This window comes from Cnephaeus nilssonii, assembly GCF_951640355.1.
Source record: "Cnephaeus nilssonii genome assembly, chromosome: 19".
In the NCBI taxonomy this organism is placed as follows: Eukaryota; Metazoa; Chordata; class Mammalia; order Chiroptera; family Vespertilionidae; genus Cnephaeus; species Cnephaeus nilssonii.
The window spans coordinates 16,102,434-16,240,949 of record NC_137090.1 but is presented as its reverse complement, the minus strand read 5'-3'; the positions used below and the strand labels follow the sequence as shown (position 1 = coordinate 16,240,949).

General features: G+C 52.7%; 7 protein-coding genes across 17 annotated transcripts; 2 read left to right on the top strand and 5 right to left on the bottom strand.

Annotated features, from left to right (window-relative positions):
- Positions 1–10,007: 10,007 nt before the first annotated feature.
- On the bottom strand, positions 10,008–31,900 carry JUP (junction plakoglobin). Of its 8 annotated transcripts, XM_079797844.1 has the most exons (16): positions 31,733–31,887; positions 24,599–24,759; positions 21,978–22,193; positions 20,017–20,276; positions 19,561–19,799; positions 18,675–18,876; positions 17,547–17,691; positions 17,315–17,418; positions 15,822–16,160; positions 13,464–13,619; positions 13,137–13,256; positions 12,524–12,674; positions 12,300–12,421; positions 11,491–11,530; positions 11,061–11,225; positions 10,008–10,791 (listed from the first exon to the last, which is right to left on the bottom strand). In XM_079797844.1, exons 3-15 carry the CDS (start codon positions 22,183–22,185, stop codon positions 11,074–11,076), a joined length of 2,238 nt encoding a protein of 745 aa, XP_079653970.1. In that variant the 5' UTR covers positions 22,186–22,193; positions 24,599–24,759; positions 31,733–31,887; the 3' UTR covers positions 10,008–10,791; positions 11,061–11,073. The 8 variants fall into 8 exon arrangements, with proteins under 8 accessions (XP_079653970.1, XP_079653968.1, XP_079653967.1 ...); XM_079797842.1 differs by lacking the exon at positions 24,599–24,759 and having other exon boundaries at positions 31,752–31,900; XM_079797841.1 differs by lacking the exon at positions 24,599–24,759 and having other exon boundaries at positions 31,733–31,890.
- An 11,374-nt stretch (positions 31,901–43,274) lies between these two features.
- Positions 43,275–50,464, bottom strand: P3H4 (prolyl 3-hydroxylase family member 4 (inactive)). Its single transcript, XM_079798701.1, has 8 exons — positions 49,610–50,464; positions 49,295–49,447; positions 49,008–49,179; positions 48,193–48,321; positions 46,508–46,653; positions 45,783–45,866; positions 43,993–44,137; positions 43,275–43,677 (listed from the first exon to the last, which is right to left on the bottom strand). The coding sequence occupies exons 1-8, from the start codon at positions 50,087–50,089 to the stop codon at positions 43,655–43,657; spliced, it is 1,332 nt and encodes a 443-aa protein (XP_079654827.1). The 5' UTR covers positions 50,090–50,464; the 3' UTR covers positions 43,275–43,654.
- A 378-nt stretch (positions 50,465–50,842) lies between these two features.
- FKBP10 (FKBP prolyl isomerase 10) lies at positions 50,843–58,350 on the top strand. The gene is made up of 10 exons (XM_079797113.1): positions 50,843–51,429; positions 53,767–53,912; positions 54,230–54,419; positions 54,517–54,662; positions 55,034–55,223; positions 55,371–55,516; positions 56,022–56,214; positions 56,529–56,671; positions 56,860–57,023; positions 57,336–58,350. Exons 1-10 carry the CDS (start codon positions 51,086–51,088, stop codon positions 57,519–57,521), a joined length of 1,848 nt encoding a protein of 615 aa, XP_079653239.1. The 5' UTR covers positions 50,843–51,085; the 3' UTR covers positions 57,522–58,350.
- A 1,813-nt stretch (positions 58,351–60,163) lies between these two features.
- On the bottom strand, positions 60,164–69,926 carry NT5C3B (5'-nucleotidase, cytosolic IIIB). Its single transcript, XM_079798406.1, has 9 exons — positions 69,870–69,926; positions 69,563–69,661; positions 68,921–68,990; positions 68,788–68,834; positions 65,225–65,310; positions 63,867–63,956; positions 62,709–62,871; positions 61,685–61,885; positions 60,164–60,645 (listed from the first exon to the last, which is right to left on the bottom strand). The coding sequence occupies exons 1-9, from the start codon at positions 69,879–69,881 to the stop codon at positions 60,511–60,513; spliced, it is 903 nt and encodes a 300-aa protein (XP_079654532.1). The 5' UTR covers positions 69,882–69,926; the 3' UTR covers positions 60,164–60,510.
- An 866-nt stretch (positions 69,927–70,792) lies between these two features.
- Positions 70,793–76,751, top strand: KLHL10 (kelch like family member 10). Its single transcript, XM_079796793.1, has 5 exons — positions 70,793–71,182; positions 73,422–73,911; positions 74,793–75,410; positions 76,017–76,166; positions 76,368–76,751. Exons 1-5 carry the CDS (start codon positions 70,989–70,991, stop codon positions 76,740–76,742), a joined length of 1,827 nt encoding a protein of 608 aa, XP_079652919.1. The 5' UTR covers positions 70,793–70,988; the 3' UTR covers positions 76,743–76,751.
- A 219-nt stretch (positions 76,752–76,970) lies between these two features.
- On the bottom strand, positions 76,971–88,906 carry KLHL11 (kelch like family member 11). Its single transcript, XM_079797683.1, has 2 exons — positions 88,322–88,906; positions 76,971–82,459 (listed from the first exon to the last, which is right to left on the bottom strand). The coding sequence occupies exons 1-2, from the start codon at positions 88,864–88,866 to the stop codon at positions 80,878–80,880; spliced, it is 2,127 nt and encodes a 708-aa protein (XP_079653809.1). The 5' UTR covers positions 88,867–88,906; the 3' UTR covers positions 76,971–80,877.
- Positions 88,907–90,439: 1,533 nt separating this feature from the next.
- ACLY (ATP citrate lyase) lies at positions 90,440–131,930 on the bottom strand. Of its 4 annotated transcripts, none has more exons than XM_079799200.1 (29): positions 131,780–131,930; positions 127,362–127,543; positions 125,560–125,682; positions 123,537–123,599; positions 122,880–123,070; positions 122,373–122,452; positions 121,177–121,307; positions 120,280–120,398; positions 119,391–119,527; positions 118,553–118,614; positions 117,090–117,207; positions 115,219–115,373; positions 114,637–114,727; positions 113,526–113,555; positions 110,693–110,837; positions 110,231–110,399; positions 108,210–108,314; positions 106,784–106,980; positions 104,911–104,992; positions 104,207–104,317; positions 100,366–100,493; positions 99,714–99,807; positions 96,817–96,971; positions 95,557–95,707; positions 95,220–95,363; positions 92,837–92,950; positions 92,364–92,446; positions 91,779–91,855; positions 90,440–91,412 (listed from the first exon to the last, which is right to left on the bottom strand). In XM_079799200.1, exons 2-29 carry the CDS (start codon positions 127,518–127,520, stop codon positions 91,318–91,320), a joined length of 3,309 nt encoding a protein of 1,102 aa, XP_079655326.1. In that variant the 5' UTR covers positions 127,521–127,543; positions 131,780–131,930; the 3' UTR covers positions 90,440–91,317. The 4 variants fall into 4 exon arrangements, with proteins under 4 accessions (XP_079655326.1, XP_079655327.1, XP_079655328.1 ...); XM_079799201.1 differs by having other exon boundaries at positions 110,693–110,834; XM_079799202.1 differs by lacking the exon at positions 113,526–113,555.
- Between the last annotated feature and the right edge of the window lie 6,586 nt (positions 131,931–138,516).

Below are 138,516 nucleotides of genomic sequence, written 5' to 3'. Positions count from 1 at the left end.
CGCCACCCACCCTGCTCTTCAGGTTAGCGGAGAGCTGTCTGTGCTTCGTGAGCCGGGTGCGCAGGTTTGCTTGCTTTGCTTTTTCAATAAAGGGCCGTGCTTTCACTGCTTTAATAAACTGGCTTTTCACAACACAGCCAAGGTCTCCCGGATAAATTCATTTCTATGAGAAGACAAGGATTGAGGCTGGGAGCAGCCCTCTCCCACTGACTGGGGGGAGGGGAGGGCTACGGGGGAACACCTCTCTGATGTTGGCGAGAGGTGCCTCTAACAGCCACCCAGCCAGTGGCACTTGGCGATGGCAGCCCAGCGAACCAATAAACCCGGGTGTTTCAGTATTTCTTCCACCTTAACTTTCACGCGTGTAGAACTGTTGTATAGTTGATGAGAATTTCAATGATTTGAGGTTTGAAATTCTCTTAGGTTTCCATGAGGATGCCATTTAATGTCACTTAATAGGTTTGAGTTCGCATGCGTAGCAGACAAAGGCTCGTTCTCATGAAAGTCGCGGCCTTCCAGGCTTTTTGCACTCCCAGGAGTCACAAATATATTTAAATTATTATAGTACCCCCCCACACACACACCCACACCCCGACGTAATGGAAATGAAAGTTTCCCGGAGCAATGCTTTCTCGTGCTAAGGGCTGGCAGGGGCGGCCACGGGGAAGTGTGAAATTAAACTGTAACTAAAAGCAGTTATGGTGGCCCTGGCCCGTTTGGCTCAGTGGATGGAGCGTCGGCCTGCGGACTGAAAGGTCCCAGGTTCCATTCCGGTCAAGAAAATGTACCTTGGTTGTGGGCACAACCCCAGTGGGAGGTGTGCAGGAGGCAGCTGATTGATGTTTCTCTCTCATCAATGTTTCTAACTCTCTATCCTTCTCCCTTCCTCTCTGTAAAAAGTCAATAAAACATATTTTAAAATAAAAATAAAAGCAGTTATGGTGGACAGTCACATCCTAGGCCGGTACCTTCCCTGACAAAGGTCAGTCTTTACCTTAACTGAGCCTATTGTATATCATTGCAATGTCAGGTATATTAGCATAAACAATGGACACAAACACTGGGGAGGTGGGGGCTTGTCCTCGGGGGTGGGAGTGGCGGGGGGGGTCAATGGGGAGGGAGACGTATGTAATACTTTAAACAATAAAAAGAAAAAAAGAAATGTCAGGGTAACGTGTAACTTCCCTTTTTCTGGACCCCTCGGGGCACAACCAAAAGCCCTGGGCACCAGGAATGAGACCACCAATTCCTTCACTGTTATTGTTATCATGTTATTGCTGACTGCTAACTATCCTGTACCCACCTAAGTATAAGAAGTATGTGTCTATCATTTTACTTTTTATCCAATCCTAGAGGTCCCCCCTCCCCGATTTGCTTTCTCCTGTCTCCCTAATCTATCACTAATGGATTTGGTATAACCCACTTACGTCTCCTCCTTTACTGTAATGTATAAAACAAGGTGAAAAACGGCCATTCTCTGGCGCATTATCCCAATCCATTGAGATTCTGCTTCCCAGCAATTGTCGACATGCCTGAGTTGCGAGCTCGATCCCCAGTAGGGGGCAGCCCATCAATGATTCCCTCTCATCATTGATGTTTCTCTCTCCCTCTCACTTCCTCTCTGAAATCAATAAAAATATTTTTTAAAAAATTCATGGTACACACTTCTCCCTGCTCCTCCGCCCCAAACCAGGAAACGCAATGTCCCACGACAGCGACCCAGAAAAAAAAGTAGTTACATTCAGTACAAGAAGCATACAAAGAGGTTCCTTACGAATTGAACATTTTTAGAACAGCATCAAAAAAGAGGACATGATGGTTTTCTTTTGTGCTGTGTGTGCGTTTTAATACCTCTTTTTTTTTAGTTTTTGTGGGGTTTTTTAAATATATTTTATTGATTTTTTACAGAGAGGAAGGGAGAGGGATAGAGAGTTAGAAACATCGGTCAGCTGCCTCCTGCACACTCCCCACTGGGTATGTGCCCGCAACCAAGGTACATGCCCTTGACCGGAATCGAACCTGGGACCCTTGAGTCCACAGGCCGACGCTCTAGCCACTGAGCCAAACCGGTTAGAGCAAGTGTTAATACCTCTTATGGCCTTTCCAAGCCCCCAGTCCACACATTCTCATTTTACAGAGGAGATACAGCGTCCAATCGTTTTTGGAAGAGTGATACATAGAGCAAGAATTCCACGAGGGGCCGTGCCCTCGGCGGGCACGGATCTGTCTCGTGCTTCAACGGTGTTTGGACGGAACAGACCCAGGACGGCCCCTTCTGCCAGCCTCCGGCCACGCTCCTACGTCTTATCCAGTCACCACCCTCATAACCACCTCCGGACCAGACAACACACCGTTGTTGTTGTTTTCTACCTTAACTCCTTATTGCCCAACAACCATGAGCTCCCAAACTTGTCAGAACTATTCCACCCACCGAGGTGGAGGCTGCAGTCAACCGCCTGGCCAACCTGCCTCTGGGGCCTCCCACACCTACCTCTCTCGGCTTCTATTTCGATGTGGCTCTCAAGGGCGTGGGCCCCTTCTGCGATTTGGCAGGGAAGAAGCATAAGGGCAGTGAGCGCGGTGGCCGCATTCTCTTCCAGGACGTGCTGACGCCTCCCAAGATGAGTGGGCAAAACTCAGGACGCCATGGAAGCCGCCCTGGCCTTGGAGAGGAGCCTGACCCAGGCCCTTCCGGAGCCGCCGGCCCTGGGTTCTACCCGCGCAGACCCTCAGCTCCGTGACTTCCTGCAGAACCACTTCCGGGGTGAGATGGTGGAACTCATCAAGAAGATGGGCAACACCTGCCTCACCTTGCAGGCTGCCAGCCCCCAGGCTGAGCTGGGCGAGTATCTCTTCCAAAGGCTCACCCTCAAGCACGACCAGGAGCCTTTGGAGCCCAGAGGCCTTGGAGGGACCCCTCTGCATCCCCCTGGTGTCTGGCTTTTACCTGAGCCTCTCCCCGAAACTACTAGCCATTCTTTTAACCATCCTGAAGCCCTCACCCAGGCATCTGACCAAATGAAACAATAAAGCGTTTTGCAGAAAAAATAATAATAAAATTCCACGAGGTTTAGTGGAGCCAGAATATTCCAGTACTCACGTTAGAAGCCAGCTGCTTGGCCGGTTCACTACCACGTGGTTTGTGGGGAAGATGATCTTGTTGTTGCTGTTGTCATAACGACACACTGCGCTGCCATTTCCTGGGAGCCAGATCGTTATTGTGGGCAAAGCTGCCTGAGGTGATGTAGCCGGGTCCTCAGCGACTGAAGGACCTACTGGGTCAGTCTCTCCTCTCTGTTCTCAAGCCACCGAGCTGTTTTCACGGTCCCACGGCAACGGCGCACGGTCCTCCTATTGAGGCTCGGCGCTCCTGGTGCCGGGAGACCAGCCAAAGACTCGCCACCTGCCTGTTGTTGAGCAGTTTCCTGCGACCTGTTCCTCAGGCCCCAGCTCCCGGAGGCCCAGAGAGATGGTCGTCTACACGAGGATTCCTCGGCCAATGAAGTCTTAAAATGTTGATTGAAGCCACCTTAGTTTGTCACAAAAATGTTCCTTTACTTCAGTCACACGTCTCAGATCCCTCCTAAGTTCATGTACCTCGTGAATCTCCTCGAAGGCAGATACAACCCAGAGCATTTCACTCACTCTTTTGAGTAAAAACATCTTTTCTTTCTTTTTTCTTTTTGGCCAGGCAGCTGGAGGGGCCGGTGTCCCAAGAACCATTCTTGGGGGCATGCTGCATTACTTCAACCTGTACCTTACGACCACGTCTTCCTGGTAGCTCTCTGTTCCAGAAAAACACCGTCGACTGGGGTTTTCAGATACAATTTTGTGAAGCAGCTCATAGACCCCGTCCAAGGATCCACACGTCAGGGTTGGCCTGGAATGGCTCCTTGGTCAACCTCCGGTCACAGTAAGTAGATTGGGGGTTTCAGATCCTGGTTCTCCCTCTTCCTCTCTCTTTATCAGAGTCACAGAAATAGTTCTGAGTGTGTTCAGACATCAAAAAAATAAACAAGTTCCCCCCCCCCCCCAAACAAAACCAAATGCCTTGCCCGTCCGATGACGTTGGCAGCTCAGAACTTTTCGGAAAGGTCCTAATTCCAGTCCCCTTTCCCAAGGGGACATTAGAGATGCATGAGCAACTGCTCCGTGGTAGAAATGTGTGCTCCCACATAAACCAGCTCTGAACTTTGCAAACTGTCCCATCGTTGCATTTGAATGCATTTCAAGCTGTCGGCTCCCCTGAGGCCAGGATTAAATTCTGGGGAGCAAGACTGTTTCCTGCCCGGCTTCCCCCGTGGCGGGGGCTGGTGCCTCACTACAAACAAACAAGGAACCCGAGTCTGCCGCGTCGGTTTCCGCCTGTGACCAGGAGATGGCGCAATCGGAAGCCGTATGTCTGCATCTCGGAGCCCGCCAGGCCTTTCTGCTTTCCACACCGAGGTCAGAGGTCCAGAGCAGGACGAGAAGACCGAGTATTGTCCAAGGCCATAACTCAAAACCGGAAGATGCCTGCAGTTCGTGGGTGTGTTACTTTGGGAGCACTTGGGGGGACTGCCAGAAGGCCTTTTCGTTCCTTTTTCCAGCCACGGCTTCGTGATTCCAGTTCCCTGACCTTTCTCGCTGCCCTGGAGGAAGAGAAACTTCCTGACTCGTACAATTGGACCGTCTGACCATGCTTGTTCTCACGGGATTTAAGAATTGGAGAGGATTGTTGAGGACATTTGGTCCAGGCTCTCCCCAGCACAGGGATTGATCTCGTTAGTAAAGACGCCGTCTATTTTGAAAACCTCAACAGTTCATTCATTCACTCAGCTGTGCGGTGGCTGGTCTAGGTCAATGGTCGGCAAACTCATTAGTCAACAGAGCCAAATATCAACAGTACAACGATTGAAATTTCTTTTGAGAGCCAAATTTTTTAAACTTAAAACTTCTTCTAATGCCACTTCTTCAACATAGCCTCGCCCTGGCTGTGGTATTTTGTGGAAGAGCCACACTCAAGGGGCCAAAGAGCCGCATGTGGCTCGCGAGCCACAGTTTGCTAACCATGGGTCTAGGTAGGTTACTGCCCTGACTGCTACCCTCACACTGCTTACAGAGTCCTTTTTTAAAAATATATATTTTATTGATTTTTTACAGAGAAGGGAGAGGGATAGATAGTTAGAAACATCGATCAGCTGCCTCCTGCACACCCCCTACAGGGGATGTGCCCGCAACCAAGGTACATGCCCTTGACCAGAATCAAACCTGGGACCCTTCAGTCCGCAGGCCGACGCTCTATCCACCGAGCCAAACCGGTCAGGGCCGGAGTCCTTTATTCATTCACAATTCACTCATTACGCGGATATTCAGTTATTTAGTCGGCTGGCTTCAATGAATGAAATGGGTCCTGTGCCTTAGCCTACTAAACCCTGCAACCAGTCCCTGGCACAGGCACTGCCTCCTCCGCCATGGCAGGTAAGGACGCGGACCCTCCGAAAGAGGGAGTCCCTTACTGGAATCCAAGGAAACAGCTCCTAAGTGATGGTGGTCAAGGCAGGGGCCTGACTCCGAGGTCGTACCCTGAACTGTAACCTTCTCGGGTCTTCCCACGTGTGCACGGACGGCCCCTTGGGGGCCCCGTCTTCTCACGCTGCCACCTGAGCGCTCTCCTTGGAACCCTGACAGACACGCCCGCCTCACAGGGCACCTGGATGGGTCTTGCGCTCTTCACTCCTCTGTCTCGAAGCTGCTCCTGCCCTGGCCGGTGTTCCTCGGTGGTTAGAGCGTTGGCCTGCCCACCGAAGGGGCTTGGGTTTGATTCCTGGTCAAGGGCATGGTACCTGGGTTGCGGGTTTGCGCTCTCTCTCTCTCTCTCTCTCTCTCTACTCCCTACCTTTCCCTCTTTCTGCAAAGCAATGAGAAAAAATATCCTCAGGTGAGGAATAACCAAAAATAAATAAATAACAATAAAAAAATGTAAATCTGCTTCTTCCACATGATAACCCTTCAGTTAGTTGAATGCCAAGAGCATGGCCGGACACCCATTCTGTTTTATTTTCTTAGGCTAAAGAGACCCAGTTTCCACCTGCCCCCTAAAAGGCATGCCTTGCGACCTCACTGTCCTCCGCTCCCCATCTGTCAATGTCCCCCTTTAAACATCGCGCCCAGAAAGGAGGAGCCGGCGAGAGAACGTGGCGGTGATCAGGGCCCGCCTTGCTCTGCATGCTTTCTGTCCAGAGGAAAGCGTGTGGGTTGGGCTCTATCTCTCCATGAAATGAGCCAAAACAGTCTTCACCCAGCACAAGGCTCTGCGGACCTAGGCTCCGCCCTTGGGACTGGGCTGGGCCCTCAGGGTCAGGGTTTGCCTCTGCCGGTCTTGGCCCTGCCCTTGGGGTCTGGGCTCAATCTTCTGGGGTAGGTTGGGCTCTTTGGGGCCAGGGTCATTCCCTGGGGACTAGCTTTACCTCTTCAGGCTGCAACTCAACTCATTGGAACTACTCTAGGCTTTAGGTGCGAGGCTCTGACCTTCTGGACAGGGCTCGGCTGGTCTGGACAGGACTCGGCTGGTCTGGGCTGGGCTCCGCCCTCCCGGACTGGGCTCCGCCCTCTGGGCTGGGCTCAGCTGCTCCGGACCAGAGTGAGCTCTTTGGGCACTGGACTGGGCACTTTGGCACTAGGCTCCACTTAGACAAAATTCAGAGAACTAGGAGGAGAGAAGTAAGAGATGAGAGGAAATTGAGAGAAAGAGGACTGATTAACTCCTCTGATTGGACTGAGTTGATTAGATCGGCGAGGGAGGACTGTGGGCAGGCAAGGGGGGTGACCCAGGATGATGTTCTTTGGCCCTCGGGCCTTCTGAGCTACCGCGAGGCGCAGGGAGAAGACTGAGGAGCCCCTCAGTGTCTGACTTCTGTCCCCAGTCAGCAGCTTCCTCTGACCCTTGGGTTCATGTCCAGACTCCGAGCCTTTCCCAGGGCGATTCCTGGGGTTGGAGGGCAGGGAGGGAGGGAGAAACACACATTCACGGAGCCCAGACGAAGTCCACGCTTCATACGTGTTATTTCATTGTATCATCGCTGGAAGGATTGTATCATGAGTAAGAGGCTCAGAGAGGTCAAGTAACTTATCCAAGGCCACACAACCACGAAGTAGTGGGAGATAAGGCCACAGTTTGTCTGACCAAGAGCCCATGTGCTGTCCACTGTCCCACACTGCCTCCCAGATCATGGAGGGGGCTCAGGAATCTGCACCCTCTTCCACCCTGGGGCTGGCTATACTCATTTCGTTCCACAGAACAGTAGTTACAGACCTGCTGTTAGAGCTTATAATCCATTGTATTAAGGACACTCATATATTACTATATCACACATTTTAAAATATTTCAACCAGCTCTGGCTGGTGTGGCTCAGTTGGTTGAGCACCATCCCATGCACCAGAGGGTCGCTGGTTTGATTCCCATAGGGGCACATGCCCTGTTGTGGGCTCCATGCCCAGTAGGGGAGGTGCAGAAGGCAGCTGATCAATGTTTCTCTCTCACATCAATGTTTCTCTCTCTCTACCTCTCCCTTTCTCTAAAATAAATGTTTAAAAGGCAAAAAAAAAAACCCACACAAAACTTCACTGTATTTCAGTTTGTACTATATATACGCTAGATTTCCTTTACAATCTTACGTGTTTTATCTTAGGCATTTAAAAACATTATCCCAAGAAGGGGCTCACAGACTTCCCCAGACTGCCAAAGGTGCTTGCAGCACAAAAATGGTTCAAGCCCTAGCCGGTTTGGCTCAGTGGACAGAGCATCGGCCTGTGAACTGAAGGGTCTCAGGTTCGATTCCGATCAAGGGCACATGCCCGAGTTCTGGGCTTGATCCCCAGTGGGGGACTTGCAGGAGACAGCCAATCTATGATTCTCTCTGATCATGGATGTTTCTCTCTCTCTCTCTCCCTTCCTTCCTCTCTGAAATCAATAAAAATATATATATTTTTAAAAATGGTTCAAGACCCCTGGGGTAGAGAAGCGCACGGAAGCATTTATGGATGACAGGGCACAATGCCTGACTTTGCTTCAACAGACTTAGCACAATGAGAATAGCAGACAAAACAGGAAGAGGAGGTTAAGAACTTTTTAAACTGGGTGATGGGCCCACAGGAATTCTTTGCTCTCTATTTTTATGTATGTTTGCACATTTTCCAATAAAAATTCTTGTAGCTAGTTTCAAACATTTGCATGTGACAAGATAATAGTCCTTAAATGCAGATAAACAAAAAGATTATAAACCACACCTGTGCTTCTGTGGCTACCCAGAGTAACCACTATTGAGTTTGCAAACATATACTTTGAGTTGGTGTTTTTTGCTTTGTTTGTTTTGGGTGTTGATCGTTTCATGCTGATGAGTGGATCTCTATTCTCAGTTCAATGCCTACCAGTTAGTAGGTAAATAAGTAAATAAATAAAGTGCCTTTGCTGATCTTGACTTAAGAGACCCCACCAGAAGGGGCTGGGTCTGAGACCGCCTCCAGTTGCGCTGGATTCTTGTCTGGGGGCTCAATTGTCCAATTTTTCTCCCCTCTTTTTTAAAAAAGTATTTTTAATTGATTTTAGAGAGGAAGGGAGAGAGAGAGATAGAAACATCAATGATAAGAAAACATCATTGAGCCCTGACTGGTTTGGCTCAGTGGATAGAGCGTTGGCCTGCGGACTGAAGGGTCCCAGGTTTGATTCCGGTCAAGGGCATGTACCTTGGTTGTGGGCACATCCCCGGTAGGAGGTGTGCAGGAGGCAGCTGATCGATGTTTCTCTCTCATCGATGTTTCTCTCTTTCCCTCTCCCTTCCTCTCTGTAAAAAAATCAATTAAAAAATATAAAATAAAATAAATAAAAAAAGAAAACATCATTGAGGGGCTGCCTCCTGCATGCCCCACACTGGGGATTGAGCCCACAATCCAGGCATGTGACCTGACCAGGAATCGAACCGTGACCTCCTGGTTCATAGGTCAACACTCAACCACTGAGCCACGCCGGCCGGGCCTCTCCCCTTTTTTAGCAGCTGAGCCATCCGCTTCTCAGAAAGCCAGAACCTCAGACAATTGCAGTGATAGCCACTCTGTTGAGCCCTGCAACTCAGTATGAGGAAGAGGTGCTGGTAGGGGTGGAATCAAGTGTCCAGGCTGAGTGTCCACACTGACTGTGAGGCCAGGCAGAGCCTCAGCTCTCCCAGGACACACACACACACACACACACACACACACACACACACACACACACACACCGTACCCTGGCAGCTTGGAAACCTGGGCCCAACACCCCCATCAGCTTCTCCAGGACCGGCCCACCCCATCCGTAGGAAGGAGAATCTGGGATGTGGAGGGGACTGTCACAGAAGCCGACAGTTACACAAATGTGAGGAGTGAAATGACAGCCACGCACGGGGCCTCCTGGAGCAGAGGAGGGGCAACACCTCGGCCTGGCTGGGAGCAGGGAGGCCTGGGGAGGTGTCCCTGGAGTGGGCCGAGTTGGATCCCAATGGGTGAGCAGGGCAGGCATTCCAGGCAGAGGGAACAGCATGGACCAAGATCAGGAGGCAAGAAACCGTGTGCAGGATGCTGGCTGAGGGGACAGGGGGAGGAGGGCAGGGGCTGGGTGGGCCCACCACAGACCACAGAGGGCCTGGACTCCACGCCGTAGGCCACAGGGAGTGTGGGGACCAGGAGAAATCCACCCAATGTACACTCAGGCCAGACGGGGCAGGGCTGAGGCTGAGAGGCCAGCGAGGAGGAGGCCCATCGGAGAGAGGAGTAAGGCCTGGTGTCCCTGAGGCCAGCGCTCAGCCCCTCTTAGGCTCCCAAGGCTCCGGGTTGGAGAGGTAGGCATTTGTATTGCATTAAATGGACTCTGCCTCTTTAAACGTTCCTTTCTCCCTGACCGCCCTCTCTCCGTGTCTTGCCCACAAACAGGATGGCCATGCGGCTGCCAAGAGAGTCCCCGTCTCCCCATCCCATGCCCCCAAAACAGTGTCCGTTGGATCTGTGTGTTAGTTTTATTTTCATTGCTTTGGTCTATACAAAAAACCAATAACCAAAAACATCAAGCGATAATAATAAAACTCTCCCAGGGGCCTCCCCAGCCTCCACACCCACGGGCAGGAGGAGATGGGGGGGTGAAACAGGAAGGGGAAGAGAACGCCCCTCACCGCACACCAGAGGGGTCAGCCAAGAGCACTTCTGGGGTCAGCTAGGGCAGTCGTGTGGGTTGGACGGGGGGCGGGGGGGTGAGGAAGCCGTCCCCAGGGCTCCCCGGGAGGGGGCCAAGGCCCAGTGAGCGTCCTGGGGAGAGGAGCAGGCAGGGGTCTGGAATGGGGACTCACGCTCCACATCTTCCTGGACGGTCCCTGAACTTTTCAGGAGAAGCTTTGGATTCTGGGGCTTTGGGCCTTGCACCCGGGTCCTGGAGACCCCGGGGGCTCCGGACAGTTGGTCGGTGGAGTACAATGAGAAAATCAGGCCCAGAGAAGGAACCAGAGCCCGGTGGGGCCCAGGCGGCTGGAGGCAGGCAGCCAGCGCAGGGAGGGGGACCGCTGGGGAAACAGAGTCTAAAGCTTTAGTGCCAGGGCCACAGGGTGGGGGAGGGGCCGAGGGCCGTTGACCCACAGCCCAGAACAGAAAAGCAGGAGCAGATCATCATCCCAAGAAAGACCCTATGGAGGCGCGGGGTTCGGCAGGAAGTCACGGCCCTGGTCCCCCGGGCTCAGGCACTTTTCTGTCTCGCCCCATCGTCCGCACGGAGAGCCTCTCCGATAGGAGCCGCACCTGGGGATGGGCAGGCACAGAGGTCAGGGCAGGACTGTGTCCCCTAGAAGCTCCCATCACCCCCCCACCACCACCCACAGAAGGGGCAGGACTCCCCACCCAGCAAAGAGAGAGACTAAGGCGGGCTTCCTTGGGGGAGCTCAATAGCAAAAGGCCCCACACGCGTTCCCCCCAAAAGGAGCCAGAGTTTCAATAAAAAACACGAGCGGGCCCCCGCGAGAGGGAGGACAGAGGGAAGGGAAAGCGTGTGTCAGCGGGAGGCGCCATACCGGGTCAGGCCGGCTAGGCCAGCATGTGGTCGGCGGTGGGGTAGGGGGGCCGGAGGCCTTCGCTGTAGGTGTCGATGGGGTAGTCCCCCTCCATGTCCATGTGCATCTCCAGGGGGTCCAGGGGCATGTCACTCGAGTACATGGGGCGGTAGGTGGGATCCATGTCTGGGAAGGAGAAGGGGACTCTGTCAGGGTCTGCAGGCCACCCCGTGGGGGGGTCTGGACAGCCCTCAGCCACCTCCTCGCCCCCTGCCCAACCCCAGCGGGCCTGACCCGCCTCCCTAAACTCCCACGCCAGAGACCTGGACAGGAGTGCGTGTGGATGCCACACCGTAGCTGCCACGGCCCTGCAGACACAGTGGCTCTCCCTCCCTCACACCCCATGTCCCTCCCCGCCCTCTAGGCTGCTGAGCACTCTGCACACGCTTACCATCCGCGTAGGGCTCATTGATGGGGATCATGCTCTGGGCCTGAGGAAGGAGACAGAGAACAGTGAGGGAGGGGGGAGGGCAGGAAACGCAGGGGTTGCGAGTGGGCAGCTAGAGATGCGTCCACAAAGGGGGCCAGAGGAAACGCGAGATCACCAGAGGGAACCGAAGATGAAAGGGGGCAACCCCGTACCCTGATAAACGCCTCTCCTCAGCACCGCCCCAGGGGCGGGGGGTCCCACCATTCATGCTTGGGGGCACCCACAGAACAAGAACAGCCCTGCCGAGGGGAGTGGAGGGGGGAGGAGCTGCCGCACCCAGGATCAGGGCAGCCCGATAGCCTCCAGAGAGCCTTTGTGCAGGTTAGAAAAAGGCACTCCCGCCTCCACAGTTTGTATCAGCTTGGACAAAATTAAACCGCCATTTTGGGAGGTCAAAAACAGAGAGGCCTGGCCGGTGTGGCTCAGGTTGGGCATGGTCCTGGGCACCCAGGGGTTGCCAGTATGATTTCCAGTCGGGGCACATGCAGGAGGCAGCTGATGATGAGCTGCTCTCACATCGGTGCTTCTCTCTCTCTCTCTTTCTCTCTCTCTCTGCCTTCCTCTCTCTCTAAAAATCAATTAAAAAATCTTTTAAAAAATCCACAGATGGTTCAACCTACTCTTTCCATCTCCTGAGAAGCGTCACTCATGACTCAACTATAAAATAAAAATCTATGCAGGAGCCAGGACGGCAGGAGCCCCGTGGAAGTGCTGTCCCTGTGCAGCGGGCACCTCGCGCAGCCTTAGCTGCCGCCCCACCGGGTACTCACCGCCTCCCAGGCGGCGGGGTCATGCTTGAAGAGGGAGTTGGTGAGCTCCACGGACACGCGCTTGCGGTAATCTGGGTTCTTGTCCTCGGAGATGCGGAACAGGACGGCCGCGGCGTAGGTGGCTGAGCAGAGAGGAAAGGAAAGGCCGAGTCAGGCACCTCCTCCGCCCTGGCTGGGGGGACAGGGCCCAGCCCCCTCCTCGCCCTCGCCCTCGCCCCTCTCACCGGTGCCCTCATTGCGGGAGTGGAGCAGCTCCATGAGTGGGGCCGAGGCGCCCTCGGCATCGATGGCGTCGGCCGCCTCCTTGTCCTGGGCCAGCTCGCACAGGACGCCAGCGGCCACACGCTGGATGTTCTCCACCGACGAGTACAGGAGCTGGGACGGGGGCGCAGGATAGGGGTGAAGCAGGTGGCAGCACCCGGCAGAGCCCTGCCCTTCTCCGCCTCCCTTCGTGGATTCACCCCAAGCTCATAAAGAAAGTGTGGAAATTCTAAGAAACGTATGAAGAAACGGAAAAGAAAGCCAGCCGCAATTCCCCACCCAGACAGACAGCCTCCGTGAACACACTGGCATACTGACACTGGGTTTTTATTATAGTCGCCAATACAGCCTAGTTTCTTCATCTGACGTAGCATAAAGCGTTTCCTGTATTATTAAAAGGCTTTTCCTGAAAATGTCTGAATTCACACTGAAACTCAAGAAAGAAAGAGAAAGCTGCAGCAAAACCACCACCACACCCCACCGCCCACCAGACCCAGGGCTGCCAACCTTCGTGGTTCAGCAGTGGGGATAAGCAGGGGTTGGGGGGACCGCTCCTGCCCACCTGCCCAGACTCACCTGCACAAACAGCGGGATGGTGTTGAGTCGGAAGATCTCCATGCGGTTCATGGGATCCCGGGCGAGGATGTGCAGGGCTCCAGTGCAGCCCTCCACAATCTCCTCCATCCTCACGCCATCCTGCACGAGAGGAGACATTGGGGCGTGGCAACAGGTGGCCCTTGGACGTGGCCTCACATCCCCCGACACTGACAGACCTCACTGGTCCTTGGAGTGGCACCAGCTGCAACTCGCCTCCCCAAGCACGCGCTCACGTGCACACGCGTGCTCACGGAGGACGGCCTGACCCCCCAGGCGGGCAGTCACGGGCACCACCAGCTCACTCACCGTGTAGGGCTGCTGTGTGCCTGCAGCCACGTGGCGCTGGGCATCCTGATGGGCCTTGACCAGCAGCTGGACGAGGCGGGGGATGACGGCTGCTTCCTGCAGTGGGGCATGGTTGGCCGGGCACAGGGCCAGGTTCCTGATCAGGCCAATGGTTGCCTGGCAAGAAAAGGGTCAACAATCAGGGTCATTTCTTATGTGTCTGGAGGATCCCAATTTCCCAGCATCATCTCCTCCTCCCCTATCGTCTCTCTGACCTCTGGCCGGACATGGATGTGCTGGATGGTCTCCCAAGAATGAGACCACCCCAGCGCATGTCCCTTGTTCCATAGGATCTGTGGGTTCTCACCTGTCTAACGTCTATCTCTAACAGCCCCTGCTAACATAATACCCCAGCCCGGCCCGTGTGGCTCAGGGGTTGATTGTCAACTTATGAACCAGGAGGTCATGGTTCGATTCCCAGTCAGGGCACAACCCCAGTGTTGGGTGTACAGGAGGCAGCCAATCAATGATTCTCTCTCATTATTGATGTTTCTAGCTCTCTCTCCCTCTCCCTTCCTCTCTGAAATCAGTAAAAATATATCTTAAAAAAGAAAATGATACCCATTCCAGAACATTCCACCAGCCCCCATGCCTTGACCCTCACCCTTATCCCTTCTCTTAACTCGCCTCTGCTCTGCCTGCCCCCCCTTGACCCCCGCTCAAGACAATAGAGTCATACTTGTTTTTCTGATAGTTCCCAAACCCTGGTTATCAGGGAGTCCTTGCGATGGTCAACTCTAAAGCCTCCTTCTTTGGTGATGCTCATGTAGCAATCAATCCCCAGCAGGGCAGAGGTCTCCTCCCCAGGGTCCCCCGACTCCCAGGGTCCCCCGACTCCCAGGGTCCCCCGACTCCCAGGAGCCACTCGGGTCTCCCAGGGTCCCTCAGGGTCTTGCAAAGCAATTTATTATCTCATTTAATCCTCAAAACAAGAAGCCACGAGGACAGGGATGAAAATCATGTGAGAGATGAGGACGTGAGCACAGGGTGGATGAACTTGTCCATTAGCTGCTGGGTCAGGTTGCAAATCCTTTCCCCCTCGGCCTTGCAGCAGGCACCAAGCCCAAGGAGGGGTATGAGCTGCCCTGTTTTTGTTTGTCTGCTTGATATATATATATATATATATATATATATATATATATATATATATATATATATATTTTTTTTTAATTGATTTCAGAAAGGAAGGGGGAAGGAGAGAGAGATAGAAACACCAATGATGAGAGAGTCTCATTGATCAGCTGACCCATGCTTGTGCCCTGACTGGGAATCGAACCAGCAACCCTCTTGGTTCATGGGTCAGCACTCAACCACTGAGCCACATCAGCCGGGAACTATGGACCTTTAAAAAATGTACATAATCACTTAGAGTCATTCTTATCTGTACTGTTAAACTGTCTAAAATTTAGCCAATGCCAGCTGGCCCCCTGAGAAGGCCCCACCCCTTCACACCCTGGACTCCGTATGGCTGATACAAGGTGTCCCCCAGGATCCACTCTATCCCTTTTAGCATCACTCCTGAGTTTTAGCAGACACACCGCCCTCTGACACATGACACATCGCTAGCCTCCTTGCACTTCGATGCAGCCAACTGATCAAGTTCCAGGGTGTGGGCTAAACTGGCATGTCCCACACCCTGCTCACCGCTCGCCTCCCACTTTCCTGGGGCTTGAACGCACCTGTGGGGATGATACCGCCCAACCATTGGTGTGAGACCCTCTAGCGTAAGAAGGGAGCTCCAGCCCTAACTGGTTTGGCTCAGTGGATGGAGTGTCAGCCTGCAGACTGAAGGGTCCCAGGTTCGATTCTGGTCAAAGGCATGTACCTTGGTTGCTGGCACATCCCCCGTGGGGCGTGTGCAGGAGGCAGCTGATCGGTGTTTCTCTCTCATTGATGTTTCTAACTCTCTATCCCTCTCCCTCTCTGTAGAAAATCAATAAAATATATTTTTTAAAAAAGAAGTGAGCTCCATGGACGAGCAGCAACACCTAGGAGCTTGTTAGAAAATGCAGAAGCTCCCCTCCCCTCGAGGCCTACCGAGTCAGAACCTGCAGTTTAATGAGACGGCCCAAGGCGATCATGTGACTAGTAAAACTTTGAAGCTCTGCCTTTGGGGATGGCTGAGCAACAAGAGAGAAAGATTCTGGGTCTCAGGAGCAGAGCCGCTGTGGGGGTCTAAACCATCCCATGAGGAGAGAATTTCTGTCTTACTGAGGGCCTCTCTGTTACAGCAGCTTTGCCTATACTGATACAGCACCTAGTCCTGACTGCAGAGCTCCTTCCCTGGCCTACCCCCCACCGCGGCAGTGGTGGTGGTACCTTGACCAGGGGCCACTGGTTGGGCTGGTTGAGCAGCTTGACAATGGCCGGGATGCCGTAGTTGAGGCGCACGGAGTTCTGGGCCATCTCGGCCTCAGGGTGGCGGCTGGTGAGGTGGCGCAGGGCGCAGACAGCAGGCTCCGTGATGTCGTCCTTGTCGCCAGCACGCAAGATGGCGTGGATGAGCGCCTCCACGCCGCTGTTCTGCGTCACCAGCGTCTTGTTCTTGCTGTTGTTGCACGTCAGGTTGGACAGCGTGCCCGTGGCACAGGTGAGGACGTTGACGTCGTCCACACTCAGCTGGTTCACCAGAATCTTCAGCACGCTCTCCAGTCCCTCCTGGGCCGGGGGTGGGGGAGGCAGGGATGAGTGAGAGAGACTCCCAACCACTCCCAGGCATGCCCGAGGGGACCGCGATGGCCTGATGGCTGACCTCAATGGGCCCTGCCGGTGTGCCAGGGAGCCTTCACCCCGGGACCCTGCGCACGCCTGTGAGAGGGCAGAGCTCTCCTGCGGGGCACCAAGGCTCAGGGAGGGTAGGTGGCTTGCCCACGGACCCACGGCCAGTGGGCCGGATCTGAGCCCCGGCCTGTGTCTCAGCTCCCCGCTCTTTCCTCCGGCCGCCCTGCTCCTCCTCTGCATCCTCTGACCCAGGCAGAGCCCCACTCAGGCTGAAGGAGGCCCCCAGGTCAGGAGGAAATTGAGGTCCCTGCCTCAGTGGCCCAGCTGACCCATTTTTACACGCTTCTACCTTTCTGGGCCTTCACGCTGCCCCCTCAGCGATCCCCTGGCCAAATCCGCTCTCAGGAAACACCCCTAACCCAGCAGCCTCACTCTCCCAGGGGGGGCCCTGGGGGCCTGTGGTGGCACAGGGAGACCCTGGCTCTGGGGACAGACAGCCCTGGGTTCACCTGCCAGCACCGCCACTTCTTAGCTGGGACCGAGGGCCCTACCTGACTTCCTGAGCCTCTGTTTCTTCATCTAACCAACCCCGTCCCGCACTCCTCCAGTGTGAAAAGGGGTGAGCAAGACCATGTCCCACAGTCCGCACACGGCGGCGCGCACTGAACACCTGCCGACGGGCTCTGAGGGGTGAGTCAGGCTGGAAGGAGGGGCCGGGAGGCTTGTCCTGAAACTACAGTTTTTCTGAAGTTGTGTTTTAGCCACTGGGCCCTCAAGCTGTTTGTTGACACCTGCTGCTCCCCGCCTCGGGGCCTAGGTCAGATTGTGCCCCTGGCCCCCCCGGAAACACAGCTTAGAAAAATCAGCCCCCACTATCGATTCCCCTTCCCGAATTCCTAATGGGGACTAGGTCCTTAAGCTAAAGGGATGAGGGGTCAGGGTCCCTCCAGCCTCAGCCACAGCACGGCAAGACGTAGAGGCCTCTCCCCCCCGGCTCCTGAGGTCAGACTCCTAGACAGGAGGCTGGACGTGGTAAGACAGGAGGCCAAGGGGGCTGATGAGGCGAACCCAGGCCCGGACATTTTCCTCACCTGCTTGGTGGCCACGTCTGAGAGGTTGCGCAGGGTCCAGAGGCAGTTCTGCACGAGGCGGGGGCTGTTGCTGGTCAGGTGTTTGCCCAGAGCCTGCATCCCACCTGGGGCGGGGGGGACAGGGGTGACGTCAGCCACGGCGGAGCACAGCTGACTGAGCCTGGCCGCTAGACACGGCTCCACCTGGGCCCTCCTGGCCACACGGGCCTCCTCCTCAGGCCACCGCACTCACCAGCCTCCACGATGGCAGGCTTGTTGTTGGGACACACCGACAGCACCTTGAGCACGCGGCTGGTGGTCCACAGCAGCTTCTCGTAGCTGTAGTTGCGCATGATCTGCACCAGGGCCTGGGGTCCCCCGTTGGCCAAGATGATGAGCTGTGGGGAGGGGGGGAGAAGGAGTGTGAGACAGGCGGGGACCAGGACGACGAACAAGGAAGGGAAGGGGACTCACGGAGCTGCCATTACTGAGCTTCAGATAAAACCTGAATCGATGGTGTGACTACTCAATAAGCCAAAATCTTGACAAAAGGGTAATCCACAATGCTGACAAGGATGAGGTGAAACTGTCTAACAAACATCACCTGACGGCATGGTAAGTAACACAATCATTTTGGAAAGCAACCTGGCAATCGGGGTAAAAGCCTAGAAATGTTAAAAACCCTTGGCCCTGATGATGAAAAATGTTCCATTCTTTGGGGAAAAGCTGTGTGCCTGAAGATGTTCATCACAGCACTGTTTACAAAGGTGGAAAATCAGCCCGGTTGGTGTAGCTCAGTGGTTGAATGTTGACCTATGAACCAGGAGGTCATGGTTCGATTCCCGACCACGGCACATGCCCGAGTTGCAGATTCGACCCCTAGAGTGGGGCACGTGGGAGGCAGCCAATCAGTGACTCTCTCTCACCATTGATGTTTCTATCTCTCTCTCCCTCTCCCTTCCTGTCTGAAATCAATAACAATATATTAATAATAATTAAAAAAAGGTGGAAAATCAGGAACAATTCAGATGCCCTTCCTCAGAATCAAGTCTGGGGCCTCCACTGAATGAAAGGCTGTTTGCCATCACAGAGGATAATTTTGAGGACAGATGCACAGTTAGACATCTGCTATGACTACGGCGACGTACAAATATGCCCACAGGATAGCACTGGAGGCAGCACATAGAGATAACACTGGCTGTGTGAGGATAATGAATTTTCTTCTTTTCCTTATACTCAGATATATGATGAAACATGCATAGCTGCACATACGTGTATATTTAACCTACACACGGTCAGGAGGCACCGGTCTGAGGCTGCAGCTGGACAGACGGTGACGGACAGGGGGCCGCGGGTCCTGGCTGGGCGGGGAGGGACCCACCTTGCTCTCCTGGTTGCCGTAGGCCAGCAGCTGCAGGCAGTCGGTGGTGATGGCCAGGAACTTGGGGTTGTTCTTGTTGAGCAGGGGCACCATCTTCTGCAGCCCGTCGGCCAGGCGCACCGCCATCTTGGCGCCCTCCTGGTAGAGCAGCAGGTTGTGCAGCGTGGTGATGGCGTAGAACAGGACCGACTCCACGGGCGAGCTGGGATGGCGGGCGGGGGGCTTAGGGTGAGTCGGGTCCCAGGGGCCTGGCATAAATGTAGGCCGCCTCCCCCAGGAAGCCCTCTCCAGCACCCACACCCCCATGGAAACAGCCCTTTGCTAAAATCTCATCGTCCCTCCAGCCCAGCCCACTTTTATAAGCACACAGCACCTCTCCTCTCCCCACTGGGACCTCGTCACCTCCGGCTCCTAGGCCCCAGCCCGGGCTGAGCAGAGAGTAGGTCCCTGTTACCTGCCCCTACCATGTAGAGTAACTACCCCATAGAAGGCCACATGCCTTCTGGAAGGGGCTCAGAAGGGTGTAAGATCAACATCTACCCTCAAGGAACTCACAGCCTGGTCCTGAGCTGAGGAAAGAGGCCGATCAACACTGCAAGGCCCAAAAGATACAGGGAGCATGCTGTTCCCTCCCTTGGAATGCTCTTCCCTTCATCTACAGCAGCTTCGAGGTCTGAGCCGTCTCAGACACACCTCTGCCCTGGTCTATACTGGAGCCTCATGTCTAACCTGCTCATTTTATAAGCAGCTAAGCACCAAGACTGGGCGTGGTTCTGTACCTGGCACACAGTAGGTGCTCAGTAAATGTTGTATGGAAGCCCGGGGAAGGGAAGGACAAGGCCAAGGGAGGGAGACCCCAGGCCCTCCAGTGAGTAGGGGTGGCTACCTGAGCATGCGAACCAGGGCGGGGATCCCGCCAGACTTAAAGATGGCAAGCAGCCCCTCGCGGTGGTGGGAGAGGTTGTGCAGGATGCTGGTGGTGCAGCGGGCCGTGTCCAGGTCGCTGGTGTTCTGCATGGTACGTACCACAGCCGCCACCAGCTGGGGCGAGCCCATCAGCGCCCGCCTCGACGCCTCCTTCTTCGACAGCTGATTCACGATCATGGCTGCCTTAGTCACCACCACCTGGGGAGGGGGAAGGGGAGGATGGACGTGAGCAGATCGGCCAGGTCCAGCTGCCACTGTGAAAAGGTGGTGGCCAGGGGACCCATTCACAAAGCTCAGTGGGACCCAGGTCAGACTCTTCCTACAAATGGGGCTCAGGTTCAAAGACCTCCCTCTATCCCGGGCCCTCCCCTGTGGACACCCGACCTCTCCCACCCCAGCCAGGCCCCTCACGGACCGGATCCTCATCGTTGAGAAGCTTGGTGAGCTCAGGCAGGGCCCGGGTGGCCAGCTCAGCATCATCCTGGTAGTTGATGAGATGCACAATGGCCGACTTGAGCAGCTGGGACGGCTCGGCCAGCCGCTGCAGGTTGGTGGTCTGCCCCTCCACCTGGGTGGCCAGCAGCAGCGAGCTGTCCTCTCCTGTCATGCCGGGACACATGGCCTCCCGCACCCGCTTGGCTCTGGCCGTGGTGGACATCTGGTACTCCAGGTCACCTAGAGACCCAAGGGCAGGGGCTGAGCCGCACGCGGCAGGCCGGGGGAGCAGGGCGCAGGGCAGGCTGTGCAAATAGCCCAGGTGACTACATTCTCTGGGCTGCCTCCCAGCCCGACCAAAGGCCCAGCACGCCACCCACAGTCCCGCCTCTAACCAGGGACCTGGAGGAGGTCACCACCGCCTCAGTCACGTCATCTCTAACATGGGGCACCACCTGTTCTGTCCACCACAGGGAATTCTTATGAGAATTAAATGAGATCATAGCTGTGAATTTCTCTGAAAAGAAAGGACTCGTGTGTGAGGCACATCTCACTACAGAAATGTTAGTGATTATTATTATTAATAGGAATAGCTAACCTTTTTTGAGTATTTATTAGGTACCTGGCAGTGAATTAAGCATTTTTCTTGTATTTTCTCACTTAATCGTACAACCCTACAAGGTAAGTACTATTTTTTAAAAAATATTTTAATATAGCTAATAAGATTTGATACTGATATATTTTTTTAAAGTTTTATTTATTGATTAGAGAGAGAGAGAGAGAGAGAGAGAGAGAGGTAGGTCAATTTCTTATTCCACTTATTTATGCATTCGTTGGTTGATCCTTGTATGTGCCCTGACCGGATAGGGAACCCACAACCTCAGTGTATCAGGACAATGCTCTAACCAACCAGGGCCAAGATAAATACTATTATTATTTCCACTTTACAGATGGAAAAACTGAGGCACAGAGATGACGAGACCCAAGCAGGCATCTGAACTCAGACAATCTGACTCCAGAGCCCCAACCTCGACTCTGCGTCCCTCCCTTAACAACCAGGTAAAGGTCGGATGAGACAGCCTGGTTCTCCTCAACCCTGAAATCTCATGATTCTAATTATACCCTCATCACCTCCAAAGGAGGCAACTCTCCCATTATACAGGCAATCGAGGCTCAGAGGCCGGAGACACCCAATATCATACGGCAGACCAGAGAGAAAGAACTGTGGGTTTCGGAGAGCAGGAGGTGGGTTCTGAGCTCAGACTCCAGGTTCCACCTCCTGGGTGGACCTGGGAGTCCACTGTCCTGGCCAGTGTCCCGATGCCCTGGGGAGAGGGAGGCAGAGTTTCCACCCTCCAATTAATCAGGGAGGAGACGTGGACATGGCTTTCCCACCTGAATGCCGGTGGGGCATCCCCATCCCTAAGCCCCAGAACAGGGCTGGTTACTTCACCACCTGACCTTGGCCCACCTCCATGTCAGCGCGTTCCGCATGCCAGCCTTGACTCCGCCCCGCCCCCCACCAGGAGCCGTCAGGCTGAGAACTGCACCTCCTCTATCAGACTGGGGGCGCTCTGAGGGCTGGAGCTCTGCCTCCCCATCAAACTTGAAGGTCCTAGAACAAAAGGACTCTGATTTCCACAGTCCACGGGTCCCCGAGGGCAATAGCGACGCCTCTTCATCATGCCGTAACTTCCTAGAAGGCAGGGACTGTGCCTCTCCCTTCAGACTGATGGGCAGGGTCTATGCCTCCCCTCCATTCTAGAGGTTCTTCACGGAGAAGAATCTGCCTCCTTCCCCGATGGGGGCCTCCTGAAGCAGCTGTGCCTCCCCCCTCAGACTGGGAGGCCCCTGAAATCGGCCTCCTTGTACCCTGACCTCCCTCCGGGGCCCAGCCCAGTTTTCCGCTGGAGGATGGATTCCCGTGGGATAGTCCCCAACCTTGGCTCTGAGGCGCCCCCTGGGTGTAGGTCGTGGTCTTCTTGACCGTGTACTGGCGCCCGCAGGCCTCCTCGTCCTCCATGATGCCCTTGCTGCTGACCGAGGGCACGCCGGTGTTGGCGCCTGAGTGGATGCCTGAGTCGTAGGTGTACGTCTGTTGCCACTCGGTCACCTTGATGGGCTGTTCAATCAGGTTCATCACCTCCATGGTGGCTGCTGGGGACACAGAGAAAGGGCAGGAAGTCAGCTGGCCCAGCCCCTGGCTTCCCCAGGCCCTGCCCGGTACCCCTTACTCCTACCACCACCCCAGGGGCCCCAGGGGGCAGAAGGGCCCCAGGCCCAGGGAGGGATACCTTCCCACTCAGGGCCTCCAGCAGCTTCTGGGGTCCCCGCAGGCCCACCCCGTCCACTGGGGCTCCCTGGGAAAGGCCGCTGGATGTGAGGCGGCTGCACCAGAAACCGGTTGGTCAGACAGGGAAGCGGTCAGACAGGTTTCTCGGGGAAGCCAGGGAGGCTGCTGGGAAGTCAGAGGCGCCCCAGGATCCCTCAGGATCTCACTTTCCTGCAGATGCGGCAGGATCACAAGTGGCCTCAGAGGTCCAGGGCCTAAGATTCCCCCCATCTCTCCGACACCCCAGTTCCTGGAAACTTTTCCCAGAGTTCTGAGTCCCACCCACCGTTTCAAATGCCAGCCACATACTACCGGGGCAGTTCGCCTGCCTGCCGAGCCTCAGTGTCCCCATCTGTGAAATGGGGTCATGCCGCCTCTCTAGCAGGTTGTGGTGAGGGCTGTCTCTGTAAAGGACCCAGCATGGTGCCTGGCTCACAGTAGGCACCGATGTGGGTGGCAGTGGCCGTGTGTCAGCACCCCTCTACTCTCCCCTGTAGTGTCTGCCCACCTCTTGGCCTCGGGAACCCAGGCCAGGGATAGGCAGGGAGGCAGGCCTCAGGGTGCTCACCGCCATTCAAGAGCCCCTCCCTCTCTCTGCAGAGACCTGGGGCACTTGGATTAGTGAAGAGTCGGCCCTACTGTGTACCAGGGAGGTGCGTTCCCACTTGCTGCCTGGCTCCCCTTGGGAACTGACCATGGGAGTCAGCGCCCGGGAGGAGAGGCAAGGGAAGCTGTGCTCCAAGGAGGGCCGACCCGTGCCAGACCTTTCACTAATGCGCCGCCCTCACAAGCAGGTTTCGCAGCACAAGCTCTGTGTCCCCATTCACAGATGTGGAAACTGAGGCTCCACCAGGCGAGGTGGCACAGCAGAGAAATGGCAGAGCCGGGACCAGGCACGGGCATGCGTGACACCCACGTGTGCGTGTGCGGGCTTTGCATACCCAGGGTGCCCTCAGACGGCACGCAGAGCCCGGGCTGGTCCACCCGGGAGACTGGGCAGCACCCAGCACCTCAAACCTGTTGTGTTGGGGGACCGGTGAGCATGAGGGTGGGGTGGCTGATGCACCTGGCCCCACCCAGGAACAAAGATCACCAGGGATGTGTCTTCCCGGTGAGGCCTGGCGGGTGCCACCCTCCAGGAGGAAGGGATGACAAATGTCCTTCAGGACTCACTTCCTTTTATGGCGACACCTGGCTCCTACCCTGGCCCTGAGCACACCTGGACAGGCAGAGGCAGGAGCCAGACCAGCTCCCAGCACCTCCGTCCCCTCCTCCCTCCCCCCACTCCTCCCATCACGTCAGCCCCAGTGACTCAGAGTTTCGTGCTGATAAACAGAAGCAGGCCCGGAGTACCAGACAGGCGGCTCGGTGCCTCCAGCGGTGCCAGCTGCTTCCCAGGCACTGACCAAGTGTGGCTATACCAGAAGGAACCCCCACCCCCAACCCATGCCCAGCACTCATGCCTTCTCTGGAGAGAGAAAAGAGAGGAGAGTCCGGAGAAGCAAGCCTGTCACAGAACTGGGAGAAAGGGTGAAACTGCACCAGGAATGAGCTGCATTAACCCTCTAAATGCCACTTGGCCAGGAGGAGGGCTGAGCCGACACCTGGACGCCGAGCCTCCGTCAAATCCACTCAGGACGGGCTGGGCATCTCGAACCCCGATCAGTAAAAACACCCCACTACTGGAGCTGGAAAAAGCCCCCCACCCCCACCCCCAGCAGAAACAGCCGCCTTCCTCTGGGGCTCACAGGCCTCACCCAGAACCCCAGGGACATCCCCTCACCTGCCCAGTGTCCAAAGGGAGCAAGCACCAAGGTCAAGGCTGGCCCCAGGAGGAGGGTTTCCTCAGCAGGCCCCTCAGCCCCCCACCCCCCATCAGCCCAGGGGACACAGAGGTCTCAGGAGGTCAGAGGATCCCTGGCAGAGAGGGCATCTGCTTGCCTTTCCTATCTCATCCTTCTCTCCCAGCAACCCTGGCAGGTGTTTTATTATTCCCAATTTCTAGGTGAGGAAATGGAGGCTCCACGTTGAGGAAATGGGGTGCTCCACTCAACTCCAGGTCTGCCTCACTGCAGACCAGCCTCCAGCCACCAAACAGGGGATCCAGGGAAAGAGGGACCCCTGGAGTCAAGGAGAGAGGGGCAGACACACAGCTGCAGATGGGGGGCTGGGGGGGGGGCTGAGCCCCTCACCAAGGGGAGAGGCAGTGGGTAAGGCTAAGGGTGCTCACAGTTGCAGGCAGAGCAGCGGCTGGGAAATCAGGAGGCCCCGGTTCCAGTCCCAGCTCCAGCACAAACTTGCGGAGTGTCCTTGGGCAATTATTTTTCCCCTGCGCGCTGCACGCCCAGAAGAAGGCCCAGGTGACCTCAGAGGAATGTGATATTTAAGATCCTAGGAATAAGGAACCAGAATTCCCATGACAGACAGAAGGCTGCGGGTGGGCAGCGCTGGAAGCATTTCTGAGAGGACACACTGCAGAAGTCTCCTCGGGGGCAGATCCTGGGGAGGGAGGGCTATTCCTGCAACAGGAAGGCCAGACAGACGTCAGACCTCAGACGGGAGCGGAGCGTCATCCAGCCGCACCTTTCTCCCCACCTACTCCCCAGGAGAACAGGGGAAGTCTCCCACAAGGAACGAAAGTGCCGTTTCTGCAGTTCCCAGGGCGAAGGGGCCGCACCCTGCTTGGTCTCATCCCTCCCTCTCCACCCAGGACCCGAAGCGAGACCTGCCACAATGCCCCTGGACAGAGCCGGGAGGGGGGAAGTGGGCGAGACAGACGCGGGCCCTGCCCGTGCGCCCTGGACACAGATGGGCAGAGCCAGACACAGGGCGGGTTTTCTGAGTTGCATGGGGAGCCTTTGTCTTTAGCAGCGCACTCTATTCTTGGCACCACAGGAGGAAGAGGGCAGCTCGGAGGCCACAGGGTGGGGTGGGGGGCGGCGAGGGGCAGGAAGAGAGGGGACAGGGCCCGGAGAGGCTGTGTGCAGGAGCCTCCCCCCGCGGGTCCACACCGGGGAGGGATCTGGGAGGAAGCAAGGAGCTGCCTTGGGCATACTCTGCCCTTCATTCTTGCTTCCTCCTTGGCACGGCCAACCCAGCAGGCGGGCCCTGGGCACCCTAAATCCAAGCCTGTCCCGGCAGAGTGTGGCCCAGCCCTGACATTAAATAGAACTCCCACCAGAGCCCCATCAGGCTCCTGCCCCCTGCCTCCCCCCACCAGCGCGCACTGTCAGTGACGGGCACAGCGGGCTGGGCTGCAGGATACCAAGCGTCAGGGTGCAAGCAAGGACAGGAAGGGGCCAAGCGGCTGGAACCGAACTCAGAAACACTGCGTTGGAGGATGAGAGGAGCAGGCTGGGCAGGGCCCCCAGGGTCCCTTGGGCCAGAAGCCAACGCCCTTTGCAGACTCAAATCCTGGACTCAGACAGCGAAGGAAAGGAGCTGTGGGCAGCAGGAGGGCCTGGGAGTGAGGCGAGGGGCTTCAACCCCACGGCTCACGGACCCTGTGCCCTTGGGCAGGTCACTCGGTGTCCTGAAACCTCATTGTCCTCCTCTATTAAGTGGAGATGACCGTGTTACTCACTCACCCCCTTCTTCAGACGGTTGTGTGAACCAAACACAACTGCCCGGAAGCCGCTGTGGACAGAAAAGACCCAGGCAAGCATCCTTCCATTAAGGAAGCAAAGAGATGGCAGAGGAGGAGGCCAGCAGAGAGGGGCCTGACAAGGCGGCCGGCGGCCAGCCTGCTCTTTGGGACCCAGGACCCTGAGCCCCCCGATGAGGGCTCGGAAGGGTGCTGCCTCCCAGGCCTAGGCCAGAGTCCCTGGGGTGGGGTGGGGTGGGGTGGGATGGGGCACGGCTGGGAAAGAAGTGTGCTGTCCAGGTCCTGGGAGGGAGGGCTGCCCCGCTCCGCAGTCACATGCGCTGCCTTTGCAGGCAGGGTGGTGAGGCCGGTCAGGCATGGACATTCCCCACATAGCAGCCCCAGGGGAGAGGCCGGGCTCAGCAGGTCGCCCGCCCCCACCCTTCCCCACTGTGTCTGGCTCCAACGGAGATTTGGCCAGCGATGCCGACGGAGACAGACTCTAGAAAAGTACAGGGACAGACGACGGCTTCCCTCGAGAGCCCTGTCTCCCCATCAGGCTGGGGCTTCCCAAGGAGGCCTCTCCCCTCTGACCCGCGGACTCCCCCCCTCTCCCCCCCCCCCCCCCCGTAGACTAGACGCTCCTTGGCGGGAGGCTGTAGACTCCCCCATGAGACTGGTCACTGCAAGCGGGAGCTAGGTATGGCCAGGGCCCTGGGACAGGGGAAGACAGAAGCCCATCTGGAGCAGAGCCCTCATTTCCTGCCTGGAGGACACCCAAGCAGTGGCCAGGGGACGGGCTAGGGGTCAGGCCGACCCAGCTGCCGTTTGTTTTCTTCCTCCTGGCTCCTCCCCAAAGCAAACACACCGGGGTGGGAAAACGAAGCGGGAAATGCCAGGCCGGGTGCTCGGCCCAGGAACCTCGGGGCTCCCCAGAAAGGGCTCTGCTGGAGCTCCCTTCCCTGCTGGTGACCCTGAGGGGGCAAAACCCCAGACTGGCAGAGGACCCCACACCGGGACCCCTGGGGATGGGAAAGCACTTCACGCAGCCTCGGGAAACAACATGTCAGCGATGCATCTCAACACACAGTGCTCTGTGCACCCTTCGCCACGCCAGGGGCTTGGGTGGCCCGACGGCCACGGCTGGCGTCACTCCGGTGTCACTGGGTTTCATGCTGCAAGGACGGCGGCCTGGCCCTCTCCTGGGACAGCCGGGAAGACCCCCCTGTCCGTTCCCTGTTCAGTATTTGCTGGGGAGAATGAGGCTCTGGACACAGGTTTGGCTGACATTTGGGACTGCACACAGAGCGTGAGATGATCAAGATCGAGGCTACGAAACAAGAGGATGCTAAGAAAAGAGAAGGGGAAGGAATATTCCCAGTCGCTGCCTCCATGGAGTAGGATTTTTTTTCCTTCCCTCCCAACTTTTTCTAACTTCCCAATTGTTTTTTACTCAGGGCCCAGCCCCGGTCCCAACTCTACCCCCAGGCCACCACTCCTGGGAGATAAGAATCCACAGGTCTCCCTCTGTCTCCCCAGTGAGGAGAGAGAACCGGCCCGTGAACCCACACTTGGCAGGTCACAGAGAGCTGAGCTCGGCCCCAAGGCGGAGGTGCCCTGGGGCTGAGAAAGGGGAGCGTCCAGCGAACTTTCTCTCAGGCCTAAGAGGCTGCTGGGAATTGGGGCAGTGCTGCGCCCCAGACCCCACCAGTTCAGTCCCGTCCCAGGAGAGAGCCTCCGGACACAGGCCCAAGGGCCCGCCCAGCCACACTCCTCCTTCTCTTCACAGGGGTGGCCGGGCCAGCTGGCGCTCAGGCACTGCCCCTCTCAGGCCAGGTCTCTTTTCTCCCCAAAGACAGGAGGCTGAGAGTCTCCCCAGGGACCCCAACAGACCGGATTCACCCCAAGGGTGACTGCTGCCTGGCCTCCCTCCTGGGGCAAGAGGGTGCTCCCAGCTCACTCGGATGGGGCCCTGCTTCAGCCTCGAGAGAAGACTCAACTCTGAGCCTCCACCTCTCCCTCTTCCTCTCATCGGTAGCACCCAGAAAGTCCTTCCTCCTGTCTAACCTCATCCCTTCACAGAGCATCCGTCCCCTGTCGCCCCTGTGCCCGCAAGGGTGACGAACAACTGCAAGCCCCTCACCCTCTTTGTAGCCAACAGGCGGGACCGAGTTCCTTCTCTTTCCTTCGCCGTCACATCACGTCTCCTCAGCCCCCAATAATCCGATGTGGGGTCCCCTCCTGCCCTCAAGGGATCCGGAAGCCCAGTGCCGAAAGGCTCAGATCCAGGACCCGATTTCCCAGGCCCGATCTGGTGTCAGGTGCCCAGGTGGACAGTGAGAGGACAGTGACACCAGCCCCTCCTGCAAGGACCACAGTCCCATCACCAGAAAGACCCTCCCAGTAGCAAAAAAACCTTCTGCAGCCCCCCAAAGGACAGCCCTCTCCCCGCCCCAAAGGACAGCCCTCTCCACGCCCCAGAGCCGCCTGGCAGTACTGCCCGCTCCAATCCAGCAGGACGTGGGCCCAGTCTAAATCTGACCCTCATTGCTCTCCCCTCTCCAGGGAGCGGGACCCCTTTATCTTGGCAGAGGCCCCGCCCCCAGCAAAGCGGGCAGCTCCCACTTCCTAAACAGGGACAAGCCCAGCACAGCCCATGGTTCTGCCAGCTCAAGCCAGGAGGCAGCAGCAGCAGCAGCAGCTTTGACCCCTGCCCTCCTCACCCTACCCCCAACCTCCTCCACACATGTACCTACCACAGACCCCAGACTTGGGGAGAGAGCTCCCCCAGCTCTCCCTAGAAGCTTAAAAGCCAAGCCACAGGTGAGGTTTCAGAGGATTGCAGGCTAGGCCATGAGTCACCCCCACCTGATAAACCTGCCCCCACCTTCACCACCCACGCGTACCTTCTAGGGGTCCTTCTGATGTCTCTTTCCCCAAACCCCTGAGCAAAGGCTCTCACAAAGGAGTGGCAGGAAAAACTTCCCAGGGCCACAGTGGGGCAGTACACCAGGGTGGGCTCTGGGTCTGGAGCGAGAGGTCCCAAATGCTAGTCTCGGCTCTGCTGGAGTCTCCCTGTGCAACCCTGGGCAAGTGACTTAACTTCCCTGAGCTTCCATTCCCGCATCCATAGAATGGGGTCATGGTACTGCCTCCAGGGACAGGCATCAGGATTAAGTGAGAATAGTTAATGAAGGTGCTTGGTATCAGTAGAGTCCTCCCTTGCTTAGGTTACCATTTATCAAGTACTTGCTGGGTAGCTAGGTTTATTCCCACTTTACCAAGGAGGTCACTTCGGCTCAGAGAGGTAAAGTGACTCGACCAAGGAGTGATAAAGCTAGGATTCAAACCCTGCTCGGGCCAAGTCCAAATCCCTGTGCTCAGAACAGTCCCACGGCAACACCTCTCCAGATTAACAGCCCTTCTCATGATGAGTCTATTGTCCCATCTTGTTCCAAAGTGGCTCCTCTCCTTACCCCTCCCCGGCCAGGCCCAGGAGGGAAGCAGGCAGCAGCCGCAGCCCTGACCTCCTTCATGCCTCCAGGTGCATTCTCAGCCTCAGCCCCAACAGAAGCTCCAAAGGGAATGGGGTGGAAGGGGGGGGGGGCGGGGGGACGAGGGGGGGGGGAAGGGCAGGAAAGACTCCTGTCATCCCAGCTAGGGCTTGATCTAGCAAGAAATGACTAATTGGGTTCCTACCTCCCCGCTCCCTCCACTCCCATCCAGTAAGGAGCCAGTTTTCACCAGCCACCTCCTAGCAATCCTTCCTCAGAATTATCTTTTCATCACAGCCACAAACCAGATTAGCTAAACTAATCATTTCACCGATGTAATTACTACGCCTTCCCCTCCTCCACGCTGGCATCCAGAAGAGGGAAAACAGGTTGTTTTGCCCAAATTCCATGCCCTTATGGCTCCCCACAGGCACACCACCCACTAGAGCACAAGTGGGATGGGGAGGAAGCCTGATCCCTGGGGGTGGGGGGCACTCCATGGGGGTGTGACCCCCCCCCGCCCCCACTCTTCCATCTACAAACAGGAAGGAGGTGGTAGGTCTTGGCGACTGAGTCAGGACAAGCAGCCCTGATTCCCCCCCATTCTTCCCTTCACGCCAGGACTGAGGGAGAACCCAGCTCTTACATTGCCCCTGTTCCCCAAGGAGGCTGGGCCCCAAGTCTCCGCAAAAAAAGACCACACTTCAGGTTTTTGAAAACCAGTGCTGGAAGCTTGGCGGGGATCCCCACTCTGGCCAGGGGAAGGGCTCTCAGCAAATTGGGGGTGGGGGAGGCGCTTATGCAGCTCCACCTGAAAACCCTTTCCCCCTTCTAGAAGCCTTCCTCTCCCACCTTCCCCACCAACTTCTCCCAGGAGAGAGGGGAGGTGGGGAAAGGACGGCAAAGGCCTCCAGAAGGAATGCATCTTCAAAATCCAGAAATCGAATGGAGATCAAGCCCCACTGCTCCGCGTTTTTCGGCCTCAATTACCAGCCAGTTAGTAAATAACGTGGGGGACGGGGTAGAGGGGGGGAAAAAAGGCCAGAGCAGTCGCTTCCCCCACGCACGTCATTTGGCCGGGCCCCGCCCCACCCCCATTCCTGGGGAGGGGGCAGAGCTTGGGCGAGAGCCTCGAGCTCAGGCCTCCAGTGAGGGGGTGTGGTGGTCCCCGGAGGCAGGAAGAGAAGGAAGAAGCTGCTTCCCCTTCGGCCCACCCCACCCCCACCTCAGGCCCCAGGGGCCCAGCAAACAGGATGGAGGTGGAGGCAGGGTGGATAGGGTCGGCGCGCAAGCACTGGCCCCGGATCAGCCTGGCCAGCTGGAGGACAAGGCTTTGCTCCAAGAAGGGGTCCCCGTAAACGTGGGGTAAGCCCTTGGCAAGGAGGCAGGAAAAGCTGCCGCGGATACTTCTCCCGTAAAGTTTGCTTTGGGTGATTTTTCCCGACAATAAGAGATTAGAGAGGAGGGTAGTCCTCCTGTTAACACTCTGGAAGCCGCAGCTCATGGAAACTGGGCCGGCGATTCTCCACCCACGAACCACCCCTCCGCCCAGACCCCCAGTCCGGGCCACGGGTGCCAGGCACCGGCTGGGCTCAGAGCTGGCCCTGCACCAGTCCCACTGCCATCCCCCCCCCCCACCTCCGCCGGGGAGCCCCTAGCCCCGCGCCCCCGGGCGGAGGGAGGCGCCGCAGGTACGGTGCCCATGGGGCTCCGGGAGCTGGAGGACTGGGCCTCTGGGCTCCGTGTGCTCACCTGCTCGGCAGGTGGGGCCCGCGTCGCTGGGAAAATGTGCGCTCGGCCCCCACAGTTGGGCAAGCAGGGCGCAGACAATAGGGCCCCACCCAGGCCTGAGGGAGTAGAGAGGGAGGGAAAGCCAGGATGACGCGTGAGGTGGGGTGTGGGTGGCCCAGAGAGACCAGCGGCAGCAAGTTTCCCCAAACAGTGAATTCCTAACCGGAGCGAGCCCTGGACGGAGGAGGAGGAGCAGGTCAAAGTCTCCCCAGCAAGAGGCAGGCGAGAGTCAGGGACGCGGCGTCGGGCGCGTTCGCGGGTCCCGGGGAAGGCACCTGCCTGACCACTTCCCGCCCTTCTCGGATCCCTGGCTCCCGGAGCCCGAAAGCGCCCTGGGCCCTAGCCTCGCGTCCCCCGAGGTCGCCGCGCCCCGGACCCCGGCGCGCCCCCTGCCGCCGGTGCAGGGTGACGCTCCCCGGCTCCCGCCCTCACCTGCCCTGAGACGGAGGATTCGGCCTCTCCGCCACTCGCCGCCCGTCCCTCGCCCCGGCGATACCTGCTGCGGTCGTCCGCACCTGCGTGTGGAACCTGGCCGGGCTGGGATGGGGTCGGGCCGGGCTGGGAGCCGGCGCGGGCAGCGAACTGCGCTCTGCAAGCTCGGGCGGCGGCTGCTCCGGACTCTGGCCAAGGCAGCAACTCAGTAACTGAACAAAAGGCGAAGGGACCTGACAGCCAAGCCACGCCTCTCGCCCCCTCGAAGCTCCGCCCCCGAGGGAGACGCCCACCCGCTGGTGCGGGCTCACTGGCTGCCTCGCCTGACTGTCCCGTCGAGGGGCGGAGCCTCGCCCCCAGTCCTCGTCCACCGCCGCCTCTGTTTATCCACTAGCCATTGGCCCCAGGGACTGCCAGTCGGCTCTGGGGACGGCCTCCAACTTGAGGTTCCATCCTAACTCCGCACCTATTGGCAAATATAAGGTTACTTCCTCCTGATTGGGCAACGCACTGTCAGCAAGCCTAAGGAAAGAACCAATGGGAGGGATGGGGTGTGTCTTGCCCCACCCTACCTCTGAGCAGGTAGGACTCATTACTCTCTCCCCTTCCCCCTACCTGTCCAACAGGTGAGTCAGGGGGCGCCGTGGGAAAGCACAAATGCCTTCCCAGGCCAGCCAACTCAGCGTCAGCTATGATGCTTCTCCGGGCTTATTCACTCTTGCCACAAAGTCATAATAACATTTTTGCATAGGATTTCATAGGCTTTCTGCTGGGTTGGGATTTGTTTCCCCAAAGATGGAGCGCCCGTGAGATTTAGAATAAAAACACCAAAGTTTGGGTTTTGCCTCTTAGTAGTTGTTTCATTTTAGACAAGTTACTTCATTTTTCACCCTGTTTCTCCTCATCTGTAAAATGGGTACATTAGCTATATCTCTCGCACGGCTGTGTGTGGGGATGAAATGAAGTAAGGTTTGTGAAATCACTGGGACGACCGCGAAATGCCAGAATTTAAATGAATGGTATGGTGTTTTTTTTTTTTTTAATTCTCATGACAATGCTGAAAAAGCATGAGGACAACAAAATGATCCTCATTTCAAAGATGAGGAAACTGAGGTTCAGGGAGGTCACACGCCTAGAAAATGGCACATCCTAAATGAGAACTAGACCCCCTTCTCATGTCAAGCCCCACTAAACCACGTGTTCTCCTGGTGGAATAATATCATATATATAAAAGATGTCAAAGCAGTGGGGTGGGGCCGGGAAAAGGCACAAAAAAAAAATACAAATATTTTTGGGTAGAGACAGAAGAGCAATGATTTGGAGAAAATCATTTGTAAAAATCGGTGGTAAAACATCAGGCAGCAGATCTAAAGGAAATCGACACTGGCATAAAAGAAAGTGAGGCAGAGGGCCCCTCGTGAGAGGGAGAGTCTGGATTAGTTATCAGTTAACTTCCCAACAGGCAGGTCACGAAGACGAGGGCCTTTCCTTTGTGTGGTTGATGGACTGAACGCCTGCTCGTGGCTGTAAAACATGCCAAGGGTCCTAGAGACATTCATGCACCAACACTTAAGTATTGAGCATCAGCTGTCTGCTAGACACTGGGTTAGACCCTGTTGACACGGAAAATCAACATGGACCCAGCCCTCAAAGGACCCCCAAAGGGCTAAGTGTAAACAGGCCACCTTAGCCACTCTGTGTGTGGGAATGTGGGGGAAGTGGCTGTCAGGAAAGAGTCCTTCCTCCGAAAAGCTTTAGAGTCCCAAAGCCAGCACACAGGATGGGCTGTGCAGCGGTACCCCAGCATCCCTGGCCCATCTCCCCACCAGAGAAAGGAATAGTGGCTAAACAGTCTCGCTTGTGCCATCCACGAAGTTTTTCAAGGCGGCGGGGGTGGGTGGGTTGGGGGGGAGACACCAGGGAGACGTCAACATTCCCAACCAGTTACCATCCCACATGCCAGGACCACTGCCCTTTGCTTTGTTTCCCTTACTCCCCCTCCTCCAGTTTACCTCAGTACCTTTCTTCCTCCCTCACCCCTGCCCCACCCACCTGCTTGCCACACTGCCACGGGGTGTAGTGGCCAGTCCCCTGCCTGGGAGGAAAAGAGCTCACAATCCTAGGCTGCTGCCACCACCAAGGTTTCACTTCCTCCCTCTCCCACCTCCCACCTTCCCCGGCCCCCCTCCCCACCCCCACCCTGCACACTGACATACACACCTCCCAGACCCAAGACTGGCTTAAGTCCTGCCTTTCTCCCAGCTTCAGCAAACAGGCAGGGTAGGGCTGGTTGACTGCAGAAGGGTGGAGGAGCCTGAGTGGTGAGTGGGGTGGAGGGGCAGAAATAAGGCTTCAGAATAAAGCGTGTGTGTGTGTGTGTGTGTGTGTGTGTGTGTGTGTGTGTGTGTCTCCCCGAAATGCTCCCTGCCTGTCAGCCCGGAACGTGCTGTAACATGATGGCCTCAGAGCTAAGCGCTTGGTCTGGGAATGGGTGGAGGCGGCACCACCCCAGCATCAGGAAAGACGGAGATAGGAGCTGTACCAAGGAATGTTCTGGACATTGCTTTTTTTTAAAATATATTATATTAATTTTTTACAGAGAGGAAGAGAGAGGGATAGAGAGTTAGAAACATCGATCAGCTGCCTCTTGCACACCCCCCACTGGGGATGTGCCCGCAACCAAGGTACATGCCCTTGATCAGAATCGAACCTGGGACCCCCCAGTCCGCAGGCCGACGCTCTATCCACTGAGCCAAACCGGTTTCGGCTGTTCTGGACATTTCTTAAGCACCTACTGTGTGTGTGTGCGCCAGGCATTGAGGGTAATAGAAAAGAATCAGAAAGTGATGTTTCTTATAATCAGCTGTCTGTGTGGGGGATGTGGTCTCGGGGTGAGGAGCTGCCTAAGGATAAGGGGTCAGAATGAGAGTCTCTGTGACCACAGCCTCCTCGGTAGCTTGAACTTGAAGGAAAGGCCACAAGACCATCTTACCCAGGCCCCTGCCGCCAAGCCTTTAAAGGCAGGGATTTGTTTGCCGGATCTCTAGAAAGGGAGATTTCCCAGCCTGCCTCGTGTGAATACCCTTGTCTCCTTATTCTAAATCTGGTAAGTTCCTTCTGCTGTTTAGCCTCAATTCGTGTTTCTGCAGTTTAACTCATCTCTCTTGCCCAGAACGCGGTGCAAGCAGAGCGCCTGGGCCTCCAAGACCACATCTGCTTCATTCAGCCTTGCAGCTTCCTGGGGCCTCAGAGCAAAGCAGGAAAGAGCACCAAGTGGCCCGTCCCAGGCTGCCCCGGAGACAGAGTTTGCTGGCAAAGAGGGGTGAGGTGAGGGGCTGGTGGAGGGGAGGGGAGTGGGTGAGGGGTGGGAGACACTAGCGTGGGGGAGGTGAACAACAGCCAGGGGCCTCCTCCACGCGTCTGCGTCGGCTTCCCTGGCCCTCCACCACGGGCCTCTGGGCCATATAAGGATGTGGAGGAGATTCTGTTCTCTGTTCAGACTTGGCCTTTTTCTGTGGGGGCCCCTTCCCCAGGCAGAGGCAGGCAGAGATGTAGGTCTGCATCAGTCACACACACAGCCTCCGTGCCCACGCCTCAGGGATCTACACTCCTGGGCACAGATTCAGATACACAAATGCCAGCCGTGTCAGCTGTCAGCTCTCTCCCCAGCGCATACACACACACACACACACACACACACACACACACACACACACTTCCCCCCTGCTGGGCCTAAGCCGGCCTCAGGAATGGCCACCTCTAACAAGAAAGACTGGGCGAGCCCATGGGTTGCCAAACTTCGGGCTGATGAGGGTCCTTCTTCACCACACAGCAGCTCTCGCTCACGGTGCAGCAGCAGGAAGGAGAGCAGGCACTGGACTGAAGGTCCCTGCAGGCGCTGGAATCCAAGGCTTTGCAAAAACCAAGAGGCGCCGTGAGCATGGCCTTTCTCTCAGCCAGGCAGAGCCATCCACAGGCTGGGACGGGGCTCCTGCCCTTGGGAAGGCCCCGTGGCCCTGCTGGGCTCGCACCCTCCCCACAGGGCCAGGGGGACAGGCCTACACAGAGTTCGTACCTCTCCCTTTGGAGACCACATCCTGGTACCAGACCCTCTGGAGCCCCTCACCCATCACTGACTCTTGCTGGTAGGAACTACGGGTCCCTTCCGCTGGCCCTGCCTCCCGAGAAAGGCCAGCAGCACCAGCGTTGTGTGCACACACTTAGGCAAAGGCTGACAGGGGCAGTTATGGGGGAGCGATGGGCACGTCACAGATATGCAAGCTGGGGTGTCTACACGCATGTACTGGAGGTCCTCTGCAGTGTGTGTGTGTGGGGAGGGAGGGGGGATTCATGGTGCGAAGGAAAGGGGAGATGGCCCAGGGGCTGGGGCCAGGGGACAGTTATCACCAGGCTGCCATGTTCTGAGAAGGATTCAGAATTCTCAGTTCTGTCCTAGCCCTTCAGTTCATTGTGAAGATGTACTTGTCAAGGTGTATCTTAGTTAACAGTTTGGTAGCTTGACCTGTGCATTATTTAGATCTATGTATGTGAGCCTTCATTTACACTCCTGCCCTTGCCCTCCAGTGGGGTGTTGCGGGGGCGGGGAGGGGGGGTTTGTTCAGAGTGACCCCTGAGCCTGGAGAGGACATTAGCTGCTGCAGAAGGGCCTCTGGATTCCCAAACTCTTCTGGCAAGAAGGACACACACATCCCCCAGAGCAGGAGCAGGAGCAGGAGCAGGAGCAGGGTAGGAGCAGGAGCAGGGTAGGAGCAGGAACAGGAGCAAGGTAGGAGCAGGAGCAGGGTAGGAGCAGGAGTAGGAGCAGGGTAGGAGCAGGAGCAGGAGCAGGGTAGGAGCAGGAGCAGGAGCAGGAGTAGGGTAGGAGCAGGAGCAGGAGCAGGGTAGGAGCAGGAGCAGGGTAGGAGCAGGAGTAGGAGCAGGGTAGGAGCAGGAGTAGGAGCAGGGTAGGAGCAGGAGCAGGAGCAGGGTAGGAGTGGGAGCAGGGTAGGAGCAGGAGCAGGAGCAGGAGCAGGGTAGGAGCAGGAGCAGGAGCAGGGTAGGAGCAGGAGCAGGAGCAGGGTAGGAGCAGGAGCAGGGTAGGAGCAGGAGCAGGAGCAGGGTAGGAGCAGGAGCAGGAGCAGGGTAGGAGCAGGAGCAGGAGCAGGAGCAGGGTAGGAGCAGGAGCAGGAGCAGGAGCAGGGTAGGAGCAGGAGCAGGAGCAGGGTAGGAGCAGGAGCAGGAGCAGGGTAGGAGCAGGAGCAGGAGCAGGGTAGGAGCAGGAGCAGGGTAGGAGCAAGGTAAGATGTAGGATGGTACCAGACCCTGGGGTAGGAGTGCTCCTGCCTTTTTTGCTGCCTTTTGTCTAGGGGAGGAGCCTGGAGGCTAGAGGCTGCCCAGGCCTGGGTCTGGGCCTTTGGGTGTGTGCCCAGCCAGGTAGGGGGTGGGCTCTTAATTGTAGAGGTGGCTCCAGTAACACTTCACTGCAAGATGTGTGGGCAGGGATGGAATGTCAAAGGGAAAACAGGGAGACAAGAATACAGAGATAGGAGAGGCCAGAAATAGCACAGGCCTGGGTGAGATACCAGGGGCTGGTGGTGGTGGAGGGAGCGGTAGGGGAAGGTCAAGCCCTCTCCAGAGAAGGTCTGTCCTGCGTTTGCCCTCCCTTGCACCCCCCAATCTCCTCCCCAAGTGCAATTCCAGGACCTCAGGAGCCCAACAGGGTGGGCTGCACACATCAGGATTGTATTCTGGTCCTGGGTCTCCCCACCTCTCTGAGCACCCCCTCCCCCTCCTGAGTGAATGGGTGGGGAGCGAGGGGGTAGGTCTTGCCACCTGAGTCACCCCCCTTCCTGCTCCTGGCAACTCCACTTACAGGCTGACACAGCTAGGGCCCCACCCACCCTGCCAGCCTGCCTGCCCCTCCCTCCCCCACCAGCCAGGAGAGATGCCTGCCCTGACAGGTGCCCTTCCCACAGAGAGGCCACCCTCCCTTCTCAGCACACACACACACACACACACACACACACACACACACTCCAGGAATGTGCTTTCTCCCTCACCTGTTGAGAGTCCTTGGGAAGAAAAAGAAGGAAGAGGCCAATCAGAGCCTCCTTCCTTGTCTCTATGGGGAAACTGAGACTGGAGTCAGGAGATGAATGAACTTCCCTAAAAGCACACGAGCAAATTCCTGGCAGGGCTGGGACCTGAAGCTTTGTCTCCTGCCAGCCAGCTCTCCGCTCCAGCTCTCCTCAGAGGTCTAAGACAGTCACCTCCCTCCCCCAGCTCGCCGCCCTCTCCACCTCCCTCAGTGGAAACTGGAGTCAGGACCCGGAGGCCCCTGGCCCTGAACATCAATCCCATCTTCCCCAGTCCCATCCCTGGGCCACCAGGGAATTTGAGAGTTGAGATCCTTGAATATTTCATCAGCACTTCAGCCTCCAGTTCAAGAAGCAGCCAACTTACAGTTCATGGATGATTTATGGCCCCAGCAGAGAACCTGGAAGTCCTGGGGGGGAGGGGCGGGAAGTGGGGGGGAGGTGGGGGGGTCGGTGAAGGCTGGACCCAGCTGTGAGGAGGGTGCTGGAGAGACGCCAGCTCCATCCAAAGTGTGTGTGAGGGGAGCTGGGGGAGGCCAGGGGCATTTCCATTTTTGAGAATACCAACGTATTTTCAAACAAACAGACAGAAAACCAGCCAGGGCTATCCAAATAACTGTGCCAAAGGTTAAAGTCATATGACAAGCATTTTTGAACTCCATTCCTGTCCCCGTGTCTCGGTAACTGGGTGCATAACCTCATTGGGAGATAACAAAAAATACGAACGGAAAGTCCTCCATGGCTGTGAGGCTCCCACACCCACCCCAGCCAGAGAGGGAGGCCAGACTCCCCACTGAGATGGGCTGAACCTCGATCCTTCCCAGGCGCCTCCTCCAGGAAGGCCATGAGGATTAGCCAAGTGGTCCCGGGAAAAGGAAGGAACCCCCAGTGGCCATAACGTCACACTCTTCCTCTAAAAGGAAAGATGGGAAAGGGGACCCAAAATGGAGGACATCCAACTCTCTTGACTTCCTTCAGAGTGGCTGGCCTCAGCGAGTCCCTTCACAGATTCCGAGGATCGAGTACGTGTGTGCGCACGTGCGTAGGGTGTGTGTGGTAAACCAGCAAGTATGCCCGCCCCCTTACCTCCGTTTCCCCACCTGAGTCATGGGCATGAGCGATGCTCGCACACCAAGGGCTGCTTGGGGGACCACGGAGATGCTATCCAGGCGCCCTGGCACCGGGTGGGTCCCAGGCAGGTGGCAATTATGCGGTGATGTGTCCACAGGTTGGCCTTGGGTTTGGCCTGAGGTTGACTGGGGTGGGTGCCCCTCGTCCTCAGCACACTCCCATCTAATCCCCAGCCATCTTGGAGCTGGATCCTGGGCAGGACGGCACCAGCTTAGCTCAGAGTGAGCCCTGGCCCTGGGCGCCCCGGCCAGCCTCTCTGGGCCTCCGTTTCCCCATCTATGGAGTTAGGGGCAACTGCCAGAGCCTTGGAGAGAAGTTGCAAGGGAACGCCTGGATGAAGACCCCGGAGTGGGGAGGCTGTGGGGGGCTTGGCCCTGCGGCTGCCAGGACTCCCCCAGTCAGGTTAGGCAGACACAGCCTCCTGACACAGGAAAGTGTCATTCTTTGTCCCCAGGGGACCCTGGCAGAGGGTCCAAGGGGAACAAGAGGGTAAGACTTCAAGAACTCTTTCTCAGATCCAAGGGGGGAATTCCTTCCATTGTAATTTACTGGAATTTGGGGGGAAGGCCCTGGGACTCCTCCCACCTCACTTGACCATCACTTAGGATTCAAGAAGAGGCTAGTCTAAGTGACCCCAGCAAGTCTGTCCCCAGGCCCCCTAACATCCGGCCCAATCCCAGGGAGCTGGCGGCAGAGGCAGGACTGGCTCTGGGATCAGGCCTGAGAGAGGGCCCTTGACAGTATGATCGCCCCTCCCTCCCTCCCTCCTGCACTTCCTCCCTCCCTCTCTCCCGTCTGGAACTCCTTGTCTCCTGCAGTAAGCGGTGGCAATGCGGGCCTTCTGTCTCCACATCTGGCCCGCGCCTTCCTCTATTTGGCCCCAGCTCACAGCCTAAAGCTGGGGTGGGGAATATAAGGCCCTCGAAATCATTTGGCCTGGCCCTGCCAAGGCATTAGGGGTGAGTTAATTAAATGTCTGACCAAACACAGCAGGCTAATTTTCAGGTTGATGATTTTGGATGGCCCGGGAGTGACGTTATAAACATGCAAATGGCTCTCGGCAGCAGAAAGGTTCCCCACCTGGAAAGGGACAAGCCCACCCCAGAGGCCAGGGTGGCATTCTCATCTTCCTCTCCCTCCTCCGATTTGGGGAGAACGGTCCAAACCCAGCTCAGCCGCCACCATCCTCGGGGCGCCTTGGACAAGCTGCTTACCCACAGCCTCACCTGTGGCCGGGGGGGGGGGGGGGGGTGGGGGGGGTGGGCGGGGGGGGGGGAATTGATATCTACATGGCAATGCTGTTTGGCGTCTTATAAAGAACCTGCCGCCCTGACCGGTTTGGCTCAGTGGAAGGAGTGTCGGCCTGCGGACTGAAGGGTCCCAGGTTTGATTCCGGTCAAGGGCATGTACCTTGGTTGTGGGCACATCCCCAGTAGGAGTTGTGCAGGAGGCAGCTGATCGATGTTTCTCTCTCATCGATGTTTCTAACTTTCTATCTCTTTCCTTTCCTCTCTGTAAAAAAATCAATAAAATGTATTAAAAAAAAAAAAAAGAACCTGCCAAGGGCCTGGCACATAGTAGGTATTCAATACATTGTAGTAGTGATGCTCTCCTTAGGATGGGGTCTTCTGGGCCCAGGACACCTCTGTGGCGTCTGAGTCTGGCCCCACTGTGTGAGGTCTCCATCCCCAGTGCCCTATCGGCCGTCACTAACCTTCTACCCATTTTACTACAGATGCTCTGACTGAAGAGGTGCTGGGTGTGGTGCTGGGTGTGGGGGAAGGAGGTAGATGTGGAGGAGGCAAGGGCGTCTGGGCTGGGTGGGGTTGGGAGAATGGGCTGGCGGGCCCCAGAGGGCCCATGCTGGGACTTGCTGGGACTCTGTCTCACCGGTTTGGGGAGCCGGCCCGGCAGTGGGGAGAGGCTGGCATTAGAGAAAGACAGGAGGGGCCGGCGCTGCCTGGGAACCAGGAGCTGAGGTGGCACGCTGGCTGGGAAGGCCTGGGCTGACAGCCCGTCTGGTGCCGAGAGAGGGGCCAGGCTTCTGCTCCCGGTGGATACCCTCCACACACACACACTCACACACACACACTCACACACACACACACACTCACACTCACACACACTCACACACTCACACACACACACTCACTCACACTCACACACACACACACACACACACACACACACACACACACTCTGCCTCATCACCACACGCTCAGAGACGCCACTCTCAGATGCACACTTGGACACACACATCAACACACTTCTTGAACTGCAACCGCTCCATTCTCCCCATCCTCTGACCCAGCTCTATTTTCCCATCTTATTTATCTACAATTTGTATAACACGTAGTAGGGCTTCCTGCCTATCTCCCGCTGGAATGCAGGCCCCACCAAGGCAGGGTGCTTGGCCTGCTGTGCCCACTAGTGAATGCCCAGCACCGGTGGGTGCTCAATAAATACGTTCTGCCCTGGCCGGTTTGGCTCAGTGGATAGAGCCTCGACCTGTGGATTCAAGGGTCCCGGGTTCGATTCCGGTCAAGGGTACATGCCTGGGTCTCGGGCTCAATCCCCAGTAGAGGGAGTGCAGGAGGCAGTCAATCCAATCGGTGGTTCTCTGTCATCACTGATGTTTCTATCTCTCTCTACCTCTCCTTTTTCCTCTCTGAAATCAAGAAAAAATAAATTAAAAATAAATAAATAAATATGTCTGAGTGAGTGAGCGAGGGGACCCCCCCTAGAATCATATTCACAAATGCACAGGGACGCATGCGGAGACACCCCCACGACATTGCCCTGGACGGACGTTCTGGCCCACGCACACAGGCACCCGCTCACACCCAGCCTCGCACACTCACACCGCACACAAGCACACAGACCTTCGCACTCCCGCACACCCGCACTTTCAGACTCACACCCGCCCTTTCGGATTCCAAGGCTCCTAATCACACTGGCAGGCTCCAGCACATCCCTGCTCCCACCCTCTGAGGTGCCAGCCCCGGGGGGCGGCCCCTCCCAGCAACAGGGGGCAGAGCCCTGGTGGGAGCAGCTTGAAAGGGGTGGGGCGGGGCCGGGCCACCCTGGCACCTGGGAGTTCTTAGGAGACGCTGCCGCTACCACAGCAGACTCACCTATGGGAGGGGTGAGGTCACCTTCGCCCTTGACCCCACCCATCTGCGCTCCAGACTCAGACTGGCCTTCCCACCCTCGTCACTGATAAAGGGCCAGGGAAGGGGTTTGGGGTGGGCCATGGGGTTCTCCTGGGCACAGAGATGGGCGGGGCCCAGGCCCAGCCCCCTGGCACATGTGGGGCGTAGGGTGTGGAAGGTGAGAACTAGGTTCCCCGCCTCAGCTCCACCCTCCAGTGAGGAGAAGGCCCCTCCACCACCACCCTGCCCCTCAGAGGCCTGAATCGTGGGGCGTGGGCAGAACTGTCAGCTGGCAGGCCCTGGCCCATGGTCCTCCCCAGAGACCCCCTGTGCCCCCACTTTCCCGTTGTGAAACCTGGAGGGGACACTGGTGAGTCACAGGGCTGGGCGACAGCCACCAGACACGGCTCTCACCCCCACATCTCCGGACCCTCTGCCCCCCAAAGCCCATGTAAGATGGGGCAGGACAGCACGGCCACCACAAAGTCTCACACTGCAGACCCTAAGGGCGCTCCTCTGGCCACTGAGACGGGGCCCCGGTCTCATGGAGAATGGGAAGCGCGGGCAGGGCATGCTCACTCTGACCCCAAGGAACCTGGGCCAACGCCTGAAAAGTGAAAACCGGAAATAAATGTCCTTGGCCCCTTCCCCTCACTCACCACATATCCCCGGGGAAGCCATGCTGAACTAGGAAAATACAGGACATCCCATCTTAGAAATCTGAAACCACCATCTTCCCAGGACGTGGGGCAGGAACTGCGTCCTCACGCCCCCTGGCGGTGGGTTGCAATGACAGCAGCTGCTCTTCAGGGTCACAAACCCCCAGGGTCCAGAGGCCAGGCTGCGCCTCCTCACCCGCCTCCCTCCGCATTTGCAGATGAGGGGAGATGGGCGCAGAGGCCGGGAGAGAAGGACCTGCACCCTCACCACGCAGCTCTTGGGAGAATGGACCCCAGGTCTTGTAACTTTTTCGTTGTTGGTGTTGTTAACCCTCACCTGAGGATATTTTTCCATTGATTTCTCTTTTTTTAGGGAGAGGAGAGAGAGAAACATCGATGTGAGAGAGACACATCGATTGGTTGCCTCCTGCACGGGCCCCACCAGGGCTCGGTCCAGGGAGGACCCTGCAAGCAAGGTACATGCCCTTGACCGGACTCGAACCCAGGACCCTTTGGTCGGCAGGCCGACGCTCTGTCCACTGAGCCAAACCAGCTAGGGCCAGGCCTGGTAATCCATTCAACAAGAAACATTTATTGAGCACCGTGGCCAGTGTGCCAGGCACCGCTGGACTCCTGGTCCAGCACTCTCCACGATGCCAGCGCCCCTCTGCTATCTCTGAAATGCAGGCTGAGGCCCCGACTAGGAGAAGCTGGCATCGCCTCCTCCAGGGGAGCAGCAGCTGCAGCACCGCCATCCTGTGGCCCCGACACCAGCGAGGAGGCAGGGGGCCCGGGAGCCACGTTCTCAGGTGGGACCGGATGGGGCCTGGCCAGCTATGTCCATTGTACATTTTTAATAAATAGTCTTGCTGCTGCCCAGGCTGGTGAGGGGGGTCCCATGGGGCCCAGGCTTCCCAAGTTCCTGTGAGGTGCAGGGGTGGCCCTCTTCTCATGCTAGTTCAGGCTCCGGGTCTGCAAAGAGAAGGAGAGAGCACTGGGGTGGCCCCCCGCCCCTCCCAACAGGGTCTGGGTGCTATCCTACGGGGAGGTGGGGCAGGCAGGAGTGAGGCTCCCCAGGAACAGGTCTCAGCTGACCCCTGACCCCAGGAAGGATGCCACCCCCTACCGAGGTTGCCGACAGACAGGAAGCCCCCAGAGGAGGGGGTCCCAGCATCCAACATCCATACCATTCCCCCCCAGCCTCTGTAGCCCAGTGCCTGGATCCCTCCGTCCCCAACCTCCACCCCAGGCTGCATCCCCACCCCCATCATGGCTCACGCCACTGACCAGCCTCAGCCTCGTCACCCTTGGCGTCCAGCTCCTGCCACCAGTCGGCATAGATGCCCTCCTCGTAGTCACCCTCCCCCTCGAACTCGGCATCGGAGGGGTGGTCCTCGGGCTCCACGGGCGGCCCCGTCTCCTCCAGCTCCATCTAGAGAAGCCCCCGGGCGGGGACAGACCAGATCACAGAAGGCACAAACCGGGACCAGTCCCAATCCTGGCCAAGGGGCCCTCCCACCCCATCTCTGTCTCAGGATCTCACACAGGAATGAGATGAGGGTTTCTCCTGCCGTCCTTCCCCAGCGGCCCCCTCCCTACCCTGGTACCTGGGGCTCCACCAGCAGAGAGTCAGTGTTAGAAGCTTCACCCTCTCTGCAGCCACCTGTTAAGTTCAAATACCCCGAGAATGCTGCTGGCCCGTGCACACGTCTGCCCGTGCTGTTCCCAGTCTTTCCTCACCGTGCCTGCACTGGCCTTGTGTATCCCCCCGGCGCCAGGCATCGGCTCCAGGATGCAGCCCTTGATATGACCCTGGCCGGGTCAGGAGTCCCCCGGTGCCCCCTGCTGACCTCTCCCACAGGGAGAGGGATTTGTGCCTCCCCCTGTTGCTGGGGAAAGGGACTGTGCCTCTCATCCATTTAGCCCAGGCCCAAACCCGGTATCTGGCAAACAGCACACAACACATAGCAGCAATCAACACGCCTGCTACCTGCTGAGCACCTACTACATACGTGCCAGCTCTGGACGAAGTCCTTTACAGACCTGATCTCGTGTCATTCTCACCGCGTGGGGTGAGGTGGCCATTGTCCTCCCCCCTCAGTGGGTGAAGAAATGGACGTTTCAGGGTTACCTAAGACTTGCCTGGAGGGGGCCCACTTGGGAAGTGGTGGACCAAGTCCGACCAGCGCCAACCTGGCTACTATGAGTGTAGACCCGGCCCCCGTGTTCCATGTGGGAGCATGGTGCTTGAATAGAGGGAGTGGATAAAGAAGCCCTGAGCGCCCTGACCGGTTTGGCTCAGTGGTTAGAGTGTCGGCCTCTGGACTGAAGGGTCCCAGGTTCGATTCCGGTCAAGGGCATGTACCTTGGTTGCGGGCACATCCCCAGTAGGGGGTGTGCAGGAGGCAGCTGATTGATGTTTCTCTCATCGATGTTTCTAACTCTCTATCCCTCTCCCTTCTTCTCTGTAAAAAAAACCAATAAAATAAAAAAAATTTTAAAAAAAGAAGCCGTGAGCAGGGACACCTGAGGGCGTTCACCCTCAAACCCTCATTCAGAATCAATGTAACACACTGTGGTCCTTCCTTCTTGGTGTCCTGCATTCCTTCCTTCATTCACTGGTTCATTCAAACTCAGTTTCTGGGCGCCAGCTCTGCTGTCCCAGGCGCTGTGGGGGAGCTGGGAGTAACCTGGTCCCCCATCCTGGATCACAGCCCCCTAGGAGACTGGCTGGAGAGGGTGCTGGGGGTGAGATGGACCAGGGCTGCAAGTCAGTCCAGGTCCAGGGAGGCAGGGAGGGTCAGAGTCAGCATTGCAAGCCTGGAAGACAGAGCCAGGGCATGCTGCATGGCTTCCTGGAGGAGGCGCCACCTGGGCTGGGCCCAGGAGAAGCACGGCTGACATACAGAGAAGGGGGCAGGAGAACATGGAGTGGGGAGAGAAGGGCAGGTGTATTTCAGGGACAGGAGCATCCTGCTTCACAACAGCTGGCTGCCGGGAGCTGGGGCTGAGCTTTGGCAAAGTGGCCCACGGGGTCTCCATCATCACCCAGCCCTGGAGGGCAGGGGGCCGCTCACCTCGTCATCTGGCTGCAGGTACATGTGCGAGAACTCCAGCAGCTCCCGCAGCTCCGCCGTCTGGTTGTGGTAGAGCATGGCCTCCTGGGAGGAGGGAGGGAAAGTGAGGTGAGCTGGACCCTGCTGCCAGATGAGGAGGAGCCAGAGCCCCTAGGATGTGGGCCCTCTGGCCCTTTTCCAGCTCAAGGAGCCCGGACAGGTATCAGCTCCCATTGAAGCTGCTGGGGGTGCTGGGTTAAGAAGGGTTCTGAGGGCTCTGTGGGAAACAGTGCCTCAACTGATTCGCAGCGTCTGCCACTGACAAGGACATGGACAATAGCACCATGTGCCCCCTATTTGCCAGGGTTGCCCCAGACTCCTAAGGAGTTTCTCAGTTGGTCCAGGTTGGGAGGTCCCTGGGGAAGAAGGGCAAAGGCCAGCAGTGAGGGTGATGAGGGTGGGGAAGGGAGCAGGCAGGAGCCAACAGGTACTTTTATACCTCCCACTCCCCCCCCCCCCCCCCCCCCCGGCAGTGCTGGTAAGGCAGGGAGTACCAGCCCCATTTTGCAGGTAAGGAAAGGGTCAGCGGTGTTCCCAGGACCACAAAGCCGATGGGGCTGGGTTTGAACCCAGGACCCCAACCACAACCCATATTTTTTCACTTTTCATCCCGCCTTCTGAGGAAGCCAGAATTTTTTTTTATCAAATCACACGGTCCCCAGAGGGCCTCGGAAGGCAAGGCCCACCTCCCGGGGCTGGAAGTCCTCCTCCTCCAGGCCCCAGCGAGCCCGGTGGAAGCGATAATACACCAGGTTCTGCTGCATGACACTGTCCTCGGGGTCGAAGAGCATGTAGCTGGCGGCGCTGCGGGCAGCCTGGCGGACATCGTTCACTGCAGACAGAAGAGGGGTGAGGAGGAGGCCTGGCACTGCCCCACCTTTAGGGATGACCCCCCTCTCCCGCCCACCTTTAGGGATGACCCCCCCTCTCCCGCCCACCTTTAGGGAGGACCCCCCCTCTCCCGCCCACCTTTAGGGGTGACTTCCCCCTTCTCCCGCCCACCTTTAGGGGTGACTTCCCCCTTCTCCAGCCCACCTTTAGGGATGACCCCCCCTCACCCACTCCTATCTCCCTCTTCAGACCAGCGCCTCTGCCGCCTCAGCTGTTTTCCAGAATACCTTTGGGCGTCTCACCCCACCCAACAATAATGCACGCTAGGATGTACTGGGCACTTGATGTGTGCCAGGCCCTCATTTAAGACTCAACGTCATTGTCATTCCCATTTTACAGATGAGAAATTCAAGGCCCAGAGAGGCCAAGTAAACTGATCAAGCTCACACAGCTGGAGAAGGATGTCAGAGGGGAATCAGAGGCCAGTGGTGGCCCTCAGCCTCTTAGCCAACTGGACCCATGAAGGGTCGAAGGGTCTCCTGGCTTCTGTGTGTGTGTGTGTGTGTGTGTGTGTGTGTGTGTGTGTGAAATATATGTTTATTGATTTCAAAAAGGAAGGGAGAGGGAGGGAGAGAGAGAAACATCAATGATGAGAGAGAACCATTGAATGGCTGCCTCCCGCACGCTCCCTACTGGGGATTGAGCCGGCAACCTGGGCATGTGCTCCTGATGGGAATCGAACCTGGGACCCTTCAATCCACAGGCCGACGCTCTACCCGCTGAGCCAAACTGGCTAGAGCTCTCCTGGCCCCTTGGTCCGCAGCCCCTCCACTCCATCTCCGGCTTCTGTCTGAATCTTGGCATCTCTGCATTGCAGGAACCCTAGAGATTGTCCATCGCAGCCCCCACTTGGGGCCAGGATCTCCCTCAAATGAGGGAAGCCTTAAGTCCTGGGGCTACTTCATTTTTTAAAAGATTTAAAAAATTACTTTATATTATTTTTAGCGACAGAGGGAGAGTGAGAGAGAAATAACTATGTGAGACCAAAACATCAATCACACACCCCCTACAAGCCTGAAACCCGGGCATGTGCCCTGACCTGGAATTGAACCAGCAACCTTTTGGCACATGGGATGACGCCCAACCATCTGAGCCACACTGGCCAGGGCTCTGGTGCTACGTTTTATTAGCTATGTGACTAACGACCCCTTGCCCTCTATGTAAGTCCTCATCTGAAAAATGGGTCCAGCAATGTCCTCCGCAGGGGGTGGGTGAGAGGATAAAGTGAGATAAACAGACGTGGCAGGGCTTTGTAAACTGTCAAGTGCAGTTCTGCCATGGGCTAGCTAGTCATTTACCCTGAGGCTGCTCTCTGCTCTCTCCCTCAGCCTCTCACCTGCCCCACCCCCTCCCCCAACCCCTTCCCCTCCCAATAGCCCAGGGGCCTGAATTCTGAGGAACAGCTCCCCCTGACTCTGTGATGACCCCCCTGCAGTGCTCTCCGCTCCCCACCCCGCCCCCAAGCCCACAGGAGGCTCACGCTTGTAGTAGGCAAACTGCAGGTAGTGATACATGGTGGCCACGAACTTCTCCACGAAGTAGCCACCCACGTTGGGGGTCAAGTTGGCCTCACAGTCCACCTTGCACTGCAGGGATTCTGCAAAAATATCTGGGCGGGGGTGTGGGGGAAGCTGGGTGAGAAGCTGGTGGTGCGCTGAACAGCTCCATTCCACGGAGGGGGGATGGAGAAGATGCCCCCCAGCTCTGCCTGCAGAGCGGTTGCCATCACAGGAGACGTGGCGGCTGGGATAAGCAAGGCCGAGGGAGAGTACGGTGGACAGGGCTGACTTCCCCCCCACAGCTTGGCTCTCTGGGAGAGTGGCAGGTGAGGGGTGGAAGCGGTACTGACTACTGACGCCCAGATTAAAAAGCTCAGGACAGCCCTGAGGGACCCCTGCAGTTAGGGACTAGGTGTGATTTCTGGCCACAAACTGCTTTTGGTTGGTGCATTCGTGCTGGGCCGTTTCCCATCTGGAGGGGGGGGGGGCACCTTTGCACCTGCATTGACCTCTGCCTGGAAAGCCTGTGAACCCCACCTCCCCAGACCTTCTGGGATGTCACCGCCTCTCTCCCCCGGGGCCCAGCACCTTGGGCGCTCCAGACTGCAGCCCGTCTGCACCCAGTGGCAGGGGACCCGTTACCCTGGTTACCCTGTCCGCCTCTCTCAGCTGGCTGCACACGCCACACTCCCGGGTACCAGACAACACCTGACTACCTCCCAGCCCTGAGTAGGCGCTCCCTAAATGTGTTAAGGGGTCTGAGTTGTTCTGGGCCCACGGGTTGGGGTGGGGGTACCTGCTATGGCAGGGTAGAAGTCCTTGAAGTCCACCTGCTCGTGGGCCCCCTCGCAGCCAGCCAGACACCGCGCAAAGGTAGCCAGGTACTCGGCCAGGGCCCGCTCCATGTCCTCTGTGCTGCTGCGGAAGTCCCCGCTGTTGTAGAGCTTCACCGCCCGGAGGAACACGGCCTGGAGGGAAGCGAGGTGAGGGTCAGCCCCCTCATCCCCCACTCCCTTACCCCCAAGTCCTATGGGGGGTGGGGGTGGGGAGGAGCTTCAGGGCCAGCCCTCCCCCTCCACCCACCTCGTAGGGCTGCGCCTCCAAGTCGGTGAGGGGCTCCTCCGCCGCGTCCAGCATCCCCCGGTAGTAGCTGAGATACTTGGTGGTCAGCTCGTGCTTGGGGTTCTTCTGGAGGAAGGTGTAGGCCGCCGCCAACGCTTTCTCCAGCCGGTTAGCCTGTGGGGTGGGGTCGGAGTGGGTCAGCGGGGCCAGAGCCCGCGGCCCCGAGCGCACAACAGGCTTAGGGAGCGATCGCAGCCACTGCTCCGCCGCAACCGACGGGAACCCCGACGCCGGCTGCCGGCGATGGGGCCGAGCAGGGCCGGGGCGGGAGCCCACCTTGAACTGCGCGTAGTGCAGGTACTGGTAGGGCAGCCGGCTCTGGAAGTCGCGCAGCAGCTGGCGCGGCGGGTAGGGCACCTGGAAGGCGGGCAGCGTCCGCTTGCAGCGCCGCAGGCAGGCGGCGCGCTCCAGGACGTGGCCGAAGAGCCGCAGCTCGCGGGCCCACTCGTCGCCGGGACCCCCGGCGGGGCCGGGCGTGGGCCCGGGGGCCGAGGCGGCGGGCGGCGCGGGCCCGCTGCAGTTGGCGTGGCAGAAGGCCTCGCTGTCCCGCAGCAGCCGGTGCAGCCGCAGCGCCGCCTCCAGGTAGCGCGCGCTCTCGCGCCAGCTCTCGCCCTCGTACTGCTCCAGCGCGTGCCCGTAGGCCGTGGCCAGCGGCATCAGGTCCTCGGGCGGGAAGCCCCGGAAACTGTACTTCTCGTACTGCGCCCCGGAGCGGCCCAGCAGCAGCCACAGCAGCACCCAGGCCGCCCGCCCCATCCCCGCACCGCGCCGGCCCGCGGCTCTCTGAGCGGAGCTGGTGTCCGGGCCGGGCCCGCAGGCGAGCGGGCGGGGCAGGGGCCGGGCCGGCGTGCCCGCTGGGTCTTAGCGCCGGGCCTCGTGGCTGCCAGGAGGGTAATGGCCTAGGTCAGGTCCCCGGTGGGTCAGGGGGCTGCGTCTCCCCTCTTTTCGGTGGGCGCAATGGTGTCCTGAGTCCCCTACGGAGCCCGGTCCCCTGTCCTTAGGCTTTCCCTCGACAGATGGGGGGACGCTTCCCTTAAGGATGGGGAGCCCACACTGTCCCCCCACCTTAAGATCATGAACTTGAGGGAAGTGCCACCTCCCTCTATGCTGCCCCAGCCCTAGGACCTGGTTTTCCGTACATCACAGCGCCCCTTTGGCACTCGCCCCACCCCCAGTCCTGAAGGGGTCGCTCCCAGGGTCCCCCCAGCCCGCGGCGGGGAGGCCACACCTGGTTTCACCCCGCTCACCCTCCACTCCCCGCCCCCCCCCCCTCCTCCTGCCGGACCTCCATCCCACGTCAGAAAGCCCAGGTTTTGCAGAACAAAGTAGCTCCTCGTCCTGGGACAGTAGGGATGGGGGAGCACTGAGACACCCTCAGATTCTTTAGCCTCCCCAGCCTCCTGAAGAGGCTCTTGATTTGGGGGTGCCAGCGAAAGAAGCAAGGGATGCCTCGGTCCGGCTTTAGGACCCCGGGGGCTCCAGGGGGGGAAAAAAACCACACTGAACTTTTTCTTTTCTTTTTTGGGTTTGGAGTCAGCTCCCACTTCTCATCTTTCTGGAGCCTCCCGCCCCGGCTAGGCCTCTCAGCCTCGGGTGGGGGGAGAGGGGAGCGTCTGGAGCTCTTTGTGGCGCCTTCTCGGTCTCCACCGCTCCCCGCCGGGCCCCCTCCTCCTATCCCACCCCCAACCCCGCCTGCCAGCTCAGCCTCCCCAGCCCCCATTCCACGTGGACCCGCCAGGGCGGGGGTGGGGAATGGAGACAGGAAGGGGGGGAGCCAACTCCGGGAGCGGAGGTTGGTGGCGGCTCCTCTCGTGTTCGCCCTCACTGCCGGCCATCCCAGCTCCAGGCACCATGTTCCGTGGTGCGGGGTCCCGCAGCCACACCCTCCCGCGGCCCCCGCTGCTGCAGATGCTGCTGCTGGTGCACGCCGTGGGGAGGGGGCTGGGCCGCGCCAGCCCGGCCGGGGGCCCCCTGGAAGACGTGGTCATCGAGAGGTACCACATCCCCAGGGCCTGCCCCAGGGAAGTGCAGAGGGGGGACTTTGTGCGCTACCACTACAACGGCACCTTTGAGGACGGCAAGAAGTTTGACTCCAGGTAACGGGGTTGGGTGGCCCCAGACTCACCACTCCTCTTCCCCGAGCCGGGGGGCCAGGCGCCCTTAGTTCCTGGGTTCCCTTGGTGCCCTTTTAAGCTGTGTCTGCATTCGGGTACTCATTCCCTGATCCCAGCGCCTTGGGTGGGGGTGGGGGTGGTCTCCCAGACACCCATCTCCCCAATGATGTAGCTTCTGCTCTCAATTTCAAACCTTTGCCTCTCCAAGGACCCCGTTTTCGTTCACACAAGCTCCCCACAGTCCCCCCAAGTGCTTGATAATCAAGGTGAACTGCTCTCTTTACCAGCCCTTTATTTAGGGACACGAGGAGGGGGTTGTTCTAGCCTACAGTGTTGGGGGGAAGAGCATGGTCCCTGATGCATATGAGCAGCGGGGGACCCCTACGTTCCCACCCACCCTGTCTCCCTTCGGCTTCCATCCCCGGGTTTCAGTGCCTTTGTGGTTAGAGAAGAGGGAGAACTTTCTTTTGGAGGGGTGGCTGTGAGCAGCAGCCAGGGCGAAGCAGCTGCTTTATAATAAGGGTGGATGAATCTGGGCGTGTAAGGACCACGTCTGTCTCTGTCCACGTGTCAGACCTGCTGTCCTGGGCTCCTGGGGGGATTTTTATTCCTCCCTCTCCAGGTCTACCTGCACCCCCACCTCCCTCCATCTTAGTTAGTGCCACCAGGCCAGGGCTGCCGCCCATCTTGCCAGCCTTGGCGTTTGAGAGGCCAGAAGAGAGGCAGGCTTTTGGTCTGCTCTGGCAAGTCCACGTTTCCCCCCTCACCCAAGAATACTTTTTCCATTGATTTCTAGAGAGAATGGAAGGGAGGGGGAGAGACAGAGAGAGAGAAACATGACATGAGACACACCAATTGGTTGCCTCCCAACCAGAGGTGCATGCTCTTGACCGGAATTGAACCCGGGGCCCTTTAGTCTGCAGGCCGATGCTCTATCCACTGAGCCAAACCGGCTAGGCCGCTAATCCACTTTTGTTGGTGGGGGCAGGGCAGGGCTCCTTGTCAGCCTTGGTTAAACCGTAGGTCTCAGTGACACACACACACAACCCCCCACCACACCCCAAGAAGTCAGTTCTTTTTAGACCCTTCCCCCAAACACACAGCTCACCCCACGGGAAATCGGTGGCCGTGGCTTTGGGGGCCGGCAGTGTATTGGGTAAGGACACAGACTCCAGGGTCCAAGACCCTGGTTTCAAAGCCAGGCTGTGACCATGGACAAGAAGTGTTGCCTCTTAAAGCTTTACTGTCTTTATCTGAAAAACAGAGATTACAGACCTTCTGAAAAAAGTCGAGTCCCTACTTCCTAAGACTGATGAGAGGACTCACACAAGACAATGAATGACAGTGGACTTGACACCGTGCCTGGAAGTCCGAAAGGGTTCAGTGCTCATTAGCCTCGACTCTGGGGAGGACCAGATGCCCTGATAGTGCTTACCTGGTGCTTGGGCCCTCACAGCAGCCTGGGAGGGCAGCAGGCCAGTCATCAAACCCGCTCAGTAGGCAAAGCGAGGGGTAGGCAGAAGCCAGGAGCGGGGTAGAGGGGCTGGGTTGGGGGTGGGGGGGCTTTGGGGGGCGACTTCCCTGGTGGGGACTCTGGGAGCCAGGCTGATTCTGGAAAACTCTCACAACCCGTGGTCCCCTTCGGTCCATCTCCCAGCCGCCCTAACTTCTGAACACATAAAATAAAAAGCGGTAACTAAAATAAATAAAAGCCAGGGCAGTTTTAGAGGAGGCTCTTTCAGAACTGAAAACCCATCCCTACCCCCCACCAGCTCTGCCTCCCCTTCCTCTCCTCCCTGGCGAGTCCCTGGTGCGGAGGCACGAACAGGGGCTTTGGCGTGGCGCGTACCACACGTTGGCCGTGACCTGGAGTAAGTGACTTAGTCTCGGGAGAAAAATGAAAATAATAATGCCTACCTCCCGGGGAAAGAATTAAATAAGGTCACTGCCAGGCAGGTCACCGGCTCATGCTAACGGCTCAATAAATGTTCCTCTTCGCCTCCATAAGCGCTGAGCACTCCTTTGCTGCCGACAGCGCCCAGCCCTCTCCCAGGGGTATACAAGCCCCTGGGCTCCGTGGGGACTTGCTTTTTGTAACTGCCCAGCCTCTTACCTTGGGGGTCGTGGCTGACCACGGAGGGAGGTGAGGAGCATGTTGATCTACACCTGTGTATAGAGGGGCATTGTGCATGCATGTGCGTGTGTGTGTGCACCTCGGCATGTAGGTGACCGTGAGCAGAGGGGAGCATCTGGCTGTATGCACCCTCACCTGTGCACTCCCGAATCCGCTGTATCTCCTCTGCCCCCTCTGTCCCCCAGCTATGACCGCAGCACTTTGGTGGCCATCGTGGTGGGGGTGGGACGTCTCATCACCGGCATGGACCGGGGCCTCATGGGCATGTGTGTCAACGAGCGGAGACGCCTCATCGTGCCTCCCCACCTGGGCTACGGCAGCATCGGTGTGGGTGAGGAGGGCTGGGGTACAGGCCTGGGGATGGAGGAGACCTGGAGGTAGAATCAGGGACCCCAGGGCCAAAACACCGAAGCTTAGCGAGGGAGAGGGACCTGCCCACCGTCAACTGCCTACACAGTGTGAAGAGGGGCAGGTCTGGGACCTGCCTCTGGGGTGGGAGGAAGGGAAATAGCGGCTGGTTAGGATCGGAGCTTGACTAGGAAGAAGGGAAACTAGAGGTGTGGAGGGGGAGGCCAAGCAGGATGCTCCACTGCAGCCCCCACCCTGGGGCTGCATCAAGCATGAGCGCCTGCTGCCTGGCCCTCACAGCGGGGCTCATTCCCCCGGATGCCACCCTCTACTTCGACGTGGTCCTGCTGGACGTGTGGAACAAGGAAGACACTGTGCAGGTGAGCACCCTGCTGCGCCCGCCCCACTGCCCCCGCATGGTCCAGGACAGCGACTTCGTCCGCTACCACTACAACGGCACGCTGCTGGACGGCACCGCCTTCGACAGCAGGTGAGGGCTGGCGGGAGCCCCGGGTGCCGGGTGCGGGGCGTCCAGGGTCTGTTTCCTCCCTCCTCCAGCGGCATCACCCCTGCCTCCCTCTCCGCAGCTACAGCAGGGGCGGCACCTATGACACCTACGTGGGCTCTGGCTGGCTGATCAAGGGCATGGACCAGGGGCTGCTGAGCATGTGTCCTGGAGAGAGAAGGAAGATCATCATCCCTCCGTTCCTGGCCTATGGCGAGAAGGGCTATGGTAAGGGCAGGCGAGGACTCGGGGATTCTCCGGAAGTGGCTGCCACACCCCGTTGCTCAGGGTGTGTACTGCACAGGGCACCGGCCACGGAGGCGCGTGGGAATGAAATCTAGCCCTTGGTGATCCTCTCATTAAGCAGGGGTGCTGTCTTCTGACTCACACAAAGGTCCATACGGGCTGGTGGGGGGCCCGGGGGCACCCCCAGCTCCGGCCTCACAGGGGGAGCAGGGAACAGGGCTGCTGAGGGCCAGGGAAGGGCCCGGGGGAGCAGGGCCAGCGCCGTGTTGCAGGTTCTCCCAGAGGCCCTCCTGGGTCGAGGAGGAGCCGGGCCTGCTCCCCACCTGTATGGTTGAAGCCTATCCCGTCCCCAGGGACTGTGATCCCCCCGCAGGCCTCCCTGGTCTTCCACGTCCTGCTCATCGACGTCCACAACCCGAAGGACACGGTGCAGCTGGAGACACTGGAGCTCCCGCCCGGCTGTGTCCGGAGAGCCGCGGCCGGGGACTTCATGCGCTACCACTACAACGGCTCGCTGATGGACGGCACCCTCTTCGACTCCAGGTCAGGGGCGGCCCGAGGAGGGAGGGCGGGGCTGGGCGGGAGGCAAGAAGCTGGGGTCACCTCAGCAGCCCCGGGGTGGCTCTGAGCTGTCAGCCGGGGCAGGGGCCCCTCTGACTCCCTTGCTGGCCTCCCCACCTTGTCCTGCAGCTACTCCCGCAACCACACGTACAACACCTACGTGGGGCAGGGCTACATCATCCCGGGCATGGACCAGGGGCTGCAGGGCACCTGCATGGGCGAGCGCCGGAGGATCACCATCCCCCCGCACCTCGCCTACGGGGAGAACGGGACTGGTAGGCCTGTTGTCCCTCAGCCCCCCTCCTGAACCCCTCAACATCCTTCCCCGGCTCTGCCCCTCTCATCACAAAACCGGCCACCCACCCAGTTCCTGCCATGCGGACTCCATCCTTCCCCCCGGGGCAGTCCCCCCACTTCTCTCCCCTCCTGGGGAAGTGCTCCTGAGTTTGGGGAGGGGGTGGCTATGGGAAAACAGAAACCGCGTAGCCCTGGGAAGCAGAGTCCTGGCGTTGAGGCCCAGCTTTGCTGGAAGCCTCAGCGTCCTCGCCTATAACATGGGACTCATCGCCTGGACCAGCCAGGTGAGTGACTCGGGGGTTGCACGGTATAAAGGGCTTTCTAACTGGCAGGCCCCTCCCTCCCCCGCCCCTTCGGAGACCTGATTATATGGACAAACTCCCCACCCCATTCTCGCGTGAAACCCCAGGGCAGTTTCACGGAGACCCTGAGGGCCCCCCCCCCCTAGACGCCAAGCTGACCCACTCCCCATTCTGGCCCCAGGAGACAAGATCCCTGGCTCAGCTGTGCTGATATTCGACGTCCACGTCATCGACTTCCATAACCCCCAGGATCCCGTGGAAATCAAGACGCTGTCCCGGCCGCCCGAGGCCTGCAACGAGACCACCAAGTCCGGGGATTTCGTTCGCTACCACTACAACTGCTCTCTGCTGGACGGCACCAGGCTCTTCTCCTCGTGGGTCTGGGGCAGGGCCAGGGCCAGGGCCGGGCAGGTGGGTGGGACTCGGGGAGGGGAGACCTCCATATAGCACCCCCTTCTCCGTAAGTTCCCATCCATGGGGAGCGTAAGGGGCAGAAAGGGGGAGGGAGGGTGGAGCTAGCAGTAGGGGAGCTGAGCCCTCATGGCCGCGTTTTAGGGGCAATGGCAAGATGAGAAGGGTGTCCCCTCTGAGCCTGGGCCCTGCACTCAGCTGCGTGGCGTGGGCACCAGTGAGCTGCGAACTGGGGGACGAGGAAGGGTCCTGACCTGGGAATCTGCTCTCCCCCCAGGCATGACTACGGGGCCCCCCAGGAGGCAACTCTGGGGGCCAACAAGGTGATCGAAGGACTGGACACGGGCCTGCAGGGCATGTGTGTGGGAGAGAGGCGGCAGCTCGTGGTCCCCCCGCACCTGGCACATGGGGAGAGTGGAGGTGAGGGCAGAGTCAGGTCTGACCCACCCGTTTGCCCCTTTCGGCTGGTTCTGTCAACACCCCATGTCCCACTCTCCAGCCGCCAAGAGGGGAAACAGGCCTGCAAGCTGGGAACACACTGGGCAGGCTGCTGAGCCCGGCGCAGGCCCTGGCCTGACCGGGACCCCTTCCCTTCTCCCTCCCGCCAGCCCGGGGGGTCCCCGGCAGTGCTGTGCTGCTGTTTGAGGTGGAGCTGATATCCCGCGAGGAGGGGCTGCCCGAAGGCTACCTGTTTGTGTGGCACCAGGACCCTCCTGCCAACCTGTTTGAAGACCTGGACCTCAACAAAGATGGCGAGGTCCCCCCAGAGGAGGTGGGTGAGGATGTAACCCTTATAGTAGCCATTCCCACTCTCACCTGGCATGGCGGCCTCTAGCAAGAACGTGGTACCTGCCCACCCTCCTGTCTGGGCCTGTGTTCCCGCCCCTCCGCTGGGTCCCTGTGCTGTGGGTTCCTGTCCCTGCCGTCTCTCCCGACACGGGCCGCCCTGGCCCCGCTCAGGACCCCAGCACCAGCGCCTCTCCTCAGTCCTCACTGGCTGGCCTCCCCTGGGCCCTTGCCAAGGCCCCCCAAAGCTGCCCCAACACGAGGCTCACGCTCCCCCTCCCGGCTCTCCTTTCCCCAGTTCTCCACCTTCATCAGGGCTCAAGTCAGTGAGGGCAAAGGACGCCTCATGCCGGGGCAGGACGCGGAGAAAACCATAGGGGACATGTTCCAGAACCAGGACCGCAACCAGGACGGCAAGATCACCATCGACGAGCTCAAACTCAAGTCCGACGAGGACCAGGAGCGGGTTCACGAGGAGCTCTGAGCGCAGAGCCTGGGCCCGGGCCCCCCACCAGCGCCCGCTTCTGGGGACAGTGGGCAGAGGGGTTGACTTCCAACCGTCACCCCCCCCCCCCTGCTGGGAAGAGGTCTGAGAGCATCTCGAAAGTGGTCGGAGGAGACAGTCTGGTCTTCCCACCAGCCCAAGCGAAGTCCACAGCACAGACCTCTCCTCGGTGCTTCTCCTCCCGCCCCACACCAGTCCCTTTGGAGTTACACAGCCAGTCTGGGGACTGGTGGAGGCTGGGGCTGGATGGGCCATTGCTGGCCCCCCACCCAGCCCTCCACGTCACCACTGAGCATGGCCAAGCTAATCATTTCAAACACTCCCCTCTGTCTGTCCTTTTCCTCACCAGCCCCAGGCCTGCCCCCCTTCCCGTCATGGCAGCTCCCCAGGGGCATGGACCGGGGCTGGCAGAACCCCGTCTTCCTCCCAAAGGAAGGGGAGGCTCAGGAGAGCAGCCCTACCACACCCAGGTCCCCAGCACCTGCGCCCCACCCCCCTCCCAGTGCTGCTGGGGTACCCTCAGGGAGCTGCACGTCAGGGCTGGGCTGTGTGTCCCCTTTCATCCCAGAAGGCGGCTGAGGGGCTGAGGCGGAGGAAGGAAGTAGAAGGGCAGGGTGAGGACACCCACTCCGATGGGTCTTGGAGCTACGAAACGATTCAGAGCGGAGATAAACCTGGAAGGCCTCCCTGGGGACGGAGGGGTGAGGGGAGTGGAGCGCTCTGCACGCACTCAGAGCTAAACTGGTGTCGGATGGCCTCCTTTGTGACAAATAAAAGACCCAACCAGAGGCCTCAGGAAGTGGTCTTCGCTGGGGCGGCTCTTAGACCCAAGGACCGAGAAGGGGGGAACCAAGCAGGCTGTCTCCGTGCCTGTGAGCTCCAGGCTGTCCCCGGGTCTCCGTCTCCTCCCTCCAGAGCTTCCTGCCTCCCCGAGATCCAGTCCTTTGGCCCTAATCCTGGAAAGGGAGCCCCCGTCTGCCAGCGGGAGGGCAGGGAGTGGGTGACCACAGAGAGGGGCCTGCAGGGGAGGTGCGGACAGATGATCCCTGCCTCTTAACTGTCCCGAGTGGATGGAAAGGCGAGGTCTGTGACCTCAAACACAACACACAAAGCTCAGATTCAATCGCATAGGCCGGGCTCCGCTCTCACATAGTTCATTTCCAAAACTGATATTCCCGCCTCTCCCTGCTCCTGGCTGCAGGCCATTACCACCTGCCCCGTCCTCCCTCTGGTCACAGGAAAGTGAGTCCAAATCTCCGGGGTCTTGGGGGAGGAGTTGGCGGCAGCCACCAGCCAGGCCATCGGCCCTCACCTGCCCTGCAATGGAGATGACCCGAAGCATCCCCGGACCGGGTTGGAGGAGGTGCTTGGGAGAGAAAATGATGGAACTGGTCATTGATCTGCCCCACAAGCAGATTTCTTGCCCAGGATCCCCTGAGACGTGACCCCTCCCACGGCCACTCCCTGTCCCAAAGCATCCCGGAGGCACCTCAGGGTCTGACGCTGGCTACACTCCGCCTAAATGAAAACCTCTCCTCCCCAAACCTGTGGGGCCCAGGTGTGGGGGGCAGGATGCAGGCCCCCCTTTGGCCAAACACCCTACCCGAGCTCTAGCTCCTGGCTATGGGGTGTGGCCGCTACTGGTCCTTTCTTGGCCACCGGCAAACGAGACCTGCTTTGGGGTCACTGAGGTTCAATGGCGCCCGTAAGAGGCACCACAGCAGGATCCCACCCACAGTCCCAAGGCTTTCCCCTTCAGATGAACATGTTTCCGACAGCCAGGCATCCAGGGGAGGGGGAGGGACCGGATTTCTCCGAGGACAGGCTAAGAAAACAGGTAATGTGGTTGGTCTACATTTCCTTCAAAAGGTACCCTAGAGAGAATGCAATCAGTTCTTTTTAAAAAATATGTTTATTGATTTCAGAGAGGAAGGAAGAGGGAGAGATAGAAACATCAATGAGGAGAGAGAATCTGACTGGCTGCCTCCCACACGCCCCCTACTGGGGATCGAGCCGCAAGCCAGGCATGTGCCGTGACCAGAATTGAACCGCGACCTCCTGGTTCAGAGGTTGACGCTCAACCACTGAGCCATGCTGGCCGGGCTCAGCTAGTTCTTCACCAAGTCAACAGGGAGGGGAGAAGGGAAAAAACTTTGAAGAACACCCAACAAGACAAGACAACAGAACACAAACTACTTCTGGTTTACTTTGCCACAGAGCGACTCCTCCTCCAGGTCCCGGGTCCCAACCCCACCCCCACTTACATCACCCATTTTAGTGGCCCTGGACCCGCAAGAGGAGGAAGGACAGGAATCAGGGGCATCAGGGAAAACCGACACCCAGATGGATCCCTTTGGGGACTTCTAAAGGGGCACCAACTGAATTTCGTTTAACGGCTACATCAGAATAAAGGCAAACCACTCCAGGTCAAAAACACACCGTGCCTGCCTGCCACCCTGACCCCCACAGACACACTCAGGCTGCGCTCAGAGCGTCTTCTGGGCTAATTCAGTGGTTTCCAAATCATGTTCTGTGGAACCCTAGCGGCTTCTTGAAGGTTCCTGCACCTCCAGGACCAAAGGGTACAGGCTCTGCGCCCCCAACCCCGAAATCAGAACAGCTCTGGTTTCTCCTTTTATTTCGATCCACTTCACACATTCGATTTGTTTGAAGAACAGCGTCCCATGTTAAACATTTTCGAAAAACAGAATCCTGTACCAAACGTCCCCCGGAATGCAAACAGCCTGCAGGTCCGATTCATCTGGAGCCCTCCCACCTGCCAGGGCCTCCCTCAGGCCTTGGAGAACTCACAAGAATGTGCCAGGGAAAGGGGGAGGGAAGGGCGAGGAGCCGGCCGCTCGGGGGTGTCCTGAGCTGCCCTCTGGACACACCAGGCTCACAGCAGAGCAGCCCCCACGGAGGCTCCCCTCCGCGTCTCCGCCCGCAGACAGGCCCCGCGCCCGCGCTCTCAGGAGCCCCGCATCTCCTCCCAGTCCCGCTGGTGCAGGATGTGCTGCAGCAGCCCGTTGACCACGTCCAGCGTCTCGTCCTTCTCCAGCACAACGTCGTAGGAGGCCATGTAGCGCTCCCGCTGCTCCTCCACCTGCGGGGAGGGGAGGGGAGACGGAGAGTCCCCGAAACGCCCCGCCCTCTGCCCACTGCCCCTGCCTCTCAAGCACCTGGAGTTGGGGGAGGCCTGCATTCAAGCCACAGATCCCCTAGAGCCCTGGTCGGCAAACTGCGGCTCGAGAGCCACATGCGGCTCTTTGGCCCCTTGAGTGTGGCTCTTCCACAAAATACCACGGCCTGGGCGAGTCTATTTTGAAGAAGTGGCGTTAGAAGAAGTTTAAGTTTAAAAAATTTGGCTCTCAAAAGAAATTTCGATCGTTGTACTGTTGATATTTGGCTCTGCTAATGAGTTTGCCGACCACTGGCCTAGAGGAGTTCAAGGTCACAGGGCCTGCCTTTTGGGGACGCAGATGGCAATGGGCACAGGCTGCCACAATAAACTCTGGGGTCAGAAGGTCAGTAACAAGGATTAAAACTTAAAAGCCAGATGTTACCTCTAAGCCAAGTGGATTGGATTTCCACAGGCTCCAGCACGCGGGGAGCCTTCCGTCCGATACCACGCTGTGGCCCTCGATGACCACCCTGTTTTCACCCGTCGGCCTCTGTTCTAGCGTTTTCCTTCTCTAAACTGGGAACCCGCATCCTAAAACCCGGACGTCTCCCATCTCAATGATGCCCGACAGGTCTGAGTTAGGAGGACTGGCAATCAGCCCCGCCACTTCCTCAACTACGTCACCCGGGCAAGTTACTTAACCTCCTCGCCTGTTTCCTCGGCTGTAAAATGGTGCAACAGTCACTACCTCAGCGGCTGTTGTAAGGACTGAAGGGGTTAATGTCCCTGCACATGCTGAGCACTCAGCGGGGGCTCCGATGAAGGGCCTGGCATTCCCCTGCCTCTGAGCTATCTGGTCTTCCTAAAGATTCGGGATGTTCTCCTGAAGAACACTGTGTCTTACCTCGGTACCCCCAATACTGAGAGCCGTGGGCAGCACACAGAAGGTGTTCGATAAGCACGTGAACAGAAACTGCAGGGGAGCAAGCCATGGAGGAGGCGGCCCTGGCCCCCTACCTACCTTGTCATTTAGGAAGCCGATCTTGAGAATGTTCTCCACACCCTGAACGCCATCGGCCATGGTGAGGTCCCCCATGGTGTCCCCCAGCAGGAGGACGTTGGTTTTGCCCTGAAGCTGCTGGAAGTAGCTGGAGTTCTTGCACACGGAGCTGTTCTTGTTGTATGTGTGAATGAGCTGGCCCTTGAATCCCTGTAGGAAACCCTAAATGACCAAGAAAAGAGACCCACCGAAGGGCTACGGGGACCCGTCCAGCACCAGGTTACCTCTGCCTCTGTCACAGAGACCAGGAAATCCTACAAGCCACAGGCAACACCAAAACCTCACTGTAGTCAGGTCAAACTTGGCCTATTTTTGTAAATTAAGTTTTGCCGGCACTCAGCCATGCCCGTCGGTTCACATCTTCCTATGGCTGCTTTTCTGCACGGCGGAGCGGGGTAGCCGCCACAGAGGTCGTGTAGCCCATCAAGCCACAGATTATAACGTTTATAATCCCTGGTTTAACCTTTTCCGTGACCAGGAGCCATCAAATATTGTTGGTCACCTACTCTGGTGGAAGCATGAAGCCTGTGATACAAGCACTGTTCAGGCTACGCGTGTACTGAGCCTTCCCTGCGGGCCACGTCCTAACCACAGGCCAAAGGCATGGAAATTCCGGCCACTGGTTTTAAGGGGAAAAATTAGAACATGGGTGAATCGGAGTAGCCCACCTCTGGCCCTAGAAAAACAAGCTGAAGTCCAAGCCCTTGAGTACCCAGGATGGCGCATGACCCGTGACAGTGACATGGGGCCTGGTTGACCCCGTGGCAGAGAGCTGTTGGCCGAACACCAAAGAGCAGGTCCTTCACAAGTAACTGTCTTTAGAGGGCGTAAGTAAATAGGTAGGTACTGCCCGGGGACACAGACGCCAGCACGCCTTCCGCGCCCTCTCCTCCCGGGTTGGGGTTGATGTTTGGGGTGAAGTACCCTGGCTGATGGTTCCCACCCAGGTCCATTCCCAGCCCCAAAGAGATTTGACTTGGCTCACATCTTCGTCAAAATCCATGTAGTTAGACACAATGTGGATGTTGGGGTGGAACACTTTCATCTGCCGGATAATTTCCTCCAGGATATCACCAATGCCCGCGGAGAAGATGAAGAGGGGGATGTTATTTTGGTAGAGGGTGTTGAAGAACGCCTTGTATCCCTCCCTGGAGAGAGATGAGTGGATTCTGAAATGGCACTGCCTCTATCACTGCTCTGTATTTTCTATTTGGGTTATATATTTTTAGATTTAAAAAAAAATTTTTAATTGAGGTATAAAACACATAAAGTAAGTGGTTAAAGTGCACTTATCTTCCGTGTTCAGCTCAATTAATATTGACCTATGTCTACACCCATGTGATTACCAACCAGACCCACGTTCTCTCGTGTCCCTCTCAGTCATTGCCATCCTTCCCTATTTTGACTTCATGTCACCGCTGATTAGCTCTGCCTGTCCCTGAACTTTGTATGAACGGGCTCATTGTTTTGCTTTTGTTTCTGTATTACAGCTGAACCCTGAATAACACAGGGTAAGAGGTGCTGAGCGCCTGTGCAATAGAAAACCCACATACAACCTGTGATGCCCCAAAAACTTGACTACAGTTGTCAAGTATCTGAGGGGGGATTGGTTCTAAGACCCCCACAAATACCAACATCCAAGGCTGCTCAAGTCCCTTAGAGAAAATGGCATGGCCCTGGTCGCTGTGGCTCAGCTGATTGGGCATCGTCCCACGCTTGGAAAGGTTGCCAGTTAGATTCCCCGTCAGAGCACATGCCCAGGTTGTGGGCTCAATTCCCAGTGTGCGACATGCAGGAGGCAGCCGATCAATGATTCTATTTTCATTTCACTGATTCTATTTCACTCCTATCTCTCTCCCCCTCTCCCTTCCAGAAATAATAAAAATAATATTTGTAAATAAGTAAAAATAACATTTTAAAAATGGTGTAGAACAATACATACACTACCAGCAGACTGCTTCCTAGGAAGTGCCCAAGGGTAGAACATTCTTTAGCCATAGCCAGAGAGGGAAAGCAAAACCTTCCCCCCTTCATGGCGCCAGGTCTCTTCTAACTCCCCCAGCAACTAACTCCTCTCCACCCTCTTCCAGCCTCTTTTTGTGAGCAAACCAGTTTCAAACGTTTCCCAGAGCACGCAGCTCACCTAAGCATGGCGTTGGACTCTCTGACCACCTGGGCTATCTGAGACTTCTGAATCTTCTGCTGACACAGGAGATCGTGCGCTTTGGTCCACCTACACACAAACACCCCACAAGACCCCCAATTCAGATCAGTAAAATGACTTCTCCCTTCTCAGGGCCAAGTCCCCTCTGGAAGTACTGACAATGGAGGAGGCCTCATCCCTTTCCACAGAACCATTTCCTGGAGAACCTGGCTGTCCTTAAAAAAGGAGGGTGAGCCCTAACTGGTTTGGCTCAGTGGATAGAGTGTCGGCCTGCGGACTCAAGGGTCCCAGGTTCAATTCCGGTCAAGGGCATGTACCTTGGTTGTGGGCACATCCCCAGTGGGGGGTGTGCAGGAGGCAGCTGATCGATGTTTCTCTCTCATCGATGTTTCTAACTTTCTATCCCTCTCCCTTCCTCTCTGTAAAAAATCAATAAAATATATTAAAAAGAAAAAAAAAAAAAAAAAAAGGAGGGTGAGCCCGGCCCGCATGGCTCAGTTGGTTGGAGCTTCATCCTGTATACCTAAAGGCTGCAGTTTCATTTCCCGGTCAGGGCACATACCTAGGTTGCGGGTTCGATCCCCGGTCAGGGTATGCACAGAAAATAACCAATGGAGCCTGGCTGGCGTGGCTCAGTAGATGGAGCATCGTCCCATGGACCAAGAGGTTCTTGGGTTCGATTCCCAGTCAGGGCACATGCCTGGATTGTAGGCACCATCTCCAGTAGGAGGTGTGCAGGAGGTAGCCTATAGATGTGTCTCTCTCATTGATGTTTCTATCTCTCTCTCCCTCTCCCTTCTTCCCTATCTAAAAATCAATAAAAACATTTAAAAAATAAAGATAACCAATCCATGTTCTCTCTCACTCTCTCCCTGTTCCCCTCGCTCTAGAATCAATAAGCATATCCTTGGGTGAGGATTAATAAAACAAAAAACAAAAGAGGGTGATAAAGTAACACAACTGAGAGACAAGAGGTAGGTGAGTTAACTGCTGAAGTCGAAGCTCTTCTGAACCCCTTCCTCCGTGAGCCCACTTGGAGAACTGGGGCTCTGTCCAGTGGTACTGGTTTCTATAGGAAGGTTATCTCCCCAAAGCACGTACTCCCCCACACCCAGGGGCTTCTAACGCATTCGAGGATGCTTGGCGGGCCACCACGCTAGCAGCCGTCACAGGTAGCTCCAGGGGCGTCTGGCCAATTGGTTCTACTAGTTGGGCCTGTGGCATTCAGTTAAGCATCCAGTAAGTTAAGGAAGTCTGTCATCTCATCAAAGCTCAGGAAGACCAGCCCCCTCCTGGACCAGACCGCCGCCAGGGCAGGGGCTCTCACCGTCACTCACCATTCCACCATATGAGGTGACTTCTCCTTGGCGGTCCGGTGTGGGTCAATCTCAATTGGGTAATACTGGTGAAGGAGCGCTTTCAGCTGGGGCATCCAAAGGAAGAGAAAAGCCATTAGTCCCTCAGGTTTTCCCCAGCAAAGTCCTACTGTTCAGCACAAGAAAAAAGAAAATCAGCCCAGTGGGCGTGGCTCGGTGGTTGATCTGTGACCTATGAACCAGGAGGTAACGGTTTGATTCCTGGTGGGGCACATGCCCAGGTTGCGGGCTCCATCCCCAGTAGGGGGCGTGTAGGAGGCAGCTGATCCATGATTCTCTCTCATCATTGATGTTTCTATCTCTCCCTTTCTCTTCCTCTCTGAAATCAATAATGAAAAAAAAGCCCTAGCCGGTTTGGCTCGGTGGATAGAGCGTCAGCCTGTGGACTGAAGGGTCCCAGGTTCGATTCTGGTCAAGGGCATGTACCTTAGTTGCAGGCACATCCCCAGTAGGAGGTGTGCAGGAGGCAGCTGATTGATGTTTCTCTTTCATCAATGTTTCTAACTCTATTCCTCTCTGTAAAAAATCAATAAAATATATTTTGAAAAAATATATATATACACACACACTCATATATGTGTGTGTGTGTGTGTGTGTGTGTGTGTGTGTGTGTATGAAGGGTTAAATGCAAAGATCACACACTGACCAAGACAGAAAGCTCCTGCCCTGACAGATTTGGCTCAGTGGATAGAGTTTCCACCTGCAGACTGAAGGGTCCCGGGTTCAATTCCATTCAAGGGCCCATGCCTGGGTTGCAGGTCCAATTCCCAGTTTGGGGTGTGCAGGATGCAGCCAATGATTCTCCCTCATCATTGATGTTTCCATCTCTCTCCCTCTCCCTTTCTCTCTGAAATCAATAAAAATATATTTAAAAATAATAACTAAATAAATGCCCTAGCACAGCGGTCGCCAACCTTTTGGACCTCGTGGACCATCAGCGGTCCGCAGACCACTGGTTGGCAACCGGTGCCCTAGCTGGCTTTGCTCAGTGGTTGGAGTGTCGGCCCGTAGACTGAAGGGTCATGGGTTCGATTCTGGTCAAGAGCAGGTGCCTTGGTTGCAAGCTGGATCCCCGACCCTGATCAGGGCATGCACTGGAGGCAACCAATCAATGTGTCTTTCTCACATCAATATTTCTCTCTGTCTGTCTCTCCCCCTCCCTTCCATTCTCTCTGAAAATCAATGGAAAAAAATATCCTTGGGTGAGGATTAACAAAAAAAAAGAAGAAGAAGAAGAAGAAGAAGAAGAAGAAGAAGAAGAAGAAGAAGAAGAAGAAGAAGAAAGATTTCATATATAAACTTTGCTTTATTAATTTTTTTCAGGAGCCCATCAACACCAAAGAAAATAGTTTTCTCTGGCTTCTTTATCTGAGAGAGGGCACTCAAACCTAGTGGACGCAGCTTCCTGGAAGTTGATAAATCAGGTATTCAAGAAACCAAAAATCGTGACTTGCTAGGCCAGCCAGAGTGGCTCAGTTGGTTGGGTGTAATCCTGTGCACCGAAAGGTTGCCGGTTCGATTACCAGTCAGGGCACGTACCACCCCCTGGTCAGATTCTCTGTAGAACCTGTTTCTCTGTCAGGGCACGTATGTAAGGCAACCAATAAATATTTCTCTCTCACATCGATGTACTGTATCTCTCTCATCCCTTCCTCTCTCTAAGTATGTCCTAAGGTGAGGATTAAGAAAAAAAGTGACTTGCTAAAAGCTATCAGTGATGGAGCCAAAACCTACCGAAAGCTAAAAGTGGCATCCCAAGAGACAGGTTTTAGAAATATAAGAACAATCTACTGTATAATCCACTGCCCAGCTTTTGTTTTGTTTTGTTTTTCCCCCATGAATTTCAGGTAAACGACCAATAATTGTTAATAAACGTTAAAAAAAATGTTTTGGATTGATTTTTTTTTTTTTTTTTTTTTTTTTAAGAGAAAGAGAGAGGCAAACATCAATGAGAGAGAATCATTGATCAGCTGCCTCTTGCATGACCCCTCCTGGGCATGTGCCCTGACCGGAATCAAACCAGTGACCTCTTGGTCCATGGGATGGCGCTCAACCAACTGAGTCACACCGGCTGGGCTCCACTGCCCATCTTAATTCTGAGTAATCCTGACAGAGTATCGGAAGAGCTAATCAATACGACAGATCAAGAGACGACGTGGCACGCGATTTAGTGAATTTCCTACAGGAGGGGAACTAAAGGATGTAGCTAATTCAGCAGAAAGAGCTCAGCCACCTACAGAGCAACGTGCAGTTAGCACGGCTCTGCTCTGGCACAGAGGACCCTGAGAGGAAGAACATGGGACGAAATAAAATAAACTCCAAAGCTACAGAGGGATCGCTTTATAATATTTGTATGTATCTTATGGAAATGGGAGTGGCTGCATACTGACATTAATTCAGATGTCTTTCTCAACACCGGTTGCCTTCCCAAGAAAATCATTATCAAGGAAAGAGCAAAATGTAGTGGAAGGAGTTTGGGGCAGAATCTGATCTACGGGAAAGCCAAGCTCTGCGTCCTGCCGTGTGTCCTTGGGTAAGTTGCTCTACGTCTCCAAACCCGCTTTCTCATCTGTTAGGTGGAGACAATCATGGTTCTAGTCCCCTCTGGAAGTGGTGGGGTGACATAACAAACAGTGAAGTCCCTTGTAAACGCTGTAGCTAACAGTGAGCATAACGTCCACACCCCAACCATCAGTTATCATACTGAGCCAGGCCTGTAAGCCAGGACAAGTGGAGCTGGGAATAGACAGCTGAACAGACTGAAGAGCAATTCACAGCAGATACAGAAGGTCACCTCCCTAGAGATAACGTCTGGGCCTCAGTTACATTTCAGCTCCAGACCCAGAAAGGCATCAAAAGCAGGTGGGGGGCACCAGGGCCAGCTGCAATGATTAACTGACGCCCTGCCTGACACTGGCCCATCAGTGGAGACCAGGACCCTGAAGGAGCACACCGAGAAAAGTGATGAATATTCTGCTGAAACCCTCCCGAAGATTCCTGCCAGAAGAGAGATGAAAGGACCCAGTGCCAGGAGCCCTCAGGCTCCACTCCCGCCCGCCCTCCCCCTTCTTGCAACCAGGGCAGCGAAGGGCAGCAGCAGTTCATCCCGGGCAAACCCCCGGAACCTCCGCAAAGCCCCCTTTTCTGGCTTCTTTGTGAGCCAAGCCGCCGAGCCGAGGCTCATTTCCCCAGCCCCTCCTTGTTTCACCGTCCCCAGCTTTAATAGACGTCCTCAAAATCCACCTGGACTCGTGACATTTTTCCTGCACTAAGTCTAGAACCCACACACTCTCGGCTGGCCCGAGGCAGACCCGCCCAGGGTCAGGTCCCCCTGCCAGGAACAATAGGTCTTCTTGGCCAACGAGGAAAAGCTATCCCAGTGGACTAAAACCAAGTCCACCTGAGCGAGAGAACAACAAAAAATTTTTACTTCATCTTCTGAGGTCTCTATTCTGGACTCTTTGGTCCTAAGCAGGAGCCGTAGGAAGTAATACAGGACAGCAATTCTGAGGGGGGCCGCTCACCTTTTGCCGGCACTCCTCACTGATGATCTTGCTGTCATCCAGAATATCTGCAAAAACACAAAGCTCCCTTCACTCCCCCCTTAGAAGCCATCATCGTGTCAAGCCCAACAAAGCAAGCTAGTGCGGGACTTACTGTAGGAAGAAGGGCATGGCTTTCCATTATAGGCAAACCTGCTCAAGGTCCTGTCAAAATCAGAAATGACCTAAAATGCAAGAGAGAGATGACGCCTAGATCGGCTCCTTCTGGTGTGGCCCTGCGTCAGCCTGGGGGATGATTATGAAAGTCCGAGGGCTGGGCGTCCAGACTGGGGGAGTCAGGGAGGGCTATGGAGGGAGGGAAGGACTAATCCCAGTCAGCACAGCGCTAACCCTCAGGGGGCCCACCCTGGGGGGAGGGGGGGTGCTGAAGAATCACGATCCCTTTGGCTCTTTCAATAGCACCCATCTCAGTGCCCTAGGCCCTTCCTTTGGGACCCATCTCCACATTGGCAGTTTCCTGGGGAGCCCGCTGGGCTGGGCTAGTGTGGGGAATGGGGCCCCAGGGCCTGGGGTGGGTGCTTTCTGTCTAATCAGAGGAAGCAGCACGACCTTACAGAGAATTTTAGGGCAGGTGGGCTCCTCCCCAGACAGGCGAACCAACCTGCTTGCCCCCAGGCCCCGGGTCATTTCTCGGGGCTGAGGGCTTGCAGGTGCCGCAACCCCGCGGGAAGGCTCACCGGCAGGACGCCCCCCAGCCCCGCACCCCCCGCGCCAGCCCGACCTCGCCCGGCGGTACCTGTAAGCGGTCTCGCCCGCCCCTGCGGAGGGCGCCCACGATCTCCTGCACCCGCCCGGGCTGCCGCATCAGGACCGTGGCCTTCATCAGGGGGCTCACCTGTCCCGAGACCCGAGAGAACGGCTGACCCCGGCTCCGCGCCGGGCCCGAGCGGAGCTGGGGCCGGGTCGCGGGGGGGGTGGAGCGGGGGCTCCGGCCGGGCTGGGGGCGCCTACTGGCCGGGCTGGACCCAGGCGCCCCGCTGGAGGCCTCGGCGCGCCCGGGGGATCGGGGCCCGCGCCTCGCGGGACGGTTCCTCCCGCCTCACCTCCTCCGCCATGGTGCCCGCAGCCGCAGCCGCACCGGTCCTGCGCCGGGGCCCGCCCCGCCGCCGCACTGCGCACGCTCGTCCCCGCCCCGGGACCCCGGGGACCGCACCGGGCGGGGCCTGGGGGGCCGGCGGGCCTCCTCTCGCTGGGGAAGACCCTGGTTGGGGGGTTCTGTGTTGAGGAGGGGGACGGTCCCAAGGAATTGGGGTTACTGGGTGCCACTCTCTCTGGAGCAGAAGCCCCAGCAAGCACGGTCGCTTCCGGCTTGCAGGTTGCAGGACGGAAAGGCCGCAGGACGGGAGGGGAGGGGAGGGGAAGGGGCCCTACGGCGGCGGGTCCTGTTCAGCCTCCAGGGGGCGTTCCTGGGCCCGCGCCTCAGCAGGAGACAGTGAGGGTCCACCTCGTGTCCAGCGGGCAGGAGGGGCCTGGGCAGCTGGGCCCGGAGGAAAGGCTCATGCATTTTGCTTCTCCCTTCTGCCTCCGCTGGCGTGGTCCCCGTGAACGTGGTGTCTGGGGAGCCAGCGTGGAGCTGCGGAGGGAGGTAGATGGGTGCCGCGGGGATACGACGTGGGCAACAGGAGCCAGAACTAATGAAAACTCTTACATGGTGCCGGTGGTCATGGTCCTGCTCTGGGTGCAGGGACATGGATGCAGGTGTGGGGTGATCCTCAGCTGGTGGCGCGGCGGGGAGGGGAGCAGGAAGGGGGACAGGGACTTTAGACATGACAGGGTTGCCCGACTAAGCCTGAGGGGGGGACTGGGCGCGTTTGAGACATCTTGGCTCGTTTCACGTGTCCCACCCCCGCCATCTGAAGTTTGGGGGCACTGTCAGAGCGCTGGGCGCCGGTTGCCTGGCTCCTCCGTCATCCGAAAGAGGCACCACGAGGGCCAGACCTCCTTCTCTCCGGTTTTCAATTGGAGAGAATTCCAGAACCTGAGAGCACAATCCTGAGAGTGATGATCTCACTCAGGCCCAGGATTCTGGAACTTGGGCTGCCTGATGGACCCTACATGAAAGATGTAGTAGGGAAAAGGAGCGACAGCTGGCTGAAGGGGCCCCCCGCAACCCTCCCCGACACCCTCGGAGAACAGCCTCCCTCGGCTGGTCCCAGGGTGCCATGGAGATGGAGAACAAGGCGGCCTCCGCACGTTTCCACCAACCTCACATGGAGAGGAAGATGAGCGCGATGACCTGTGAGATCTTCAACGAGCTTAGGCTAGAGGGCAAGCTCTGCGACGTGGTCATCAAGGTCAATGGCTTTGAGTTCAATGCCCACAAGAACATCCTCTGTAGCTGCAGTTCCTACTTTAGGTACAACAGGGGGGCCGGGCTAAGCCTGAGGGGGGACTGGGTGCATTTTAGACGTGGTTCATTTCATGTTTCCCACCCCACCGTCTTAAGCTTAGGGACACTGTCAAAGCACGGGGCTCCGGTAGGTAGCCTGGCTCCTCTGTCATCTGAAGGGGCACAGATAGGGCCAGATTCCCTTCTCTCTGATTTTCAATTAGATTTCAACCAATGCTTGGTGGGCCAGCTGCTTTTGCCCTTCGATTCTCACTCAAACCAACCTTTGGGAAAGTTGAGCATCCATACGGGGTTTCCTACTTAAACCTAGATAATACTAGTAATGCCACTTCAGCCACCTCGATCCCCCTATCCCCATAGAGACGAGCTTGAACAGGGTGATAGATTATCAAGGATTGAGGGGATGGGAAGGGGGATGCAGAAGAACCACGTAAATATTTATCAGGAGAAAAAAAAGGGGGGGTAATTTGTGTGCAAACCATTGTAACCCATGAAATGGGCTATTTTGTTCATGAGCTGAAAATGTTTGAGTAATCAATTCCAATCAAGATATGATAAATGTGTCCCACCTGTTGCTGAAAATTCTCATCTTGATCTATAGCAGGGTCTATAAAAAGACCAGATAGCACATACTTTAAGCTTTGCAGGCCCTATAGACTCTGTCGCATGCAACTACTCCACTCTGCCTTTATGGTGGGAAAGCAGCCACAGGTAATACTAAATGAAAGGACACTGAAATTTGAATTTATTATAATTTCATTTTCACCCCATTTAAAAATGTAAAAAACATTCTTACTTCGTGGGCAGTACAAAAAGAAGATGTGGGTGGAATCTGGCCCAGAGGCTGTATTTACAGACCCCTGCTCTAGAGAATAATTTTATCTCTAAGCCCATAGTCCCTGAGACCTCCTAGAAAAAGGAAGCAAAATATATTATGGAAGGGAATTCTGTCTTATTCAGGACCTAGCTACAGAGTGGAATACTAGTCACTTATTTATTCAATAATTATTTATTTAGTGTCTATTTTGTGACCAGCACTATCGTGGGTACTGGAAATAAAACAATGAATCAAGAGGTAAACATTCCTGTCCTCATGAAGCTTACCTTCTGGTAGGGAGAAGAGGCATTAAATAAATAAAATACATATCAGATTGTAAGTGCTAAGGAAAAATAAGATAGGTAACGGTGGATGGCAATTTTAAATAGGATTATCACTTTGCTGACAAAGTTAAATTTGAGCAAAGACTGCAAGGGAATGAAGGAGTGAGAAATAGAGAGATCTGGGCAGAATTCCAGGCAGAAGAAAGAGCAGGTAAAGCCCAAAGATGGAAGCATCTCTGATGTGTTCAAGGAACGCAAGGCCAAAAGGGCTGAAATAGAGTGAGGGGGAAGGTGGGAGGCAATACCATCAGAGAGGTGTGGCTGGCCCCGATCTCACAGGACTTTTGTAGATAATAATGCCACTTCAGCCACCTGGAAGGGCTTTGTATTTTACTCTAAGAAGGAAAGTCAATGGAAGGCTTATATATGTATCTATATATCTATATATCTATAATTGATTTTTTTATAGAGAGGAAGGGAGAGGGATAGAGAGTTAGAAACACTGATGAGAGAGAAACATCGATTCAGCTGCCTCCTGCACACTCCCTACTGGGGATGTGCCCGCAACCAAGGTACATGCCCTTGACCGGAATCGAACCCGGGACCCTTGAGTCCACAGGCTGATGCTCTATCCACTGAGCCAAACCGGTTAGGGCCAATGGAAGGTTTTAAGAGAAACACTGGTGGTTTAGATAAGACTAAATTCTGGAGGTGTCAAGAGCAAATCAGTTAGGAGGTTACTCCCAATCCAGGCAAGAGACTGGTGGCTTGGACCAAGGAGGTAGCAATAGAATTGATTCGATTATGGATATGTGTTGAAGATTACTTGAATTTGGTGGGCAATGGGGTTGAGACAGAAGAGACCTGGGTCTTACACCTAGCTCTAGATCCCAATTTTTCCATCCACAAATGGGAAAAGGATATAGTTATCATGAGGATAAGAGTGACCAAAATCAAAGTTCTTGGGAAGGTTCTCTGACCCACTATATAAAGCAGTCTGCCCTTCCCCTCTCCTTCCTCACGCCGATTTATTTTCAATGCACTCTTTGGAACATGTCCAAACTCTCAACAAGAAAAAGTGGGGAGAACATGGCAAACTGGAGAGAAATGTTTCAGTGATTGCTAGTTTCTCCCCTTTTTCCAGAGCTTTGTTTACAAGTGGCTGGAACAACACTGAAAAGAAGGTATACAACATTCCTGGCATTTCCCCCGACATGATGAAACTAATTATTGAATATGCGTATACCAGGACCGTCCCCATCACACCTGACAACGTGGAGAAGCTGCTGGCTGCTGCGGACCAATTTAACATCATGGGTATTGTAAGGGGTTGCTGTGAGTTCCTCAAGTCAGAGCTGTGTTTGGATAATTGTATCGGCATCTGCAAGTTCACAGACTACTACTACTGCCCGGAACTAAGGCAGAAGGCCTACATGTTCATACTGCACAACTTCGAGGAGATGGTGAAGGTCTCAGCAGAGTTCTTGGAGCTCTCTGTCATTGAACTGAAGGATATCATCGAGAAAGATGAGCTAAACGTCAAACAGGAAGATGCTGTATTTGAGGCCATTTTAAAATGGATTGCTCATGACCCCCAAAATAGGAAGCAGCATATTTCAGTTTTGCTCCCCAAGGTCAAGTTTAATTATTTTTTTGTAGGATGCTTAATTGATCACTTTTGATTCATTTATCCCAGTCGGGTTGTCCTAAGAGCTATATTCAGATGTTTGACAGACTCCAGGGCTGTATTTACATATATTTGTATAGAAGGCATCTCCTACTAGTTTCTGGAATTTTGCAATTTTCTTTGCCCTTGGCATTGCTAGTTCCTTTTATCCCAGTTCTTTTGTTTATATTTATTTTTCTTTTTTAGAGAGGAAGGGAGAGAAACATCCATGTGAGTCGGTTGCCTCCTGCTCGCACATCAACCAGGGTAGAATCTGCAACCTGGGTGTATGCCCTGACTGGGAATCGAACCAGCCACCTTTTGGTGTATGGGACGATGCTCCAACCAACAGAGCCACACCAGCCAGGGCATTTCGCCACCCCACCCACCCCCCAGTTTTAGTCCTTTACCAAAATTCTCCCTGGCTGTGGGGGAAGGGGAGGGCAAGGCCTTCAAAAGAATTCTAGTCTTCTTTTTAACTTTGTCCATTCTGAGTTTCCCCAAACCCAAGAGAGAAACTGGAGTAGTAGCCATTTGATGCAAATTCGTGTTATTTTACATACAGAGACAGATATTCATTTACAGAAAAATTACTTCAACCTTTTTTTGGTCTAGTAGTATAGTCTGGTGGTCAAGGAATGAGCTAGCTTGCTGATCATTTCTCTAGCTCATTCTCAGGATCCAAATGTATACCACCTCTTAAAAACAGATACTTAAACTGTAAGTTGTAAATTTCAAAACAAAATATGGCCCTACTGCAATTCAAAGGCAGGCTGTAAACCAAGGGGCTAAGGGGTTTTTCAGGCATCCTCACCTCACTTTAAATGACTTGCTGCATTTCCTCCTCAGGTTCGCCTGGCCCTAATGCATGCTGAGTACTTCATGAACAATGTTAAGATGAATGACTATGTCAAAGACAGTGAGGAATGCAAGCCAGTCATCATTAATGCCCTAAAGGCCATGTATGACCTAAACATGAATGGACCCTCTAATTCTGACTTCACCAACCCACTCACCAGGCCCCGCCTACCCTATGCCATCCTATTTGCAATTGGTGGCTGGAGTGGTGGGAGCCCCACCAATGCCATTGAGGCATATGATGCTCGGGCAGACAGATGGGTGAACGTCACTTGTGAAGAAGAAAGTCCCCGTGCCTACCACGGGGCAGCCTACTTGAAAGGCTACGTTTATATCATTGGGGGGTTCGATAGTGTAGACTATTTCAATAGTGTTAAACGCTTTGACCCAGTCAAGAAAACCTGGCACCAGGTAGCCCCGATGCACTCCAGACGTTGCTATGTCAGCGTGACAGTCCTCAGCAATTTTATTTATGCCATGGGAGGATTTGACGGCTACGTGCGTCTCAACACTGCTGAACGTTACGAGCCAGAGACCAACCAATGGACACTCATTGCCCCCATGCATGAGCAGAGGAGCGATGCGAGTGCCACGACACTCTACGGAAAGGTAAAAACTGGGGGGGCGGGGAGGGGCAGGCGGGATGTGAAAGCAAACAAGCCCAGAAATAATGTTCTTCTTTTTGGGGGGTGGATGGAAAACAGAAATGGCAGTATGCTTGGCAGTTCAAACTCTTTCATCAAATGACTAAGTGACCCTTTGTAACTGTCTTTTCTTAGTTTACTTATTCTGACTCATGAATCTCTTCCCCCGGCTGAGTTTTTATTTGTATCCTTTCACTGTAATAAACTCTGAGAGTATAACCACAAAAAAGGTATAAATAAATAAAAAGCAATACATGTACATGTGGGAAAAAGAAGCTCAGAGTGCCCCTGGCTGGTGGCTCAGTTGGCTGTAGCATTGTCCTGATGTGCCAGGGTTCTGGCTTTGATTCCTGGTCAGGGCACATACAAGGGTCAACCAACAAGTGCATGAATGGGTGGAGCAGTGGGTTGATGTTTCTCTCTCTCCCTCCCTTCCTCTCGCTCTAAAATCAATAATAAAAGAAACTCAGAGTACACAGACTGATATAAAAGCACCCCACACACACCATATACATACCCATTCATACTCCAGAGGTAACAATTTTAATAATCTTCAACTGTCTTCACACAGGTCTACATATGTGGTGGGTTCAATGGAAATGAATGCCTGTTTACAGCAGAAGTGTACAACACTGAGAGTAATCAGTGGACAGTCATAGCACCCATGAGAAGCAGGAGGAGTGGAATAGGCGTAATTGCTTATGGAGAACACGTATATGCGGTGAGTTTATCGTGTACCACAACAAAAATGATTCCCCTCGATTTTCTATTATACAACCATTGGTAAGCATTTGAAAAGGTTTTGTTCCATGGAAGACAGTGGAAGAGGGAGGTGTGAAATCACTAGTCCTCCCCGTAGAGGGCCGCCTGGGTGAACAGAATCAAGGCTAACAGTAAATCATGTTCCCGTTGCTGTCCACAGGTAGGCGGCTTTGATGGAGCTAATCGACTTAGGAGTGCAGAAGCCTACAGCCCAGTGGCTAACACTTGGCGCACGATCCCCACTATGTTTAATCCTCGTAGCAATTTCGGCATCGAGGTGGTAGACGACCTCTTGTTTGTGGTGGGGGGCTTTAATGGCTTTACCACCACCTTTAATGTTGAATGCTATGATGAAAAGACTGACGAGTGGTATGATGCCCATGACATGAGTATCTATCGCAGTGCTCTGAGCTGCTGTGTGGTACCAGGGCTGGCCAATGTTGGGGAATATGCAGCTAGAAGGGACAACTTCACAGGATTAGCACTGCGAGATGAAGTAAAGTACTCCGCTTCAACAAGTACCTTACCTGTATGAGCCTCTTCATTTAGCTAATAAAAAGTCTAAGCAATAAGAATTAATTCTTTTTTAAAATAAATGCAGTGTTTAAACTTGTAAGAGTACTGGAAAATGTTCAACATAAGGGAGCCAAGGGTTGGACGAATGAGGGAGTAAAAGGGTTCAAGGAAGAAAGCAATTATATTCAACAGTACATACTTAAAAGGAAAAACTACACAATGCAAACCAGCTCTAATGAAATACGTTTATTTAAAGCTTATATTGAGACCATTAGTAGCTTTAACACAGAACAAGATAGCTTCAGGAACATAAAACAAGCTATTATACAACGTCATGTCTCAAAGTGTCTTACGTTCCACATCTCCTCTGACTTGCAGGAGATAGTCAAAATTATACTTTCAGTTGAGTAGGGGCTTGGATACTGCTAGCCCCCAAAACTCACTGTGCATCGCTTGAACTAAGTATTGATGTCACAAATAACTCAATGAGCCCTAAGCACAGGGATCCTAAGGTCTTCACACGTCTAGCAAGCACTACTTTTCATGAGTGCATAAGGCAGGAGGATTAAGTTACTAAGTGCTCTATTGTATGTGCTTCACTGTTGCAGAAATGGTCATATAGAGCAGACGAAAGCCCCACAAAGGTAAGCAATAAATAGCAGTTATTTGGCTATCTAAATCCTTTGAAGCAAAATGACTACTCTATTATGTTGTTATTGTATTACATCACTCAACTATGAGCTCTTTTGTTTCCAATGATCAGAACATTAACAAAAACAAAACATGGACTACTCTCAAGAGATTAACAAACTGGAGTGATGAACTGTGCCAAAATGTTTGACAGTTAAAAAGGAGACTGAATTGTTTCTCAAATATTCTACAGTTAAAGAGCAGCCTATAGGCGCCCTATTTTTCTAGTGTAGGCCGATGAACATGCTTCACAATTCTCTATGTTTTCAAAAGACATGAAATGTGACCAATATACCCTTTTCATTTAAGCTTAATTTGAGGAAGGTACAAAAAAAAAATCCCTTTGGTTATGCTTGATTAGGCCAAGTAACTAAAATATACAATTTAGCTTACTTGTCTACCAATATATAGTATTCATATTAGAATTATGAAGCAGAGAATATTTAAATACACCACATGCTACACTAGTCAAGAAACATGAAGAGAAAACATGTGCACTAGAAACTGCCTTATCAGCAGCCTGAAGAATTTAAAATACAAAAGCACACAAATCTTCCATAAACACTGTCTTTCCAGTTCCAAGAGTCTGTTCTACATTTAAAAAGTTAGTATTTAAAATTTTTTGGTCCCAGAAATACTACACAAAACCAGCTGATCAAAACAAAACTGATGTCAACCAATGTTAGATTTTTTTAGCACAATATTTTTGAATTGGCACAGCAAAAGCCAAGATACCAAGATACACAAGACTAATCATGCAAATAACTGCAAGTGAGATACTTAAACACTAAGCTCATGACTGACATTCTCAATATATACCACTGATTTTTTTTTTTTTAAACCATGGTGGGGTAGGTATAGTTAAGATATCCATTCTGAGATAGAAGTAGATTCACTCAAAGTTATGTATAGTTGTTACTTTTTGTATAATCAATTCCTCTTTTACTTGCACAAAATACCAAAAGCAACAAAACAAGATTTGCTTAAATACACATTGCCTTTTTAAAGCTGTATTTTTAACTGCTTAAATTACCAAACACAATCTTTACGTTTTCATAAAAAAAGGACATTTCCCCCCAAAAAAGCCATTTTAGGTTCTTCGTAATCAGAACCTTTCCAAAAACGCTGGGAAGTTATTTCCAGTTTGGAACTTCAGAATGTCAGCCTTGAACAGATTTAAGCAAATCTGGTTTCTTTCCTGATTAACAAGTTAGTTAGGCTATTTCAGAAACACAAGTTATTGATGTGAAATCACACATGTGAATTCAAATATGGGAATTAGAAACTCAGTAGTCAGGAAAACCTGCACACATCATCATGCAAGGAAGGACTTACCCCTTCTTTCCACCCGTGGCCTAGGCTGCCTGCTAAGTTAAAAAACAACAATTTCAATCAAGTTTTCAAAACCAGATTATACCTAAATCTTATGAGTTATAATGTCTGCCATATTATGTGAAAAAGAGACAACCTTCCAAATAAATTGGTGACTCACAGAAAAGTTTGAGACAAAAAACCCACAAAACCCACTAGCCCCAAATCCCTGCATCACACCCTTCGAGAGAGAAACTGGCATCCTAGTGAGCGAAGATTTAAACAGCCAAGAAAAGGAAGCCTAGCATAGTCTAGCAGAGAGAAATGAGAACTTCGTTCATTGAGCTTTTCTGTCTTATTTGCATAGATCTCTCACAACTAAGAATTAGCATTTCTCAGAATCCAATGGCTTTTATTAAACTAATTACAAATACATAGAAATTGAGAAAATGGTTGGGATGGGATAATATATCCTCAGAGAAATATGACTTGCAGTTTCCGATCCCCATCCCTGTCTAAATTAAATGGTTTTAAAGAAGATTTCCAACACGTTTATTGAAAAAAGTGCTAGGGAGTGATATCAATTTAGAAAATTCAGGAAAATTCTTAGTAGAGAGTCCAAGGGCTAAACATTAGTAGTCTTGCAGCTGAAAGCTAAAATTTCTGGTTGTACTTTTTTTTTTTAGTGTTTGATATAACTAATAAGGAGGTTAACTATAACGCAGTGGGGAAAAAAAATCAATACACTTAGAATTCTACTTCTAGGACAGTGTTTGGGAATGCCTAAGATAGTAGAAAACAAGAAAAATATACTGGACCCACATTGCAAACAGTAAGAGTAGGAGTTACTGAGTGCTAAAATAGTCAACCCAAGTGCTAATTTGTATAAAGCTTTTGAGTGTGTTAAAAGAATCAGAAGAATGAATAAAAATAAATTTTGAAGAGCCAGAATTATGCCTTTAAATTTGGTATTCCAGGCTCAGGCAAAGTTCCAATTAAAGTTCATGGCAACTGGGGAGCACTTGAGGTCCTCTCCCGGCATATGTGGTCAGTTTGGCTCAAATAAAGTCTTCTTAAAAAAAGTCTAGGGCAACTGGATATGACATTATAACAATTGGGGCTGAGAAATAAGGCTTCTCTTCAGCAACATTTCTCTAAATTGTTATTCCCTTTCCATTTCAAAAAAAAATTTTAGAAAGGAATGAAGATTCTATTAAATATGCATTAGAGCAAAATTTAAAATTGAAGGCATTGAGTGTCGATTGTCATAGGCATTATTTACACTCATGAACTTATCCTCATATAAGCCTGCAATTCCTGAAAAAAGTATTTAAAAAATTTTAATGCCTTTGATTTCTCAGACTACACCAATGATACTTCTCAGAGAAACAAATTCCACATATATAATGTCCTCTGAATTCAATCAATCAGCTAAAGATCAATACTTGTGCCAACTACCATCATTTCAGAGTGACAGCTTAAAGTCAATAACTCAGTTGGCTAAAGAAATGAAATATATTGCAAAAAAATGCATGAGCCAATTACAAATTTCTCATCAGTCCTCTCTTCTAGAAGGAAACAAAACAGCATTTCTAGATAAACAAAATGTCAAAGCAAAAATTCTAAAATCATCTTGCTAAAATATTGTGCTTTTTCCTTCAAATTTCAGTCCTACTATTGCACATACCTCTTGCAAATGAGGGCTCAATGCATAAATTCTGATCTTGTCAAAACCGTTCAGGAAAAAAGTGAAAAGGAATATCAAGGTAAATGTGCAAATAAAATTGGTGCTTAAAGCCTATTCAAAACCTAAGTCCTAAGACAAAGGAGTTACACCTTCTTAGCAGAAAACCAGTCAAGTAACTACCCCTGGTTTTCCCATTTGTCTTTAATAAGATCTTATTTAGCTAGCACATACACACAAACCAAAGACAGAGACCAAAGGCAGAAAAAGACTGCAAGCTAACAAAAATTACCACGTATCGAATTGAGTTTCCCAGTCTTCCGATTTTAACTATATTTCCTTTATAGGGGGGCAATCATCAATTCAGGTAGAAAATAAGTTATTGACACACTTTTTCAAGTAACAGTCTGGTATCTTCAGCTTCACAAAACAGGTGTGTAACTGTTTTAAGCTTCATGTATTAGAGAACCTAGCATTCGATCTGAGAGCTTGGCACTCGCCGCATGTTTAAGGCGTGCCGATGTATTTCTTGCATCTGTCTGATCCGGTCCTTCTGCCACATTAAGTTTTGAGGCATAGGATATCTCTGTGTGCCATGCAAGTACCGGTAGGGGATCCTCACGTGGCAAGCAGTGGCTCTACAACGAGGTTGCGGCATGGGGGGGAGCAGCATCCACCTCTTTCTCTCAGCACAGTATCGGTAGGCTTCTTTCCGATACTGCTTGTCAATATCATCACTGTTCTTCCAGCCTCCAATAATGAAAACGTCATCTTTGTAATAGCAAATGGCTGCTCCTTCAATGCTTAGGACTTCTGGAGGTAAGCTTTCAAGGATCTCATCGGAAACCTGGCTGGCAATTTTTCTGACTGCCTCTTCATTTTCTAAAGAATAACTCTTGGGACAACATGATGCTGTCTGATAAAAGTTGGAATTGACCACAGACATTTGGAAAAAGCAGTAATTGTCAATAAGTGGCAAAGATTTCACATCTTGCCACTGTCGAGTCTCTGTATCATAGCAGGTGATTACAGCCTTTAACCCATCTTCAGTGTCCCGATCCACAGGCGTGCGGGCAGCGATATACACAAACCGGTCTTCAACAGCTAGTGCTTTGACATCTCGAAGAATCTTTGGTGCTGATTCCAAGTTGTGCCACTTATCAATCTCAGGATTATAAACAGTAACATCTTTAAAGCCAGGACTAAAGTTGCCATGTCCTCCAATGCTATAGAGCTTCCCTTTGACTTGTGTTAGCCCAAAAGAATGCTTCCTTGTCATCAGACTACAAACATGCTCCCATATATTAAAATTTGGGTTATATCTTTCCACAGTTTTAGCAAAACCTGGTTCCATTGATCCAGCAACATACACGTGGGATTCAGTTACTGCAACTGCATGGCCATCCAGGTGATTATGAATATGGGGCAGGTTTACCCATCTGTCCTCATCAACAAAATATCCCACACATTCACTTAAATAGTCCCCTCCTTCCGACACACCTCCAATAACCATGATCACGTCCATGTTTTGTCCATAGCGAGGTAATAATGAGACATGAGAAGCAGGATGCTGGAATGTACCAGACTGTATGTTCTCCGCTCTCAGAGCATGCCTCTCCACTGCATCAGCCACTAACTTGACGCAAACTTCATTGTTGGCCACCAGCCTCTCTGGTTTGACATGCCGAGTAAGATAAGTAGGTTTCATCTGGGACAATCTGAGCAATTTGAAAAGTTCTTCAAAGTATCTCTCCCTCTCTTCAGCATTTCTCTGAACCCACTTCAAAACTGTTTCAAAAAGAACCTCTTCGGAATCCACCGTAATTTCCAAGTCTGACAGCCAGTCTCGAATAAGATGGAAAGGTAAAGTATAAAATTCCTCATCCTGAATTACTTTGTGGAAATTTCTCCGTATCATATCGGCAGCTTTCAGAGCAAGTTGGCTCAGGGTATACATGTGAGCTAAGCTATGAATGGCCACACAATTAGAGAGATGAAGTTTTTTCTTGAGAAATTCTCCACAAAATTCTTTTAAGCGAATTAATAGGAACCTAAAATCAAGAAAAAGAAGGATTAATTTTCAAATGTACATGTTATGTAGCTGCGTTTTGAGAGCATCTGAATTATACAAATTGAAATGGTAAGCTTCAACTCACTTTATGCACAATATCTAAAAAAAAGCAAACCCTCCCAAATTAAAATGGATTATGCTGAAAAGTATGTTTAAAAGCATATATAAAATCATCTTTATCTATGATCTGTTTTCAATTACTTATATAGTTTGTATATAATTATGTTATGCATAATATATCTAATACACATATGCACACAATGGAGTTTTTAAATTATGTAAGATTTTTCAGACATATCCTTTACTAAAGTATAACAGTCCTATACTTTATTTTCACTTTTTTGTTGTTGTTAATCCTCACCCGAGAATATTTTTCCATTGATTTTCACAGAGAGTGGAAGGGAGAGGGAGAGACAGAGAGAGAAAAACATTGATGTGAGACAAGCACATTGAGTGGTTGCCTCCTGCATGTGCCCCAACCGGGGCTGGGGATGGAGCCTGCAACCTAGGTACGTGCTCTTGGCCGGAATCAAAGCTGGGACCCTTCAGTCTGCAGGCTGACATTATCCACTGAGCCAAACGGCTAGACTATTTCACTCTAATTTCCCCTTGCAAAGGCAAATCTCAGTTCACACTTGTCTATGCCATCCTACTCCAATCCCTTGTCAGTTACCAGCCTCCCTTCAAATGAGGCAGGGTCTCAGTGAAGAGACTTTATTAAGCATTGACTGCATGGCATAGGAACTGTGGCTCCTAGGAGGTTGTTTACTCAAGCATCAGAAGTGGAGTTTTTGTGTCAGAGGTTTAAATCTCCTCTTCATCAGACCATTCTCCCAGGTCAACAAATGAAGGGGGGGAGGTGCTTGAGAGTGGGGGAGCTGCAGTCTCATTAAAGCAGGGGTGGCAACACAAACAAACATCTGAAGAAGCCAGGAAATAAAACAATAAAAAACATGTACAGGGCAGTCCAGGTTAAAAAAAAAGAGCACTGCCAAAACCGGTTTGGCTCAGTGGATAGAGCGTCGGCCTGCGGACTCAAGGGTCCCAGGTTTGATTCCGGTCAAGGGCATGTACCTTGGTTGCGGGCACATCCCCAGTGGGAGGTGTGCAGGAGGCAGCTGATCGATGTTTCTCTCTCATCGATGTTTCTAACTCTCTATCCCTCTCTCTTCCTCTCTGTAAAAAAATCAATAAAATATATATAGAAAAAAATAATAAAATAAAATAAAAGAGCACTGGCAGGTGTTGCACGGTGGTTAGAGCGTTGGCCTGCACACTGAAGGGTCTTGGGTTGGATTCCCAGTCAAAGGCACATATCTGGGTTGCAGGATCGATCCTTGTCGCCAGTCAGGGCATGTGAGGGAGGCAACCAATCAATGAACCTGTTTCACATCCCTGTTTCTCTCTCTCTCTCTCTCCCTCTCTCTCTCTCCCTCCCCCTCATCCCCCTTTCCAATGGAAAAAATATCCTCGGGTGAGGATTAACAAAATAAAAAAGAAAAGAAAGTGGTTTGGCATGTAGTTGGCTAGAAATTATCTACCTACCTAAATTTGTTTAAAGTTAAATTAAAAAACCACAAAACCACATTTCAGACAAATCCATAAATCTGGCAGAATTCAGCCCCAAGGGTACAGTTAGAGACCTCAGCTTTAAAAAGAGAAAGTCCCCAGAACTGAGAACCTTAACAATATATGGACGACTACATCAGTCCAGACCTACTTAATTCAGTAACCATTTATTATTATGGTTATTACAACTATTGTGAAACCTGAGAAAGAGAGAGGGCTCTTGGTAGCTAACTGGGCTCCAACTTTTAAAAAACAGAGCCTAGCAGCCATGTCTACATAGAGGCCTCTCACTTCAGGGAGAGGCCTGCACTGAAGTACTTGCCTCAGAACCAACTGTGCTTCTGCCATCTGAGCTAGCCCTTAGAGGTGTTCCTGAAATTCAACTTCAACCAAAAGGACTGAAGCTTTCCCCATCCAACTGGAGCTGTGCAGCTCCAACAAACCAGAGTGGCTCTATTCTGACCAATCAGGACAGTGCATTTTGGACCAATCAAACTGTGAGGGCTTAGAGTCCTCATTAGCATGACAACAGACCAATCAGGGACCAGGGGCAAAGACTTCTACCCAAATAAGCCAGCTCCCCTCTGGCTCTGACAGCGCACTTTCCTTTCCCACCAAAAACTGGGTAACCCTGGCTGAGCTGCAACACCAAAGATGTCTCAAAGGAGCAGTGTGGAGCAGACCGGTGCAGGCCGGAGCAGACTGGCACAGAACGCAGCAGACCAGTGCAGCACAAAGCAGACCACGGAGGAGCAGAGCAGAGGCGGGCAGAGCATCTAGCTGGAGGGGGGCTATCTCACAATTGAGCTGTTCTACAGCCCATGCTGTTTTCACAGCTGTGCTATCTCACAATTGAGCTGTTTTGCACTGAATAAAGTTTCCCTCTTCACCACACCCCAAATTGGGGATTCCTGTTGCTGTTGAATTGGTGCCAATAACAATCGGACAACACTGTTATAAAGATGAGTAACACAGGCTCCCTTCACCCTCTTCAGTGAAAATACATCTTAGACATAAAACAAAGACAAGGTGTAGTAGTGAGTTCCAGTGGCTCTCAAACATGTCTGGGTGCCTAGATTCCCAGGCTCACCGCCCTCCCCCAGCTCCTATTTTTGGCAGGCACTCCAGGTAATTCTCACACATATTCCCTTGGACGGTGTTTAGGAACATTGTTCTATGAAAACAACAGCTAGCATATACCAGGCATTTGCCATGTGATGGGCATTGCAAGCTGCACTTCCTGTTATTTACGTTGTTAGTGCCCTACAAGGTAGGCATGACCAACAGAATATAAGGGGAGTGGGGGTTAGGAGAGTGATCCTCCTCAGAGCTGATGATAACATTAGATGAGATGGTTGCAGGACACTCAGAAGAGTGCCTAACACAAGGCAGTCGCTCAGCAGCTGACAGATGGAGGGAAGTTAGTGCTTTAAGTAAACTGCCTGGGGTGTTCTCTCCTCCTCCTTATCCCCAACTCCCCAATAAAGCCGGGACAAATCTGAATAACACAAGCTCACCTGACAAAAGCAAACACAGCATGATTGAGTGCAATCACCCTCCCCCCATCTCAGATCTGTAACTGCCCCACCCTGTTCCACTCCCTTCTCTACTGGATGACCCAGCCTCACACTTTAAGAAAAGAGAAGCCATCAGGCAGAAACTTCATCTTCCCACCACCCACAGTGCCTACTGCTGTACCCTATACTATGCCTTCCCAGTCCAACTTTTCCATTAAAAAAAGGTTTTTTATTGCTTTCAGAGAGGAAGGCAGAGGGAGAGAGAGATAGAAACATCAATGATGAGAGAGAATCATTGATCAGCTGCCTCCTGCACGGTCCACTGAGCCCACAACCCGGGCATATGCCCTGACTGGGAAATTGAACCTTGAACTCCTGGTTCATAGGTCGGTGCTCAACCACTGAGCCACTCCAGCCGGGCCAATTTTTCCATTTTTAATATGAATTCTATCCGCTTCTTGGTTTCAAACACTTTGCTCCTGCAATTATTCCCGTGTCCGGTAACATCAATCTCTCCTTTTCTACTGATTCATTTTTCATCAGCACACAAACATGCTCTAGTATCTCTTATATCAGAGGGGGGAGGATAGATCTCCCTGGACCACTCCCCAAACATTTCCATGAATAACATTTTTCTGATCTTCTTTGTATAGCAAGATTTAACTTAAATGGCTCTTGTCCCTGGCCGGGTTGCTCAGTTGGGTAGAGTGTTCTTCCAAAATGTCAAGGTTGTAGGTTCAATCCCAGTCAGGACACATATCAAGCAATCGAGTCAGGACTCAACCAATGAATGCATAAGTGGAACAACAAATCTCAAGTCTCTCTCCCTTTTCCTCTCTCTCGCTCAAAAAAAATTTTTTTTTAATCTTAAGTGGCTCTATGTCATTAAGGCCCTCTATTATTGCCAAATTCAATGATCACTTATGGGTGACAGCTGACATGATTGGCACCCTTCTTTCCAGTCTTCTCTGCTGGTTCCTCTAACATTCTGAAGAATCCCAGGACTCAGTCCTGCCCCTTCTCTTTTCTATCTACACTCTCTTCCTAAGAATTTCATCCATTCTTATAGCTTCAATTATATTATCATCTGTATGCTTATTTCCTCCCAATCTCTAGCTCCCAATGCTCTGATATCCACCTGCCTACTCAGACTTCTGGACCCAAATCAAACTCCTGATCTTCCTCCCAAACTTGCTTTCCTGCGGTCTTCCACGTTAATAAATAACAACTCCATCTCTCCAATTGCTTGGGTCCAAAAGCTAGCACTCTCTCTCTCATACCCCACATCAAATCTATGAGCAAATCCATCTCCTCTTATCTTCAAAATATATCTAGAATTGAAGCACTTATTGCCTTTACTTCTCCCTCCTCAATCCAAGCTTCTACACCACCACTGCAACCTCCTCCTTAACTAGTCTCTGCTCCTGCCCTTGCTGCCCCCATCCTTTACCATAGCAGAATGCTTCAAATCAGAATGCGTCATTCCTCGGCCTCAAACCTTCACATCTCACTCAGAGTAAGAGTTCAAGTCCTTCCGCAGGCCAGCAAGGCCCTAAGGGATCTGGATCCATTCCCATTACCACCCAGAGGCCTTTCCTACTCCTCTCATTCAGCATCTCCTTGATCCAGCCACAATGGCCTCCTGCTATTCTTTACCATCCAGATAAGCTCCAGTTCAGGGCCTGTACACCAACACTGATTCATCTCACCTCCTTCAGTTCTTTGCAAAATGTCTTCTTTGTGAGGGATTCTCTATTCAATTTAAAAAACAGTTTCTCTCCATCAGCACTTTCTATATGCCCCCACCACGTTTTATTTTTCATCATAGCTATAACAATCACCAACACACTATTTCACGTATTTGTTGTCCATCTACCAATGTGAGTGCAATGACGAAGGGACTTTTTAGTCTGTTTTGTTCACCGCTGAATTCCCAGCACCTTTAGAACCCAGTGTCTGAACTGGTGCATAATAGGTACTCAATAGGTAATTGTTAAAATAATGTATCTGTAACATAATACTGCCCAAACAGGCTCCTCCTTAAATGGCATTCGTTCACCTGCCCCCTAACCAGTCTCTGGAGCACCCATTCCTGCCCTCTACAATCCATTTTCCACAGCTGCAGCATCATCTTTTAAAATATTTAAGTCAGATAATTTCTTTACCCAGCTTCCCACCACCCAGTAAGATTCAAACTCCTTCTTCCAACGCATTTCACACACCCGTCTCCCCTTCACCCACTATATCCAGCCCCACTGGAGTTTTCTTTTTCCGTTCTTCTCTTAAGCCGACCTGGATCTTGCCTGAGGGCCTCTGCGCTATCCGCCAGGAATTCGCCAGGAATTCCCCATCTTTGCCGTTTAGAGGTCGGTTTAAACGTCATCTCCTGAGAAAGGTCTTTCCTCTACCCCATCACAATCCTCCCACCGCCGCCCCCTTTCCCTGTCATCCCTTTTTCATATCCATACAGCACTTACCACAGGCGGATTTTCCTTCTGATTGCCTTTGTCCCTCCACCTGGGCTCTTAACTCCCTAAGGGCAAGTGGCCCTCGCGGGCCGGGCCGGCTGCATCCTCAGTGGCCAGCGCCGCCGCGGCCCGCATCCCGCAGCAGGCCCTCGGGGAGAGCCACACGAGCGCATTTCCGCTGGGTTCCCTGGAGCCCCGCCGCCGGCGCTGCCCTCCCCGCCGCCGCCGGCGCGTCCCCGGAGGCGGCGCCCGGCGGCCAGCATCTCCCCTCCCGCCTCCCCTGCCTACCTGTCGGCCAGCTCCAGTACCTCGTGCACGCTGCCGGTGCTGACACGGATGCGCCCGGTGTACATGTATTCGATAACGGCTTCCACCGTGTCGGGTTCGGGCCCGGGCTCGGAGCTCCACTTGCGCATCTCCACCCGGCCCGAGCGGGACTCGGAGAACTGGCCCGAAAGCAGGGGCGTGAAGTACTCGGTGGCGGCGGCCAGCACCGAGCGGTGGGCCCGGAACTCGCGGCCGCCGGCCCCGCCGAAGCACAGCGTGATGTCGCAGAAGAGGCCCTGGCGCCGCTGCTCGTTCTGCCTCCACGACAGCTCCGAGCAGTGAGAGCTGCACTCGAAGTCCTCGGCCTCTGGGCCCGGGTCGCCCCCGCTCGCCTCCATGGCGGATAAACAGGGCCCGGACCCGAACTCCACCGTGCCGCTGCCCCTGACTTCGGCGGCCAGCCCGGCCGAGCCGGCGGCGGCCGTCTCCATGCTCTCCATCTCCAGCACCTGCAGAGACGCAGCTGCGGCTGCCGCGGCCGCCGCCGCCACTGCCGCAGCCGCCATCTTGACGCCGCAGCGCCGGGCCGCCGCAGTCTCGGAACGGGCCGGCCGTTCTGGTGCGACACAGAGGGATTCTGGGAATAAATAGTGGGCGCACACTGCGCCACGGGCCGCGGGGTCTGCGCACGCGCCGCCGCGCCGCCCACGCCGGCCGCCCTCGGGGAAGGCTCCGCGGGACTGCTCTCTGGTGCCGCCAGGCGGTGGGGGTGGCTGGTGGCCTTCCCCGTGGGCATTTTGTAAAACAAAAGCCACACGAGACCATCACCCGTTGCTAGTGTCTTGGGTGGCCATACAGGGTTTTTTTTGTTTTGTTTTTAATCCTCACGGGGGATATTATTGATTTAGAGAGGGAGGGAGGGAGACACAAGAGAAATTGAGAAAAAAACATCGATGTGAGAGAACATCAATTGGTTGCCTCCCGAAGGCACCTCCTACTGGGGATGGAACCTGCAACCTCTAGATTATGTGCCCTGACCCCAATCCAACCCTCTGTACCTTTTTGGTATGCGGGAAGATGTACCAACCAACTGAGCCACTCCGGCCAGGGCAGGATTTTTATGTAAAGATTTAAAATGGCTTTGGAGTAAATTAGAAAAAAAAAACAAAAAAAAAACTTGAGACTGAGCCCCAACTTATGGATGAGTTGGGCATGCAACTCATGAATGAGGGTGAGCAAGTTACTATCTGGGAACCCATTATAACAACGGTGATACTGTCTACGTTGGAGACTGCTGTGAGGATTAAATGAGACGCTTGTGTTCTGCAGTGCTTGGCCTGCATAGCTATACTGTTCCCCATACAGTTGGTAAAAAGATTACCAAAAGCCACTTTGGGATTTTAAGCAAAGGAGTGTTTCAAATTATATGTTTTTTATAAATATCACTGGTGCCTGCATGGAGAATGCACTGTAAAGGGTCAAAAGTAGAACTAGGGGCACAAGTTAGCACACTAGATATGGATCCATCAGAGAGATAAGAAAGGTCAACTGAATGGTAACTAGACCTACTGTGGTGATTATTTTGCAGTGCACACAAATTCCAATTATGTTGTATGCCTGAAGCCAAATTATTTTAATTTTTTTTATTTTAAATATATTTTATTGATTTTTCACAGAGAGGAAGGGAGAGGGATAGAGAGTTAGAAACATCGATGAGAGAGAAACATCGATTCAGCTGCCTCCTGCACACCCCCTACTGGGGATGTGCCCGCAACCAAGGTACATGCCCTTGACCGGAATCGAACCTGGGACCCCTGAGTCCGCAGTTCGACGCTCTATCCACTGAGCCATACCGGTTAGGGCCCAAATTATTTTTAAAAGGATAATTTGACAGCACTTGTCAACCAGATAGAGAAGGAAAGGATGGCTCCCATGCTGTTGGCTTGTGTATCTGGATGGATAGAGCTTTGGTTCTCATTCACTAAGAGGGAGGTGCAGATATAAGGGCGGGCGGGTGTTTTGTTTTTGGAAATAGTGTTTTGATGGATTCTTTTTTAAAAACAAAAATGTAGTAAAATTATTAGAAAATAAAGTTCAAAGGAATACAGATGAAAGGGTATGGATGACATGAGACAGCAGTAAGGTATTCATTGTTACTATAGAGTTTATTCAAACCAAACTATGATAATACGGAGAAGAGACTGAGGTGGCAGCTGCCCAGAATCTTGTGGATTACAGATGCAAACTGGCTGGAGAGGAGTCCTTGGACCCACACTTCAGTAACAGACAGACAAGTCAGTTGCATAAATATAGAGAACATAAGACACAGACATTTCACAGCTTTTTGCTTTGCGTTTCCATTTTAAACATATGTATGTTACAACTTTACATTTTAACTTACTCCTCCACATATTCTGTAACAATGGCTAAGGATGCAATGGTCTCAACCTGACATAAGCAGACTTTGGTCTGCGATATGGAACGTTTCAGTGAGATACCAAACAAACCCTTAACACAGAACACACAAAAAGACCCTAAAAAGATCAGATTAATACAATGTTTTCTTATGTTATATAAGCAGGAAAAGGGGGAAATGGAAACACAAGACATTAGGGGTGCCTTAAATGTATAGTATCTTGAGGTCTTAAAAGTTTCATTCCCTTCCTTCAAGGGGGAAATTTTTTTAACTAATGGAAAAAAGAAAGCATCAGAAAGCCCTACAATGAGGAAAAACACTATCTTGACAGTGCTTAGATGCTTTTATGTAATAATTACAGCAGGTGGCAGAGCAACTGTCACAAATATTGGCTTTGTTTTTATTTCTATGCTTAAAAAAAATATTAAGCTTCTTTGTGTGGACTGAAGTGTTAGCCTGTGGGTGTTGGTCTTCCGTCCTGTACACCAGTGGGTTTACATCGCAGGCCCATCCTATAGCAGGCTCCAGTGCCAGCTGTCTGCACACTATTTCCCAAGGGAGGAGTTGTCTTCACTTCACTGCAACAGGATTCCTGGCTCAGTTACATGGTCATGTGTTCCGGAAGAACATACGAAATATCATCCCATGGGTGACGATATAGCCCCTGCTTCAGCCTCTTCTGATCAAGATAGTGTCCTAAAATGGAGCAAATGCAGTTTTTTGAGTTGGTGAATTTATTGAAGTTTGGTGAAGGAGAAAGGATAAGGAAGAAAAATGCATCTAATACAAAAAGGCAGATACAAAGAAATGGGGAAGTAAATCGAGACCCATTCCATAGGTATATGTCAGGCTTGGTTTGCAATCAAAGTAACTTCCAAGACAAGGGAACAAAGGTAAAGATAAGGGGGAAATGAAGGTAAGAAAGGATTAGAAACAATGATTAAGTCAATGTGACATCTCTTTTGTAGAACTCACCACATGGGTTACTCGGTGTAGCTGGACCACAGGGAAAAAAAAACAGTCCCACCTAAAACACTCTTAAAACAGTAACAACTCACTCACCAATGAAGCCCATGCTCCTTCCCAGAACAAAGATGCCATTGAGGGCTCCAATGTCAATATATTCATCAGCTTCTTCCCTGCAACACACAATCAACATGTAGTTTTTTTGTTTTGTTTTGAATCCTCACGTGAGGATATGTTTCCACCCATTTTAGAGAGAGAGGAAAGGAGAGAGGGAGAGAGATGAAACACTGAAGTGAGACAGAAGCATCAACTGGTTGCTTGCTGTATTCACCGCGACCAGGGATCAGACCTGCAACCTTTCAGTGTACAGGACAACACTCCAACCCACTGAGCAAATCGGCCAGGGCTCAACATGTGGCTTTAAAATGGCTCACATGACGGCCCTCCTCCCCATGGACAGTACAACTTCTGCTCAGGAGTGAGAAGCTAGTTCTCTCTGATTTCAAAGCGGAAAAGAGGGGTGCTCTGGGTGGTGGGAGTAGAGGCAATTTTTGTTCTTTTTTATACCACTACATATTTTCTAAATTCTCTATAATGCACCTGCATTATTTTCAGAGTTGGGAGGGAACAACAACAAAAATCAGTAAGCACTATGAAGAAGGAAAGGGCTGCGAAGCTCACCGAGTGAAGGACCCACAGTTTCTGAGCATGTCCACAAATGCAACTCCGATGAAGCCATCTACATTCAGGATAAGGTTGGGTTTCTGGGAAGGCAAAATATTCAAAGCATGTGTCATTATTTCTCATATTTCCCTTGTAATTTTTCACTATTACTACTACTACTACTACTACTACTACTACTACTACTACTTCTACTACTACTACTCTATGTATTCTGATCACCATTTAAAAAAACTCCTACCAAAACATCCCAGTTGGTTAGAAGAGACTGTCTTACCGAGTTCATTCCCCATTGTCTAGCAAAGGATCTGACACCTAGTTAGCACTTAGTACATGTCTGTTGAACTTAGTTATGCAACAGAAATAAAATTTTCCAGAAAACCAGGTTTAATTTTAGCTATACAATCAAAAGATAACTTGGCTGTCTCATTTCTGCCAAGAAATTCAAGAATTAGGGGCATTTTCTTTTTTACCTTCGAGGTGGTAATCTTTTCCACTTCCAGCGCATAGTCGAGCAGGGGGGTGGCAGGGAAGTGCTGTTTGACGTAATCTTTCAGGATCTGCACTCGCATGTCTGGGTTGTTTATCTAGAGAGTGATTTAAAGTTACAGAGGAACTCACTCTAACGCTGCTACTAAGGAGTATGTTTGTGCTCATGTCACAAGTAGACACACTACATTTCATATCCAGGTAGCACAGATTGTGACACTGGGGCTTAAAGTTCTCTCATATTTCATTTGGGCCTCAAAACAACCTTTTAGATTCTCTCTTTTAAGCTATAAATAAGGAACTGAGACTTGAAGATGTCGAGTTAGCCGTGGGTCCTACCATGTAAAGCACCAGGGGGCTTACCCACTCTCTAACCGGAAGTCTTAACCATGCTGCCCACCAGCTCAGCAGCCTGGTTAAGCTGTAACAAAGTTCCACACTAAGCAAGTACCCCTGAAATTTTAGGAAAAATTCTGGACCTGCAATGAATAGCGATGAACCACCTGCTAAGAAACCCACACTGAGCACTAATCTGTTAGTGGGAGTGAGAGGGAGTAGGCACACACCAAATCCCAAAACCACTGTGACGTCCCTCAGCAGAGACATGCTGCTGAGTCAGTGCCGACTCCAGAAAGGAAGGAGCCTGAAAGCCTGAGTGTGGCAGTGCAGGTCTGACGTTATCTCAGAAATGGGTCTTGCACCATGGATAGCAGAGGTACTATCTGCTTGTGAGCTGGGGGTCGTTGAGCAAAGTTCTGCAAAACCTGGGTGGAATGTCCCTCAGAACTAACCACATCCCCTGATTCCAGTGCAGTCATTGCTGATCAAACAACCTCTGGAGGGCTACCCAGAGCTGGCCAAGCATGTGGATGCCTGGAAGGGGGTGTTCTGGATCACATGCATGACCCTCTGGTTTTCTTTTTACTTCTCTGTATTTTCTAAGTCCTCTATACTAAGCATGTGTTGCTTTTAAAGTTGGGAGGGAACAAAAATCAGTAAGAAGAAAAGGGCTGCAAAGCTCACCGAGTAAAGGACCCCAGTTTGGATGAGTCGTAAGGCCCACCTAGACCAGCAGAGTGACGGACTAAATGAGGTTTCTAGAGCTACAGAGCCAAGGACCCCAAAGCAAAGGGCCCTATAAGGATCTGTCTCTGCAAGACCCCGAACAGCGGTCACTACCTCTTCTCGTTCCCTGTGATTTCTTTTTATTTATTTATTATTATTATTTTTTCAATCCTCACCTAAGGATGTGCTTATTGATTTTAGAGAGGGGGAGAGAGACAAGGGGAGGGAGGGAGGGAGGAAGGGAGGGAGGGAGGGAGGGAGGGAGAGGGAAGGAGAGATTGGTTGCCTTCCTGTACACACCCCAACTGGGGATTGAACCCACAAGCTAGATATGTGCCCTGACCAGCAATCGATCCAGCAACCTTTTGGCATATGGGATGACACCCCAACCAACTGAGCCACACTGGCCAAGGTTCCCTTTGATTTCTAAATACAACTCACTACCAGGACACACAGAAGACTACCTGCCCGGTGGGAGACACTCTTAACTATTTAATAGAGCCCTAGCCAGTTTGGCTCAGTGGATAGAGCGTTGGCCTGTGGACTGAAGGGTCCCTGGTTTGATTCTGGTCAAGGGCTAGATCCCCAGTGTGGGGTATGCAGGAGGCAACCGATCAGTGATTCTCTCTTATCATTGATGTTTTGATCCCTCTCTCCCTCTTGCTTCCTCTCTGAAATCAATAAAAAATATATTTTAAAAATAAATAAATAAATAAAATATTCATTCCCTGGCCTCTACCAATCAGGCTTGCCCTGATATTCTTGCTTTTCCTGCCCTAGTGAGTCAGACTTAACCATGTGACTTTCATTGGCCAATGGAATTCTAGTGCAAGTGAGCTGTACCAAGCAGAAGCTTTAAGAACTTCTGCCATGACTTTTCCCAGATAGGGGCTGCTTCTTCAGTGTAGATGACAGAGAACAGAGCAGCAGGCACCCCGCAGTGGGGGTCGGGTGAATCCTACAGGGGGTGTAGAGTAAGAAACCCTTGCTGTTGTAAGCCACTGAGATTCTTGAAGTTGTGTTACTGCAGCATGCAGCTAGCCTCAGGTGATGATATGTCCCCTTACCCCTGACCTGTCCTTTCTCTTATAAGGTTCAGAGGATGTGTTTCCAGCTCATCATATTTTAACACCACAACTAAACACGATAAAAACTGCTTAAAGGCAACCTGTATTACAACATTCTCATCTGTCAACACATCCAAAGCTGCTTTGCATGTTGGAGTCAAGAGCCTGGGTATTCTCAACTAAATTGATGCTCTCTTGTCCCCATTCATCCAGTCCCTTAAGGAGAACAACTTACCGACTTCACTCGGTGACCGATGCCCATGATCAGCTTTCCTTCCTTCTTCATCTTGTTCACAAACTCCATGGGGATAATGCCACTGTCAAAGGCTTTGCTGAACATCTTGGCTGCTGCATCCAGGGCACCCCCAAACCGGTCACCCTGTAGGAGAGGCGACCCCATGTTGCCCTGAGCTGTGATTCTCCTTCAAGTTTGCAGACCATCTGGCATGCCCTGAACAACCCCTGCACAGGCTTTTACCTTCCAGGGCTTCTTCCAGGACCCTGCCATAGCCAAGCAGCATGGTCCCACAGCCCAGTCCCTGCTGTGCACCTCCCGGGAAGACCATACTCACAATGGTGAGCAGCCCCGAGGTGAGGCTGGAGACCAGGTCCTTCCCAGCTCGAGCACAGATGATGGTGTTATGAGCCCCAGACACGGCTGGGCCATGGTCAGCTGTCACCATCAGGCACATCTCAATGAATTGGCAGGAGTACCTGGGCAACCTAGAGGAGGGTGAGTAAGGGACAGGGAAAGGAGAACAGAAACAATGGTGAGCTGCTGAACAGGAGATATACTGACAAGGCCATGCTCCTACTTTCTCCCACCTCCCTACACAAGTCACTCAAACTCAAGAAGGGCAGCAACTTGCCAATCTAGGTCTGATACTATCATACCAACTCCAGGCCAAAACCTCCAGATTGAGAGGCTCCGGACTCTGCTGAGAACAAATACTGGTTTTAAATAGTTAGCAGCCAGGGTTTGAAATCTCTTCTTTAGTCAGTTTTCAGCATGAGTTGCTATGACAGGATTTGACCTGTATTTGTGGCTATCCTCTATGGACCAGACAGAGAAGAGGTGAGGTCCCTGTCCCTTTCACAATGTAGGAGGCCCTAGACCTCCAGTGTTCATCCGACCAACTGTGATTAAGAATGCAGCCTGGAGACATGGGAATGCAAGAGCAGAGCGAAACCTGCCCTGGTAACTCAGGTGTGACAGCTCATGAACATTTCCCAGGAAGGGCCCAAAGCAGGACCAAGATCCACCTCTTTGCAGGTAAGGGCATGACACAATCCAAGACTTCGACCTGGCCTTCTGCCCAGGCCCACACCAAGCCAGGGCTCTGTGAATCTTGGACTCACTGGCCCCCTTGCCCAGCTGTCAGTCCCAGGGGAGGGCTAAGCTTGGGAGCTGCAGAGAAAACCATTTTTTTCGCACATTCAGGCTAATGATACAAGGTGCTTCACGCGTGTTCAGCAACTATACCAGCCCTGCACTCTTTAAGCTACCAGATCCGTCCAGGCCTCCCCGGCTAATCCTCATCTTTCTCTCAAGAAGCCTGCATTTACTCTGTCCCATGTCTATGTAAGTTCCCAAGGGAAAGGGGCTGATCCAAGATTCCTGATTAAGTCATGGTTTAGACTGGCTTTTCTGATCTTGGAAGATATAGGAGTCCGTATTTTTGTCATTTAGCCTTATCATTGATTTGTGGCCATAAAGATTGCCTGACTGGCCCTGGACTATTCCTCAAGGCTGCCCACCCCCACTCCCATCAGGGGAAAATCATTAACTCCAGTTTGCAGGGCCCTACCAACTTCTGCCTCCCATGCCTCACCTTCTCTGGAACCAAAGCAGGCCAAGGACCCCGCCGATGCCCATCTCTTCCTTGAAGACCTCAGTGATGGGCATGCCTGCATAGATGAGCTCCTGTCCCCGTTCATCGCAGATACTGGTCATGAATGAGGCAGGTTTCCGGATCAAGCCCAGCTCCTGAGCAGAGACGGGGCAGAAGCAAGCAGTACTATGGTAACCACAGAAATTTTTCCTGGACTGCCCCACTGGCTCCTCTCTCAGAACCAGTGTCCCAGGAATATCTTAAAATCCTGGTGGCCGTGTATTCGATAACAGCTTCCACCAGGTCAGGTTTGGGCCTGGGCTGGGGGCTCCACTTGCCAGCTCCACCCAGCCTGACAGACAAGCTCCTCCCAAGAAATGCAAAAGCCTTTTACTGAATCGTTTCAAGTGGTTGAACATCGAACTATGAACCAGGATAGGGTTCAATTCCCAGTCAGGGCACATGCCCAGGTTGCAGACTTCATCTCCAGTAGGGGGCGTGCAGGAGGCAGCTGATCAACGATTCTCTCTCATCATTGATGTTTCTATCTCTCTCCCTTCCTCTCTGAAACCAATAATATATATATATGTATATGTATATGTATATGTATATGTATATGTGTATATATATATATATATATATATATATATATATATATATGTAAAAAGAAAACAGGAGTGCCACACCCATAGCACCTGCTTAGCCTCAGCTCTACTCTGTTCCTTACTGAGCATTTGTGGGGCCAGGCATTGCCCTAAGCCGTTGACATCCATGGGCTCACTCTAACCTCACAAAGGAAAATCATTCTTCATGTTTAACAGAGGAAATGAACCTTAGAGTGGCTCAATAACAGTCGCCTGGCTAAGAAATGGAAGAATGGCCTGGCTGGTGTGGCTCAGTGGTTGAGCTCTAAACCAGGAACCAAGAGGTCATTGGTTTGATTCCCTGTCAGGGCACATGCCTGGATTGCTGCTTGATCCCCAGTTGGGGGCGTATAGGAGGCAGCTGATCAATGATGTTTCTCTATCATTGATGTTTCTATCTTTCTATCCCTCCCCCTTCCTCTCCCTCTAAAAACCAATAACCTATTTTTTAAAAAGTTACAATCTTTAGCCCTAACCGGTTTGGCTCAGTGGATAGAGCGTCAGCCTGTGGACTCAAGGGTCCCAGGTTCGATTCCAGTCAAGGGCATGTACCTTGGTTGCAGGCACATCCCCAGTAGGGGGTGTGCAAGAGGCAGCTGATTGATGTTCCTCTTTCATCGATGTTTCTAACTCTCTCTCCCTCTCCCTTCCTCTCTGTAAAAAATCAATTTAAAAAAAAAAGTTACAATCTTTTTAAAGAAAAAGAAGAAAAAAGAAATGGATGCCTTTTACCCAGGGGCGGGGACTGAGCTCCTGAATTTCCCAGTTCCCGAGTTGGGCACCCAGGGGTACCATCAGCCAACATTGTCCAAGCCCATTTCTTCAGTTATCCCCCATGAGTTTTAATTAAAAAATGCTTTTAACTTACATTCTAATTACATGAGTATCTTCTTTTTAAAAATTTAAAACAGAACAGATCAAGTTATGTCACCTTTGCCTTCTACCCCATCTCAGCTTTCTGCCTTAGTGTCTGTCAGTTTAGTGGACATCTTTCTGGGCCTTTCTTTCTCCACTTTTATTTTCATGCACGCATAAATACGGAGACTATGCAACACCGTTATGTGTGCAGTTTTTATACTCACATTAGATATACTGTCCTGTAATGTGTTTACTCAATGAACTTGAGCTCTCTAAGTGTCAGCACACATAGACCCAGTTCACTCCCTTACCTGCAGTATAGCAGCCCATCATATGACCATACCACCATTTAGCTATTCCTTCACTGATTACTATCAACTAGAAAAATAGCCTTGAACATGTTTCTTTGTGTATGTAAACATTTCTCTGGAGTCGTTTTCTAGACATGGAATCGCTGGGCCATAAGGTATGAGCACTTTTAAATTTGATTCGTATTACCCAACTGCCTTTCAGAAAGGTTGTGTCAATTTCCATTCCTCCCAACAATGAATGAATGCACCAGTTTCCTCACACCCATACGAACACAGCATATTACCAAAGAATTGTTATCTTTGCTGGGCTGATAGGGAAAAACTAGTCTCACAGTTTTGTTTTGCCTTTTTTTAAAAATAATGTTTTAAAAAATGTTATTAAACATATTTATAATATTTTAATATAAAATTATATTAAATATTTTTTAATAATAATTTTTTTTTAGCGATTTCAGAGAGAGAAGAAGGGAGAGAGAGAAACATCAATCAGGTGCCTCCTATGGATCAAAATCTGAAACCTTTTGGTGTACAGGACAAAGCTCCAACTGAGCCACTCGGTCGGGGTAGTATCCCAGTTTTTACTTTGGTTCCTTATGTAATGAGTGAGTTGAGTACTTCCTACTGTTGAAAGGCCCTTTTCTACCTTTTTTTTCTAATTGGGTCTTTTAAAAATTGATTTCTAAATATCAAGATTAGTTTTTCATCCATGTCCCTGCACCCTGAAATCTCTTAGGAAGCACAAACAACTCTAGGGGACACTGTCTGCCCCAGGCCCCGTTTCCAGGTCAGGCAACCCGGCTGTGGAGATGCCCACTGCCCTCTGCCCTCTGAGGCCCTGCATTTCTTTACCCACAAGCTCCAGCACACAGGGAGGAGGCGAATCCAGGAGTCTAACTGGTTTCTCCTGAGATCCTTGGAGAAGCCTCCCCTAGGGGTGTGGTTTGGAGCCCAGAGCGGTGATCACATGGTTGCTCTACTAGGTCAGGCCTGCCTTCCAAGGATTCAAGGCAAATCACCTCACAGCCCACACCCCAGCCCCCAAATCTCCCTGGCCCACAAAGTTAGGGACATACATGGCACCTACCCTGGCCCAGGAGTAGTCCATCGGCACCGTTGGGGGAGGTACTTCCTGTGCAGGGACAATGACCCCTTTGGTCACAAGATCCTCATACACAGACCTGGGAGGCAGGGGAAGAGCAGGAGAAAAGACACCCATGTGGATTTTCTTCTGGGCTTTTCTAAGCCATCCCAAGAATGCTCCTCCATCTAACCCAAACTCTTTAGGTTTTCCTTCTCTGTACCCGCTTCCTGTCTGTAACTTAGTCTTACCAGATAGATTTCCAAGTGAAAACAGGCTCTGGCCAAGACTCCCCTATCACCTCTGAATGGGGCATTATAGAAAGTTGAATCTGGAGGCCAGGTAAGGTCAAAGAATGAATGGGAAGAGACAACAGTATATCAATAACTCTTTAACCATCAATTAGAGGTGATACTTTCTAAATGTTTCTATGCTCATCTCTCATTTATGGCCACCCAAGTAGGAAGGTTAAGAAAGTGAACATGTTTTGATTAACAACAGTGTGAATGGCCTGTAACTGCTGCTTCTACAAACAAAAGCCCAAGAGAAAAAGGGTTTTGGACTATCCACACAGCTGCTGAGACGGACCAGGCATATCAGACACCTCCATGCTAGAGAGGCTGCTGACCCAGGAGGCTCCCACCCCAGGATCACTTACTGGATGAGTTCTCCAAGTTCATCGAAACTCCGGGGCACGAACACTCCTGCCTCCTTCAAAGCCTGGTTCTTGGCCACTGCAGTTTCAGAAGCCTGGTTGGCACAAGCGCCAGCGTGGCCAAATTGTACCTGGAAGGCAAAGGAGAGTGGTGTGACTGGGCTTGTGAATCCCCAAGGGGGAGCAAAGGCTCCTGGGAAATGACAGCACTCATTACAGGCCGGACCTGCCAAACACTCTTCAGAAATCACTTCCTTCAGCCCCAAGCAGGCCCACTGAACAGGTACAATGGAGGACTTCTTTATAGATGAGGACGCTGGAACATCAACACATTCGGGAGCTAACACTCAAGTTCACACAGCTGGTATGTAATGGAGCTAGGATACAAAGCCTGGCAGCCCAACTCCCCAGACCCTTCACTTGGCTTCCCCTGGGGCAGAGGTCCGGGGGATGGAAGATAGGGATTAGTTCTGAGCAACAGGTGAGGAATGCTACAAATTGACAACCTGAGGTTGAAGTGAGCTCACAGACATGATATGATTATCCCGCACACACTTTTTGTAAAATAGGTACCAATGTTTAAAAAAAAAAAAAGGGTTTCATGTCAAAATACAAATTCCCAGCTTTTTTAAAGTCGGATTTGGTGCCGTAAACTTATATTCCCACATAGCAACAATTACCTGAAGCCAATGAGCAATTGCTGCCTTCCACCTAAGTATGTATCGAGGTATAATATAAATCCAATAAAATATAGGAGTTGACAGACTGTGGGAAGTGAGCGAGAAGGAAGAGAAAACCAATGTCTTTGATGAAGTGATGGGGAAAATGAATTAACCCAGTGAAACCTCTGGTACAAAACCCTGATTTAGGAACAGGGTTGGGGGGTGATTGTAATCACACCTAACCTGTTTAAATAACACTTATTATATATCCCAGCACTTCTCTAAGAGCTTTATTCATTTAATCTTTCAGTAGCTATGACTGTTTCCTATAAAAAAAGGAAATGGAAGCAGAGGGGGGTAAAGTAACTTGCCCAAGGTCACACAGGCAACATGTGGTAGCATTTGAACCCAGCAATTTGGCCTCTTACTGTGCTCTTAATCCCTAAATATAATAAAAGGTGCCCGAAGTGTTGAAAAGGTTAGCAGCTGCTGCTCCAATTAGCAAACATGCCTTAAAACATGGGTTCCCAATACATTCTTCGTAGGACATAATTTGCATGACTGAATGGAGTGGGAAGAAGATAGTCTTCACTCAAATAATCTTAGAAAATGCTGGCCTGGCTCAAGGAAGTTAAACAAGTTTCTTTAACTTAGAGATTTCTTAACGCTAAAACAAAAAAATGTTAAAAGGGAGATAGGTTATATTGCACGTTCATAGTTTATAAAAGCTCCTTTGCTTTTCTGTTTATTGGGTTTGTTTTGAGGACCATTGCTACAGGACCAGTGTTTTGTGGAATATACTTCTGAAAAATGCCACATTACCTATACCCCCAATTCTTAATCCACTTTTTCCCAAGGAGCTGTCTCAGTGTGCCAACAGGTAGAGATTTATCTGATTTCCTCTACAGCTTGGAAAATTCTGCAAGGTCATGTGAATCCAAACATCACCGATTAGCTAGGTAGTCACTGTATTATCCTATATAATAAAAGCCCAATATGCTGTCTGGTTGTCAGTTCAACCAATCAAAGTGTAATATGCTAATGATATGCTAAGGCCACTCAACAGCTCACTAGGAGGTGCACTGACCACCAGGGAGCAGATAGTCAATCGGTCGACCAGTCGCTATGACGTGCACTGACACCAGGGGGCAGACGCTCTGAATGGTTGGTTAGCTTGCTGCTGGGGTCCAGCCAATCAAGACTGAGCAAGACAGGTGGACATGCCCTGGAGCCCTCCCGCGGTCCCTCCCCCAACGCCAGCCCTACCGTGCACAAATTCGTGCACTAGGCCTCTAGTTGTTGTTTTTTTAAAAAAAATATATTTTATTGATTTTTTACAGAGAAGAAGGGAGAGGGATAGAGAGTTAGAAACATCGATGAGAAAGAAACATAGATCAGCTGTCTCCTGAACACCCCCTACTGGGGATGTGCCCGCAACCAAGGTACATGTCCTTGACCGGAATCAAACCTGGGACCCTTCAGTCCGCAGGCTGATGCTCTATCCACTGAGCCAAACCGGTCAGAGCTAGGCCTCTAGTTTTACATAAAGTTTTAAATATTCATTAAAAACCAAAACACCTCCTGAGGACCTGCCCAACCTATGGGGTGACGATAAGTGCCCAGCCAGAAACAGAAGAGCAAGGTGCTTGCCCTCTGAAGGTGTCCTCAACAGAGTGGGGTGGAGTAATGCAAAGCTGGTTAAGAGAAACAATGGAGGAGAAGGAAGGGGTTATTTTTGGCTGTTGGGGTGTGGAGGAGGAAGTGGTCACAAAGAAAGTAAGTCAGAAACTGCTTCATGGAGCCTTAGCTGGTTTGGCTCGGTGGATAGAGCGTTGGCCTGTGGACTGAAGGGTTCCAGGTTCGATTCCGGTCAAGGGCACATGCCTGGGTTGTGGGCTCAATCTCCAGTGGGGAGCATTCAGGAGGCAGGCGATCAATGATTCTCTCTCATCGTTGATGTTTCTCTCTCTCCCTCTTCCTTCCTCTCTGAGATCAATAAAAATATATTTAGGAAAAAAAAAAAAGAAACTGCTTCATGGAATAAGTGAAGAAGAATGGAAAGGAATAGTTGCTAAGACCTATACGTGCCAGACCTTCACAATTATTTTCTTATTTAAGCCATGCAACAATCCTGTACCATTGCCATTTTACAGCTCAGCAAACTAAGGTACAGAGAGGCTAAATGACTTGCCCATGCCATAACATCTATTGAGATCTGATTCTAAAGCCTGTGGAAGTAGAGTTCATCCCTGAAGGATCCCATCACCCACCCACTCCCGTTTTATCTCCTTAAAACACACACACACACACACACACACACACACACACACACTTAACAAATGGGTATTATCAATATTTACTACACTCTGCCATTTTTGATTTAACCAATCTTAAACTTTTTCTCCATCGACCTATCAAAATCCACCTCATTCTTCTCCAGTCTGCCCAGCTTTCCATTATATGATGGTGCCATGATGACCCAGTGCCCTCCTGACCAGCATTTAGGTTGTTTCCATTTTCTGCTATGACAAGGTTGCAATGAATCCTTGTACACACACTTGGAAATATTTTTACATGCAAACCCATAAGGGAAAGTTGCAGAAATGGAACTGGTGGTTCAAATGAAAAGTGAGCTTTACAACTGGACAAGTATTGCCACTTTGAGGTGGGCAGGAATCTGAAGAGGAAAGGCAAGCATTCTAAGGAGAAAAAATTAGTGTGAGGCAGGCTTACTGGTAGGGAGAAGTGAGGGTTTAAGCACAGGGATTATCACTATTGCAGGAAGCCTCGAAGGCCAGGTTTTATCTTATATACACAACACAGGACAAGGCCTCACACTCAGAGCCTGTTAGATGCTGAACTTACTATATGCCGCCAGGCATATTCACATACATTACATCATGCATACGTGCCAAACAAGCCTTTTTCCTCTGTGACCTCCCCCCACACAGAACTTCTCGTCTCCTTCCAAGCTCTGCACCAGAATGTGTCCTGTCTCTCTGTCCTCCCTTCTGCTCAGCTGACTTCTCAATGAAGCCTTCTCACCTCCTCCAGACACAGGCCGCTCCCACTCCAAGCAGTGACTGAGATGCACTGAAAGAGCTAACTGCCCCTAAGATGACCAGACAGTCCACCTCAAATGCCCCACCTTCCCCACCAGGAGTGAGCTGTACTGGCCGTACCTCAGAGGAGAACATGGTGGCACAGGTCCCGATGCACCAGCAGACCACGGGCTTGGTGAGGCGGCCCTCCTTGATGCCCCGGCAGATCTTATACTCCTCAGTGCCCCCTATCTGCCAAGGAACAGAGAACAAGAAAAAGCCCGTGAGTTGGAGGCACCCATTCTGAGTTGCTCCAAGCGGACTGCAGCAGGAAAATCAGTCCCAAATCAGGCAGAGGCCAGAGTCTAAAAAATGGGGGGACATGGGCTTGGTCCAAACAGCCTGGAAGACTGAGAGTGGTAGGGAAGAACTATAAAGGGACAGCGGGTGTCCTAGACGAGTCCCTGGGACTCTTCCTTCCTAACCTGTGGGTAAGAGATTTAGGACCAGACCTACAGGAGGCACAACCAGAAAATGGGATGGGGTTATAGGGCTCTCCCAAACTTAAAAAAAAATCACAGGTTTACTCTTCACTCCAGCTATCCACTGCCCACCGGTAGAGACATGGTCAGCAGTGCAAAGCTTCTCCTCTATTGCCATAAAACATCTTGTGCCGCACAGAAGTGATAACAGTGACAATCCCCACATCCCAAAGTCTAAGGGGTGAGACTACCGGGGACTATCATCTTAAATTATGTATAACCAAATGCATGCACTTTTAAAAAACTGATGTCGTACATAACTTTAACAATCAAAAAAATTAGAAAGATTTTCCTTTAACTCACCTCTCCAAGAACCACAATCATTTTGACTCCTGGAGTGTCCTGGTAACGTAATACATGATCCATAAATGTGGAGCCGGGGTACCTGGTGAGAGCACGGAGGGCATATGGGATCAGGAGGCGGTTTGGGGAAGTGTGTGTTCAGGTATGGGAAGCACACTTGTACTAAGAATGTTGTGGGTTTTTCGTGGGTGTGGATGCCCAGAGGGTCCAGAGATATCATGGGGGCGGAGTAAATGGAGCACGAGGAGAAAAGGGGAGGGGAGGAAGAGGTAATAAGCCCAGAGAGGTTCCCTTGGTGGTGAGATACCTAGAAAGCATGTGTGGTGGTTTTAAAATATGCCCACAAATTATTTTTAAAAGGTGGAAGAACCTCATGCCTCTCCTATTGAAAATGAGTTGGATTTAATGATTAGCTTCTAATGAACAAAATGTGGCAAAAGTGATTCTATGATATCGACTCCCAAGGCTGGGTTATAAAAAAAAATAGCTTTTTCTGGCACTTTCTCTTGAATTGCTCCCTCTTGGGACGCCCAATGCAAAGTCCTCAAGACACTAAGCAGCCTGGAGGCTCAGAGAGGAGCCACCTTGCCAGCCCCGTGGATGAGCCCCCTCCAGCCTCAGGCCTGCCTTCAGCTGATTGCAACCCTGAGGATAAATGTGTACCCACACCCTGAGGACCGGCAGGAGTGCTTCCTCACCCAGGAGTCCCATCTGAAATGACGTGGGGGAGCCAGGGGGACTGACAAGGTGACCCAGTCTCCCAATAGCTTTTGGTTCCGAGCTAAAGAGTAGCAGTAGTAATGGTAGCAGTAATAATGGTAATCGGCAATGGCTAAGGTTTATGAGGATATTAAGTACTACTGATTATTGTTCCCACCAACAAAAGTAATGACACTATTTGTGAAATAAGAAGAAATATATACATTGTTCTGTCCCTAGTTCCTGACACACAGCTCCTACAACGCTTGTGACCTCCTGAGTGACAGGGCATCTTTTGTTCCAGTGGTTGATCCTTGAGCCACGTTCCTGACACTGAGCTCCTAAAAACCTTTTAATTTCCTGAGTAATGGGGGTGATAGAAGCTTGTGGTGGGCTCCTGCATAGCTCCTGGGTGGGAGCTAGTGACCAGAAAGACCAGGCCATGATCAGAAGCTTGGAACTTTCGGTCCCACTCCCCATCCTCCAGAGAGGGGAGAGGGGCTGGAGACTGAATTAATAATAATCAATCATGATGAAGCCGCCACAAAAATCCCTAAATATGGGGACTGGAGCTTCTCGGCCAGAAATGTGAGTGTGGTAATAGTAGAGAATAAAGGAATAGTTTTTCCTTTCACTGTTATTAGCTACAATGAACACATACTGAGTACTTACTAAGTGCCAGCTCGTTAGCCACTTTATAATACATGACCTCATTTAATCCTCCCACCAACTCCATGAGGTAGGCACTATTACTTCACCCACTGATATGTCAGGATGACAGAGGTCTGGGGGTGGGGTAAGTAGCCTGTCAAGGATGCCCCCTAAGTAAACAGGAAAACTGGGATTTGAACCCCTTTGGTCTGATTTCAAAATCGGTCCTGCTAATCACAGCACTCTGCTGCCTCCCCATGACCACCTCAAACAATAAACAGAACTACCCTGCAGGCCCTGCCTTTTAAAACACCTTTCCGTGTATTTTGATTCTTATGCTCATGTTGGTTCTAAGGCAAGAGTGGACTTAAGATATCATTCCTACCAGAAACTAAGACAATACTGAATGTCAACTGTAATTGGGAAAACAAATAAGCCCCCCCCCAAAAAAAAACACACACACAGCTGTGTGCCAGGAATTCAACAGTAGCAAGCAGTATGGGCTTGTCCCCCAGCTGATCACCTGTCCCCGCCAATGGCCACGCCCTCATAGACACCATCTGTGGTCCGAGAGATGATATTGTTGAGCTCGTTGGACATGCCCCCAGAACGCGAGACATAGGCCACGCTGCCAGGGCGGTACAGCTTGGAGGCCAGGATGTTGTCCAGCATCCCGCCTGTATTCCCAATCTTAAAGCACCCAGGCTTGATGCCTCCAACCTGCAGGGGCAGAAATAGCAGTCAGGGAGGAAGGGTGAGCTCCAGATCGACCACAGAGCTCAGAAGAATCACCAAGCCCAGTACTACCAGCCCATGCCAGTCTGGCCAGGCTGGGGAGGAAATGAACAAGACAGCTAACATCTGCACATTGGGTTTCCTGCTTAAGAAGAATCTTGAGACATTATGCAAAAAAAAAAAGAAAAAGAAAAAGAAAGCCTTATTTGTAAAACATGGCTTACTACTGATAGGTATATTCAGGGTTAAGTCGTCTCCTTTGCTCTACAAGAGCAACAATGCCCAGTAAAAAGGTGTATAACACAGGTGTGTACCTCTGCTCAAAATCACACACTGCCTCTGAGATGAAAGGTCCCTTTGTCTTCCCTTCACATAAATTTTAACGTAACAACCAGGTAAAAACAAAAACAAAAATTTCTCAATAAAGACCTTTTGATCAAAAATAAAGCCTCTAGCTGAAACCGGTTTGGCTCAGTGGATAGAGCGTCTATCTGAGGACTGAAAGGTCCCAGGTTTGATTCCGGTCAAGGGCATATACATTGGTTGCGGGCACATCCCCGGTGGGGGGTGTGCAGGAGGCAGCTGGTCGATGTTTCTCGCTCTCTATCCCACTCCCTTCCTCTCTGTGGAAAATCAATAAAATATATTAAAAAAATAAAGCCTTCAGGTAGATTTTTCTTTGGTTTATAGTTAAAGGAATAATCAAAGACTATGCAATGTTTGTATGAGAATGGGCAAACACTTACAGCAAGAATCTTCTCATTAGTCCCTTGAGACTCTAACGGTGACATGGACTGGAGAGTGGGCCTATAAAAAATTAACTGGAAACGGACAGACTGACTTTCAAGAGGTACCTCTAAATCTTTTCAACTTAGAAGAGAAACAAAGAGTCAACAAGTGAGTTTCCAGAACTTCTTAAAAGAGCCTTGAACTTAAAAGGCTTTTTAGCCCTGGCCAATTTTGCTCAGTGGTTAGAGTGTTGGCCCTCGGACTGAAGGGTCATGAGTTTAATTCCTAGTCAAGGACAAGTCCCTCATACCTTGATTGCAGGGTGCATGCCAGAGGCAACCAATTGATGTGTCTCTCTCACATCAATGTTGCTGATGTTTCTCTCTCTTTCACCCCCTCCTCCCTCCCTCCACTCTCTCTAGAAATAAAAGGCACAAGTATCCTCGGGTGAGGATAAAAAAAGGCTTTCTGGAGAGGAAGCTCACTGTGGCAGGTCCAATGATGGTCACGCCCTTCTGGTCCGCCTTCTTGATCAGCTTCCTTGTGAGGGCCTCAGGGATACCTTCAGCTATGATGGCAATGGTCCGGATCTAGAGGATGAGAACAGTCCTGCCTCATTAACTTGTCACCTCAGGTGGGACCAAGAGGCAGCAACCATTTAAGAACTCACCTCCCATGTCCCCTTCCAGGCTCTAAGGACAAAGTAATATTAATAACATGCACTGCTCCTTTCCACAAGTCTCTGTTCCTAACCTGATCACACCAAGCCTCCCCCAAAAAGAGAGGCGTGGACATCCCAAACTGATCTCCATTGTTAACATCACAGTGATTCAGTAACCAAGCAGGAGCAAATGTTTCCAAAAAATCTGCTATAGCCCAAGATTTTTTTTCTCTCTCCCATCCAAAAATTCACAAGACCCAGACACTTGTTCCCCACCTGCACATACAGCAGCTATCTCTGGCTTTCTCTGCTGTGCCCTTGAGTCTCTGATTCTATGTCCCCACAGGTCAGGGCTAGAATGTGCCAGAAAGGAGCCGCTTCCACAGCCGGAGGAGAAAGCCAGAGAAAGTGGGGGGTGGGCAGAAGAGATTGAGAACCACCTCTGACTCTCATCCAGGGGCTGGCAAACTGTTCTATAAAGGGCCAAATAGTATTTTAGGCTTTGTTGATCATGTGGTCTCTGTGGTAACAAAATTTGCATTTGTAGCATGAAAACAGCCATGGATAATATATAAATGAATGAGCATAGCTATGTTCCAATAAAACTTTAACAGGCAGCCGAAACGGGTTTGGCTCAGTGGATAGAGCATCAGCCTTCGGACTAAAAGGTCCCAGGTTCAATTCCAGTCAAGGGCATGTACCTTGGTTGTGGGCACATCCCCAGTAGGGGGTGTGCAGGAGGCAGCTGATGGATGTTTCTCTCTCATCGATGTCTCTATCTATCTATCGCTCTCCCTTCCTCTCTGTGGAAAATCAATAAAATGTATTAAAAAGAAAAAAAAACTTTTAACAGGCAGAGGGCTGGGTTTGGCCCTTGAGCTGCAGTTGACACCTCTAATCAGACTAAAAATCCAACTCATTTTTAGCAAGTATGCTTTCGTTTTTGCTTCATCTAGATATCTACACAAGTTTATCTTCTCTAGTTATACACTGAACCAAACCAGTCCAGAATCAGACAGTAATTATGAGCCGATGAATCAATATTTTTTTTAATCAAGGGGGTCTTACAAATCAGTAACAAAGAAGACAAACACCTAAATTGGGGGTGGGGGGGAAGCCAAGTCATAGATTAGAAATGGCCAATAAATGTTCTTTAAAGCTCATCTTAACCAAAGGTCTGCAAATTAAATAGAATGCCTATCAATTTGTCAAATATATATTTTTAAAACTCAAACATTCAGTGTTGGCAAGGGTACAGAAAAACAGGAATTCTCAAACTCCTGATGGGCGTTTACATCGGTACAACTTTTCTGGAGGGCACGTGGGCAGGATGGTCCAAGAGCTTTAAAGTCTGCTCATTCTGATGCAGCAGTTTGACCTCTAGACATTTATTCTGGGGAAATAATTAAGGATATGTACAAATGTTACTCCAAAATGCTCATCACCAGACTTGATAAGCAAAACTGATACTACCAGTGAGTATTTATGCTGTGGAAAGACTAATTGAAGAAAACGGATTATAAAATAAGTCTGTAAAAGATTCCATTTGGTCAAATCCAGGAAAAGGTGTGGATAAGGGTGTACGCAAACATAGCAGCTGTGTTTCTGGGAAACGGGACTTGAAGTATTTATTTGCTCCATACCCAGAACTTCTTGTTGGCCCAGTGAGCAGCCTGCCTGCCTTTGGTTACTACCCTCCCGTCTGAAGATCAAGTGTCTCAACCACTTTCACCCAGAACATTGGCCAGTCCTGAGTCTAAGCCCTTTGTCCCAGGTGGCGGTGAGCTTGAACACCACTCAGGAGCTCTCCCTACTACCCCCGCCTACCCCTAGGGCCGTGGCTACCTGTGCATAACTCATGGTCTCAATGCTACTGTCATAGGCAGAGCGAAGAGAGGCGAAGTTGATCAGCACGTCCACCTCTGGGTGTTTCTTCATGGCGTCAGCCATGTTCTTGAAGACAGGAATCAGGATCTCCTTGTGACCCCAGTAAAATTTCTGCTTGTGGTCCCCCCTGTGAGAAAGGCAGAAGAGGGGTCAGAACAACCTGTCAGGGTTGGGGAGGGGGTCCACCAGGGAGGAGCTTCATCTAGAAGGTGGAAAGGCAGGGTTCTGCCCTCAAAGGGTTTCCATCTACTGGAAAAGACCCTCCAGGAATATGGCTCGCCCCAGTCTGGGATGGGCAGTCGCTTCCCCAGCAAAGGGGATAAGTGAACTGCTCCCCCAGCTCAGTCTCAGTCAGGGAGATTAGATGAGAAAATGCCACTTGGCAGCCATCTGCAGCCTTCCTGCCGTGGCATGACTCACGTGAAAGGGTAGACCATGGCGGCCACCGAGGGCTCCTCTCGGGAGCAGACGTAGTCAAAGTCCAGCATGCCTTGCACAGCCCTGGTCTGCATGCCCCACACAATGGCCTTGGTATGGTTGCTGAAGAGGGTGGCGCTCTTTCCTGCTGGGCAAAAACACAGCGAGTGCACCCAGAGCACACACCCCTGTGAGACCCGCAGGGGCAGGGCGACCTGCCAGACCCCTCCATGCCAAGTCCAGGGAGGGTGGCTGATCAAAACCACAAAGAAAGGTTAAGAGGATGGAATTCTGAGAACTTGGGGAAGAGGTGCCTCAATTTCTTCTGGACAGAGGTGGCAGAAAGTAAAGAGCTCAGGAGATCTGCCTCGCTAGTCAACAGCTCAGCAACAAACAGAGAAAGGACTCCCGATGCAAAGAAGGGGCCCCAGAGAATTCCTACAGGGCCTGCTCAGTTTCACAGGAAAGACATGTATATAACCAGCCTCCTGGTCATATGCAAATGGGCACTTGATAAATTATTTTTAAAGTCACTGGAAAATTTTGATGAATGCAGGATGTTCCACAACCCTCCACAAGCCTTATCACCTCGAAATCGGGACATAAACCACCTCAGGTCAGGACCTGAATCCTCACAATTCTAGGTCAGTGTAAGTCCAATGAAGAGGTTGCTCAGCCTTATCTCTGAGGTTCCGGCCAGGCTCTGGCTCGGGCGAGGCGGGAGCAATACACTGCCTATTCCTCCTCCCCTCCTCCCTCGACTAGGTGGCTCTTTCCTGCCCAGAACAATGCTCTTGGGTGGGCTCTCTGGCTAGCAGGAAAGGGGTGAGGGGCAAAAGAAAGGAACAAAAACATCTGGCAGAAGTGGATTCCTCAGCTTTGGAGGAAAAGGCCCCTTCACCACCCTACAGGCAGGTGACCTCACCCTCCCTTCCCTGAAGTCCTAAGAAAGTAGCCCTCAGGGGAAAACAGTGCACCAAGCTCAGTGGCATCTGGCATTAATTAACCTACTGTACTAATGCAGACCTGACTAACCAAGTTCTGGTCTGGTTAAATTAATTTAAGGTTAAGTTAATTTAAGCCCTAGCTGGTTTGGCTCAGTGGGTAGAGCGTCGGCCTGCGGACTGAAGGGCCCCAGGTTCAACTCCAGTCAAGGGCACATGCGTGGGTTGTGGGCTCGATCCCTAGTAGGAGAGTGCAGGAGACAGCCAATCAATGATTCTCTCTCATCACTGAGGTTTTTATCTCTCTCTCCCTCTGGCTTCCTCTCTGAAATCAATAAAAAAAATATATACGTATATATATATTTTTAAAAAGCTCAATTTCCGAAGGCATACAGAATTCTCATCCCCGCAGGCCCGCCTCTTCCATCACAGCCATAAGCCTCTCATGACACAGGCTCCTGTTGTTGCAAATACCCGGGATTTACTGTCACTGGACCCAACTGGGTTCTGACGAGACATGAGATCACAGAACAAGGGAAGCCACCTAATCCAGTACCGTCACTTCTCAATCCCAGGAGACTGAAGCCCAGAGATGCCAAATGACTCAGATCCTAGGTCATCTAGCATCAGAGCCAGGATTACAGCTCAATTGTGCAAGTGAGGAGGGATAGAAGCCCTGCCACTCCCGTCCTCGAGGGAGCCCACACCGAGTCAGCGTGCGCACATTCACACATCTGTCTGTCCAAGAGGCGACAGGAATCAGAACAAAGCCTGAGGTCTCTACACCTCAGCACCAAAGGGGCAGGACCAGAGTGCTCACCTCCTTGAGTACAGAGGAGCCAAAGCTGATGGGGGCAATCCTCAGCCCACCAGCAGCAAGGAGACCCCAGAGGGAAACCTGCTCCGGGGCTAAGAGCCCCCACTAGGCTCCTCCTCCAGACGGCTGAGGGGCGGGCCCTCACTGGCACAATCTGTCCTTCCCCTCCCACTTCTCAGCACAGCTGGACTGACCGTGAGCATCAACTCCTCCCCTAGGGTGGACGAGCTCTTAGAACTAGAGTGGCCCCTGTTCTCTCTGCACAGGCTCAGCCTCAGATCGTGCCTGTTAGGGAACAAGGGGTCTTGCCAGATGGTGTAGGGACTGCTGGCCTTTCTGAAGGGGCATAAGCAGCCCTGCCTAGTTATTCCTTCCCCTCCCCTGAGCAAGAAAGGGGTCAAATATCATCAAAAGACTCCCCTTCCCCAGGGTAAAATCTCCCAGGCTGCGCAAGTCAAGAAATTAAAGGCAGTCCTGATGCTGTGAACAGGTGAGCAGGTGTGTTCTGGGTGAGGACATGCAGAGAACGCCTATCCTAAATAGTGACCTCACCTGCTCTATCCCATCTCCCACCCAAACTCCAGGGAAACCTGAGCTTGTCCCTGATATTGGAAGCCCTGGGATAAAGTCAGCAGTGGTGAGGCTGAGGAGAGGAAGGTAAGAAATGAAACCATCAGGAGATGTTGATGAGAATCAGGGAGGACCATGGATCCTGTCCTCACCCTCTGGGCTCTGTCACGTCCCCTTCGATTTGATGGCTCCCTCCTTCCCAGGAGGTCTCCTCAGCACCACTCCACTCTCCAAGGCTGTGGGCCTGGCTCTCCACCCCATCACCCCCAAGTTTTGAGCCAGAGACAGCCACACGGCCAGGAGAGCACTGAGTGGGGGCCTGAACTGAGCAGGAGTGGGAAGGGCGAGAGAACAAAGACTAGAACTTGGGGGCAGACCACACCGAGGCAGGAACAAAATATACCACACAACACTGCAACCCAATGGGGAGGGGAAACAAAGCAAACGGTTAGTGAGACCCACTAACAAGCCACACGCAGATTTGGGCAGGGCAGGGGCGTCCTACCTTGCAGGGATCTTGGACTTGGGACTGAATCTGTCAAAGAAAATGACCAAGGCAACTGAGTGACCTGCTGATGGCTGGAGGCTTTGGAGGGAGAGGGTGGGAATAGGGAAGGGTCCCATGGACAAGCCTGGCAGGGTTGCCGCCCTCACCATCTCTCATCTATTCCACAAGAGACAGGAGGAAAGCCAGCAAAAGAGAAGACAGCACTGATCAGCAGAGCAAAAGCAAGAAAGAGCCAAGGGCCAAAGGGGGCAGAGAGGGGGACAGGAGGGACACGAAGGCTTGGAGGGTATGCTGAACACTGAACCTCTGCCCCCCACACCCCCAGGCCTCTGAAGGGACAGCTGGCCCGGACCCAGCCTCTTAACACCAGTCCCTCGTCCCTACAAAGCACACGATGATGAGGCCGACTGGGTTGGATCTGTCATTCTGTGCTGTGGGTTTGGAAACTGCAGGACAGTAGCTTCCAACTCTAGTGCCTGGAGCCAGTGTCACTATTTCACAAAATGCCTTAGGCACTCTCTGTCGGTGTGTACTAGGAGAGGGTGCACAGGCCACACCAGCCCAAAAGCTAGTTACTGAACGCTAGTTGTAAGGGCTGGCTGGCCAGGATCACATCTCTGATAAGTCAGAGGATGGAGACAAAGGAGGCAAAGTACAGATGGGCTGGTAGACAGCAGAGTCCTTATGGTGGAAAGGCGTGTCCCAGGAAGGTGTAGGAGCCCCAGGAAGATGGGGTGGGCAGGAGCTACCGATATACAGGAGCCTGCTCTGCCCTCCACTTGGGAGGAGAGTCTGGGAGACCTACCCACCTCCTGGAATTTTTGTAACCCTGTCTCCTCCATAACCTCCCTGCCCAGCTCACACCTGCCCACAGGAAGTAGGGGGTAGAAGAGAAAACAGTGGGGAGTGAAGTGACCCAGGTACAGCATGAGTCCTCAGCACCAGGGGAGACCACAGGGAAGGCTCAGCGCGTCCTCCCCTCTGTTCCCATCCCACGCACCATGCCCACTCTCACAGCAAAGCCCCAACACCTTCCATCACCTCTGCTGGTCCAGTGAGGCCCAGAAAGGGAAGCAGACAGGGAGGATCCGAAACCGCTGGGAGTTACCTTGTGGCACGGCGGGCTTGGCCTTCTTTGCAGGTGCCACCTCATCAGCCCTGGACTCAGAAAAAGATGCAGTCCTGCTGAGGGCTGGAGTCTGGGGTGAGACAAAGAGAGGGAGGAAGAGTCACAGGCAGCAGCTGGGGAAAGAGCCATTGGTCCTTGAGGCCCCAGAGAAATCAGGGAACAAGAACTACGCACAGCAGTTCTTTATAAGCTGCTTCCAAAGCACTATTCTAACAACCTTCGGAGACAGGAATCAGAATTGTCTCCAGGCTTCAGGTGAGCCAACCGAGGCTCTGAGCAGGTATAACGGCCAAAGTCCCACCCACAGCAGGATTTGAACTCAGGTCTGATTAAAAAAAACCTGGTCTTTCCATTATACTACCTTGACTGGCACAGGAAAAAACTGGCCGAAATCCAGAAACCAACCATGTAGTACTATAGCCGCCCCTTCCCCCCCATTTCCCCAATGTCCCCAATGGCTAGGGACAGAGGAGGGGCACCATGTCCTGCATGGGATGGGAGTGTGAGGGGCTGACAAATATAGCATGGCAGGCTTTATGGTAGAGGCCAGCGGGCACCTACCGATGTGCTCCCACTGGCGTTGAGGAGGAAGTTCGCAGTGTGGGCAGCTGTGGGCGGCTGATTGGGTATGGGACGGTGGCCCAGGGCCATGCCCACAATGGCCGTCATGTGAGTCTCGGTGCCAAACACGTGGATGGGGATCCCAGTGGTCTTCCCTGTGAAGGAGGGAAGAGAGTCCATCATTCAAGTCTTCAAATAAGGGCCCAAGTCCACACGACTCTGCAAAGGTCCTGTAAGGTCCTGCCCGATGCCTGGCACTTCCTGTGCAAGACCAAGTCTGCAGCACAAGTCAGCTGTCAGATCTCCATCAGCAAACAAACCTGTGAGCACAAGCAGCATCCGAGTCTGCACTCCTCCCGTTCACAGCTTAGACCCTGGCTCTCCCACCCCAACCTACCCCGACCTCACACTCCAGCCTCCCTGGCCTGGCCCCTGCTCCTTCCTCCGCATGGAGCTCTTGTCCCAGACCTTCACCCAGCTGTTCTCGTCATTCAGCTCAAGTGCCTCCTCCCGATGACCTTGAAAGCCGCTCTCCTCCACACCACCTGCTTGCTTCACCACGAAGAGCCCTGACAGCATCTTGTTCCAATAATTGTTTACCTGTTTAATGTCCCAACTGTGACTGAGTGACATTCCCTGTGCTGGCCCGAAGGCTGGGCCCACAGCAAGCACTCAGTTTTGGGGGGCAATGAGGATTTGGCACTGCTTCAACTGAGGTAGGTTTGGTGTTAGCCATGGACACCAGATTTGGAAAAGTGGGAAGATGAGAAGATATTGTCTCTCCAATCACTCACTAGCAAAAGCCTCATGTCTGGCACCCCTCTGGCACGTCACATGAACCCCTGCTCCACACACCACTGCTCCTGGCAGTGAGGCCTGCATTTTACTCAAGACCAAAGCTGCTGGTCCCCACGTTCACGTGTTCCAGGTTCAATCAGGTCAACTTAGGGAGACCCGATTTTAGTCCTGACTGACAAGATGTGGTCCCAGACTTCTCGAAAACACTGAGTGGTAGGCCTTTACCCCCTCCTCCCTAAGCTCAGTGAGGGGCAAAGCTCTCCTTTTCTACCAGTTACCAGAGCCTTGCCCTCTCACCCCTCACATCCAGGCCACCACTGTCCTGGGCTCTGCTGCAGCCTCCTAAGAGCTCTCCCTGCTTCTATCCTGGCTGCTGGTTACCTAAGTCAAACTGTGTCACTCCTCAGGCCAAAGTCTCCCCACAGCTGCCAACCCAGGGTCAAAGCCAAGGGTCTCCTAGGACCTGTACTAGCCTCACATGCCTACTCCTGCTGCCCCTCCAGCTCCAACACCCAGCCCCCTCCCACGGCCATCCCCACGGGGCCTGCACACGTGGACACACTCCCACTTCAGGGCCTGGGAACCTCCCTTTCCTTTGCTGACAGTCACCACTGGCCTGCTCCCTCCTCTTTTCCAGGTCACCCATCCAGTCAAGCATTCTCTGATCACCCCACATAAAACTGCCCGTCCCCTCCCACACACACTACCCCTTCACCCGGCTTGTCTTCCTTCATGCACTTAGCGCAACCTGACATTACAGTCAACGTCCTCAAGTGCACAAGGGCCTGGCTGTGCGTCCTGCAGTGGCTGTGACCGCAGTGCTTAGCACAGAGCACATGTTCCCCCTAAGTATTTGTAAAACAAATAGCTGAATGAAAACGCGTTACTGCCCTTTCTGAAGTTTAGGACAAGCCTATGCCAGAGGGCAGAAAGTGGAAGTAGAAGCGAGCTGCATACCCAGAGAGGGGAGCGGGAGAGCACGGAAGTGTTCACGGACGGACTCCTTCAGGAATCCCAAGGAAGTAGGCCACCGACGCTCAGGGAGGGAAGGAAAGAAAAGGTCCCCATCTTACCAACTTCTCCCATCACCCGTAAGCCCTCCTGGTAGTTGGGGCCACCTCTTCGGACAAAGATTTTGACCTCATGCTCCTTCAGGGGGCCCTGGTAATCTCGAATCGCTCTCACGATGCCCTGGAAGTACAAAGGGACAAACAGACATGTGATAACAAGTCAGAGAGCCATAATGCCCGACTGGTGTAGTAGCTCAGTGGTTGGGCATCAACCCATGACTCAGGAGATCACGGTTCAATTTCTGGTCAGGGCACATGCTGGGGTTGCAGGCTCGATCCCCAATAGAGAGTGTGCAGGAGGCAGCCAATCAATGATTCTCTCTCATCCTTGATGTTTCTCCCTCTCTTTTTCTCCCTTCCTCTCTCTAAACATATCCTTGGGTGAGGAATGACAAATAAAAAACAAAAAAACACAAAACAGTCAATGTCCTGCAAAAGCTTCTTCAAGAAATTTAGGGGAACAGCCCTTGCAATGGGTATCGACTTTGGAAATGAGAGAATGTACAGGTGTGTACCAATTTTGTCTCTCCAGATGGAGGGACTAAACTGAGTCAGGAGTCTAATTTCTGTCACTGAGGGCCTTGCACACAATTCCTGTTCCAGACCTAACCACCCTTATCACTAGGGCTGGCTTTATTATGGGATTGCTCAGAAGTTAAAACAAAGCAGTCGAGATTGATCTGTTTCAGATTGGTCTGCTGAATCAGGTCCAATTAGGGACCCGTTTTAGGCAGACTGATGAGGCCTGGTCCTCCACGTCTTGAGAGCTCAGACTTTCAAGGTTGACATTTATTTATTCATTATTCTCAAAACCGATGTGAAAGTACCAGAGGGGGCACATTCTTTTGAACAGCTTCAGTGAGCATCTGACAGTGTGGAATACTAATGGCCTCTTCGGAGGGCTACCTTGAAGGGAATGATTCTTGAGACATGTTACCTCAGTCATCCTTGTTGACCCCCAGGCACTTTTAAAACTGTGCCCATAGCCCTGACTTGTGCACAGGGATCAGGCTGACGGGCCCCTGGCTAGATAACCAGGAGCCCCAGGTCATAAAAACACTTTCCTCATTCTGACTTTTTGGCGAGGAGACTGATGACTGAGAGACGAAAGACTAGGAGTTGCAGAGAGGCCAGTCTCACAATGGAGCGTTGAAAATGAGGGTCCATTAAGATACTTCTTTAAGAACTAGTCCTGAAAGGGGGGATGGCAGAATTTCGCCTTCTCCCCACATCTCAGATGGTGGAATTATGGCCCAGCGAGTGCCAGCTGCTTGCCCAGAGACACAGTTTCAGATCCAGACACAGCTTCTGCATCTGCCACAAGGAATCCTGGACCAAGAGCCTCTCTCTGGACTGGGAAAGTCATGGGAACTTGCTCCTGTCTTAAATTTGCTTGTGAGAACCTCCCTTTCCTGGTTCCTCCAAACCCATGCTCCCCAGAAACTGCAGTCACTATGGCTGATTACCTTGAATGTGGCAGCCACATTGGTGAAGTTCGCGATGCTGCCTCCAATGATGAGGATCTTGCCTGGGTTTGGAGTAAGAGAGAAGTCAAAAATGGTTAGAAAGTCAGACTTGAGCATCTTATCAGAAAGCCAACTGAGAGTTCTCTCCACTGAGCAAGGGTCTCCCAACTGTTAGGAGGTATCAGTGCAGAGGTGGGAGAAACAGGCTGGTCTCCTGATGACTGTCAGCCTTATCAGCTCTCTCTCCATCACCTCCATCACCGAGCAGGTGGTTAACCCAAAGCCACAGAATCTATACGTCATTCCTGGACGGCCATCCAGACACCCAACTTGGTTTCTGCATACACCTGATGGGAATCTCACTCCCTCTGGCTTCAGGGTAGGCTAACTGGTATGTGTAGTCCCCAACACGGGACAGGCGGTAAAGGGAAGCTGAAATGAAAGAGTAGGGTAACAAATGTCTAAATGGGCCACTAAATGGGGGGATGAGGACAAATATGTGATACCTTAATCAATAAAGAAATTTTAAAAAATAAAATAAAATAAATGGGCCACTAAGCACAGTTTTTATCAGTCAGAGTGAGAGCACGCTTCACCTCCTCCCTTGCACCTGCTCATGGGCTTTAAGTACACATCTCCTCCTTATCCTCTCACAGACCCTCATCTGATAGATGCTATCACTGCCCACTGCACAGTCAGGGAAACTGAGGTCCTTAAGTTAAGTGAGTAGCCCTGGGTTGCAAAGGACCAGGACCACAATCTCCGTGCCTCCAAAGCCCCAAACTGTTCCCCCTGTAGCACGCTGGGCCATCCTGAGGAAGGGGCGTGTGAGTCTCACCATCGGGGTGCTTCTCCCGGGTCATGAGGGAGAGGATCGTCTTGGCATAGTCATAGGTCTGCTGCTCGCTGGGGGCGCCCGAGTACTCCCCGTAGTTTGCCAGCTCATTGACACCCCCGAGATCGCAGATGGTGTCACTGCCAGGGAGAGACGAAAGTCAGTGCTGGCTCCAACTCTAGCGGCAGAGGGTGGCAGCCTGGTGACTGGGAGGGCACGCAGGCGCCCCCAAAGCCCTAAAGTCAGGCTATGGAACTGACCTCTCAGACCTCGGACCCTCAGGCCCCACAAGTGACACTTCAAGGCTCTCCCACGCAATGCACTCGGCCAGCGCTGGGCCACCGTGGGGCCCTGGACTGACTGACGATGGTAAATAAAGTGAACAAAGAGCACCTCCCAACACAAAGAAAAAGTGCACATTCCACACGTCCCTGCCAGGCTGCCCAATGAGAAGGAAAACGGCTGCAGCCAGAGGGAAGCCCAGCCAAGCAGGAAGGGGTGTGGCCGATCACAGGCCCAGAAAGGAGCAGACTACTGGGCTTCAAGTGGAAAACCAGCCATCATCACAAAGGGTGAGGACTAGGAGCCCAACATCTCCACCAAGTGTGAAAGTGTGTTCACCTGGTGGCCTGTGGGGACACAGCCACATTCACTTTCTGGTTCATTTTCTGTATTTGTTGTACCCTCATGTGGAATCCATATTACTAATTCCAAGAACTAAAACTAATCAAATAACTTCATTTTGAAGCAAACAGGAAGGTGCCTGGGACCCTCTGGCAGGCCCGAGATTCCTGGTGTGCACCACAGTAAGGAACTAGAGACCCCCAGGTGAAGCTCGATCCAGGCTGTGAACATGTGACCCAACTGGCACCTTCAGTAGCCCCTCAGTCACCTGTACACGACGGAGGCACCACCTCCAGCCACCATGGTCCAGATCCTCCCTTTGGGGTTCAGCAAGGTCAGCTTCAGGCTCGCCCCACTTTTGGCATCCAGGTCTGCAATGTAAGCTTCCTAGGGATCAGACAACAACAGGTGGGCCCTGTGGGCATCCCCTTCACCAAGGTCCCAGATCTCAGGACTCCTCCCCTCCCCTTTCCCTCCCTGGAGACACATGAAGAGGTCCTCATTTGCCTTAATAGAGCCAGGAAAAAGGGGTTGTGTGGGGCCCTACATGCCTGGGACAAAACATGATGGCATCTTCAAGTACAAAAACCACCCATCGCCACTGTCACCACTGAGGGCAAATTTCCCAATTCCTTTATCTCCGACCCAAGCCTTGCTATGTCACTGCTTCTACAACAGCCCCCACTCCCAGCATCTGCAGCCTACATCATACCACCCTCTCCCCTCCCTAGACCCCATCCCTTCTGCCAGCCCAGCCTCTTCCATTGGCCTGGGTTACATCATGCCCTGCAAACCCGATTCTGCTGTGAGGATCTCAGAGAGGATGGGGTGAAAAGGAGCAATTAAAATTCTCAGCAAGTGGCAGAGAGCTACCTTTCTGACAGGATTAGGGGGAGCCACTCGGAATGATCAAGAAGTAACAAATCAAGCTAAGAGCCCAGGGAGGCTGATTGCGAGAGAAGTCTAAAAGGATTTCTGGCCGGGATTCAGAGGCTTGGCTGACTCCCACCTCCCATCCCCTTTGGAGTTTTAAAAAAATTAAATGGCTCTCGACCTTCCTTTCCCTGCCAAATATACAGCCCACTATGGGGCCAACTGCTCATCTGAGATTAGTCACCCTCCCCCCGCCCCCATCACTCTCCATCTCCTCCCCAAAGCAGCTTACCTCTGGATAAGCCTCACGCCCAAAGGGGGGAGGGAACTCTATATCACCCCATTTCACTTTGCAGATGTAGTCAGCGGTAGCATCCACCTTGGCTGCCAAGTCAAGCACGTAGACGCCATCTTTGGTCACAACTGCGAGAAAAGCAGAGGCAATCAGACACCGGCCCAAGCAGAGATGACCACTAACCTCCAAACCCCTCCCCAGACTTCCCCACACACCACTCCCACAGGGTCCAGGTCCCACACAGGCTGACTTCCTCACTCGGCAAGAAACCAGAATAACTCTTATGGTGACACAGCTTCCCCCCATCAAAGAAAAAACAAACCCTAGGAGTCCTACAGGTAATATAATAGGAAAGTTGCTATGGCAATTTTTAAACTTTTTCCATAAAATGCTACACTATGTGCCTTAAATATTGACCCATCCATGGCCTTGCTATTTAAACAACGTTTAAAGGTATAGGTTGCTGTCAGAAGACCCCCTAGGTATGCACGTTTGGGCTTTTGCAGTCTGGCCAGGAAGCCTCACTGTTCGGTGGGGGTGGGGTTGGGAAGGCGTGAGGGTGCACAGGGCCCCAAGCCAGCAGGGTTCATTTATTGCCACCTCACTGGACATCTATCTTCCCTCTCCCCCAGGGCCATTTAGCTAATTAAGTTAGCACAGAGCCATCTGGTCCATTAGAGGGACTGCATCCCCAGCTGCATCTGGAATCAGGACTTTGCCCTCAGAAGCCCTGGCCAGAGCCAGATCACACCACCTGCCTCCTTCCCCGCCTGAGAGGCTTGGGCCAAGGCTTCCTGGTCTTAGGGATCAATGATTGACCAGCTCCTGGAGGGAGGGGGCGAGGGGCGCTCTGAGGGCACAGAGAGGAAAGAACAGCCTGAAAGGTCAGACCAGTCAGAGGCAGCCCTGGTCCTAGGCAAACAGCCCAACCTAACCTACTGGCAGACACAGCCACAGAGCACTTCGACCAAAACCAGAACAAGAAAGGCCCGAGAAAGAAGCTAGAGCTGGTTAAGGAGGAATAACCACGGCCCTCTGAGAGCTCAGACACAGGAGCCTGCACTCGGTGAGATCCCTCTGCGCACACACACCTGTCTGCACTGCCTCCAAATGTAAAGGCCAGGGTTACTGTGGGCACTGGCGCCCTGCTATCACTGACCCCTGTCCCATCCCACCCCCACAGAGCCAGTTACCAAGGGGGTTGATCTCGAGGTAGGTGAAGTACAGATCCTCATAGAAATTGAAGAGGCCAGAGATAAAACTGGCCAGAATTCTAAAGGGGGAGGGGGAGAGAGACAATCAATCCGTCAGTGAGCAGGCTCAGCAGCAATGTCACCCACTGCCACTGACAGCTCCACTTCCTGCCATCCTGACACCCCGCCAACCCCCTTGCTGTCCTCTGCCAAGCCCACTCCTTGGACATCACTCTTCAGCCACTGAGGCGGAAAGGAGCTGTCAGGCAGGGAGCCAGGAGGAGGCACCAGACAGACAGGGGCAAGGTGAGGGACGCTGATGGCATATTTCAGTCTGAGCCAGCCAGCTATCCTCTTTGGGACCTGGGGTGGGGGATGGGGATACGGGCTGTGTGTGCGCCTCCCACCCAGAGAGAGAAGACCACGCTGCTTTCCCTGCTCTGTGCCCAGAGCCTGTCAGCCTTCCCTATTCCCCCCTGCCACGTCCCTCAGACCCTCTCACTCAACTCTTTCTTGTCTTCAGGGGCATGGACCAACAGGTGTTTCTTGATGTCCTCAGGATTCAGCTTCTCGTCCACCCCGACAAGCAGTTTCTGGGCTTTGGTGTCCACATCGCCCACATCCACCCCCCCTTCGTGGTGGAACAGGACGTAGTCCCCTTGTCGGGTGGCATAGATGCAGACGTAGAACTCCTCCGCCTTGCAGGGGACAAGAGCACCAGGTGGGTGGGGGCACTGAACGGAGGACGGGGAGCCCAGCCCCTGTGGTGTCATTTCTAAAAACACTCACCAAGGGAGACCTGTTTACCACCCCCCTCCCACCCCCCAGGGGATAAGAGGAGAGAAGAGGCCGCTGCCTGGCTCGCTGACAGTCCACCCTGAGCCAACAGGACCCGATCTGGGGAAGGGGGTTCTGCCTTCAAGTCTTTCTCATCTCAGCACTGGAAGTCACCAGCCCTGATTGCTCCTGGCTGCAAACTAAGCCCTTTCCTTCATCTCTGGACTCCCTGCTCCGTAGGCCCCGCAGGCCCTCAGTGCAGCTTCTGAGACTCTGGTTCCTTTGACTTTTCTCCAGCAGCTTCATTTCCCCTTTCATCATTTTAGGGTCAACAAACTCAAGGCTCCAGGAGGGAGAAGACCCAGCTTGGAGCCACCTCACACATACCTGACTGTGCGGAACAAAGGGTTCGATCAGGAAGTTCTTGAGGAAGCCTCTGGCCTTGCCCACCTACAGAGATGAGGGGAGATAAAGCTTAGATGGACGGCATGTCTTCCTCCTGAGGGCAGAAGGAGGAAGCACCCTCTGCTCCCTCCACCCCACCTTCCCCTCAGAGGTGGAGCCCAAGCACTACCACCACAACACTCAGCAAGGATTTTTCCAGAAACCGGGGCAATTGGGCCACAGACCCCTAACCTAGCGATTTTCAACAACTGTGCTGCAAAAAATTTTAAGCCATGTAATAACTAGCTATTTAGTCAGGGGCACTGACCTCTTTTCCCTTAGATTGTCAAATAGAAAAAAGACAACAGCCAACACAATAGCCATCCAGTGGGAATTAATCAAAATTATACCTTTTTTTGTGTGGGATCGGCAAAAAATATATATATTTTGGTGTGACACAGAATTTTAGTAATTAGTTTGTGTCCCCCGAGATGAGAAAGGTTGAAAATCACTGCCCTAGCTAAAGAAGTCCTCATGAGATCCCCTCTTCCCTCTGCTTGCCCTGGTGCCGGCCACACTTAGACGTGTACTGACCTTGCGCATTCTTTTTCTGCCTCCTCTGGAGGGTGATAAATGAGCTGCAACATTGTCTCACCCCCAAAAGCAGAGGTGGGGAGTCACCTCCCTCCCTGCCATCATACAAATTAGAGCTCAGACAAATCAAGGCTATCTCAGAACTCAGGCAGGGGAGCCAGCCCAAGGACCACTCAGGCACAGGGAACCATGGTGGGGGCGGGAGGGTGGGAGAAGAGGAGGGCAAGAGCTTGACGGGAAAAACTTTTCCACGCAGACTTTCATCACTGATGACAACAGGCCTGCAGAGCTAATCAGTTTGAGTGGATCCCTGGCGGCAGCCAAGGCAGACATCCCTCATCCCAGAGTTCCTGAAGCCCCCGCCTGCCATGCATCACGCTGAGTCAGAGACCAGACAGTGATCCATCAGTGGTAATGAGCCGCTCCTGGGCCAAAGCCACTGCCAGCCCAGACGGTCTGACATGCCCTCCACAGCCAGCTGAGGAGAAGGGAGCATGAGGACTTCCCTGGGGACACTGCTCAGCCCCCAATCCTGCTGTCCTTTCCCTGGAAGCACGAAGGTCAAGATCCCTCACCCCCTGCTCATGTACAACTTCAAGGATCCCTCTTTACCTATAGGGCCAAGAACAAAATTAGGGCGAAGAGCTGATTTAAGGAAGCCCAATCAGAGAGGAGGATGACTCCATCACCACCTTCATCCTATTTCCGAGGAGCCACGGAAGAAAAGTCATCCCCAGTCCACAGCCACCCCAGAGGGGACAAAGCCAGGTGTGGGTGGCACAATCTCCCCAGGCTAAGCCAAGCCTCAGCGCATCCTCCCCTCAATTCTCCAGCTCCCTTTGGGAGTGAGAAGAAATGCAATTTTATTTCTGAGCATCTTTTAACCTTCCCAAATCATATTTCACTTTAGCTCTGTCATCTACATAGTTGAGATTAAACACCAAGCCAGGAGAAGCCAAGAATTTAATTTACTCATCAGTACTATTAACTGTCGTGTTCTAGATTCTTGGCCAAGTCATACCTCTGCTTAAATGATTCTGCATCTCCCTTCTTCAACTTGTTTACCCACCCTCTTAGGATTTCCATGCCATGACAAGCTACCATGACCTTTCTGGAAATTGAAAAGAAAGGAATTCCCAGAATGGGCCTCAGAGTCCCATCTCAGATTGCCAATATAAACGAAGACCACTTCCACGTGGCTCTCGAATTGTACTGGGGTCACTTTTGCAGCACACCTGGCCACTCCCTGATAGGGAGCTGGGAACGAGCACCAAGACTGGCCCTGCTGACTAAGTCAGCTCCACAGGCCTCTGCCTTCCCCTAGCTGCAATCTTACCAGTGTGGGGGTGACCTATACAGTTACTAATCTAGAGTGACCATGTTAGCTTCTGCAACCGCAGCACGGCCACCCCAACCCCACACCCAGACTCACTGCGGCTTCGTGTCCCAGCCGTGGCTTCAGCCAGGACTTGACCCCATCCAGAGTGAGGTTGACCCCAACTAGGCCCAGCTTGCCACGCCGTTTGATCAGCTGGTCTGGCTTGACCACCAAGCTCTGGAATGAGAGGAGTTTGTAGTCAGAGCAAGGAAAGAGAAGGTAGAGTAGAAGTGACAGCCCTAGTCGGTTTGGCTCAGTGGATAAAGCGCCAGTCTTCCAAGTCAAGGGTCCTGAGTTCAATTTGGGTCAAGGACACATGCCCGGGGTGTGGGCTCGATCCCCAGTAGGGAGCGTGCAGGAGGCAGACAATCAATGATTCTCTCTCATCATTGATGTTTCTCTCCCTCTCTGAAATCAATAAAAATGTATTTTTTTTAAAAAGAAGAGACAGTTTGGGGATACAACACAAAGCACAATCCACCCTGCTCTCCAAACCAATCCCACCCCTCTTTTAGGGTCAATTCCTGGACGCTTCCCTCACCTGTCCCACAGCCTACATCTTTCTTGACAACCAGGAATCTAGAACTACCCCTGCCCAGGATAGGGCCTGGCATAGAGTAGGTGCTCACCAAATACCTGCTAAATAAATGAGTCCCTCCCCTCCCCCTATGTGGTATCTTAGCTTCAATAAACCATAAGCTTTAGGTTTAACCTCCAGCTTTTATCTCCCCCACACTCAGAGCATGGGCCACCCAGTGTTCCAAAAGGAAGAACAGAGTGATAGAACTTTGGGGTGACAAAGGACCTGAGAGGTCATCTGGTCAACTCCATCCCTGTCTACAAGGCCAATAAGGAGCCCCCAGACACTGCTCATACCCCAGTGCCAGGAAATTCACTACCTCCAAAGGCAGCGCCCTTTGTGGTTGGGCTGCCTCCCAGTGGGAAGACATGTGCATTCCTGAAACCCCCACCATTGGTCCTAGTGCTGCTCTCTGGGCCCTGCCAAAGTCTAAGCTTCCCAACAGTGCCCTACAGGGATCTAAAGAAGAGCCTCTATGCTAAGCTGCCCCCCACCCAAGGCCATTAGCCATTCTTCACAAAGTACAATGTCACACTTCCTCATGGCCCTGCCATTCATGATATGCTCCACTGGGGAGTGTGTGTGTGTGTGTGGGGGGGGGGGACGACACGCATACCTACTTTTCACTGAGTATCTACCAAGTCACAGGCAGCACACTAAAGGTTTTCCAGATCTTACTGCTAGTCTTTCAGCTCACAGGGTGAGGGTTATGCCCATGAAACTCAGAAAGGTAAATGGTTTGCTCCAGGCCACATGGTTAATAAACAGAGGGCTGACATTTGGACTTATTTGTCCAGTTCCAAGCCCATGCTCTGTATGCCATGCCAGCGTACCTTAACATGCAGGGAGCTGAACACAAAACCTTGCTCAGCCCTGGAAGGTATGCTCAGCCATTAGAGCGTCGAACCAAGTACCAAAGGGTCATGGGTTGGATTCCCGGTCAAGGGCATGTACCTGGGTTGCAGGTTCGATCCCTGGCCCCGGTTGGGGTGTGTGCGGGAGGCCATCAACTGATGTGTTTCTCTCACATCAACGTCTGTCTTTGTTTCTCTCTGTCCCCTCCTCCCTTCCACTCTCTCTAAAAACTAATGGAAAAAATATCCACGGGTGATATTTTTTCCATTACTTTTTGAACAAAAACCCTGCTCAGCCCACTGCATGCTGCCCACTGATGCAGGCAGTCTGCCATCTCATGACCCACTTGGATATCTCCAACAAACTGGCTGCTTTCTCTTGAACTCGGCCTGGATGAAGGGCCCGATGGGGACAAACTCACCTGGCTGAGCAGCCAGGGATGGTCTTGCAGCAGGCGGGCCCAATCTGTGTCAGGGGTGACCCGGGCATACTTGAACCTGTTCTGGATAGCCGAGGTGGTGCAGATGTACTTGTAAAGGAGTTCTTTGCCCGTCTGCTCTGAAATCGCCTTGGCCGACATGGCTGCAGAGGGACCTGCTCTACCTGTTGGTCAGAAGGGGCAGAAAATGGAAGCACTATCTTCTCCAGCAGGGCAGTTGCACACCCAGCTGCCCCCAGACAACACAACCAGATCTCAGCACTTCTCCAGAGGGAAAAAAGGGCTGCCCAGCAAGAGGGGTGGGTTCCCAAACAGCAGAGGAGGATCAGGAAATGGTGGGGGAGGGAAGATGGTAAGAAATATAAAGCTGGCCTTTCCTCTCTGACCCTTGGCCTCAATCCTATCTCTACTCCCTCTAGGCAAACCAGCTCACTCATGCCAACATTCATCCTACAACCAAGGCAGATGGATGGGGAGAACAGCATTATCAGTGGTATGACCCAAACCTCGGTGCTGGTCCCACCCAAGGTGGGCACACAGACACTGAAACACACCCTTTGGTTCTGTGACCTGTGGGGAGAGCAGCCAGCTTGTGCAATGCTGGTCTGACTCCCCCTACAGGTTTGGTCTCCCCCACACCCAGTTTCTCACACACACACACACACACACACACACACACACACACATTTGTCCAGTTCCAAGCCCGTGCTCTGTATGCCACGCCAGCAAGCTGAAGGTCCGGTCAATAAGTTTACTTAGCCTTGGGCAAGAACAAGCCCCCTGAGAAACAAAGAGAAGTAATCTCAAAGCTCATTTCTCCCAGGGCACCACACTCCCACTCCTGAGTTCAGAGCAGACACAGGGCGGGGAACTATGACCTTCAGTGCAACCCACCCGGTCCACTGAGTCACCCAGCTGCTAACTTAGAGCAAAACAGAGCCTCCCCGGGGACCACCCTGAACTGGTCACTTCTAACTGAGCCAGGGCCGGGGGAGGAGGCAGAAATCATCCTTAGTCACATGTACATAGAAACTCACCTTATGTGAGCCCTGTGAGTTGCACTGAGATTCATAACCCTGTTTCTTAGGTGAGGAACAGAAGCTCAGAGGAGTTAAGATAACTTGTCCAAGAAGCCTAACTATTAGCAGGGGACCCAAACCCTTTTACTCCTGGTCCCCAGAAAACCCCACACTTCAGGCTCAAGAAAAAAAGACCATTTCTAAAAGGAACAGACTATGTCCCCTCTTCACCTCAAAAAAGGGTCTGTGTGACAGTTTCATGCCCCTCCCCACCACTTTGCTCTGATACACCCATTCTCTCCCATGGGTAGTGACAAGAGCGAGTTGAGGAGAGGGACAGGGGAGAGAAAGGAACCCAAGTCATCATGCTAAGAGCTTGCCATATCATGAAAAGACACTCCTGTCTCGCCCACAAAGATCCAGAACTGAAGTTGCTGAATTTGCTGGAGGAGAAAAGGCAAGTGCAAATAAAGGAGGGCAGAGTTAGGGAGTTGGCTGGTTTAAACACACATTCCCAGCTCAGGGAAGGCCAGTGTACCAGGGGCCACTCTGCACCTCCCTCCCAATGGCCAGGCTGGAGCTTCAGGTTCTAATCCTGGCTTGGCTGGTTCCCTCAGCCTCCCAGCTGGTCCAGGGCTGGGCACAATAGGCGCATTCAGTGTGTTGTCTGGCCCAAAGTGGGAGAGCAGGGAAGGGGCTCAAACAAGACATTCCCTTTTCTGGCCTCCCCCTGAAATGACTTCCAGCTCCATCGCAACATGAGTTTCAGAAGGGGATGCCTCAGTCAGCCCCACTGTCCCACAGTCCTCCACCCCCACCCACTCCAGCTCCATTTCCCAACCTTCTTGACTCAGACCAGAAAAACTGGTCCTGAAATCAGATGGGTACACCGGCCCCCACTCTCCTCCCAAACAGAGTGCAGCCCAGGGCAGGTCAAGCAGAGAAAGGAGAGGGCAGCTTCCACCACCCTCAGCAGTTCAGACACATTAGGCGCAAGTGATCAGAAAATCCAGGAGGAAGCCCCGCAGCTAAGCCTCTCCAACAGAGAGAAGTCTGACAGACACTCCCAGAACAACACTCCCCCAAACTTGGCACCTGCCAAAACAGACAGAGACCCAACTTTGGAAAGGACAGGGTGAGAAAAGGGACTTCTGTAGCTGAATTAAAAAGAAAAAAATCATTATTTTCTTGAGCACCAGATCAAATCTCAGATCCAAGAGCTCATCCCCATAAAGTGCTCAGAAGAAGATGGGAGAAGACACTAGAGGGGGAGGATGCAGGATAGAAAACAGAAAAGATTTGCCACCAGAGCAGTCTGGCTTAGATGGAGCAAGCCCTCTCAAGGACAATAAAGAGAATAAGAGCAGGAAAAGAATGGCCTCTGCATATGCACCAAGGCTCACAAACCCAGGGAGTGGACTGGGTGGAGATAAGTCACAGGTTTAATCATTCAACGGGTCCTGAAGTCTCTCTAGGGCAGCGGCTCTTAACCTATTTGAAATCTCAAACTCATTTGAGCATCAGAAAGTCCAAAAAAAAAAAAAAAATGTGCACATACCCAATTATGCATAGCATTTCCAGGCACTCGCTGTGACTATCACCTGTGACTACCATCCGATGGCCCCAGACCTTCAGCCAACATTTTCTCTAGTGACGATGAGACTTAAAGTGGATACCAATCTGGGTCTGAGGAGCACCCCCACAAAATCTTGGTCTGAATGTGCTGTCAAACTGGTGATAGATGGTTTCAGGGCAGAGCTAAGACCTCAGGGGTCTACTGTGAGGCCCGAGAAACTGTTACCTAGTAACAGTTAAGTGGGTAAACCATTTGGGAACCTAAAACACATTACACACACACACACACACACACACACACACACACACACACACACATTACACATTCTCTCTCTCTCTCTCTCTCTCTCTCTCTCTCTCTCTCTCTCTCTCTCTCTCTCTCTCCACGGGAGGGACCTAATGAGCTGAATGGCGTCTTTTCTGCAGACAGGGTATGTGACCCAGGGTTGAGTTCATCTCCAGCAGCCACCAAAGGCAGAAGCAGCCCACAGGGAAGGCTGAATGAAAGGAGCCTGTTTCCCAGGAATGTACAGCTGGGACACAGCCAGTGGAGCAGAAGCACTCGGGATGCTACTTAGTGTCTCTCTCCGGGAAAGATAAAAAGTACTCATTTTAAGGGTAGCAGCCCTAAGGTTGGGGTTTTTTGAGGGCAGTTCTGGGAGTGCCCCCTACCTAGTGTCATCATGGGGGTGGAGACACCAGCTGCCAGGTGTCTGAGGGAATCTTCCTATCCAAGTCTCCTAAGTTAAGAAGCTCTGTAAGAGGTGACAATTACTCGTCTGGGCAGCTGGGGTCTACCAGCTAGCTGTCCCTCACCCAACATTTCAGAAATCCAAGGAACTGACCTGGCTGAAACACAAGAGCAAAGTTACTGTGCTAAGCACTGCTCCCCACCATCGTCTCCAAAACCCTCTTCCCGGGCAGACGGCGGAGGACCACCTAACGGCACGCAGAACTCCTTGGAACTGCACACAGTATCTGCCAAGGTTGGAGAGGGCAGCAGGCGCGGGGGACTGGCCCTCGGCCAGGCCCGACAGGAGGGCGGCGGCGGCGGCGGCATCCTCCGGCCCCCTGAGGACCTGGCTTCGGCCAACCTTGGCGTCGGCGCCAAGGGTGGGGAGGGAGACGGGCACCCCGGCCATCTGTCGCTTAGAGGCTTGGCCCGACGGCACCTCGGAAGCGAGGAGGGTCCTTCCTGCACCGCCACTCTATGGCCGGGTCCTCGCGGCGAGGCCAGGCCTCGGGCAGCCCGACCCCGCGTGGCCCGTCGCGGCGGCACGCCCAGGTGGCTCCCTCCACTTCGGCGCGGGGCTCCGTGGACTCCACGGAACTAAGAGGAAGGGCCTGAGCCCGGCTTGTGAGGGGCCGGAGTGGGACCAGAGGTCACCGTTCTCTCTACTTCCCGTTCCCCGCATCCGGTGGGGGGACCGGATGGGGGCAAGGGGTGGCCCGATAAAGCCTGAGGAAGCTCAACAACTGGCCCCGGGAGGGGGTGAGGGGCGCCAGCACGGAGTAAGTGCGATTTCACAGCGGGAAGAGAAGCAAGGACGGCGGAAGCCTGTGCAAACTCCCAGAAACTGGAAGGTGGGAGGGTTGGGGGTTAGTCGCACGTGGCTGCTGGCCGGGGTCTCAGACGAAGTCTAACCTAAAGGGTAACCCCCAAAAAAAAACTTCCAAGGAGGTGCAGGGAGGGTGCGTTAACACCAAGCCGGCCTCTGTGGAGGCGGTTCCGGGTTGAGGGAGGGAGGCAGGAAGCTCCTGGGCCAGGTGGGGGCCCTACCGGGAAAGCAGCCGCCCGCCACTCACCTCTGCGAAAGTCCGTGCGGGGCGCTACCTCCACAGGCCGGGACCCAACGCCCACTCTCCGGAGCGCGCCAGCCTCCCGCAGCCGCTAGGGATCCGGCTTTTGTCCTGGCCCCGGAGGGCTTCTCCCCGCCCCTATCAGCACACGTCGCGAGCCGCCCGGCGATTGGTTACAGGCGTTCCCTAGCCTGAGCGCCAGGGCTCCTCCCAATTCGCTGCCCTGTATAGCTCCGCCCAGTAGGCGGGTCCCATGGGGCTGCTGGGACTTGTAGTCCCGCCAGCGTATGCTTCCCATACAACCGCGGGCGCCGCCTCTCCGGAGCCTGCTGGGCCGGGGAGGGATCCGGGGCGGAGTCTCGGGTGGGGAGATGGGCCGAGCTACGCCGGGAGGAGAACGTACCGGGCCGGGGGCCGTGGCCTGATCGCTAGGGGCTGGGCCGGCCGCCACTCCGACGGGGGTGTGGAGTGGGGAGGGAAAGGGTGTTGTTTGTTGGGCGAAATGGCTGTAAGCGCTGCTTTGAGGACCTGGAGTCTCCTTCCTGTCTCCCCAAGGGAAAAACTGACGTCCTCATCCCCGCTGCCTGAAATGGGCCACACCGAACCCAGTTGCTTACCCCGCTTTTTAAAAAGCCTTGGCAAACTGCTTTCCCACATGCACGCGGACCCTCTAGGCTGAGTCGTTGGGGCGAGACTGAGAGACGAAGCTAATTTACCAGACTTCCCAGTATGGGATCGGGCGGGGGACAGGGTGAGCAAGTGAGGCTAGAAGGGTGCCATACATCGCACTCGCCTGCTCACCAAACCGCGGTTTCATGGAAGTTTCAAGTGCAGAGCTGGAGCCATCTCTGCCACTCTCCTGCTCCTCCTCCCACCCCACCCCCCAGCCCACGCATAGAGACTGGAATGAATGAACTGCTCCCTCACTATTCTCCATTATCTGTGAAACAGACTATATTTTCCGAACCAAAAAACCGGGACACCCGATATGATAGGTACTGGTGAGATTGTTGGGGAGAATATTTGAAATCAGACAGTCTTAGAACCCAGGACATAATATTTACTGCTCCGACATTCTGGAGCAGTAAACATTACCCCAGTCTTGTAGGTCTTTCCAGCTGCTCCCTGACCCTAACAGCTGTTTAACTTCAGGGTGGAGAATCATGGGCTGAGCAGCTGAGATTAGGGGTCAGGCCAATGTACAGAGAGTCAGCATGCCTGTGCCCCTGCCAAGCACCTGGGTAACACTCACACTGTAGCAATGTTGTGACATTCTTATGACAAAAACTGTGCTATGCCCTTCCCCCCTCCCCCAATCCAGTGGTAGCCAGGAGTGGGGCAGCTAAATTTGCTGCCCATGCCTGAAATAAGTGACCCCTGATGACATCACTTTCTGGTCCCTTCCTTTTGAAATAACTCCTCACCTCCTCTCTTTCTTGGCCCTACAGTCTCTCTCACCCCTGCATGGGTTGAGCTCCACCCCTACCAGGAATCTTCCCAAACAGCACAAACCTCAGAGAAGCATCACCTCTCTGTAGGTAAAGAAAACATCTATGAAGGTGTCCCATTTCTGGCCTTGGGGACAGCAACTCCGGGGTCTTGGTGAGCTAATGGAAAGATTGCAGTCAGGACGGATCACCTGTGCAGGAGTTATCCCTCTGGTTAGAAAGACAGACTGGTCCCAGAAACAGGCATCCAGGCGGAAAATAAACTATAATAAACCCTTTGTATACCAACTTGGCCATATTGATAAAATTTTAAATGCGCATGCCCTTTGCCTCAACTATTTCATTTCTAACAACTTATTCCTTCAGCTATACTTGCATATGGCCATGAAGATAAGGATTTTTGTTTTCTTCACGGCTGTGTCTTCAGCACTTTGAATAGGGCCTGGTACCTAGTAAACGCTCAATAAATGTTGGCTGAGTGATTAAGTTCCCCCTCTGGTGTTGCTGGGTCCAAATGTGACTAGTCCTGGACAGGGGTGAGGAGAACGTAACTGTCCAGAGAGTGAGGGAGGAGCAGTGTTGGCCAGAGTCCATGAATCAATCACTGAAGTTTTTCAGTTTTCTCAGTGGTCCCATTCAAGGCTTCTGCCCCTCACCCCCAACCCCTGACCTCCCCAGAAAAGACTCTCTCATTACTCCACCATGTCCCCACAGAGACTCCTGTACCCCAAATTAATCAATATGGCCTCATCTTCTCAAAAGCTCTAAATTCGCCTGGCCAGTGTAGCTCAGTGGTTGAGTGTTGACTCATGGTACCAAGAGGTTGCTGGTTCGGCCCTAACCAGTTTGGCTCAGTGGACAGAGCGTCGGCCTGCGGACTGAAAGGTCCCAGGTTCGATTCCGGTCAAGGGCATGTACCCTAGTTGTGGGCACATCTCCAGTAGGAGGTGTGCAGGAGGCAGCTGATCGATGTTTCTCTCTATCCCTTTCCCTTTCTCTCTGTAAAAAATCAATAAAGTATATATATATATATAAAAAAAGAGGTTGCTGGTTCGATTTCCCGTCAAAGGACATACCCGAGTTGTGGCTCAATCCCCAGCAGGGGGCATGCAGGAGGCAGCTGATCAATGTTTCTCTCTCATTGATGTTTCTCTCCCTACTTCTCTCTAAAAAAAAAAATCAATAAAAATATTATTTAAAAAAATTGTTTTTAACCACCTCTAAACTCTTTTGCTTTTCCTATTTGGATCTTCTAAAACAGGCTGGAGGACAGTTTCATGTCACTGGACACACAATACAGGTACAATCTCTGTGCCCAAGCTGTGGGCATTCTATCTCAGTTTCAGAAGCCTTCGCCTGCCTAATGATTCCCTCTTAGATTTTAATCCATTTTAGCTGATATTCATTGAGCACCTACTATGTGAAAGGCATGGATGCTAGCACATACTCCTCACAACAACGTCATTTTGCTGCCAGGTCCCTTGCCCCGTCCACTAAAACTGCTGCAGGTGAGGAGGGAAAGAAAATCATATCCAGTGGGTCTCTCCCCTGGACGAGGAACACCTTGTGAGCCAGGAATGTATGCCTTGTTCATTTTGGCATCCCCAGTGCATAGCATGGGATTTGGCACATGTTAGGCAATCACTGTATGCATGACTGAATAAACACTGAAATGAACATGCAAATGAAAGCTATAATATATAGGGAAAGAGTAGGGGGAGCAGGGCCTACCTGAGTGTGCAGTTCTAAACCCACCTCTCTCCTTGTGAGGACTAGAGAGAGGGGCTTACATCAGAGACTCATCATGACCCACCTGTGAAAAGCCACTGGGTTCCCACTCACTTTTTGCCCAACAATGACCAACCTTCCTTTGGAGCCAAAGGCCCAGGTGTTCCGGGGAGGCTCCCCAGGAGGTTCAGCCAGAGCCAGCAACTGTGAGCAGGAAATATTTTCCAGCCAGACCAGCCAGCTCCTGGCCAGCCACATCCCAGAGTCATCCCAACTCTGCACTCACCCTGTCTTAAAAATGGCTGCTGTCTCCTCCCCACCAGGTGTATTCCCGGGACATTCCCTCTCTTTTAGGAAGTCTTTTCCTAGGAAGGCCATTTACCACTTCCTGTTGTGAGACAGAACTTGCACAAAACCTCTCACAATCGGATCACTGACCCTGAACTTTTACTAGGCAGGTTTAACCTTATCTCTGAGTGAGTTTATTATTTTTGCCTCTCGTCTCTCTTAGCCATGTTCCCTGTCTGGGAAGTCCCTCAAGGTCAGGCAGAAGCAGAGGTCATGGTGTACAGAAAAGCATTGCCAGCCTCCATCAGGACCAAAGTCTCTACCCCAACACCAGTCTTAAGGTTTTAGGACTGTGCCTCACCTAGGATGTTTGGAGGCCTCATCCCAAGCATGGGTTGCGCTCACCTCTCTCCCTTATAATTTAGGTGCTGCCTCAGGCATGCACGGCCCCAAGTGCTGCTTATTCAGGGCCCCATGATCACAGATTTATAGAACGTCAGATCCAAAAGAGACTGCAGAAATCCCCTAGTCCAATTCTCTTACAAAAAAAAAAGTAGGGGAAATTGAGGCCCAAACAGATGACCTTAATGTAGATGGGAGGGCAAATTGATACAACCTCTTTGGAAACCAATGGGAATTATCTAGTAAAATTGAAGAGTCACATACACTAAGACCCTGCAGCTCCACTCTTAGGTATGTACCCCGGAGCATCTCATATACACATGTGCCTGGAGACACATGTGCAATTATCCAAAAACTGGATGGAGCCCAGATGTCCTTCAACAGTTGAATAGATGGCTTGTGGTATACTGACAAAATGAAAAACACGACCGACGTAGGAAAATGAATGACTTGCAGCTACACACAAAACATAAATTAATCTCAAAAACATGATGTTGACTAAAAGAAAGTAGACCATAAAAGAACGAATATAGTACGATTCCATTTACATAATTAAAACAAGCAAACCTAAATTGTTTTTTTAAAACTACAAGAAAAGCTAGGAAATGATTATCACAAAGAACTGGACAGTGGTTCATTCATTCAAATACATACTTACTGAGTTCCTGCAATGTGTCAGGTACTATTCTGGGCACTGGAGCAACAATGGTGAATGAAATAAGCAAGTGTGCTTACCCTTGTATAGCTTACATTTTATCATGGAAAACAGTAATAAACAATCCATAAAATGAGTAAAGAAGTTATTTAGTATACTAGAGGCCCGGTGCACAAAATTCGTGCACGGGGATATGTGTCCCTCAGCCCAGCCTGCACCCGCTCCAATCTGGGACCCCTCAAGGGATGTCCTACCGGGATTGGGCCTAAACGGGCAGTCGGACATCCCTCTCCCATTCCAGGACTGCTGGCTCCCAACTGCTCGCCTGCCTGCCTTCCTGATTGCCCCTAACCACTTCTGCCTGCCAGCCTGATCACCCCCTAATCACTCCCCTGCCAGCCTGATTGATGCCTAACTGCTCCCCTGCCAGCCCGATTACCCCTAACTTCCCTCCCCTGCCAGCCTGGTCACCCCTAACTGCCCTCCCCTGCCAGCCTGGTCACCCCTAACTGCCCTCCCCTGCTGGTCTGGTTCCCCCCCCCCAACTTCCCTCCCCTGCAGGCCTGGGTCCCCCCCAACTGCCCTTTCCTGCAGGCCCGGTCGCCCCCAACTTCCCTCCTCTGCCGGCCTGGTCACCTCTAACTGCCCTCCCCTGCAGGCTTGATCACCCCCAACCGCCCTCCCTTGCAGGCCTGGTCCCTCCCAACTGCCCTCCCCTGCTGGCCATCTTATGGTGGCCATCTTGTGTCCACATGGAGGCAGCCATCTTTGACCACATGGGGGCAGCCATCTTGTGTGTTGGAGTGACAGTCAATTTGCATATTACTCTTTTATTAGATTAGATAGGATTAGAGAGTGGTGTTATGGAAAAAAGAAAACAAGAGAGTAGGGCATCAGGAATTCCCAGATCGAGGTGGAGGGCAAGTGGGTTGCAATATTAAAGAGAGTAGTAGGCGGGATAAGCCTCATTGCAAAGGAGAGATTTGAGCAATTCAAGAAGGAAGGGAGAGAGTCAGTTAGGTGGTGGGGAGGGAGCATTCCAGGCCCATTACGGGCCACTTTGGGCTAAGAGAACACCCAGGGCAAAGGCCCTAGAAAAGGAGCAAGCCTGCTGTTTTTCTCTTCAAGAAACAATAAGGAGGCCAGGTGGCTGGAGCGCAGATGATGGAGAGAGCAGCTCTTATTCTGAGTGAAATGGACCACTGCAAGGTTTTGAACAGATCTGACTGGCATTTCAAAAGGAATATTCTGACTGCTCTGTTGGGAAGGAAGGGGGTGGGGGTGGAACGAAGAGACATAGTTAGAAGGATATCGTAGTAATTCAAGGGAGAGATGATGGAGTCTCAGACCAGGGTGGTGATCCAGAGGGTGGTGGTTACCTGGGGAGGCAGTGGTGCAGGGGATGGGGTTGTGATTTGGGAGGGGCAAGGGAGAGGGAGTGAGACATAGAAATGTCAATGATAAGAGAGAATCATTGATCAGCTTCCTCCTGCACACCCCCTACTGGGGATTGAGCCTGCAACCAGACATGTGCCCTGACCTGGAATCAAACCGTGACCTCCATGGTTCATAGTTGGACACTCAACCACTGAGCCTCACAGACCAGACTAGAATAAATCTTGAAAACAGAGAGTGTAAGCTCTCTTGGTCCTTTCTCAAAATTGCTTTGGCTATTCTAGGTCCTTTGCATTTCCACATAAATTTTAGAATCAGCTTGTCAATTATTAAAAAAATGTCTGCTGGGATTTTGATTGGGATTGCGTTGAATCTATAGATTTCCCCTTTGCAGGAGTTTTTCTCCAAATAGCTGCTGATGACTTCAGCAGTGTGTTTAACTCATACATGTGCCCATCTTAACAACCTAGAACAGGAGGGTTGTTTTTTTTTAATTTTCTTTTTTTTTTAATAGAGTGGAAGGGAGGGGTAGAGACAGAGAGAGAGAAACATCTATGTGAGACACATCGATGGGTTGCCTCCCACAGGAGCCCGACTAGGGCCAGGGGTTGGATTGAGCCTGCAACCGAGAAACACGCCCTTGACTAGAATTGAACCCAGGACCCTTCAGTCCACAGGCCAACACTCTATCCACTAAGCCAAACTGGCTAGGGCAAACAGGATGATTTTCACTCCAGTGCACGGGGTTGCTGCTCCTTACACACCTTGTGAACTTAAGTCTGGGCTTTTCTCACCTCCTTCTCTACTTAGGTGTCCCTGGCGCCATC

Coding starts and splice junctions, on each gene's coding strand:
- NT5C3B (XM_079798406.1), bottom strand. Junction 68,835..68,920: donor GCCATGCCCTTCTTCCTACA/GTAAGTCCCGCA, acceptor GTGTTTTTGCAG/ATATTCTGGATGACAGCAAG. Junction 61,886..62,708: donor ACATGGATTTTGACGAAGAT/GTGAGCCAAGTC, acceptor TTGGTCATTTAG/GGTTTCCTACAGGGATTCAA.
- KLHL11 (XM_079797683.1), bottom strand. CDS start 88,866: ATGGCGGCTGCGGCAGTGGCGGCGGCGGCCGCGGCAGCCGCAGCTGCG. Junction 82,460..88,321: donor GTACTGGAGCTGGCCGACAG/GTAGGCAGGGGA, acceptor TCTTGATTTTAG/GTTCCTATTAATTCGCTTAA.
- FKBP10 (XM_079797113.1), top strand. CDS start 51,086: ATGGAGACAGGAAGGGGGGGAGCCAACTCCGGGAGCGGAGGTTGGTGG. Junction 51,430..53,766: donor GGCAAGAAGTTTGACTCCAG/GTAACGGGGTTG, acceptor TCTGTCCCCCAG/CTATGACCGCAGCACTTTGG. Junction 54,420..54,516: donor GGCACCGCCTTCGACAGCAG/GTGAGGGCTGGC, acceptor CCCTCTCCGCAG/CTACAGCAGGGGCGGCACCT.
- P3H4 (XM_079798701.1), bottom strand. CDS start 50,089: ATGGGGCGGGCGGCCTGGGTGCTGCTGTGGCTGCTGCTGGGCCGCTCC. Junction 45,867..46,507: donor AGGACTTCCAGCCCCGGGAG/GTGGGCCTTGCC, acceptor CCCTCCTCCCAG/GAGGCCATGCTCTACCACAA. Junction 44,138..45,782: donor ACCTGCAGCCAGATGACGAG/GTGAGCGGCCCC, acceptor GGGCTTCTCTAG/ATGGAGCTGGAGGAGACGGG.
- KLHL10 (XM_079796793.1), top strand. CDS start 70,989: ATGGAGATGGAGAACAAGGCGGCCTCCGCACGTTTCCACCAACCTCAC. Junction 75,411..76,016: donor CCACGACACTCTACGGAAAG/GTAAAAACTGGG, acceptor GTCTTCACACAG/GTCTACATATGTGGTGGGTT. Junction 76,167..76,367: donor ATGGAGAACACGTATATGCG/GTGAGTTTATCG, acceptor TGCTGTCCACAG/GTAGGCGGCTTTGATGGAGC.
- JUP (XM_079797842.1), bottom strand. CDS start 22,185: ATGGAGGTGATGAACCTGATTGAACAGCCCATCAAGGTGACCGAGTGG. Junction 17,692..18,674: donor ACGGCAACCAGGAGAGCAAG/GTGGGTCCCTCC, acceptor CCCTCCCCACAG/CTCATCATCTTGGCCAACGG. Junction 12,675..13,136: donor CCATCCCGCTGTTTGTGCAG/GTGAGTCTGGGC, acceptor CCCCCGTCCCAG/CTCCTGTACTCGTCGGTGGA.
- ACLY (XM_079799200.1), bottom strand. CDS start 127,520: ATGTCGGCCAAGGCGATTTCAGAGCAGACGGGCAAAGAACTCCTTTAC. Junction 123,071..123,536: donor CCTTTGTTCCGCACAGTCAG/GTATGTGTGAGG, acceptor GTCCCCTGCAAG/GCGGAGGAGTTCTACGTCTG. Junction 104,318..104,910: donor TGATTGTGGTTCTTGGAGAG/GTGAGTTAAAGG, acceptor GTTCCTTGGCAG/ATAGGGGGCACTGAGGAGTA.